This window comes from Rhinatrema bivittatum, chromosome 4 (genome assembly GCF_901001135.1).
Source record: "Rhinatrema bivittatum chromosome 4, aRhiBiv1.1, whole genome shotgun sequence".
NCBI lineage: Eukaryota > Metazoa > Chordata > Amphibia > Gymnophiona > Rhinatrematidae > Rhinatrema > Rhinatrema bivittatum.
The window spans coordinates 12,212,978-12,357,156 of NC_042618.1; the positions used below are offsets into that span (position 1 = coordinate 12,212,978).

The window sequence follows — 144,179 nt, forward strand, 5'->3', positions numbered from 1 at the left end:
CCAAAAGGAACAGCGGCCCCCATCGCTCTCTTCTCTGTAGCTATCTTGATTGCGCACCGGGCGGGTTTCTGAAATCCAGTAAGAAAAGTAGCAGTACAAAGAGAAGACCAAGTCAGATTTCAGGCATCTCCCAAAAACGATTCTTCCCATAACGCACACCATCCAGGCTAAACATTTACTGAGGGCCAATGAGTTTGCCTTGACAATGGCTGATTCTGTTTCAGCCAAAGACCCTAACAGCCATGATCTGCACAGCCATGTGTGACCAGGTACAGTCAATAGTGAACTAACAACACGTGTCGCCTTGCCTCCATCGGTCGTCTGCTCGAAGTGGCTTCCGTTCCTTCAGCTGCTTTTGTGATTTGAGACTGCAGATAAAACAGCAGCTGATCAAATTCAGAACTCAGAGCAGGACCCTTGGTCTCCCGTGATTGCGCAGCCACGGTAATGGCTGCAACATCTGGCCCTCATATCTGGAACTGGCCAGGCCCCACAGAGCTGCCAAGGCAAAAGGGATGAAGGACCTCATCCAAGCACAAGCAGATGAGGCAATGGTGCATCTCTCCTCTCCTCATGCATTCCCCACCCCCCCCCCCCTTTCCCCTCTGATTCCTTCACACTCTCTCCTTCACGCCCCCTCTTTCACCCCCCTCCAGTCCCATCCTAGGGCTAGGTGGAGGACAGGAGCAGCACGGTACCTCGGGCCACATCCTGTACCTCTACTGCTTGAATGGAAAGGCTGCACAGCACTGCGGTTCAAAGCACACACTACTACTACCAGTCCCTACTATAGAGACAGCAGCACAGGGCGCCGGGCTACCACTCACCTCCACTCAGCCCTATGATGGGATGGGAGGGTGACTGAGGGGATAAGAGGGGGGGTGCAGGAGAGTGAGGGGATGGGAGGCAGGGCCACTGCATGAAGATGACGCCATGTGTAGCAAGCTGGGAGAATAGGAGTGTGATGCCAAATGTTTGAGTCAATCTGCAGGCTTGGAGGGGAGGTAAAGGGGGCGAAGAAAGCAACCCTTGTCCAGGGAGTATGGGGGCAATGTAAACGAGGGAATCGGAGGGCGAGAGAGAGCGAGTAGTTATTGGGGCGAGTGAAAGGATTGCAGGGAATAGGAGATTGGAGGGTAGTGAGCTGAGCTGAGAGTGAGTGAGGAGAGTGGAAGGTAGCAAGGAGAGAGTGAATGAGGGGGGATAAGAGGGGGTGAAGGGATCAGATGTTCAGTGAGTCAGAGGGGCTGTGAGTGCAGGGCTCAGTGGAGATTGGGGGGTATGAATGAGTGAGAGAAGGAAGAGAGATGTAATAATATGGCTGCCCTCCTACTGAACTTGAATTTCCCCTTCCTTGATCCAGGAGCCCCTCTTTCTGCTCCCCACTTCTCCCAAAATGTCCTCTCCTTCCCTAGCACTGATCACCAAGATCCTGTTCCACCCCAACCTTGAGGATGAAAACAACCTGCAGTAAGTATTGCATATATATATATATATATATATATATATATATATATATGTGTGTGTGTTTGTGTGTATGAGAGAGAGAGACCGAGACTGGCCATAATGTCAGCTCCCTAGATAGGTATTTATATCTCTATGGGAGGCCCACCTAGTAACTCGAGGTGAGGTTTAGGTATCAGTGTAGAGGGTTAGGGGCCACTTTGACATTCAAAGTGAGACGTACGTACAGAACAGTGCTCTCTTGTGAAGATTTGATGTCCTTCGGAGTGAGGAAACTCACCCAAAACTGAGATTTGTACAATGTTCTCTCCACCTAACTTGATGTTACCCAGGTAGAGAGTCCATCAAGCTAGGTTGAGAGAACATTGCCCAAATCTCATCTTGGAGTGAGCTTCCTCACTCCGAAGGTCATCAAATCTTCACAAGAGAGCACTGTTCTGTTCGTACGTCTCACTTTGAATGTCAAAGTGGCCCCTAACCCCTACACTAATACCTAAACCTCACCTCGAGTTACTAGGTGGGCCTCCCATAGGGATACAAATACCTATCTAGGGAGATGCTATTATAGCCAGGTTCTCTTTACAAATCAGCATTAAGTCTGTGCAATAGCTCTTTGTAGACAAGCCAGCCCACTCCCCACCCCTAACTCCTCCCATTTTCCAAATTTGCATCACACCATACAATGATATGCTGCTATCGCATGCATTAACAATAAGCCCTTAACACATGCAAAAATGCCTTAGTGCATTTTGATAAATGACCCCCTAAGTTTTATAAGGTTAAATAATAATAAGCACCATTTAATAGGCAAATATATGCAAAATGTGTCACAACTGTTGCAGAATTTAAGAAATTGCCACAGAATCTTTAAACTCTTACAGCAGAACCTACCCTCGGCCTTGAGCTAACTCAGGAAACCAGGGGCTGTGAGCGACAGCGTGCCCTGCCCAGGACGCACAGCGGCCCGCAGGCACTGGGACTGACCGAAGGCAGAAAGTGACAGGGCGGTGCTCTCCCAGCACGCCTCGCTCAGGTAAGTGACAGGGCGGCGCTCTCCCGGCACGCCTCGCTCAGGTAAGTGACGGGGCGGTGCTCTCCCGGCACGCCTCGCTCAGGTAAGTGACGGGGCGGCGCTCTCCCAGCACGCCTCGCTCAGGTAAGTGACGGGGCGGCGCTCTCCCTGCACGCCTCGCTCAGGTAAGTGACGGGGCGGCGCTCTCCCGGCACGCCTCGCTCAGGTAAGTCACGGGGCGCTGCTCTCCCGGCACGCCTCGCTCAGGTAAGTCACGGGGCGCTGCTCTCCCGGCACGCCTCGCTCAGGTAAGTGACGGGGCGGCGCTCTCCCGGCACGCCTCACTCAGGTAAGTGACGGGGCGCTGCTCTCCCGGCACGCCTCGCTCAGGTAAGTGACGGGGCGGCGCTCTCCCGGCACGCCTCGCTCAGGTAAGTGACGGGGCGGCGCTCTCCCGGCACGCCTCGCTCAGGTAAGTGACGGGGCGCTGCTCTCCCAGCACGCCTCGCTCAGGTAAGTGACAGGGCGGTGCTCTCCCGGCACGCCTCGCTCAGGTAAGTGACGGGGCGGCGCTCTCCCGGCACGCCTCGCTCAGGTAAGTGACGGGGCGGCGCTCTCCCGGCCTGCCTCGCTCAGGTAAGTGACGGGGCGGCGCTCTCCCGGCACGCCTCGCTCAGGTAAGTGACGGGGGCGCTGCTCTCCCGGCACGCCTCGCTCAGGTAAGTGACAGGGCGGTGCTCTCCCAGCACGCCTCGCTCAGGTAAGTGACAGGGCGGCGCTCTCCCGGCACGCCTCGCTCAGGTAAGTGACGGGGCGGCGCTCTCCCGGCACGCCTCGCTCAGGTAAGTGACGGGGCGGCGCTCTCCCGGCACGCCTCGCTCAGGTAAGTGACGGGGCGGCGCTCTCCCGGCACGCCTCGCTCAGGTAAGTGACGGGGCGCTGCTCTCCCGGCACGCCTCGCTCAGGTAAGTGACAGGGCGGCGCTCTCCCGGCACGCCTCGCTCAGGTAAGTGACGGGGCGCTGCTCTCCCGGCACGCCTCGCTCAGGTAAGTGACGGGGCGGCGCTCTCCCGGCACGCCTCGCTCAGGTAAGTGACGGGGCGGCGCTCTCCCGGCCTGCCTCGCTCAGGTAAGTGACGGGGCGGCGCTCTCCCGGCACGCCTCGCTCAGGTAAGTGACGGGGCGGCGCTCTCCCCGGCACGCCTCGCTCAGGTAAGTGACGGGGCGGCGCTCTCCCGGCACGCCTCGCTCAGGTAAGTGACGGGGCGGCGCTCTCCCGGCACGCCTCGCTCAGGTAAGTGACGGGGCGGCGCTCTCCCGGCACGCCTCGCTCAGGTAAGTGACGGGGCGGCGCTCTCCCGGCACGCCTCGCTCAGGTAAGTGACGGGGCGCTGCTCTCCCGGCACGCCTCGCTCAGGTAAGTGACGGGGCGGCGCTCTCCCGGCACGCCTCGCTCAGGTAAGTGACGGGGCGGCGCTCTCCCGGCCTGCCTCGCTCAGGTAAGTGACAGGGCGGCGCTCTCCCGGCACGCCTCGCTCAGGTAAGTGACGGGGCGGCGCTCTCCCGGCACGCCTCGCTCAGGTAAGTCACGGGGCGGCGCTCTCCCGGCACCCCTCGCTCAGGTAAGTGACGGGGCGGCGCTCTCCCTGCACGCCTCGCTCAGGTAAGTGACGGGGCGGCGCTCTCCCTGCACGCCTCGCTCAGGTAAGTGACGGGGCGGCGCTCTCCCGGCACGCCTCGCTCAGGTAAGTGACGGGGCGGCGCTCTCCCGGCACGCCTCGCTCAGGTAAGTCACGGGGCGGCGCTCTCCCGGCACGCCTCGCTCAGGTAAGTGACAGGGCGCTGCTCTCCCGGCACGCCTCGTTCAGGTAAGTGACAGGGCGGCGCTGTCCCGGCCCGCCTCGCTCAGGTAAGTCACAGGGCGGCGCTGTCCCGGCACGCCTCGCTCAGGTAAGTCACAGGGCGGCGCTCTCCCGGCACGCCTCGCTCAGGTAAGTCACGGGGCGCTGCTCTCCCGGCACGCCTCGCTCAGGTAAGTGACGGGGCGGCGCTCTCCCTGCACGCCTCGCTCAGGTAAGTCACAGGGCGCTGCTCTCCCAGCCCGCCTCGCTCAGGTAAGTCACGGGGCGGCGCTCTCCCAGCACGCCTCGCTCAGGTAAGTCACGGGGCGGTGCTCTCCCGGCACGCCTCGCTCAGGTAAGTCACGGGGCGGCGCTCTCCCGGCACGGGTGGCGCTCTCCCGGCACCCCTCGCTCAGGTAAGTGACAGGGCGGCGCTCTCCCGGCACGCCTCGCTCAGGTAAGTGACGGGGCGGCGCTCTCCCGGCACGCCTCGCTCAGGTAAGTGACGGGGCGGCGCTCTCCCGGCCTGCCTCACTCAGGTAAGTGACGGGGCGGCGCTCTCCCTGCACGCCTCGCTCAGGTAAGTCACGGGGCGCTGCTCTCCCGGCACGCCTCGCTCAGGTAAGTGACGGGGTGCTGCTCTCCCGGCACGCCTCGCTCAGGTAAGTGACGGGGCGGCGCTCTCCCGGCACGCCTCACTCAGGTAAGTGACGGGGCGGCGCTCTCCCTGCACGCCTCACTCAGGTAAGTCACGGGGCGCTGCTCTCCCGGCACGCCTCGCTCAGGTAAGTGACGGGGTGCTGCTCTCCCGGCACGCCTCGCTCAGGTAAGTGACGGGGCGGCGCTCTCCCGGCACGCCTCGCTCAGGTAAGTGACGGGGCGGCACTCTCCCGGCCCGCCTCGCTCAGGTAAGTCACGGGGCGGCGCTCTCCCGGCACGCCTCGCTCAGGTAAGTCACGGGGCGGTGCTCTCCCGGCACGCCTCGCTCAGGTAAGTGACAGGGCGGCGCTCTCCCAGCACGCCTCGCTCAGGTAAGTGACGGGGCGGCACTCTCCCGGCCCGCCTCGCTCAGGTAAGTCACGGGGCGGCGCTCTCCCGGCACGCCTCGCTCAGGTAAGTCACGGGGCGGTGCTCTCCCGGCACGCCTCGCTCAGGTAAGTGACAGGGCGGCGCTCTCCCAGCACGCCTCGCTCAGGTAAGTGACAGGGCGGTGCTCTCCCTGCACGCCTCACTCAGGTAAGTCACAGGAAGGTGCTCTCCCAGCACGCCTCACTCAGGTAAGTCACAGGAAGGTGCTCTCCCAGCACGCCTCACTCAGGTGGCCATTTTCCTAATGAAATGCAGATCTATTCCAGCTATCAGATGCACTATGTTACTGCCGTGTAAATGCTCTGACCGCAGGCCCTGAGTGTTTTTTGCCACTGGCCTCTTCCTGGTGAGCGTTGATGCTAATTCTGTAGGACAGTCCCTTCTCAGTATTATAAACTGCTGTCATTAGAAGCTACAAATCAGCTAGTAAATAGTGAAAACCCTGGATCTGCTTACCGGACCTTTTCAGCCCTAACATAACGCATCTATGATATAAAAGAGAATAACTGTGCTTCATTGAATTAAAAAAAAAACTAAGCTCTTTTTACCAATATATATTATGTGTGATCATAGTAGCTGTTTGTGGAAAAACCCATAAAGCTAGAGGTTAAATGAGAGTCTCCTTGGGTGACGCTGAACTGAATTTGTTGCCAGTAACCACAGGAAATCCTAAACTAGAGGACATCGGTAAATTACAGGCCACAGTAAACTCAAAAGGGCCCCTTATTAAAGAACGAGGAATTATTTTAATACTTCTGACTGTATTAGAAGAGATGAAGTAAAGAAGAAAAAAAACAACGTGTTAGGTTCCTGTTTAAGGATAATTGACCCAAGGTTTCTGCTAGACGCCCATTGGAATTTTTAAAATGTGTGAAGCACAATGTGAAGCGACCAATCTTATTGAAAACCTAATATTGCATCGGGTAAAAGGAACGGCTAGTTTCTGGAATGGATGTGGGTAGCACGCAACAGGGAGCGGAGCTGCTAGGATCGGCCAGTGGTAATTCTCAGCCTGGAAACTTGTCGCCCGACCCAACTTGTGAGCAAGGCATGCCGAAAATAAGAATCCAAAGGTTGAGAAGCATCTTTTTTCATATTCTTCTAAAGGAAGGAGAGAAAAAAAAAAACAACACCCCATAGCGATTTCTGGGAACTAATAATGTGACTCATGTCAATGATAAGACGCTCTTCTTACCATGACCACAAAATCAGTGGTTTCAGCAGTAGACTTCCACTTCCATATAGCACTCACACCTCATTAGGCCAGCCTCCTCAATCTCTTTCCTATCAGGTTTTTATTTTTTTCCCTGAGTGGGTGATGAATGGAGCTTTGGTTCAGTAAATCTAGTTCAGTAGAGTTCCAACTTCATTCCCTCTATCAACAGTTCCATGGGTGGCAAAGTAAGATCTTCCTGGCAATGCATACGGCATTAAAACAGCATTGGTTTTTTTTTTTTTTTTTTTTTTTACCTGATCTTGAAAAGTAGTCACAGGCTGAGAAAAAAAACAATGCATAAATCAAGACCTGTTAACTGCATGTGTGGACCTGTGCCAGGCCTTTGCTGTCCAAGGGGGTACATCCCTGGGGACTTTCCACCGCAGAACTAACCAGTCCCGCTGCTTTGCAGATATTTTAATCGTCTCTAAGTTCCCTGCAAATCTGCAATGGCAATTCCAGTGTAGCAGGAGGCAGAAAGATTGATGCGATATGGTTAGTCAGTCTCATTTCAGTGGGCCATCCCGTAGTATGTGGGCTGCCACTGGGAGAGGGCTGGGCGGGGGGAGTGGGTTATAGGATCTTCCTGAGGACTGGGGATTATGTAGATCCTCCTCTCTCATTCCAGTAATGCACCAGACTGTTCAGAGATCAAAGGAAGGCAATATGATTTATTCAGACAACAGCAGTTTTTTGCCTGTATAATACCATTATTTTCACCACAAAACCTTTCTGCTATTACTAATAGCTTTTCCAGCATTCAGTTCTGGATTAATCTGACATCACTCCCTGCTTTATTAACAGTGGGAGGCTATTACAGGGTTAAAAGTGGATGGGTTACCTTTTTGTGTTCATACTCAACGCAAGCCTTGACTGCAAAACGTCAAGCACAGATGAGAGGTCTAAGAAGGATTAAGTAATCCAAGCTTGCGGCTCCTCTCATGGTGCGGTCAGGCACGCTGCGGTGAAACTCTCTCTCTCTCTCTCCAGTTTCCTTCCAGTGTGACCACAAGCAGCGGTGGCTCGGAGAAGAACGTGCCTTCACCAGATCTCACCACAGCCCCCCGCTTTCCTGCACCACATCAAGGAGAGATTCGGCGGCCAGAGTGACAAAATTCTGCAGCTATTTGCATACATTTACATTGTTCTGCATAAGCACAGTTTCCCAACCTTGCTTGCCTGGATTATTTATTTTCTTCTTTTTTTGGGATGGAGGGAAGGAATCTTGGGGAAGTAGGGAAGGAGAAGGAGGGAGAGAGAGGGGGGAGGGGAGGGAGGGCCAGGGGAAGATAAGAAGAGGAATCAGAGATCTCATGGATTGGGGGAGCAGGAGGAGGAGGAGGAAAGATACCAAGAAACGGGGGTCCAAGATGGGAAGGAAAGAGGTTCTGAGATTAGAGAGGAGGTTCCGGCAGCAGGGGAAGGGGAGGAGGATACAGATTGTGGAAGGAGGGGGGGGGGGGGAAGAGAGAGAGAGGTCCCCCTCATCGCATTCTCCAGACCCTCTCTCCCTTTGCATCCCCCTGATCCTCTTATCTTCCTCCCCCATCCCTCCCTGGCTCTCTCTCAGACATGCCCATAGCTGGTGCCTAAACCTCTGGGAAACCCCTCTGACACCAATCTCCTGTATCTCCCCCCCCCCCCCTTCCTGATTCTCTCTCCTCTCTCCTCCTCTTCCCATTGCCCCTTCCTTCACTGGCCCAGCTGACATTAGAAAGGGAGCCGCGGACCGCATCCTCACCCTGGCCTAGCGTCTCCAATCACGCAGGGCACCCGGGAAAGATTACTGGGATCCCTTGCCGTTCAAATCGGCTGACTGCAATATCGGCGCACGTTAAACGGACACTCGTGACTGATCTCTCCCAACGCCTGCCGATCCACCTCTCCCGGGCGCCCGATTTCATATTTAAATGGGCAGCTGCGGTAAAAAGGAGGCGGTGGGGGAAATTGTGTGTCCCTAGCGCCTCCTCGGCACCGGGCGCCCAGGAGAGGCGGCTGTCAGCGCGGGTTAGGAAAATTGGCGCTCGTTGGTTGTGTCCCTTTTCCTAACCTGACTGCCTGCGGCATTTTTATTTATTTTTTTTTTTTTCCGGTTCCCTTTTTTTGGTTCTTACGACATAATATCACCACGAAATTAAGTAGGAGGAACTACAGAAAAGCTGTATTTTCTGCTTTTCTATTAACTTTTGTGGCTGCTGAAGAATTAACGCTTGCTCCGGGACAGGCATTAATTTTTGAGAGTAAAAAATCTGTGCATCAGGCGCACATTGTTTTTGGGGGGGAGGGGGTTTGCATGGGGGGGGGGTGATAGCTAATAGCCTCATCAATATGAATTTAAATGTGACCAGCACTATTAGCTACGCACTGGTTTGGATGCACATTTTGGATGCACTAATCCCCTTATTGCATGAGACGTCACACTATATTGCATCGGCCTGTAAGCCTGGCTCCCAGCAGCAGCGGAGGAGGAGGAGACAGATGCATGGGGAAGGGGAAAGAGGCTGGTTCAGCCTGGTCTGCCTGGTGAGTGAAAAGGGGAAAGAGAGAGAAAGAGAGGTGCCTGAATCACCCTCGGCCTCCTGTCCCGGAGCCAGCTCTGGTCCTAGTTTCCTGTGGCTCCAAGAGAATCGGGCAATCCTGCAGAGAAGGGCCTGCTTGTGCAGCCGGTCACTGGCAACTAGAGGCCCCGGAAGTTACCGTGTCCTCATCCCAGCCCCGTGCAGACACCACACTAATATTTATTGTACTTACAACATTTATATATATTCCGCCTAAACCAATCCTGTTGTTCTAAGCGGATTACAAAAAGAATAACAAGATATAAAGCAATGCGCATACACATCTCAAGGCATAATCAACAGAATAAAACAATAACCGATAAACCTATAACAATTTAGCTTCAGTAAACAGCCAGGATTTCAGCTGCTTGCGAAAGAGCAAGCAGTGTTGCCAAGTGCCAGTGGGGAGTGCACATGTAGTCCAGAGCAGAACCGCATTAGCATTAGCATGGAAAAGGAAGTGGATTTAGCAAGGAGAGCAAACAGCAGCGAGTGCACTGTGGGGGTAATTTTCAAAACGGTTTACACATGTAAATATGACTACTATTGTAACAATTTTCAAAAGCCATTTACCTGCGTAAAGCGCACTTATGCAGGTAAATCCTATGGACAATTCAATGTTATATATAGTAGCAATTTTCAAAAGCCCACTTACATGCATAAAGTGCATTTACACATGTAAAACCCATTTTTAAGCGTGTAAATGCTTTTGAAAATCAGGCCCTGGGTGTGTACAGCTAGGGACAGGCAGCTCCACATCCAGAAACCTTCAGAAGCTTTGCTTTTTTTTTTTTATTTCTCTTTTCGCCCACCAAACCTGACACCCAAATGACTTCTGGACCGAGGCTGGCGGCGTGTGCGGTAGTTTCGACCTCCGGTCACCTGGCAGCGCTTCCAGCTCTGGGTCCCTTCTTCTAACAAACTTCTCCGGAGGAGCCGAGCACGCAACCCAGGGAGAAAATGCAGATCCGGAAAGTGCCCCGGGAGGAGGGGGGAGGGGGATTTGATAATCGCCCGGTGGAGCTCTGAGTCCGAATTGCAGAAATCAGGTTAGAATCATTGCCCCAGGGGGGGTAAGAGAAGCCCTACCCTCAGTCCCTTTAAAAGGAGCGAGGAACGACAGGGGGGGACTGGCCTTCTGCCTGCAGCACGGGTTTCTGCCTTCTAACAGGTTTTCCTTCCCTTGTAGGATCTCAGTTTCCTTTCCTTGCCCCTGGAGATGGAGTTTGGTGCACTTTGGCGAGGCTGCTGGAGCTTTTCCTTCTGTCGAGAGCTCACTCACTCACTCCAGCGCCTACGTCTCTATCTGCTCTTTCCAGCCGATTTCTTTTACAACCATTGCAACACTGTGATTATTATTATTATTATTTTTTCTTCATCCAGTGCAATCCATTTGGAGTGAGACAAACCGGTTAGGGCTGGAACGGCATGCAGATGAATAATTCAGCGGCAAAATAAATAATAATAATAATAATAATGCCCGACCCCTCCCCCCCCCCTAAAGAAAGTTGGTTGTTTTTTTTCAGAGCCTGTGGGCACTGTCAGCTTTCTTACCAACAATGCGTGTGCGCTGGGAAAATGTGTCCGAGCAGATGCAGCAGATACGAAGCCCTGTACTCTGCTGCCATCTTGGCAGGACAGCAAGAGTTACACGAGCAGGGAAGAAAAGCCGCTGCACCGAGAACACAATCATACGAGGCGATGCCTTTTCAACCGGACTGGCTTCCTCCGTTATTACTGCTCTGCACGGATAGCTGAGGATGCACATCCCCGTTCTTTAGCGTAAGGCTGAGTGCAAAAAAAAAAAAATGGACCCGAGCTCGGGATGTGCTCCTGCTTTCAGCCTTTGAAAGAGAGGAAAAGGTTTGCGCCTAACTTACTGCAAACTCCGCAGCAAACGTTTGGAGGGCCTGAAAGGAGGAAAAAGCAGCATTTTTTTTATTTTGTTTTGGTTTTTTCTGTACCGGCGGAAACTCCGGACCCCCACTGCACGCGCCCGATCTCTCCGCCGAGAAGGAGCCGTGGCGTTAAACTTCGCGCAGAGGCCGGACGCGCTTCTCATCCCCCCTGCAAAGGTGCGAGCGCTAAGGGGCGCGCAGATCGAGGGCCGCTGGAAATGAGAGAGGGTCAGAGGCCAGCGCCAGCCCCCAGGGGAAGGGGGAGATGAATTCTTTCACCGGTGAGAGCAGAGGAGCAGGAAGGCAAAAAAGAAAAGGCTTCAAAGGGGCCCATGTACTATCCTCCCCCCCCCTCCCCCCCCCCCTAGATACAAAATGGGATGGCAGGAGGAGGTGAAAAATCTTTAGCACACCATTTCCCAGGCCCAAAATCTGAAGGAAAAAATGTTAAGAGATGGATTTGGGTGCAAAAGATGCTGCTCTGACGCGCTAAACCTGGCATGAATGCGTTATGCAATGGGTAGCGCTTATTCCGATATTTTTTTTTTTTATAATGTGCATTTATTAACGTCCTAACCTACCTTTTGTTTTTTTGAGGGGGGAGGGGAAATCGAAAAGTTATAAATAAAGAGTCCCCGATCCGAAGTCACTTTGTGAGGTTGCACTTCCCAGTAACTTATAACCCAAGGCTGATCTCGGCGTCAGCTGAGCACCGACGGGAATAAAAGTTGGTTGCCGTTGCCAGCCTCAGAGAAGGCCTGGCGGAAAGTCGAGCCTATGCAGATGCCTTCCAGCCCGGCTCTTTCGTCCGGGACTGACTACGGCCTACCCGAGCCTTGCGCTCAGAGATCCCGGGGGGCTGCGCGCGCGGTGTCTGCTCCGCGCCCGCTCCCACATAGGTTAGTTCATTGCTTTATAAAGGAGAACATCCGCGCTGTGGTGCACTCATCCGACTCCCTGCGAAAAAGGCAATTCAGGGCACTTCTAGGCTAAGAAAAACAACAACCAAAAAAGGGGCTGCTATGTCCTTGGTGTCCTGCCTCTTAAATTAATATACAGGAGTTTGAAGGAAACAGCCTTTCTGGGCGAAACCTTAAGACCATGCTCTTTGTTCAATAAAATAATAATAATAATAAACAGTTTCCATTCGGCACGCTGTTAACTTAGACAAGGCATGAAATGGGACAGCAGCTCACAATTAATGCTCTGTGAAGAGAAGAAGAAGTCACTAAAGAACAGAGATTCTCAAATCCGACCATGGTTGTGTTTTCTTTTTTTTCCCTGAGTCTGGCAGCCGAGATAAAAACAAAGATACAGGCTTGATTTATGTTTGGCCTAGATTCGTTTCAGCACAGAGAAAACTGGGTCTAGAACAAGACCTGCTTCAGCGGTTACCTTAATCCTAGGTTGTTGTTGTTGTTCCTTTAAGTACATTTGCATAAATAATCCAAATTATTTATTCATTTCTTTCCTGCCCAGCTTTTTCCCTGCTCTGAGCAGGTCACAAAACATTTCATAAAAGAACAAAACAGCAGCGTCTGACAATCTGTCGAGCCGGTCTTTATATCCCGCGCTCTCTGGCCTGGATTTTCCATTCTGGCAGAGAATGGTGAATCCCGGCGGTAACGGGGGGCGGCAAAGGCCTGCGAAAACCGGCAGCCATCGCACCACCGCCGTGTTATCGCTGCCAGCTTTCGCACCCAATAGCGCCACCGTGAAAGGTGGCGCTATTGGGCGCCCACTGGTGACGATAATGGTGCTCACCTTATGGCCGCCGGCGAAGATACCGCCCGCCTCTGCCTCCTCCCTGCCCTGCCTCCTCCCCTCCCCGAGTCTGCCCCCAGCAAGCTATCGCACAAAAAGACTTTTCTGGTGCATAGGCTTAGAAAATGACCCCCAAAGTTTGAACTCCTGAGTCCGGGGGCTTCCCAGTTTATTTATTATACTGGCTGGCGAGAGTGACTCGGGCGAGTGCTTGCCACGACCTGCAAGGAGCTGTGGGCCGAGCCCGCTGGGCCGGCGCCTGGGTCTGTCCTGGGCCTTTGGCGTTTCTCATCGGCACGTGTGCGTGACGGGCTCCCAGCGATAAAGATCGCGCGTCCCTGGCGCGCGTAATCACCGAAGGCACTTTTATTGAGCACTGTCTGAAACGCGGGCTTGCCCAAAGCCATGGAGCCGGGGTGAGGATTAAACGGTGAGCAGGGCTGTCAGAAAGTCACGTTCACCGACCGCGGGGGGGGGGGAGGGCAGAGCCGGCTAAGGTGAGAGGTCATTAGGGACAGGGCAGCGGGGGGAATGTACGAAGCCCAAGTTAGGAGCCACCTTCGGCAATATTTAGAGCAAGTATTCATGCCTGGGCTCACTCTTCTAATACTGCCTTAGGTGACTGTGCAGGAAGAGCCCTCTCCGTACCTCATTAAACGTATTCCTTGCAGGACTGGGAAGTTCAAGCGTTTCCCTGGTGCCAGTCTGCGGAGGGTCCTAGGCAGAGCCTATTGACAGATCCAGGCGATTTGCAGCCGTCTATTTCGGTGGGAGCCGTTTACCGGGTGATTTACATTCATTTTAAGCAGCTGAGTCCAGGACAAAGACCCTGCCATTGACGTACTCTCTAAAGCACAGCCAAGCACAGAGGGGGGAACTGCAAGATTTGGGTTTTTCCCCCTCTTTTCTGGAGCTAAGGAAGGGTTAACCCAGAAGGAGCTCATTTGCCAGGCGGCTCCTGCCTTCATCGGAAGATAATGAACGGTGGGCTCCGTTAGCGGGGCTGCTCGGTCTGAGCCCGGCTGAACTCACTGCACTTGTGACTGGATTGTAAATCCCCCGTGGCCAGGGCGCAGTCCGTCGACCCGGTGAGAAAAAAAACCAAAAAAACATTTCTTGAATCCACTTCGCCGGCCCCCGGTGTTTTGCTCCACGAGACGTTTAATTGGCGAATAGCCCCCTCCCCCTCCCCTCGGTTAGCCCTCGCCCCCCTGCTCCTTCTGATTCCTGGGGAATAATTTAGAAGTTGAAAGCAGGAGGGAGGGGGAGGTGGGAGAAGCTGAGAGAAAGCAGCAGCAGTCCTTTTGCCTGGGATGCCCCCCAACCCCCCACCCTCAAGCAAAGGGACCCTCATTGAAATCCCGGGGCGCTGGGTTCCCCAGAAAGCGCGTTGTCCCTGAGCGCAGGCTGCTGCCCAGCGCGTTAAATTCTCCCGTCCGCTGGCGCCCCGTCCGCACTGCTGCTGCTGGACTGTGTGTGTGTGTCTGTCTGTCTGTCCGTGTGGCACTGTCTGTCCGTCCTTGCCGTACGTGCTTTGAGCTCACTGCACTTCTCTGGCCATCGGGAGTGCAGGTCAGCTCTGCCGAGTAAAAGAAAGATGACAACGAAAGAGACTGATTCGTTTCGGGAGGGAGATGCTTATTATTGAGAACACATTCCCTGTTGGTTCGCCTCTTCTGGGGTTGGGTTTTGGTGTTTTTTTTTTCCTATTTCATTGCACGGTACTTTTGTCCCTCTACACCTGAGCTGAATTTACTCAAAAGATTTACAGACCTTGCTGGCTCGGCTGAATCCTCGGGCAGCCTCTGCCAAATTATTGTCTCACGCAGTTGAGCTTTGACAGTGAAACGAAAAACCCAACTCGCAGTCCGCCTTCCCCTTTTCCAGTTTCCCTCCTGTTTTAAGTTTCTCTTGGGCCTCCTTCCTTGCTCCACCGCGGTGGATTAGGGGAGAAAATCCACAGGGATTCTCCCCCCCCCCCCCCCAGACATGGAAACCAGGACAAGTACTATATATATATATATATACACACACTCTCCAGGAAAAGAGGTCGATTAAAAGGGGGGAAAAAAAGGCAGAGCGACAAGGCTAAGTAACATCTCCACTGCTTTTATTTGAAAGGAGCAGAGAGAGGGCTGTCAGCAATGATACAGATATTGTACCAAAAAAAAGGCAGAGAACAAAAGGAGACAGACAAGAAACAGGCAAGCGATAGCTGAAGAATTTCCCCCCTAGTCCTGCTTTTTAAATCAATGGAAAATGGGGAGCGAGCAAACTGCACGCCCAGGCGGCAGACAGGTCGCCCAATTCCCCTCAAAATAGCTCGTGGCTGAGCTGAAATGCGGCGGCGCTTGCTTTGCGGAGCCGCAAACCCCGTGTGTGCAGGGCCTCTCTCTGCTCCTCGCCGGGGAAGCTGCGGGCACCTGAACCGCGGCCCAGAAATCCCCCCAGAGCTGGGGAAACTGCAAGCACCGTCCCCCTTCCCGGCTCCGACCCAGACTGGCGGTCACTTCTCCCCCGGTGCCTTGCACTTCCACTGGGTTCTCCTCTCCCGTCCTTTTCGGTGACCTCCCTCCACCCCCTTGCAGCTTGCGCTCCCTTCCCGCCTGGCTCGGAGCTCGGGGGAGGCCTGCCCCCCCCCCCCCTGAGATCGCCCCTCCGGTGCAGGGACCCGGGCAGTACCGGCGACGCCCGGCCGGGAGCTGAGCCGCCCGGGTTACTTGCAACCTCCCCCCCGAATTCTTTTGCGCGTCGGGGCCGAAATTCAAAAGAAGCCGGCGGAGAGGGTCAGGCGCCGAGGCGTTTGCAAGGGAAGCCCTGGGCCGGCGGATTCGGCAGGGGAGGGGTTAAAGCCGCGGCTCGGGCTCTCGGGAAGCCTGCACTCACTCACTGACTCTCGCACTCACTCTCGCACTCTCTCACTCACTCGCTGCCCGCCTTCCAAGCATTCTTCAGGCTGCGAGAGTGGGAGGGACCCGGGGAGGGAGAGGAGGAGAGGGAGAGGGAGAGGGCTCGACACTGTAAACATCTCCCTGGGGTGGCAGGCGGGGGGGAGGGGGAAGGCTCGCCGTACATTAGCAGGGAATAGTCCCAACCCGGGCATCATTACTGCCGAGCTCAGCCCGCCAGCGCACGACCGGCGGGAGGAGGAGGAGGGGGGGAGAGGACCCCGTTCACGCTCCGGAGCCCCCCAGCTCTCCCGGACTCCCCCTGCCTGCTGTAATCCGGAGCCAAGGCTTGCTGGGTTTTTCTTTTTTTTTCCTTTTCCTCCTCATCTCCCCCCACCCCCGGGAAGGAAGGAGACGGAGAGAGAGAGAGAGAGCGCGCGCAAGAAGAGGGGGGTGAGAAGTGGATGCGCTGGGATGCCGGAGCCGGGGGCTGCCAGCGGCGGCGGCGGGAGGAGGAGGTGGTGGAGGGGAGGATGATGCCACTGCCTCCTAGGGAAGGGGGAGGCAGCGCTCCGGAGAGCCAGGGGCAGCCTGCGGGGAAGGCGGCAGCAGCAGCAGCGGCACGGACGGCCGGGACTCGCCCGCTCGCCGGCTCCCGATCTCCCGCCCGCCGCGCCGTATAAGGAGGAGGAGGAGGACCGCGGATTCCGCCGCAGGGGCTGCAAAGTCGCCATCGCCCGGGAGAGCAACAGCCGGCCAGAAGCCAAAGTTTGCGTTTGTCCCCCTTCTTTCCGCGCGCTCCCTCCGTCTGGCTGTATTTCCCGATGCGCGTGCAGTGGGCGCACAAAGAGCGGATTATGCCCGGCGCCGGGAGAGGAGGACGCCCGCACCCTGCCAGGTAAGCAGCGCCCTCGGCGCCTTCCCTTCCCTTCCCGTCCCTGCTCCGATCCGGCGCACGGGAGGCAGAGTTCCCCCCTCCCCTCCTAATCCGGATCTGCTCCCACACTGCCAGGCTCGGGGACGCTTCCTTATTTCCGAGCTCTCTAAGCTTTGTTTTCTTTTCTGACCCCCCCCCCCCCCCCCCGTCCCCTCTGGGTTTTAATTCCCAGGGGCCGGGTTCGCGCTTTTGGTGCAAAGCTGCAGGTTTGGATGGGGGGTGGGGGGCAATGGATTGGAATAGAACCGGTGCCCACCCTGAGCCGAAATATCTGGGGCTGGAGCAGAAGGAGAAGGAGGATGCAGGTACAGAGAGGAAACCCAATTATTATTATTATTATCTTCGGTTATTACGATTATGAGGATTATGATTCCTACCAGGCTGGTGCTTTCGCCAGCTTCATCTAAAAAAGAGGGGGGGGGGGGGGCGGAGGTGGTGCCGGCGCACATCTAGCGAAGCAGGCAGGAGCCTTATTGAGGGGTAAAGGGGCAACCAGCCCAGAGAGGGCAGGGCAAAGCCAGGGGCTCCCAGAACCGAGGCAACAGGCGCTTTTAACCGGGGCCTCCCCAGCCGCTTTCTCCCGCAGCGGGGGGGGGGGGGGGGGGGGGGGGGGGGGGGGACCGGGGGCTAGGGATTGGGGGGAGGGGCGGCGCGCGCCTGCTTTCCCCATTGAAATCCTTTGCTAACGGGGATAGCGCGGTCCCTGGACTCGGTGGCCGGCGGGAAACCCTGGGACCCTGCCCGGGAAGGATCCCAGCTCGGGCAGCTCGGTAGCCCCCGTCCCGCAGATGAAGGAGCCCAGCCTGAGCCGGGCACTCGTGCAAGCCTCCTTTCTCCATTTACCTCGCTGCTCTCTCTCGCCTGACCTGCAGGATGCCCCCCCCCCCCCCCACCCCCTCTCGCTTAAAACGCCGATCCTGTGGGTTTGGAAGGGAAGGTTTTATCAGGGTGCAGGGGAGGAGGCCGGGCTGCCATCTGCAGGGGCTCCCTCCAGAAGGGCTGCCTCGCTGGAAGTCAAATTCATATTTTAATTACGGCTGTAAAACAGATGGAGCAGAGGCAGGAGCTGCAGGAGAAGCAGAATTTGCCCTTACGGGGTTGGTTTTTTTACAGTGAGCTCTTACCAGGGGGCTGACTGTATAAAGATCTCATTTATTACCAGCTGTAGGTATTGAACTGATTATTTTTTAAACTCTACATTAAGTCACATAGCAAACAAGTGAGGGGACAATGAACATTTTTTTTTTTTTGCTTCCAATCACCGGGCACAGCAGCAGTTTAAATGTTGAACGTAGGCGGGGAAGCCACGTACCCCCTCTGTAAGTTCAGGGTTTACATCTGAGCCCGCTTTTAAAATCAAAATGGGCTGGGGATTGCGATTTAAGACGAGGACCGGGCATGCAACGCATGAAGCGAGGGCGCGATTGAACTTCGGATATTGTGCAGTCTTTACAATCATGAGACAGAAAAGCAAGGTTATCACGTGAATCCTGCAAAGCTGCTTTTTAAAAACATGACGACCATTCCGTCCGAACTGCACGAGCCCCCCCGGTTCCTTCCATCACTTTCTTTAGACTTTGTTTCCCCACTGCCAGGCACCGCTTCTCAAACCTGGTCCATTAGTGACCTCTATGGGAGCCGCGCAGTCCTGCCCAGCGGAGGCTGCAGCGCGCCTTCCCCACGCCTGGCGTTCACGTGCAAGGCTGCCAGCCTGCCGGGTCTCCAGTCCAGGAATTGATGGCTTAGGGGGACTTTATAAAAAGTGTGGGCAGCAGGTACCGGCCAGCAGGCTAACGCCGCGGGAACCGCAGGGTCGGAGTTAGGGGCTGCAGCAGCCCAGGCACTGGGGGGGGGGGGGGGGAGAGGGGGGCTGTTAGCTCCCAGCAGAGAGCGGCAGGCATTTCACGCGATCTGGAGGGCTGATGGATACAAATCACTGTTCATTTCCATAGCAAGGGAGGATGAGACTTTTCACAATTTCTTACCGAGAGAAACCCCCCCCCCCCCTTTCAGATCCGGTCTGGGGGCAGAGCTGCGAATCTGTCCTCTCCCCCCAAAGCACAGGCTCTCTTCTTCTCCACTTCTGTCACGGCAGCAGGTTCCCTTTACCCTTTCATCTTCCTAATTTTTTTTTTGGGGGGGGGGGGTTTGTGTGTGTGTGTGAGGGGGGGGGGGGACACATGAAGGCCCCAGCCTACTTTTTTTTTTTTCCTTTTTGGCGTTGCTGTCAGGATCTGTTTCGGGACTCCTGAACGGAAACTTTCTAAAGACGTCTTTTAAAGTCACAAGGTCGTGCCTTCTTCTCCCCCCTAAAGTCACCAGGCGGTGAAATCCTGGCAGGTGGGGGCAGTCTGAGCTCTGCTGCTGGCACCTCCAGATCCCCCCTGCCCTCAGGCTTTCAGAAAATGTGCCCGGCTCGCCAAGAGCTCACACAACACAACACAACACAGCACAAGACAAGACAACACATTACAACACAAGACAAGACAAGATAACACAACACAACACAACACATCACAAGACAACACAAGACAAGACAACACATCACAACATAAGACATCACAAGACAACACAGCACAAGACAAGACAACACATCACAACACAAGACAAGACAAGATAACACAACACATCACAAGACAACACAACACAAGACAACACATCACAACATAAGACAACACAAGACAAGATAACACAACACATCACAAGACAACACAACACAAGACAACACATCACAACATAAGACAACACAACACAAGACAAGACAAGCTGCAGCCAAACATCTGAGAGCTCTAGACTGGGAAAGATGACGGTGATGGAAAGGAAATGGTGCTTAAGAATGGAGGAGGCTCTTCGGGGGTCTCCGGGAGAGGCAGGCGGCGCTCATTTCTGTAGCTGAATGCCCCCTGTATGACTGCCTGCTCTCAGCAGGGGGGCAACGTGCAAACCCCGGGCGCCACACTGGCAAACTCTTATTTTGTCGACTGCTGTGCTATGCTTAGCCCGACGTGCAAAGCTGGGTGATCGGAGGGCAGGTCTGAAGGGGGGAAAACCTTATTTACATTAAAAAAAACCCAAAACAAAACAGTTTATTACCAACCCCCCCCCCAAAAAAAAAAAACCCCAAACAAACCAAAAACCAAAGAGCAAGAACATTATCTGAGATAATTTAAAATCCCTATTCAAGAGCCATTTGTTTAACTCGCAGTTGTTCTGCTTTCACAATACTGAATATTTTTCTCTTTAAACGTATTTGCAGAATGTTACAATTTCCTTTGGGAGTTCTTTTTTTTCTCACTCCTAATGATAATTTGACTTGATACAGGGTGATTTTCCCCTCGTTCTTTACGGGAAAGTGCTTATCCTGTGGCAGTCGCACTCGGTAGATCTGAGATTGCACAGCATTTCCAGTCCGAAAGAATTCGGGTGCAGCTTGCAGCTCGTGCTTCCTTGCTGTACTGCTCCGGAGAACACCGGGTTTGTTCCAGGGGCAAAACATAATAACCTACTGCGGCTCCCGTACACCAGGGGCCATCGGCAGAGTCCTCTAGCCAACCCAGCTTAGCCCAAAGTCATTTCGAATTCATTTTAGTGATTGGCTTTTAACTGAAGACGTAGGTGGATTCCTGATGGAAGTGCATTGTCTCACCCAGGCAATAAATCAGTATCTATGCATCCTGCTGTTTCTAACATATTCCATAAAGCTCCTCTTTCACCCGTAGTCCTGGCAATGCCAGTTTGCCTAGGCTATTTGGACTCTCCCTTGGGCTTACTTTCAGGATTTTTCTTCCTTTTATCTCAAAATAAATATATTTTATGTATATATAAAAAAAAATTAAAGGTGTTCCCCTTTTATATTTTTCAAAAATGTTCTTCTTTCCCCTTGTCATTCCTCATCTGTTTAAGGCTGGGAATTTCTGATGATAAACCGTACGGGAGCACCCTGCCTCTCACTTAGTTGTACATGGTTAAATAAGACCTTGAAAAAAAACATAACAGTGAGAAAGGAGAAGATGAATTTTATTAGTTTTATTTATCCTAACTCCTCACTAAAGTATTTTTATCCGACTATTCCTTTAAGCATTATTTTTAATTAAAAAGGAAGTTCATGCCCTTGCAATTAAGTCATTCATTCATGTTAAAATAGACATTTAGGTGCCTAATATGTACAAATGACCTTCAATAAGGCTCCATTTTACAAGTGAAATCATAATATCATGCAAATTTTATGCACAATTTAGTTATATCTGAAGAGATATGGCTTACCCCCCCCCCCCCCCCCCCTCCCTGCCTCCCCTCCCCCCCCAGTCTGGCACTAAGCATATCAATATCTTTAATTAACCCTGTGCTGGGTAGCTGTTTTTGTTTTCATAAGAAAATACAGAGCATATGGCGAGTGCCTAACAACAGACTTAGAATTACAGAACAGGAGCATCACAGGAAATATGGTCCTCCTGGCTTGTAAGGTCAAAGATCCCTTCCATAATTATCAATTATTTGTCGCATCTTCTGCCGTCAGAGCAATGGGACCATTTATCACCACTTGGTTTTGTTTAGAATGCTACAGTCATGAGCGCAGATCAGAACAGCCTTTTCCTACGCAGAATCAAAGGCTGACAAACGGGGTTCAGCTGAGACTTTTTTTTTTTTAACCAAAACGGCTTAGTACATTGCCAGCAAGCTTTGGAAAGCGACGTTCCCTTCTTCTGGTCTGTGCACGAAGTTGCCCGCAGCTCTCCAAAACTAGTCACAAACGTATTCGTTTAGCTCACAAAAAAAAAAAAAAAAGCTTTCTCCCAGACCCCTTTGTATTTCTATTCATACAAGTGGAAACCACTCTACCTTCTTTTATAAAACAGAAAGTTTGATATTTTGGGATGCTGGGAGAGGGTTGCCCAAGATCTGCCAGGTCCCCATCCCTCCCCCCGCCATTTCATCCGGAGTTGACAGGCCACTAAAATGTTCCAGGTGTGGCCACAGGAGGAAACCCCATTCCTGTACAGAGGGCCGCCTGCAGATTCCCCAGGATGTCCTCAGAAATCCTGGCATTTTCTCACTGGTAAGGAGGCATAAGAGCTTAGAAAAGCCAAGCTCTTTAATAACTGATAAATTGCATTCTGTCTGCGTTGCACTGGAATTCATGGGCTATTAAATTCCTAACTGTAGCTAATGATTTATTTTGCTAGTTTCTAGAAATGAGTTATATGTAAAGTATATATATATATATATATATATATACATATAACGATATAAATACTTATCCCTAGTGTAAATCAACACGAATGTTCTTTATACAGGGCTCCTAGTGTTTGGTTTTCAGATGGCAGAAATGACTTTGGATCAGTGCTTCGGGGAATTCAGTGTGACGACATCCCAGCAGAAAATCACAAATTAGTTTTGAGGTCTTTTGGTCTCGTCCCTCTCTTAAGTAAAATAATTAAGCATGGAGGAAGGGAAGTGACATGCCCTTGTCCCCCATGTTGGAGAGGGTTCTTCTTGGGTGGTGATCTCGCTGAGCAGATTTTTCTTATTCAAGACACTTTGAACTAAGCAGAGGGAACTGGAAGGAGGCTGATGAGGGGGTGTATTTATTTATTTATTTATTTATTTTTAATTTTTATATACCGAAGTTCTTGTGGGAATTACAAATCACTCCGGTTTACAAAAAACGATGAACTGCCCAACAGCGGATGGGGGCTTTACATAGAACTGTAGAACATAAGGAACAATAAAACCGGATGTCAATTTAACATAGTAATAATAAATATAATATAATATAATATGTACATACAATTTAACTATTTAACGTAGTAGAGATGACCTGTCAAATCTACCATATAGATACAATAAGAGTAATATAGTGAACTTATGGATTCAAAAATTGATTGAGCAGTTGTGGAGTCCTGATAGTAGGAATTGGTGAGATGTCGATAATTTAGGGATACTATTATTTAGGAAGTCCTCTTGTCTAAGTATCATTGAGAATCTGGGAAGGCTTGTTGGAAAAGCCAGGTCTTCAGTCTTTTTTTGAACTCTTGATGACTGGGTTCTAGTCTGAGAAGGGTAATTGTCAATACAGAGAAGGAATTGGAATCCTACCCACCATCTGTGTCCTAGACGTTTTGTTTTTTTTTTTCTCAGCATGGTTTTATTTTGTCATTGTGGCTTTTATCTTTGGTGTATTTTTATAGTTATTTATGTATGACTGCCCCTGCTGGTTTTTATCTTCACACTGCTCTTTAGGTTGGTTGTTTTTGTTTTTTTTTCTCTATAAACAGTAATTCAAATATAAGACCAAGAAACCAAGTCTTACCTACCAGTTTGCATTCACACTGGATCTCAAGGTGTTAAAAGTGCAGCCACTTGAAGCCAGCCAAAGGGAAGTATTAACAAATCAAAGTAGTTTCAGAAGCAATCAATGCGCAATTTAGCGGACATGAAAAATTGGTGCTTACTTCCAGAAGCCTTTCTGCCTTCCTGCGCTTGCAACAGAACTCTTTCATTTAATAGAAGGCCCCCAAGTGATTCTTCTTACTGTTCCCATTTCTTGAATATTGCCAGCATCCTGGAAGATTCGCCGCTATCACCCTGGTGCATGCAGGTCGAATGGCCGAGCAGCAGGCCAGGACAAATCCTGAAAGAAGGCACACGTGAGATGATAATCTCCAGCACACAGGGAAGAGAACATGCCTGAGAAGGGTAATTGTCAATACAGAGAAGGAATTGGAATCCTACCCACCATCTGTGTCCTAGACGTTTTGTTTTTTTTTTTCTCAGCATGGTTTTATTTTTGTCATTGTGGCTTTTATCTTTGGTGTATTTTTATAGTTATTTATTTATTTATTTTTTTTTTTAGAATTACTGTAAACATATTTCACGAGCTCACCTGAGTTAGAGAAGTCATTGCTAGAGGCCAGCTGAAGCTTTTATTTTCCCTGAAAATAGGCACTTACAGAAAATAATTTCTAGAGTTTGGGCCAATGGAAGAACAGAGGTTTGCCCCAAACAATCAACTTAGTATAACTACTGTCTCAAAAAGTTCCCTGAGAGCTTTAGCTTCCACAGAGTCAGCAGATCCTCTGTGTGAATGATCAGGCATAGCCACGGATAATTATATCCCACAGCAGAAGAAAGGTAGGAAGCATGACTGTGCTGAAGGAAGCTGCTAGAGGCTTCTGAGAGCCCCTCATTAAATTATTTAATTACAACAAGGAGTACATTTTTTTTTTTTTTTTGCCGAGTGGAGTGGAGCTGTGAAGGGCCCCTCGATAAGAAACTAGAAGCACCTCACTGACAGAAAACAAAAAAAACAAACTGTGTCCCAAGATGCTGTGGAAAGCAGTGTTAACGGCTTGTTCAAAATCCCCGAGCAAGGTGGTTGGACTTCTGGCTTCCCAGGTAACATAGCTCTGTGGTCTTGCCATGAGGCTGCACTGCCAGCCCCAAAGATATCTGTCTTAAATCAACACTTGAACTACACAAAAACAAAAAAAGGCCGGAACCAGCCCTAATCTTTAGGGTGGACCTTCAGTCTGCAAATTTTCAGACTGAAAGACATTTTAAGACAAGAGCTCCACCAACGCAGCCATACGACTGCTTTTATATCCTGCCCAATCAATAATGCATGGCTGCGGTCTCTCCCATAAACCAGGATTATTGTACTTCTAGAGAAAACATATTAAAGCACTATATCTTTTCAACCCAGCAGCATGCAGCGTTCCTTTAGCTGTCAAGGGGCAGAAGGGCTGATTATGGTTAGTACTAACCCTGACACGTCCCTTATCACCAGTGCACTTTTTGCTGTTGCTGGATACCGTGGTGGCTCCCGCTGTCGGGGAATAAACCTTCCAAGCACACATGAGATGCTGCTGTGTGGCTGCCTTCGCCACCATTCGAAACGTCCTCTTTATGGAATATGTTGAGACCGAACACGACTTTTCACTGTGTGTGATGCATGTTTCTCGATATCTCAGATTTAATTGTGCAGTATTATCTGGAAAGCTTCTCTGCCATCATTCTGGTGTTTTTCCTTTCCTGAATGAATTGACTACTCATCTCTCTGTCACATAGCCTTGTGTGATATAGGCAGGTCGGTGTAATCACAGCTGACTGAATGGGGGGGGGGGGGGGGAGGGGGAGAGATGATTATTTCTCCTTCTCCATCTTCCAGTTGTGTCTCCGTTTCTCCCCATGCTCTCCCTTCTCCTGAACTGGCGGCATCTGTTGATGACGGTAGATTGTGTTTTGCTCTTACAGTTTATTGCTTCCTGCCAGTCATGCATTATCCTCTGTCTCGTTAAACTATTGCTGCATTAGAGAGAGAGAGAGAGACCTTCTTACTGAGCTGCAGAGGACGCTGTGCATATCAGTATACTAAGCTTGCGGCGTATCTAGCTGGTACATGGGGGTATGCCTTGTTTTTTGCCTTTGGAATTGGGTTGTATGTGGAAAGTTTATTGTTTCCGGTGTTTATTATGCTGTGCTTTTCGTTTGTTTTACATTTTTGTATTTACGTTTGTAAATTCCCTAGGACCTGTTTGGAGAGGCAATGCAGGACATGTAATACATAAACTAAATATTATTCATTGGAACGCCAGGGCCCAAGATAAGAGACTGTGGCTCTTCCTTTCCTCCTTAGGGGTCTTGATGTGCAGAAGGTTGTTTTCCCATTCCCTGTCTCTGAGGAAAATGTTTATGAGTACATTTTCAAAGGACTTTTGGCTGTAAAACTAGCGTATCTGCATGTAAGTAGCATGTTCTCATGGATATGTTATTTTATCAATGTCAAGAGTACGCGTGTGTTTTCCGTTTCATGCGTACATTTTACCAGTGGGGGAAAAGGATGCACTAGGGAACTGCACACAGTAGTTGCTGTTTCAGAAGAGATAAACTCGTACCCATTACCAAACTCATTCCTAAACTTTTACGCCTTCTAATTGACTTGTGCAAAGGAAATCAGATTTTGTTTGTTGTCTCCAGTTTTTGGATGGGAGGTCTAGGTGAACTGGTGGTGGTGGACGGGAGGGGTGTGAGGGTTAAGTGTTGGAGGGTTTAGGTGAACTGGAGAAGGACTGGTTGAACGGCACAGGTACTGGTGAACTAGTGATTTTCAAACAAGAAAGTATTTTCAAAACAGTATTCCTGCAAACTTTATAAAATACCTGCCTGTGCATGTAAATTAGGATTATTATTTGTATATGTTTTTTTTTATGCATCTAAAATACACGCGCGCATGTTTTTCAAATAGAGGAAAAAAAAAAGTGTGTTCTTGCATTGGAAATATTTGTGCATACTTTTATAGCAGAAAAACATGATGTTTTATAAACTGCAGTTCCTGCTGCACGGTTTATAAAATGCTAAGATAAATCTCCACCCATCCACTTACGCATGCAAATCCAGTACCGCGCAAATAGCTTTGAAAGTTAGGCTTTGCGTCCATAGGACCATGAATGGAGCACATTTAGGTGTATTTGAAAATTTAAGGGACTCTCCAAACATTATTATGCTTTCTTATTTACAGATGGGCAGACTGAGAGAGAAAATAACTTGTTCATAATCACACAGGGACAGAGGCAAGAAGTGAAATTAGAAGTGAGGCCCATGGAGGCAAAGTGAGAGTCAGAGAGGATTTAAAGGCACAAGCTCCTGCCTGCTGTGCCTTCACTTTCATCTCCATTACAACAGAACAGATCATTTTCAGACATCGCATTTAATAAAAATCTTAACATGAGAATGCACAGCACATCACTTGCAAAAAAAAAAAAAAAAATTTGGGTATTTCTGCATGTGGCAATTAGTCGGTGAAATAGAAATTGAACGGGTAAATGTCAGCCATTTCACTCTGATTACTGCATCCTACCTGTGCCTCATTTCCAATGAATTGGCTTTAAAAAGTAGCTGATCTCATTTTATAGGTAATAACTGGTGCTCCAAACTCCCTGAGAACTGCTTTGGACTTTCTTCCACCCTAAATACCTATTTGGCTTTTTCCAATGACAAAAGAAGAGCAGGGGCCGTGTTGATTAGAAGACAATTCAGCTGCAGGAAGCCTTATTGCCATTCAGTGTTAAGCTTAAATATGCCTCTTACCAGGGATGTTTCCACTTTCTAAATAAATGAGTCTTGTTGTCAAGCTAAAGCTTTTATTATTTTTTTGCATTTTGTCTTTATTTTGTCTTTCTGCTAATGGTGGAATGCGCGAGAGGAATGTTTAAAGATGGGTCAGGCCTGTTGCATTTTTCATGCCGGTTGTGACGAGAAAAGTGATCTGTACCACACCGAGTGCCTGCAGATGTTACTCGTGGCCACTGCAGCAGAGATGTCAGCTGGAAACAGACCCTGTGCCGGGGATGGTCATAACATGCAGGTTTTGAAGCTGATGGCCTTTAACCTGGGGGTTAAACTTTTCCCACCATAACGAAGTTTGCGAGCTTGGCAAAAGTCTGAGACCAAGAAGTAACTTTTCTGCCTTTCATGGAGTACGTCCCAGGATTTCTGGGGTTGGGTTCTCTTTCTAGCTTCCGAGGAGCCCAGGAAGCTTGCATTTCACCTCTGACGGTGGAGGAGCTTCCCTTCCTGCGGATTTCACTTTCAGCCCCCAGCGCTGGGAACGAACTTCGGGACAGCAAAGAGGAATTGTTTCAGAACCCCGTTTTTTGAGTCTGCAAATTCATTCTTCTAAGGCTTTCGTGTTCTCTCTGTGCCTCAGAGGGAGGAAATGAAAGGCAAACAAACCTGGCGCGCTCTGAAAGTTCTAGAAACAGAGGCAAGTCTTACAAGCGAGGCTGTTAAAGTTTTTTGTTTTGGAGACCCGTGAACTGAAAAAACTCAGAAGACATCAGAAGAAAAAGGTAGAAAAGATTAAAAGTCGGCAGAAAAGGACCACTGGCCCCCCCCCCGGTGCCTGCTCTCTGCCCCCTCCAGCACTGGGATCCTCCTCGACCCTGTTCCGTGCAAGCTCGGAGTCTGACCCTGGCTGGGTGCCTGTAACGTGTGCTGGAGCCTCTCAGTGGAACCGTGTTTTTCTCACCTTATAATCCTATTTCCCTCTAACTTTAGAAGTTATTCTTGGCTGTTATTGGGACGCTATCAATTGAATGGAGCTCTGTTCGGACCCCTTCCCTCCCTCACCTTTCCTGAAGGAAGAAAAGTAGGGTTGCTGCGGTCACCATGCACCTATGTCTGTTTGAATTCCTAATAACTTGTGTTTGATGTCCTACCCAGACCAGCTTCTCGGGACGTGTCAGGAGGAGGTCTAGGGGCATCCTGGAAAGTAGGACTGCATTAGGTTCTCTGCGCAGTTTCTCGTTCTCTGCATTTCCGAGGCCATTGCTGGATGAGGTTACGTTTCACAAGGTCCTTCAGATTTTCCTCTTCCATCCTTACGGAGCTTGCTAAAATCAGGCTGCCGCTCTGTTTCTCATTAGAGGCTTGCGTTAGCACCGGTTCAAAACATGCAAACTATAAATACAAGCATCAGGAAGAGGCGAGAAACAAACTCACAGGAAGAGGGACCACAGCTGGAGTAAAATCCACAAATAATGATGATATTAAGAGCAAAGCTCGGAATGAAGCCCTCCGAGGGAGGGAGCTCCCGAGGCAGCAGGAGATTCGGGAGGGACAGGTGCTCGCTTTCCGTGAGCGCGGGCACGTAGCTCTTCATGGCAGGGAATAACTGCAAGGCCCTTCCAGCCTGGCCATTTCCGCCGTCCTGCTGCATTACCCCAGAGCCTTGATCTCTGATTTTACCCTCACGTTTGCATTCTCCACCACCATGGATCCCCCCTTCCTTGTCCTGTGATGCAAACAAACCCACTCACACTTAAACTTTTGTTGCAACGGGCTGGTGAAATGCAGCAGACCACCGATCTGTTAAAGAATGGCTCTGCTGATGGAATACATTTTTTTGTGGCACAGCGGATCAAAAGGCATTTCCTAAAACGGTCTCAGCCTCTTGCGACTAGGCCTGTGCTGTTTTGCAGCCAGTCCTCTATTGTTTTGGGTGTGATGCCATTTTCTTTCATGATTCCCAACGTTGCTGCTGACGACCGGCGTGAGGTACGCTTGATATGCAACCAAGAGGCAGTGGGCGTTGGTGCGCCGGCACGGTGCAACACCGTGTGTGGTGCCAGCCCAGTCCCTGGCACCCCCCCCCCCCCCCACCACATTCTCTGCTCTTACAGAACACGCTCTGTGGTTTGTGCCCCAAAATAGCCTCTTAAGGCGAGACACAGCTGTGCATGCAGGCTGCAGGGTGGGACGTGCTCTTCTAGGAACATTCGTAACATAGAAAATGATGGCAAAGAAAGACAACTTATTTCTACCACGTCTTGTGTGTATTATACACTTGATCTGAAATCTGTCGGCGTTTCTGTGCCGTGAATTTTGCTTCCCTCTAATGTATCAGTTTATCAGAGGAGCCAAAACATTTTACATCGTATGAGTTTTCCGTAATGACTAATCACTGGTCAGCAGAGGTTACTGTAATCTGAAAATAACTTCTTGCTGCATTTTATTTTCTAACTATGCAGGTAAAACACTGGAACGAGAGGCCAGCCTAGCAGCTCAGTGGCACTGCCGCACACAGCCACGTGGAAGACCTGAATCTGATCCCCAGCCACGGTCTCCCGTTTCCAGTGTAGGCCAGGGGCCGGGGGATACTGTGAATGCAGCGCACACAGCCCCTGTGCCAGGGGGAGGAAGTCATATCCCGTGCACACTGGGGCCACCTAGTGGCCAAATTTAGGGTCCATGATTGCAGAGTCCCAGAAGGAGCCCTGGTGCTCCTGGTCAAGGGATGGATTGAAGTAAGTTATTTGTGTATTGAGCTCACACCCTTTCATTATTAGCTCAAGGCCAGTTGGATACAGTTAGGTATTTTCCCTGCCAGCAGGATGTGAACCCTGGCTTCACCAATTCTCAGCCCCACTGCTCTAACCACTTGGCTACTCTTCTACTCGGGGGTGGGGAAGGCGGAAAATTGTGAATGAAGACTCACGGCACCGGTTCTCAGGTCTGGTTTCAACTGGGCTGGAAGCTCAAAGGAGCAAGAGAAAAGTGAGAAGTTTAAAAAAAAAAAAAAAAAAAGGGTAATGAACTCTTAACTACAGCTTAACAAAAATAATTCTGGGTGTGGGCTGGCCGTGTTGACCTTTTATTCCAGGCAGTGCTTGTGAGCTATAATTTTTACATTGCTTTCACACAGATTAATGGGGTGACTTGACTTCTCCGCTATACGTTTAGAAGTAAAGTGTTTGATGTAGTAAAAAAAAAATATATATGTTTTTACCAAGGTGCAAAAGGAGAGATTTAAAATAAGGCATATGAGCAGTTCACTAAAAAAAAAAAAAAATGTAACAGGTTTCCACCTTATACAGGGTCTGTTGTATTTTGCATTTTGCACCTATGGAACCGCAAATACCACTCTCATGCCTACAGAAGGAGCACGACACTTGAAAAGTTCAAAGCAGGAGAAACAGTAAAGATTCATATAACTGCACGATCTGTAGAAAGATGGAGAGCCATAATCCATCGGACCGTGTGCGGCACCTTCCCGATGTTCAATGTGTGCTTCCAGCAAGTGGTAAGCTGCACAGCACAGAGGAACAGCACTCATTAATTAGTAACTACGAAAGCCTGTTTCTTAGCGCATACCTCTTGGAGACAGATTGTTTTTATTCAAGTCATCTCCTACCTTTGGTTTGCTAACGGATGAGTAACGATTGAGGGGGTCCCTCGCTGGTCTGCTGAAAGAGACTTGTCCGTACCGAGAGAGAGGAAACTTTTTTGTCTGAATTCTTCATGCGTGCAGATAATGCAATGCGAATTTAAAATGCACACAGTTCAGGAAAATATAAGTGCTTGGAGCCCATCATTCAAGGACACATTTCCTGTGATTCTATATATTTTGTTCAGGATCACTGTTGAGCATTATTAAAATCTGCAAAATGAAGTCTACAGTATACTATAGCAATTGGTCGTTCTCCAAGAAGGTTCCACAGATTAAAAAACAAACAAACAAACAAACAACAAAAAACAGTATTACTAGGAAGATTGCTGAAAAGATTAGCCTTTCTGTTTCTTAGCTCCTGAATTCATCTGTTGGATTTATTCCTTGGACTCTCTTCAGGTCCATTGCCAGAGCTGTGCGCTCAGCTGGCTTTTATTGTGAACCCCCTCTAGTGGCACAAGATGGCAACTACAGGCGAGGAGAAATGCCAGCGCTTCTACTGATTGGTCGGGTGGAAAGGTGTGGCCAGTCCCACTGAAACTTATTTCAGCCTCATTTCCAGTTTGATGATCATTTTAGGTTTCACCCAGATCTCCTGGGCCAATCCGTCAAACTTTGTTGGGTGGATCTGGGTGCAATTCAGAGGAAATCTGGACTCCAAAATCCAAAAGTGAACGAGCCAATATTTGATTTTTCTGAAAATATGAGCAGAATTTTGGATTTGCTTTAAAAAAATGGGACTGATGAACATTTTGCAGAAATGTTGACATTTTTCCAAGTTTATCAATCTGTCCTGTTTGAAGGAGTTTATCTGGTTTTTCCCCCCCCCCTCCCCCTTCCCCTTCTCCATGGCTGATGGGTAGAGTTGCTGTTTCTGGATCAGATGGGTGCAGCTTCTGGTCCAGGCAGAAACCCTCCCCCCCTGGCTTTATAATCCACTGTTTTGTGGTACATCATAGCTTTGCCAGAATAAACAGAGAACGTCACATAAGGACTGTAATTTGCAAAATGAAAATGAAGATTTTTGACAAGGTAAAAAAAAAAAATATATCAGTAACTGAAACGAACTGTGCTATAAGGGAAAGTTTCTTTTCTTGTATTGCTTATTAATTCAGTGCCAACCATTTTTGCTTTTTCCTTGGCAAACAACAATGGAATAATTCTGGGTGAAAGCACGCTGGTTGGAGAGAAGACGCTAAGGTTTGCTGGTGGCAGAGGCGGCCTGGGCCGGTGGGTTGGGAACGCACTGTGCACTAACTTTCGACGTTGCCTCCTCAGCCGGCTCCGCTCCGCCAGGCTGACTCTCTTCCCTTGTTGCATCTGGGGGGGACGAGGAGGCCCCCCTTGCTTTTTTTCCCCCCGAGAGAAAGCGTAATCCCAACGCCATAGACGAGATGGCTCCAGAATCCAGACTGGGTTGACCTGGGCTGGGTGGCGATACTTTTGCGAGGATTCGGAGCTGGCGTTCGTTGTTTAAATTCTGCCGGGGGGCCCAGAGAGTGGGCTTTGTGCACCAGGGAAAGGTCCAAGGTGTGTGTGTGTGTGTGTGTGTGTGTGTGTGTGCGTGCGTGACTCAGGACTGCAGCGGTGGGGGTGAGAGGGGAAAGGGGCATTGGAAGGAAGCCGTCTTCATCCACAGCGCTGTACAAGGAAGGACGCAGCCTCGGGGTAGGGGCAGGGCTGAGCAGAGTCTGGAGAAGGAGGTTCAGGACTGGGAAGGATGGGGGGTGGTGGTGCTGCAGGACAGGAGTGAGGTGCATTGCCAGAGCTGTGTGTGCGCTCAGACCCCTCCATCCTGGAACAACAGAGAGAGGCTTTCAGCAGCCTCCTTCCCTCGGCTCTGAAATTCCACCGCAAATGAGCAAAACTGTTTTTGGTTTTTTTTTACTGGAATGCCAGGAGCCTTTCATTCTGCAGAGTCTCAGGTTCTGTAGCTTATTCAGTAAAAAGCCAAGAGAGGCAGGAGGAAAAAAAAAATATATATATATATGAAGCACCCCTTTTAAAAAATGCCAGGATTCGTAACCTTTCCTGTTTCCTCCTGGCTGACGGCTGGTAAAATTCCCCCTCCCCAGAGCCCGGCACTGTTCCCCCATCCCTTGCGACCTTCCTCGCCCTCGGTCAGGGCCCCTGCCTCCGCGTCTTTGCCCCCTGTCTTCACTGGCTGCCTCCGGGGGGGGGGGGGGGGGGGCGGGCGCCTGGGCTGTCCAGGATTGCAGAGCTGTGAAGGTGCACATGGGGGCCGGAAGAGAGGGGGGGCCACCGACAACACAGTGCGGAGCCCGTCAGACAGACCCCCCTCCCCTCTTTCCTGGCTCTATGCGTATTATTTTCTCTCTATAAATATGATTTCAACCTTGAATTGCTCCTCTCTTCTTTACATAGTTTGGTTGTGTTTTCTGCCAGTGAAGGGAGTGCCCTGTTAATGTTCACGCGGAGAGTTTAACCCTTAAGCTGCTGAAGAAAACTCCCCAGGACTTTATCAGAAAAGTACTATGGAACCTTTTACCTGACTCTCAAATTTTAGGCCTTGGGACTGGGGAAGTAAGCGAGGGTGAACGTCCTGTAGTCTTTTTTTTTTTTCATACGAGCATTTTCTTGTATGCTTTCTTTTTTTTTTTCCCCTGCGTAATTCTACCCTTCCCCATACCGCAGGAAACGAAAGGACCAGGGCAAAGCTGCGCCCTTTCAGAACATTGTGCGAGCAGACTGACCTGTAAACCCTTTCCCATCCGGACCTCAGATAACCAACTAGAAAGAGGCAGGGCTTTATTTTCATCCCCAGGCTGAGCGAGACAGGGAGAGCGTGCACCGAGGCTGAGCACGCACTCCGAGTGCTGGGAGCAGCAGCAGTGGTGGAGGAGGAGGAGCGGCGGCAGCCACGTGCGACAGCCCTTCCCTTCCCCTCCACTTGGGACTGGCACATTATGAGGAGGACATGTGCTCCCTTGGTTTTAAAATTTGGAAGAGAGATTAGAGGGGCTCTCAGTGCTTCTTTTGACCATGAGTCCTCTCCATGTCCATATTGTCTGTCCCCTGGAGGATTGGTTTTTGCCAATGTAGGTGTCCCTTGGTGCTTGAAAAGCTCGGGAAAGACTGCGCCAGTCCGACACAGGCACAGCCTCCCCTTTCCTGTAAGCACTGCCGGCAGGGCCAGCCTCCCACCCTCCGGTTTCAGATCAGTGCCTTCTGCTGTGAGCCCTGCGTGTGCCTGGGTGAGGCGCTGATGCTTTTATCTGCGGATTAGGCCCTGTGTGTGTGTGTGTGTGTGTGTGTGTGTGTGTGCTCTTGGATCGCTTTCACACGCACGGGAGGGGGATCTCTGCCAAAGGCCACAAGCCTTGGGAAGCAGGACCACGCTGGCGCTCCTGAGCTTGTCAGGCCCCGTGCGCCTCTTGTCAGCCCGAGTGCACAATGAGGCCCTCGGGAATCTGAGCGAGCTCTCCTTCAGCCGCTCCGGGGCCCGGCGCCGGTCGCAGACACCCTGCTGGCAAGGAGGAGGAGCATCCCGTCTGGCCACTCGTGGCAGGCACCCCGCTGAGCTGGAGATAACTTTACTGAACCCGTATTTTTCTTGTTTAAGAAGGGGGATTCAGTGCCCCGACAATGAAGCAGACTTCGAGCACAGGAAAGGCAAGACATAAGTGATCGGGTTTAAAGCCTATGGTAAATATCTCCAGCCCTGCCCCCTTCAGCACCGTGAGCCTCGCCCTCTGCCCACCCAACATGGAAGGGGACGCGGGTCCCCCTGGCCTCTCTGATCTTGTGCTGGTGGTGCTGCTGGCAGGTGGGAGCAGGTTTGCCCCCGCCCGCACTACGGCCTCCCCAGTTACCACTCTGCTTTGCCTTTACTGCCTCCTCCTCTGTCCCACTGTGAGTTGCCGTAGGGAATAGCTTATTTATCTCTATTCTACATAGCGTTGATGATTTGTTATTTGATAAGTTTTATTTTATAGCGTAAAGGAAGGCGGTGAAATGCAGAGGCTTCCCTACTCGGGAAGTTGCAGCGGGTTTTGGACTTGCGGACGGAAGCCGGGCCGATCAGGGTGAAGTAGATCCAGACGGATCGGTGCCTGGCACCTGGGGCCCCAGATCAACACGGACGTGGACGGTGGAGAGCCCACGGGAACATGTGGGCTTCACGTGGATCGGTTGTTAATTAGAACATCATGCAGAGAAGAAACGCCTGCGTCGACTTTTCTGTTTTCTTGCCTTTAATCTCCTGACCCGCCTTTCTGGATCTTGTTCCTTATTCCCCGAACGCTTCATGAGCTGCGCTAGAGTCTGAGGATCGAGAGGGATCTTAGATATGCGTCGCTTTAGGGCAGCGGAGTTGGTTGAAAGGGAGGGGTGTGTGGCCTGCACTGGAAGGTTCCTGGGCTTCCTTCCGTCGCTCGGGCCTCCAGGCCTCCGTGGAACGTGGCAGGAGGACGGGGGAGGCAGCAGAAGGCGAATCCAGATTTAATTCCCCGTCCTTTCCAAAAAAAGAAAAACAGAGAGAGATGACCCTTTTATTGAGGATCAGTGATGTGCAAAAAAATATTCACAGCGAATGTGAGAATGGCAAAAGCTTGAACATTTTCAGAGGTCCCCACTTCCGTGGAATTCTTTTCCCTCTCCTTCGCGATAACAAGTAACAGCCCCCTCGGAAAATGTGCTCTGGGTTTATTACAAGGGATTTGCTTCTGCTTCTGATGTAGGACAAAGGCTTCCACTGCCAATAAATCAGCACCAAACCCCTTTCCTTGCAGGGGTGGTAGCATTTTGCTGTTAAACACATACACACAGGCTCCAGCAGTGCATAAAATGTGCGGTGCTGTCCCCTGACCTGCTTACTCCGTGGAAATGTTGAAGTTATTAGTACTGCAGAGCCATATTTCTGGCACGTGACCTTCCTGTCTGATCTCTTCCTGGGCTCCTTGACGTTTATCCTTCCGGAAACCTGCCTCTCCCTCATACTAGGCGTGCGCACATCAGCACTGCGTGCCTTGCAGCTCTAATTAATATTTTTTAATCTTTACAGTAACACACAAGACTGTATTGCCCAACCAGCACAGGATGCACGTGATGGACTCCCAGTCTTTGCAAGTTGTGATGTCTTTTATCTGTTGCCTAATATGAAAAGCTACTGTATCCCTTTGAGACACAGTAGGTCACTCCTTGAGGTGTTGATATCCTACAGGCAGCCATGCTCTGCGGCTGGCAGCTGGGAGATATCCGAGCAGCGAGGACAGGGCCAAATAAGCGGGCTGGATCGGTCGATTGATCCTTTTTTTTTGCCATCATCTGCCATGTTAACATGCTAGATTTATCCTATCAATGCATAAGACGCAGAGGGCAATGCACTGAACGGCAGCAAAATTCACAAAGCCAATTTCACGTGCTAAAATCGCCAAGCGTGCGTGGCATGGGAGGAGGTGCACTATTGGCCCGTTTAGTGTGTAAAGTTTACGTTTTCCCTGCAAATAGCTATTTCAGAGCCCATAGTTTTTGTCTTCTGAGTTTTACTGCAATTTCAATGCTAATGAGTGACTGCGATGCAAAATTAAACAGGCTAAACGCTGAACAATCAAAAAATGTAAGGGGCATTTAAAATCCATAGAACAACTCCATTACTGCTGGGCTCATTAGCATAATAATTCCAGATAGCAAAATAGCGCGTGCAAGCCCCCAAAGAAACAAGGGCTCTTTCGTGCGCTCTACTACATTAGCCTCAGAGCCCCCAGGGGAATATGGGTGCATGGAGGGGGGGGGGGGGGGAGTACCTGGGGTGAGGAGGAAGCCAGAAGGGACTGCCTGCAGGAAGAAATGTCAGAAGCCCCGTGCTAGAGGCTTGTGAGATTTCTCGCTTGCACGTGCACAATAAGGCAAATAAAAAATAATAATAATAATAAAACGCCGGCAAGCTCTGAATGCCAAATCATGATTCCTGCCATTTAGAGTTTGAGAAAATCTGAGACCAACAATGATGATTTATCCTGCAGTGAATGCCAGAGTTAATGAAGGCTCGGGCAAGAAAATCAAGTTGAGGATGAGTCTGTCAAGTTTCCCCGAAAAGAGTTCTAATTGCTCCCCTCTCCTGGCCCCGGAGCATCCTTCAATCCCCGCTTCTGCTTTCACTCTATCCAGAGAACAGATTCCCTCCCTCATCTGCATTTCAGATACGGCGGGGGTGAAAATGCAAAATAAATAAACTGGCATCTGATCGCTGCAAGCTGTTCTGATGGCGATCAGCACAGCAGCACCCCTGATTTTACTGGCATAGTTGATGGCGGGCGTGGCCACGATCTAGCAGGACTTTCCAGAGCTTTAAATGCTAACACCTCGGCAGGAACAAAACCCAAATCAGAGAGGAGGAGGATATTAATGATTCTGTTTATTGCAAAATCTTTCTTTTCTTAATTTTCAATTTAAGATGCAATATAAGCACCACTTCAGGTCACTTAAGTATGAGTCAACCTAAAAAGCAACAGGCGTTGCTGTATGTAACAATCTGGATGTCTTGTAGCTCTGAGCCGCATTCTCTGTTTGGTAAAGAGCCTCGTCTTTCTCCGTTATCAAGATTGGCCAAACCCATCCTTGTGGCCCCATGGCCCGTTGGGTTTTCAGGATAAGCCACGTATGGGCCCCCTCTTAGACTCCTGAATGTTTGCAATGGAGGATTTTCCAGAAAGGGGCAGGTTCTGGAGGTGGGGATCTAGCTGCCGGGAGATGGCGAGTGACATCCTCCCAAAGGGGATGGGCTTGGTGACGGATGTAAGGCGCTGAGATGGAGGGCAAGATTGAAAGTGGCTATTCGTATGCATTATTGTGACGCCTCGGTTATCTGTCGCTCTGTCTTTAGATGCTCATCTGCCCGGGCTTGGCCTTCGGCTCGCTCTGGCGCTTCCTCCTCTGCTGCCCCAGTAATCTGGAGCTCTTTACCAGCAGATCTGGGCCGTGAGAAAGATATTACAGAAGCAGGGGAAAGCTTTGCATGGCCTGTGGCGGCGAGATGTAATCGCAGTTTTATGTCTGTTGTGATAGCTTTTTACGTTTGAATGTTCTGTTGCGCGTTTAATGAAAATGAGTGTTTTTATTGTCCGCCGCCCTGTGCACGATACGGAAGATGTGGGTTATGAGCTTTTTTTTTTTTAAAAAAAAAACAAAACACATAAATAAATAACTAAGAGGGAAGTTTGCCGGAAGAGTAGGCGAGAGGTCCCTGTAGTGCAGCTGAGGGCCGTCGAGGAGGGACGCTGATTCGCCCCGGGAAAAGCCCTAGCTGGAGAAATTCTTCACAAAGAGAAGGTTTTCCTTGTTGGACCTTCATGGGGTCTTAAAGAAGAGAAAGACCCTGGTGGGGGAGCTTACAGGTGAATTTTAAGAACCCCCTCGTGCGCATTAAAAAGGGGATGCGCAAATATGTCAGGCCGGCGCACGCCAAGCTGATTTTAAAAGCCTCTCGGCTACGCCGCACATCTCCCACTTAGCACGCACAAAGGAAACGTTTTTAAAAAGGGGCGGGGTCTGGGCGGGGCATGGGTGCTGCCGGGGTTTAGCCTGAATTTTGTGCATTAATACAGGCACTGGCGCGCGCTGGAGGTCCCCCTGCCCTGTAACATAACTTCTGCTATGGGTGACGTGTGAGTGGTAAAACAAAAAAATCTAGGCAGATCAGCGGGGTTTTAAAGGTGGGGCTAACAAGGGGCAAGGAAGGATATTAAACCAGGGGGATTTGGAAGACCTAACCTTTAAACTGGGCGAACTGGAAGTGAACTGGTTACAGTGGCAGCGCGCTTCCCTTTTAAAGTCCCACCACTTATGTGGTAGAAGCGGGATTTTCTTGCACAGGCCTGCGCCCACTTCAAATTAAGCCTACAATTGCATGCTGCCAGGCCATTTAATCGCACGCACGCATATACGCGCGTGTGTTATAAAATAGCCGCGTCCCCGGGTGCGGGCCGGCGAACGTGCGCATATGTGCGCCTGAGCGCCGCTTCGAAAGTCTTCAGAAGGAACAGAGGATTTTGCCGTAATGTTTGAGAGCTAACGTTTAAACGACTGTGAAGTTAGTGGTGACTGAGAAGCTTTCTCTGCTCTTAAGATCTGGACTGTGCTTTTACAACGCGTTTGCCATTTAACTTTTCTAACTTTCTGGACTTTGCAATTTGATCTCTGAAATACATTCTTATTTTTATTTTTTTCTCTATTTTTGGAGCAACAGCCTGGGTGCGGGTTCCCCATGTTTGATGTGCGACTCCCCCTGGGCCCTAGAGCACCTCCTATTTCCCTGGTGGAAAGAACCCGGTTCAGGGACTGCAGACCCGGCTTTCCCACTCCCACGCCCGAACGCGATGCCCACGCCCCTGAAAGGAAAGGTTGGGGGGTGGGGGTGAGTTGCAGGCAGTACATATACCTGAGAGCCATTATATCCCACCTTCTTTCATGTATATTTATTCTGGATAGCCAGAAAACCCGAGGGGCTTGTGGGGTCAGCATGACAGGTTAGAAAGGCCCCGTCCTATATGCTTTTCTCCCATGGGAGAGCCACCATTACTCTCTGACTGTTTATTGTACCTGTTTGTTTTATTTTTTCAGTGGCTAATGCTGCTTTTTGGGGATTTTGATCTGCTGTTTTCTGAAATACAGGGTGGTACGTGGCGCTTATTGAGCCCCATGTGTGGGGGCAGACGAGTGGCATAATTAAGATTTTCTGGATTATGTCAGTGAAAGGCGAGGCACATGGCCGGCCTACTCTCCAGTTACTGTGCAGAGTCCAGACGGGCACAGGAAGCCCATCGTTCCGACCCATGGCATTGTTCGGGTATCCGCAGACAAGAAGAGGCCATGCAATGACGTAATTAGGCTCGGATCGCACACTTGATGACTTTTTTTTTATGTTGTCTGCTTCCTTCTTTTTCTACACTGAATCCCAGCAGCCACGTTTGGTCTAGAGAGTGATGGAGTCGCGTTCCTGTCGGCAGTTAGATTTATCCTTAGTGTTGGATCGCTGCGCTGAACGTGAGGGAGGATCAGGGCAGCCCTGGAGCCTGCTCCTAAGGAGGTTGCATCAGGGTCGGTGCAAGGGCGTTAGGAGACGAGGTGAACCTTCAGTCTTCTGCCCTCAATCCTATCACAGCGGCCTCCTGGCGGCAGCTCTGGCCTAGTGTTCCCCCCTCTCTCGCCCTCTGCCAAGTCCTTCACTCCACTCCCTTTGCCCCGTCAACAATGCCCAATATCCCTTCTTTTTATGCCCCCTATCCAGCATCCCACCTCCTTCTTCCTTCAGCATCTTCCTCTTCTGCCCCTGCTCCGCATACCAGCATCACCCCAATCTCTTTGCCCCCTTTTTTACAGTGTTCAGTATCCTTTCTCTTTCTCTCCACCTCCTACCTGCCCAGCACCCGCTTTCTCTTCCTATCCAGCACCCTTTCTCCGCACCTTCATTACCCACCTTCTTCTCTGCCTCTGTCTCCCACATCTACCCACCATCCATTACCTTCTCGCCTGTGATGCCATACCTAAAAAGTGGGTAAATGGCAGCAGGAGATATCCAGGAGTTTTTGCAACCCCCCCATATAAAAGAATATTAGCACCCCAGGTAACCTTCTACATTTCCTAATGGAAGAACCAGCCTTGGGTTAGAGACAGGAGTATGGCCAGATCAGACATGTTTAGGGGGTTCCCAAGGTTAACATGGGTGAGCCCTGTCACCAGCTCCTGTCCCCATCTCCCCTGCCCTCCTCTCATTTTATTTCAGGCAATATTCTCTATCTCCTGTCTCTTCACTCTCTCCCTGCCCTGTCTCTGCTGTTTCTCACTCTTCCTCTGTGGTTGAAACAAATGCTTTATACAAGTGTTGATCTCTGAAGCAGCTGAAGAACCATTATGTAAATAGGCTTCAAGCCAGGCAGGCATTCCTGAACTTTGAAGGGGCTGAGAAGAGAGGGGGATATATAATTACCTGCCAGAGGCAAACAAAGACTTTGACAGCCTCAAACGTTTACATATGTAACCCAATGGTGGTGGTGTTTCCCGTTGAGTTGAGCCTTCTTAAAGGTACAGGGGGATCATGGACTGGCACTGATTTAAATACCTCTGGACCCTCTAACTCCTGCATTTTTAAGGGCCTGACTTACATAGGACATGACCCTGGCTACTAGGTTTGGAAGTCTGAGCCAACATTAAGGAGGCACAGGCCCCAACACCCAACTGTGGCTATGCCTTTAGAAACATAGAAACATAGAAGTGACGGCAGAAAAGGACCTAATGGCCCATCCAGTCTGCCCGGCAAGCTCCCATAGTTATCAGTTTCCCATACTCATCAGTTATTTAGACGACCAAGGTCAGGGTTCTTGTTGGTTACTGTTTGAGTCCAATTTCCTTCCCCCCCCCCTCCTGCCATTGAAGCAGCGAGCAATGATGGAGTTGCATCAGAAGTGTAGTATCAGGCTTTTTGGTTAAGGGTAGTAACTGCCGCATCAAGCAAGTTACCCCCATGCTTATTTGTTTTCCCAGACTGGTACAGCTCAATGTCCTTGGTTGACTAGAGAGATGATTATTTGTTACCCCCTAAGCACACAACAGTGGATGTGTGGTAAGACACAGTGAGCTCGTTGGAGGATGAGTTTCAAACCGCCCCTTGCTACATGGGGCAGCCTGCACTTTGACTTTAAAACATTGAGTTATCTATCTGCCTTCGGTCTGGAAACTGTCCATTATTTTTCAGCCACAACGTGGTGGCTCTGATTGACGGTCTCCCCTTCCCTTGTCCCAGGACTCCTGGCACCTCCACTGCATGACTTGCCTGATGTGACAGCGAAGGTCAGAGCACTTTCCAGAATGTCACCGCGCCGCTGGTCTGCGCCAACTGTGGAAAGCCCTTCTTTACTGAGAATACCATGAGTCATGCTGACTTAGGGTTACTTCCAAACTCATTATTCTGCTTCCAATCTGACATAGAAATATGTCTGTTCTTACAGACAGCATCTGGCAGACATTGGACCTGGTTTCTTCCACTCTGTGAGTGTTTGAGGGAAAAAAAAAAAACCAACCCATGGATAAAGCAAGCCACTTGTGTGAACTAAAAATAAACACAAGTTCAACATTTCAGGAGATCAGTTCAGTGAAAGCGAGGCTTCAATCTAGCAGAGAGCCAAAACGGTGGCTTGAGCAGCTTACCAGGAGCAGAGCAAGTTTGGGTCTGAAAGGCTTCGGAGCTCTGGGCTTGCAACGTGCCGGAAAGAAGCTGCAGTGTCCCCACGCACACCCCCCCCCCCCCCCCCCGCCATCAGTCCCTGTAGAGATCGGGCAAGGGCCTGGGGGAAGCCAGGAGGTCGGTGCTGGAGTTAAATGAGCAAGCGGCCTGCACGCTCTCCTTATCCCCCAGGGAAACACACTGCACATTTCAGAGGCATCTCCTCTTTACAAAACGTCCAGACTGTTTTCTGGAACATGTCACCCACATATTATGTTCAGAAATCTTAACCTTTCTTGACAAACGTGCACAGGTTTTTCCACAATTCATCAACACTCTATATTGCTTGAATTATTTTGTTGCACTTATGTGATCTATTTTTTTGTTTGTTTTTTTAGTGACAGTTTCTTGAAAATAACCTCATGCTAAATCCAGACCTCCGGTCACTGTAAGTTTTTGCCCACTGTATCCCTCTGACTTGCTCATAATAACAGGCAATGCACTCAAAAGGGTTTTTTTGTTTTTTTTTTTGGAAGATAAGGATGATGCACCGGTTCAGATTCCTTCAGCTGTGGCAGCAGGGGAAGGTGCGCGGGAAGGAAAAAAAAAAAAAGCTATAACATCGTGAGTGCCTTTAGACAGGCCTCCAACTTTCCCGATGACATCAGAGGATCGGCACAAAAAACTTATTCAAATATAATATTGCAACCTGTAGCTCAGCCACGGGAAAACAAAGAACCCTCCCGAAAAATGGCAGCATTATTTCTAAGTAATTGTATAGTTTCAGCATAATGCGCCATTGTTAAGCTCTCATGAATATGCTGTAACACAATTCCCCGCCGCAAACTCTTTACTGCATAATTGGCAGTAGACAGACCAAGAGCTCCAAGGGGGGCCTGGACTTGATTTTGCACTCGGAGCAGGGGATGGCCTCGCATTCCAGTGCAGTGCGTAACACCCTGGGCAGTCACCTATCAGGATGCCATCTGATGCTGCTCATCAAGTCACTGGATCCCTTCTGTCCCCGGGGGGGGGGGGAGAATAAGCAACAATAGCCCCCCTCCTGTCAGGTCGGAGAGTGCAAGGCTGGGGTTTCACTTGTTGCAGGTCACACAGTGCAGAGTGAACCGAATACGCGGCAGCAAGGTGTGTTTTCATTCATCCCCTTTTTTCACCTGTGACGAGGGCAAGTGGGGTCGATGTCCCTGTCGAGCCGGATGTTTGGCGGGCGGCCAAGGCAATAAGACTCGCAGGAAAGAGGTTTCAGCCCGTGACTCGGTGACGTTTTAATGGGCGCGTTAAAATGGAACTTCACACGCGACGCATTTTATCGAGGGGATGTTAAAAACGTACCGCCAGCAGCGTGGCCGTGCTGCCGGGGTAGGTACGATTGCCACACATGGGAAGCCAGGAAAACCCCCTTTGCCAACCTGCCCCACTGAATGATGCCACTAGGGCAGGTGGAGCTCGTCCTTTCATTTCAGAGGGGTGGAACTGGGTGGGAGACCCCGGCTGCAGGGGGGTTTCTCTGAGGGGCATTTGGGTGCTTTTGGGGGGAAGTTGGGATACTTGATGATGTGGGCAGAGGGGACTTATGATCTGGGCCGTGGGTGATCTGGGTGGAGGGCAGTGACTGACGATGGTGCCCAAGGCAGGGGATTTGATGTGCCCTGATGGGGGGAGGGGGGGCCGAGGTAGCAATGTTGCAGAAGGGGGGGTTCTGGTCTTGGATGAGGGGACGAAATCCCCTGCTCACTGGCTCTTTCACAGTGCAGGGGATTTCTAGAGAGGGAGAATACCAGGTCTGAGGGAGGTGGTAAAAGTTTGGCATTAACCAGCCCACAGTAAGCGGTGTTTGAGGACTGCAGGCCACACTGTTTATCATGCACGTGGTAAAGTTTTATTTGCATGTGACGTTCCTTCATTTATGTTTATTTATTTTATTCAGTTTAATATACCACCTATAAAAGCATGTTCAGCCAGGAGGTTTAGTTTAGTTTATTAAATCTTGTGAGGCTCTGAGTGATTTACAAAATTACACACACAATAAAATACGTTAAATAAATAAGAAAACATGCATCACAGTGCAACATTCATAGACTCGTAAAATAATCAGGCCAAAATGAAACAAAAGAAAACTGTAGGCCTTGATGCTAAAACCTTATTACGGCTCAATGAATGATGCCTTATTAAAAAAAAAAAAAAAAAAAAAAATCACGCTGAGTTTAGTGCACAGAAAAAGCCTTTAACATACACATCCAAAGGTCTATGAGGGGTAAACTGGCAAACGAGAAGATGATCCAGGCAAAGTTACAACAGGATAGGGCTGGCCGGTGCCATTTTCAAAACAGGAGTGACGGGGGATCTTTTCGACCCCATTTTGACTTCTTGCAACCTTTGGGTGGGGTAAAATGGGTTCACAGAGGATAGGGGGAGGGGAAGAACCAGAGCAGGGGGGGGGGGGGGGTGCTGGGGGGAAGGGTGTTTGGCTTGGCAGAATTAGAAATCCGGGCCAGGTTTTCTTTCCAACTTAAAAAAAAAAAAAAGTAACGAAACTATGTTTTATTGCGTTTTTCGTGTCGTTTTGAAACGAATGCACTCCCCCTGGCAGGCAACATGATCCTTGGAAAAAAATGTAGCCGGGGAGCAGAGAAAATATTCAAATTTCAGGGTTTATCCAGCTACCTCCAGATAAACCCTCTGACTATTGCTCTCCTAGCTTTATTGCTGTGGGTAAAATGAGAAAAAAAATCAGCAAAAAAATATCAAGAGGTTGGCTCCCAATTTTTTTATGTACAATTCAGCATGTCATCTGGCATTGACCAACAGCAAGGTGACCTTAAAACTCTGCCTGATGACATCAGTGCTCCCGTGTCACCGAAATTGACACTTATTCAGAAATTTGAAGCCGCCTGGACAACTAGAAACTCCGGTAGACAGAAGGAGCTCTGATGGCAGGGAGCAGAGTTTCAATTAGGGGAAAGAAAACCAAATAAGAGTTATCTAGGGGATTATAAAGCCAGACGAAACCGGAAGCCCAAGACTGCTGGGAAATGTAGTTTGTGGACCTTGGGTACTAGAGGGCCCAACTAAAGTAAAAGCAACGGCCACAGCAAGCTGGGTTAATAGTTGGGAGGCCCGGCTGAGACAAAATCACAAAGCTGCTAGCTTTAGTCGGTGCAGTTAAAGATAGGCAGGCCCATGCAATATCGGCACGCGAAAAACGGGTGCTCGATCGCGAGCGCCTGCGTTCCTAACAGCTCCCCCATCCACCTCTCCCGGTCACGCGATGCAGTGTTAAAAAGGAGGCACTAGGGGAAATTGTGCGTCCCTAGCACCTCCTCGGCATCGAGCCCAGGAGAGGTGGCTGTGCGCGGGATAAGGAAAACGGGCGCTCGTTTTTACCAGCGTCCGGTTTCTTAACCCATGCACAGCCACGGTCACTCGTAAACTGAGCATCCGTTTTCCTAACCTGACCGCCCGTGAAGACTCTCTTTTTTTTTTTTGAAACCGTTTTCTGTGGTTTCTCCAATTTAATATCGCGATGATATTAAGTTGGAGGAAAACACAGAAAAGCAGGTTTTTTTTCTACTTTTCTGTTCAGGTTTTGGGGCGCCTCAAGACAATGCCAGCTCCAGGCTGGAGTTAGCTTTCGAGGGTTAAAATGTGCGCGTCGGGCGCATGGTTATTTTTTACATTGGGGGGGGGGGGGGTACCAGCTAATAGCCTCATCAGCGTGGCATTTACATTACCCACGCGCTGGTTTGAATGCGCGTTTTGGACCCGCTCATCCCCTTATTGCATCAGGGGTGACGGACGCGCGTTAACCTGTGCACTAGCCAGAGCGCGAGATAACGCGTCGGCCTGAGAGGCGTAAAGCTCTGCCCGCATACTAGACGGCGGAGGAGAGGCAGGCAGGGAGCCAGAAGCAGATGCCACAGCCTGCGGGGTAGGGAGTGCGAATCTGCAGGATGGCACCGTCGCGGGATAGCAGCTCTTGGAACTGGGCTAGCCTACAGAATGCAACCAGTGCAAAGCTTCTTTAAAAGCTTTGTTCAGGGTAGTGATCCCCTTCTTCACCCCCTAGCGTTCATGAGCCTCATGCCACAACATGGAAAAAAGGAGCTTTCTGCTCAGTTTCACCTTTGAATTCCCCGGTTTCCTCGAGCAAGCTCTGACCTGCTATCCTTGGTAACGGAGTAACCATTCTCAGAACCCCGCATAGTATGAGTGAGCGTCACCGACGCTGGCAGCATGTGACGTAACTTTAACTCTGACCCGAGTCGCTTTTCCCACTTCCTCCTCCCATCCCCACCACAAACGTGCCTGAGAAGTGATCTGATTTTCAAAGCCATTTCTCTGCATGAAACCTAGTTTTGGGGAGTACTAAAATAGCAAGGAAAAGTATGCAGGTAATGCCACGTTTATGCAAAGTGAGCAGAGGCGAAGAAGAACCTTAGACTCATACGTGTAACACATATATGTGCGCAAGTAGCTTGTACTCGCATACGCACTCTTTCATAAACATCAAAAGTGCGTGCGTATTGTTGGTCTCACGCACACATTTACGTGTGAATAAAAGGCGCATCCCCGGAAGGGGGCCAAGAGGAGCGCATGCAAGTTGCTCTTTTATAAGAGATGGACTTGCGTGCATTTGTCAACTTGCTTGGTAATTTATCTTGTGCCATTGATATCAGACTCCTCTGTTGTTTGCTATTGGGGGGGCAGGGGGGAGGTGGAGATCTGGGCGAACTAGTGGGAGTTCAGAGTGAAGAACCAGGAGGGTCTCGATGACCTGGAGTCGGACTGGGTGAACCAATGGAGGTCTCGGCAAACTGGCAACGTCAATTACGCGCGCACGTTTTAAAGCATACCGACGTCTGTGCATACGCGACCAAGAGAACATTTTTTTCATGTGCAAAATATACACAAATATGTTTTTAAAATAAGAAGCAAAAGTCCATGCTTTCATTGCATTGCAAACAGTCGTGCGAAAGGAAACATCAGTGTATATGTTAGGGGAGTCGACATCCACACATTTTGTAATCTGCATACCCGATACACACAGGCTATAAAATAGTGAAGCAGATCATCCTCGCACGGCCATGCACAGTCAGATGTGGGGCTGCGCGGAGTTAATTGAAAGTTACCCTCTAGGAGGCGGATTTTAAAAGCCCGGCACGCACATCGGTTGGGGGGATGCGTGCACAAGTCGGGCTAGCGTGTGCCGACCGAATTTTAAAAGCCTCCCAGATGTATGCGCACCTCCTGCTGTGCACATATCTCACACAATATCAAGACGGGGCAGAGCGTTGGCATGGGGAGGGTGTTTTGGCTCATGGCCAAGTGATGTGCAGGTAAATATTTAAGCCCCCGGCGCATGCCCAGGTCCTCTGTCGTCTGACTTTACTTCTGTTATGGAGGAGGTATAAATGTAAAAAACAAAAAAGCCCAATTATTTCAGAGGCATCTCAAGGTTCTGGGGTAACTGGGGGGCGTGCAGGCTATTAAACCAGGGGGGGGGTTGGAGTATCTAGCTCTACACTGGGCAAACTGGTGGAAGAATTGGCGAAATTGGTCATGGCGTGGACGTGCGCCGGTTTTAAAAATGCCCTGACTTAAGCGGTAGAGGCCCGGTTCATCTGCCTGTGCACGCGCTCACTTAAAATTGTGCACACGGGCGCCCGCCCAGGCTATTTTATAGCGTGCGTGCAAGTTACAAAATGGCTACGTATCTGGGAGCGCACCGGCATACACACACCAAAGTGCGCCCGTATGCCGGTTTGAAAGTTACTGTTTGCGTGTGCAAGTGCACATGCTGATAGGTTAAATTTAAAAGCCTGGCATGCGCCAAAGTCAGATTTTAAAAGGTGCCCATGTACGCCTGTATCTCCCGGTACACGCACAAGTGAGAAAACCCAAAAAAGGGGCGAGGCGGGACTTGGACGTTCTGGGACTTTAACATGGGATGTGTGCGTAAGAATGAACATGCACAAGCGCACGCCGGGATCCCCTGCAGTGTAACGTTACTACTGACACAAGTGGCGTGTAAGTAATAAACAAAAAAAAACAAACTAGGCTAATCGGTGGGGTTTTAAGGGTTGAGGCTAACGGGGGAAAGAGAGGGTAATAACCTTAGGGGGGTTTGGAAGTCCTATCCCTTAACTGGGTGAACTGGGAAAACTTGCAATTGAGTTGGCGCGTGTCCCTTTTAAAATTCCCCCACTTATGCGGGAGAGCCAGCATTTGCACGCACATCCATGCGTCCATATAAAATTGCGCGCACATATACTCACGTTCAGCCTATTTTATACCATGCATGCATATCCGCGAGTGTGTTATAAAATGGCTGTGTCCTTTAGCGCGAGCCGGCACACGCGTGTGTGCCGCGTGGCTGTTTAAACGTTGCCATCTTAAGTTGCCACCTCTGAAGTTCTAGGAAAGACTGTTTTCATGGACGTGGCCAGCCACCCGAGTATTTTCAAAGCGTAGGTTCGTTTTGAACATTCTCTAGTAGGGTTTGCGTTTACAGTGTCCACGCAGACTTTACCGCTGTGCGGGCTGTTTGAGAACCGAGCCTCTCATGATGACCTCGCCTGGGAGGCGCCGTGCGATCCCCTCGCTTTATACTCTGAAATATTTTTTTTACAATTACCTTCAATGCAGGCCTCCTTCCCCTTCTCTTCCGTAGCAGGAAAACCCAGGATTCAGAATTTTGTTGTGCTCGATAATAACATTTTAATGCACCGCTGATGAGACGACAGCAGATGGCTTGAGGAACACGTTAGGTGATGTGGAGCATTAATTTGCCTAATGAAGGTAATAGTCAGTAAATGTCTTTTGTGTTTGTTTCGAAATGTTGCTCATGGAAACAATAAACACAGTAAGTCAATAAATAGTGCTAGCGCATATGTATTTTATATTTACCGTCAGGCCAATTTAAAACGTTAACCACCAGGAAGCGCAGGGAGGTTTCACTGACAGGAACAGAACTCATAAATGTCTAGGGAGGAAGTCTGTGTTGGGGATCCGGGGTAAATGTTATTTTATTGCTGTAATTCACAATATTTTCTTGTAATAATCTTTCTTAATATTAATCATTTGCGTTCACTGTACTCCCGGGGGGAGTTTCTAACGCTTTTTTTTTACATTCGGAAACTCCCCCTGCTGCAGACTTCCAGGCAGGACCTTCACTGGCCTCCTATCCGGACCCAGGCTCCTCATTGTGGCCCTTGTGCCCAAAGCTTTGCCCGTCCCTCTCTCAGATCAACGGATCATCCTTACATTGCGCCAATTCATGTAATGCAAGGTATCACAGCCTACAAGGAATTCAGGCTTTCACTGGATCGGTACTTGTACATTTTTTGTCTTTTTTTCAATTTTTTTTTTTCTAGGGACAAAACACCCCAGTAAAACCACTAAATAAACAAGGTGGGAGAACCAGACTGGGATTGTAGAAGGGTACAACAAAACTAAGAACTATAAAACAAAGGGGGTGGGAGGAGAAATCACATTTTTTTTTTCTGGGAGCTAAACAAGCACCTCAGTATAACCAAAAAGACAAACACCCCAGTATAGACAAAAAGACAACAAGAACAAACAAAACGGATGCATAAAAACTCCCCTGCTGGTACATATTAGCCACGACAGGCAGGCAGAACAGTAGCAGTAAGAGCTATAAAGCGGTACATCTGGGGCATGGCAGGTATGCAGGTGGCAGCATGACCCCTAAATTGGTATAAAGGACAAGGCAGGCAGGCAGAGCAGTGGCAGTAAAACCCAAAGGTGGTACTTCTCGGATATGGTAAGTAGCCATGTGGTCGTCCTGAGACAGCTGCCATAGTGTTATGTTAAAATGGTGCATTCTCAGGGTTGGCCAGCTTGTGCGACCATACAAGAAAATGGCATTGGCCAGCCCTGAGACGATGCCATTTTGATGTCACAATACGGCTCCAGTCTCAGGGGCAACAAGCGCCATTGAAATTTGGAGGACCTAATGGCAGGAGGTAAGTGGGCATCCCTCCTGCTCCTCTACAATGGTGGACCTCCTTGGACAGGGTGAGTGGGAGCCAGAGTGGTTCAAGGCCCTGAGACCATTTTTTAGGGAGGGTGAGGAGATTCATGGAGAGGCCCAGTTTCACTTTGCTTTTTTTGGGTGGAAAACTAGAGCGTAGGATTAAATGGTCTGCTTTCTCAGTGAAAAAGGGTAAACAGTGGAGTGCCTCAAGGATCTGTACTTGGACCTGTGCTTTTCAATATATTTATAAATGATCTGGAAAGGGGTACGACGAGTGAGGTGATCAAATTTGCGGATGACACAAAATTATGCAGAGTAGTTAAATCTCAAACGGATTGTGATGAATTGCAGGAGGATGTTACGAAACTGGAAGACTGGGCTTTCAAATGGCAGATGAAATTTAATGTGAAGAAGTGCAAGGTGATGCATATAGGGAAAAATAACCCATGCTATAGTTATATGATATTAGGTTTTATATTAGGAGTTACCATCTGTAAGCAAGTTTAGGGGTGCAGGGACCTGTCTGCTACAGGACACTTCCAGCTTTCCTCCCACCTTACTTCAGATCCTAAGTCAGGGAAAAGACAACATGTATTCTCCTCAGAAACAGACTTTTATTTCTCAGATCCAGCAGGGTTTAGCATTTAGAAAATAACAACAATTCCTGTCTCTAACATCTTGGCCACTAAGCACCAGTTTTCCCTAAAGAAAGTTCTGTACCATGGGTGGTAACAAACATGCCATAAACCTTAGCCTGCTTAATATATTAACTTATGGCTAACTTACTTACCCCTGGTACTGCTTCAGGTGATCTCCCCTGTTTACCTCTGAAGCAGGCTCCAGCTGGATTACTGGAGAATGTGGGCAGGCGAGGAGACTTGATCCTGGGATGGGTTCTGTCAGAACTACTGGCTGTGATCAGGGAAAGAGACTGGCTTCTGGCTCTGGAACTTGCCGGGCAGTCTGGGGCTTGCTCTCACCCCTCATCGTCTCTGATTCCGTGTCATTCTCTGCACCTGAGCAGGGCATCTTCTCTCTCTGATCTCCTGCCCCGGTCTCTTGGCCACACTTAGTCTTGTCTCTTCTCGAAAGCAGGGCTGCTGGTCTACTTCAGGCTTCCCCTTTCTTTCCTTTCAGGTGTCCCTTCTCTGGTTTCAGAGTGGCTCTCAGGGTGCGCTCCTTCAGGGGAGTCCTTTGTCTTCAGGGTCCTTATTTGCCCCCCATCTTATTCTTTCCAGCTGATAAATATGCATAAGCGCATGCATAATCACGTGGTGGGTGGAGGGTCTTTGCCGCATTGCAGGTCCCCCCCCCCCATTTCTTTGGCGGCGGGTCCTGCCATGTTGCAGGTCTTGCTCCCCCTCCCCATTTCTTCGGGGGGGGGGGAGAGAACTGCCACATCTGTATGCCAGGCTGTTATGCCAGAATCAGTGTTTTTCTCTGTCTCTGACTGCCTCCCCCCTTTCTTTCAAGGGTGGGGGTATTTCCAACCTCTGGACTCTGCCGTGGCTGGTTCCTGACTCCTGGCTTATGAGCTTAAGTTGCAGTATTGTCACTCTGACTGCTTGCTTTTTTTTTTTTTTAATTTAAACAGGCCCCTACACACAGGCACATCTTGATAAAGTATCCTTCAGTGTATCAGGGCAAGGTCTCTTGTTTATTTATTTATTTATTTATTTATTTCTTTTATATACCGACGTTCGATCGAGATATCACATCGGTTTCCAGATAACTCAAAGAATAGGGTAGTAACAGCCCTATTTTACATTATAACATTGTGATAAAAATAATAAATTGTAACATTGTAATAAATATAACAAATTATACAAATTATAACAGGAATAACAGGATTACGTTGAACATTTGATGTAGTATATAACATATGTACATAAATGACTTGTTGATGAGGATATATTAAGGTTAGGTTGGCAGGGAGGGTTGAAGGGGGGAATGGGGGGATAGGAGGGGGGAAGGTGGTGCAAGGGAGGGAAGATGGTGATGCGAGGTGCTTGTGTAGGGGGGCGTGGTGTGTTGCAGTTGAATTTGGGTAGGTTACGTGTCAGGTGGGAATGCTTTTAGGAACAGCCATGTTTTGAGGTGTTTTTTGAAGACTTGCAATGAAGGTTCATTTCTGAGACAGGTGGGGAGGGAGTTCCATAAGGAGGGGCCCGCAATTGTTATGGCTCGTTTGCGGGTGACGTTGAGGTGTGCAGATTTGAGATTGGGTACGGCTAGGAGGCCAGTGTTGGTGGATCTGAGAGTTCTTTGAGTAGGGTAAGGTTGTATTCCGTTGTTTAGCCAGTTCATGTTGTTGTTGTTTATTTTTTTGTGCATGAGGGTGAGGGTTTTATACTGGATTCTTTGGGTAATGGGTAGCCAGTGGAGTTCTTTGAGAGTGGGTGTGATGTGTGAGGATTTTTTGTTGTTAGTGATGATTCTGGCGGCAGCGTTCTGTAGCACTTGGAGGGGTTTGATGTGAATTTCTGGTAGGCCAAGGAGGAGGGAGTTGCAGTAATCAAGTTTTGCGAAGATAATTGATTGAAGGACTGTTCGGAAATCGTGCTCTTGGAGAAGGGGTTTGAGTTTTTTTAGTGTCTGGAGTTTGAAGAATCCATCCTTGATTGTATTGGAGATGTGTCGTTTAAAGTTGAGATGGCTGTCGATTGTTACGCCTAGGTTTCTTGTGGACGGCGTGGGTGAGATTTGGGGCACTCCCGGGTTGGTTGAGCTTCCTGGGTGGTCGGAGGGGGTGCACTTGAGTGGAAGAGAGGGTCGGTCATCGTGGATGTGAATGATTTCTGTTTTGGCTTGGTTGAGGCATAGAGATAATTGAGATAGCAAGTGGGATAGATTTGAGCTGAGTTTGTTCCATTTTTCCATGGTTAGTTGGATGGACTTGTTTATGGGGAGTAATATTTGTATGTCGTCTGCATAGATGAAGTAGGTGAGGTTTGCCTCTGAAAGGTATTTGCATAGTGGGATGAGGTAAATGTTAAATAGGGTTGAGGATAGGGAAGAACCTTGAGGGACTCCATGAGTGAGGGGCACTTGAGAGGATTCAGATGAGTTTGTCTTGACGATGTAGGATCTGTTTGAGAGGTAGGAGTTGAACCATTTGATTGTGGTGTCTTGGAGACCAATTTCTTTAAGTCTAGTGAGGAGAGTTCTGTGATTGATGGTGTCAAAGGCGGCGGATATATCAAGAAGTATCAGGAGGAAAGATTTGCCTTTGTCGCGTCCTCTAAGGATGGTATCAGTGAGAGAGAGGAGGAGGGTTTCAGTGCTGAAGAATTTTCTGAAACCATGTTGTGCGGGCTGTAGAACATTATAGGTTTCAAGGTGTTCTGTGAGTTGATTGTTGACTGTTTTTTCGATGATTTTTGCTAGGAATGGGAGGTTGGCCGACTGTTTTTTCGATGATTTTTGCTAGGAATGGGAGGTTGGCGCCGACGCATGCCTGTTACAAAATAGCTGCACCCATGTGCGCGTGCCTGGAACCGCACGAACACGGACACCCGTGTGCTTTTCCGAAAATCAAGCCCTAAGCGCTAGCATTCACTGCCTGAAGATGTGGTTAAGGGAATTAGTGTAGCTGGGTTTAAAACAGGTTTGGACAAGTTTCTAGAGAAGTTCATAAACGACTATTAATCAAGTTAACTTAGGGAATAGCCACACGCTTATTACTGATTTTAGTAACATGGTAACATACAAAAAAAATACAAAAGAAGTAACATACAAAAAAAACCTGATAAACACCAACCAAAATACTGGCAGTTTGCTAACACACTTCAGTCTCTAAGCATGCACTGCTGCTCACATCATTGATGTCCAGATAGACAGTGACAAAAAATAATTACTAGCACTGCTTCTACTCCCCACAGTATCTTCTACTCTGACCCTCCCCCAGTGAAGAGAAAACTCTGAAATCAGCAACAAGTGCCACTGTCTGTCTTTCTTTGGCACAGTGAGTGAACCACTACAGCACAGAGAAGATTAGAAGCAGCCCTTTAACCAGTGCTAAAAATCCAAAAAGCTTTTTTTTAAAGAAAAACATCTCTATGAGAGCCTTCTACTAGCATGTCCTTCTCTGGCCAATGCTAGAGAAGAAATACAGACCGCTTCTTGCATATTCTTAAACTTTACAGTAGAAGTAGGTCAGCCTCATTTAATACACATAAAAGCAAAAGGCTAGTTTAAAAAATGTTTCACTCTGATTTGTCTTGTGTGTCGTTTCCTTGCCAATGAGCCCTGACTCAGCTCTGACAAGGTGGTGAGATCACCCAGGGAAGGGCTGGTTGCTATAATTACTAATTGTTTTTTTTATCAGAAGTAAAAAAGCCATCGACTTCAGTGGGCCATGGAAACAAATAGAAAACATAAACAAATGGGCCCCAGAATGAAATGAATAGAAGTTTGAAACTTATGAGTAATAGTGCTGATCAAGGCTTCAACCCTGGCCTTGATAAGCACTACAGCTCACAAGTTTCAAACTTGTGCTATTTCAATCCCTTTTTGTGCTCTACCCAGGGCTTAATTTCTGGCGGAACAACCCAGAATGGTGTTCTGCCCCCTTTTTTCTTCCAGGAACCAAGGCGACAAGAGTAGAGCTGGCTCCTCGGGAGAAACAGAGCGGAGCTGAGATGCTGTAAATCTGTCCCAGCAGCCTGCAGAAAGGGAGCAGAGATCATTTCTGGCCCCTCCCAAGCCTTAGAGGAAGCAGAGCAGGGAGTGCTGGAGCTGCTGACCCCGAGACCATAGCAGCCACACGGCCTTGATTTTTGGGCAATTTCCTGTCACCATTGAAAGGGCATGGGAAGAGGAGAAGAGACACAACTTGAAGGCCGGTCAGCCCCACCGCCCCTGCTGCTGCTGCAGGGTGGTGTTGGCTGAGGAGGGTGTGGAAGTTCATGGGCATCCTCCCTACCCCAAACCCAAATATCTTCCAAATCGCAGAGCTCTCGGGGTAACCAGAGCGTAAACGTTCCCAGGTAGGCGGTTCAGTTTTTGTGTGCATGTTTCTATTTTAAATTTGTGGTCTCTTAGGCTGTAGCTGGTGCAGGCCTCTCCGTGTTCTGCATGGATGATAGAGGTGAAAGATCTTGCTAGAGTTTAGTTTCTGGGTAAGGATCTGTAGCAGTTCAGCTCATTTGTTTTCCCAGTAGGAGGCGTATTGGTGTTCTAGGGACTAGTATAATTTTGCAGTGCTGCCTTTTATAGGAAGGTTTGTTGTGGTTTGAGTTAGCGTATGACAGGCTTGCTATATATATTCTGAGCATCTTTATGGCATGGCTTTCTGTTGTGTCACAATGTGCCTTGTTGCTCTGAAAGATATAACACCATAATTTAACTTTTTGTTGTTGTTGTTTGGTGGTGAACTATAAAAGGAAAAGTCCCAGTTCTGCTCTGCATCCACTGTTGGGGGAGTTTCTGTGAATGCAGGGTATGTTTATAGTGCTGGAGGTGCAGAGTTTATACTGGGGTTCTGTCCTAGCTTGTATAGACTCCAAATTTCACTTCCGTATTGAAGAATTGTTCGTAGGAAGCTTTGCGAATATTGTATAGAAGGCCCTTGGGACTTTTTTTGCAGTATCTTTTACAGCCAATTTAAAGATAGAGCCCATGGGCGCAATATGTGTAAATGCACTTTGACTTGCTCCACGCCAAATCTACTTCGATTCCCCAGAATACCTTTGACTAGAGGCGCCACTGCCTAGGCGAGCCGGCCACCCTTCCAAGAAGTTCATGGCAGCGCCTCACAATGACTTGTTCAGTGTTTGGACATAAAAAGGAAGGTTTTGCTTTAAGTATTCTATACTTAGAGATTCTAGTGATCATCCAGCAGGGTAAGCTGATAGACAGGGGGCATAAACAGTGCAATTATTACCTCCTGCACCCGCAGCTTGCAAGTCTGCAGGGACTTTTGAGGTCACGGAGCTGCAAGCTCGTGTACAAAGGGAAACTCCCTCCAACTTTCCGTTTGAAATTCTGCTGCCAGTTGGGAGAACAGGTACTTTTGCACCCGCCCTGGAGCCGATGTCTGCTTAAGTACATTTAAGAGATTTAAAAATGAAATCTCCACTTAGCCTTTCGCTCCTCCTCTGATCTATCATCCCATGAACCCCCTCACCACGCACACTGAAACTGCACCGTACATTCTTTTACCACTCACTGAGGGTTCATTGTTTTCCAAAAACATTTTTACTTGGTTAAAACATTTTTGCCTGCAAAAAAACCTTTGAAATATGCCTTCCCTGTAGCTTGGCTGAAGTCATAAAGAGGGGCAGGGACTGAGCCAGGACTAGAACCCAGGTGAGCTTGGGCTGGCGCTAAATCCACTCCTCACTTTAACCAGCAGGCGGAGTCTGAACGTTTTATCCATCCCTGACTGATCAGATCGCACCTTCATCCCAGCAGATTTACAGAAAGGGAATCTGATTTTGAGCAGCACAGAAGAAATGGATGTCTGAATTTCTCAAGGGAGTTTCTGTCTCAAGATGGAGGAAGAACAGCCGTCTCGTATAGGGTCATTTTGAGAGCCTGCGCTTTACTGGTAGCAGTGGAGCTTTCTGAAAATTGTCCGGCCTAGGTGCGCATAAAGAGAGTGCGTTCATACTGTTATCCGCAGCAGGGGGAGCGGGGCTGGGGAGGGATCTGCGCTGACGCGCAAAAATGTGCGCATTCTTGGAAAAACCATCCGCGCAAGTTTGCAGGCGTCAATGCGCGCGGGGAGCGCTTCCGGAGCAATGATAATTAGTGCAAACCGCACAGGTAAAATGTACCCCCAGGCTGTTTCCAAATTGCCCTCCCCCCTCCTAAAGTTTTGGAAAGGGTTGCTCTCCAGGTTTCAAACGAGGAGTGCATTAAAGGGGAAATCCCCTCCTTTGATGTCTATCCAAATAGTTTTGACCCTTTCTTCCGTAGCAGGGTTGTCAGATTGCGGTTTTAGTTGTAAACCAGAAGCCCACGCTGGTGGGACTGCTCTTCAGAGATGCAGAAGACTCCCTGCTGATGTAGCTATTTTTGTGAATATTTGAAAACAAAATGGCTAACACTGATGCCTGCTCTTTCCCGACGCCGTGAAGAGTATTTATCGTTCTTGATGAGTACTTCATTGCGTCCGATGGAGGGCTGTTTCTCTCTTGAAAATGTGCTCATCATTACCAGGGTGAAGAAATAGCTGCGTATACTGCTGTATCTGGCGCTTGAGTTATGTGCTGGAAAATGCGCACCTATGAAACGTTAACGCGTGCACGCATTTCCCCTTCCACCCTCCCCAACCTCACGAGTCTCCAGGAACACCTCTCTTTAACGCGGTCAAAGAGCACAATGCACTTTCTATCTGGCAGATCTCCCCACAAAACGCTGATGCAACACGAGCTTTGGAAAACCAATCCCGTGCTGTTTCAGCTTTACTCCATGTAGAGAGGCTTTAGGGGCAAACTCTGAGGCTGTCTGGCAGTTCATGCCTCTCAAATGGACCTAGGTGTCTTGTAGCCAGGAGGCTGTGAGATCTAGTTCTAGCCTTAAAGCAACAGAAAATGTTGATGCCAGGGGCAGAAAGGTTAGTGCAGGGTTCTGTTGGACGTCTTTACTTCGGTTTCTCCGATTTCTCTTTTCTCTTTCTCTTGGATCCCAGATGGGAGGGATCCCCTGGAGACAGGCAGTTCCCCCTGCACCAATGCAGGAAGGAAGGAGCAGCCAAAAATCTTCCCCCTGGATCTTGAACTGCAAGTCTTTTTCCCTTCCAACAAAGTTTAACCCTGGAGTTCCTCCTTGCAGCAGGTCACCACCTCCTCTCGGTCCTCGTTGAGGGCATGGAAGGGCAGGACTTCCCCAGACATGGTTCCCTCTGCACCGAGCCCAAGGCTCCCACCAAGAAAATTTGCCAAAACCCATAAAAACAATCCAGAGTAAAATCCCATCCAGCTGGTGAGTGGACTGGAAAAGGACTACCCTCCCGACCCTGATCAAGATCCCCAGACAGAGTGTGCCTGGCTCCTCTGATTGGGCCTGGAAAATCCAGTGTAGAAAATGCTCCTCACTTCTGCCTGACTCCAAGCAAACCATAAGGGACTGCCCACAGACTCTGCTCAAAAACTCCTTCCGGGTGGGACGTCCTTCCAGCACCCTCAAAAGGAGGACCTTCCCCATTCACTACTCTGTACTGACCAAGCTACGCATGCACCCAGGCCTTAATGGTTACACAACAAGGCTTCTGTTGCATCTGCACAGTGCATATTTTCTGCATATAAATCCCACGTACGGGACCTCCGGCTTCCACTCACAAACTAACATTAGACTTAGAAACTTGATTTCAGACTAGGGATTAAGTTTCCAGTGCTAAGAAAACCTCTCTACTGTAGATGGGGGGATGGGGATGGTTAATAGCTAATACCTTCAATACACAGAGTCCGATGTTTAAAAGTTACCTGGTCAGATAAGTAGGACTTATCCGGCATCGTTCCACAGCTGCCACATGAGTCACTTACCCAGCTAAGTAGTTAACCGGATAACTCAGAGGCAGGGAATTAGTGGCCTGGGCAGCAATACTTATCTGGTTAACTTAGCCGGGTAATTGCCGACATTTGGACAGACAGTTTCGTTAACGGGAAAAGTATGATCTGGCTACCTTAGCCATTTTCTGTTCAATACTGACCTCCGCTGGATTTGCACAAGAGGGCGTTAACCTGCATGCAAACTCAGGCCGATGCAATAGCATGCGCTGCGGTCAGCGCATGGCTTAACACGAGATTGGATGCACATCCATAACCCCCGATGCAATATGGGGATTAGCGCGTCCAAAACGCGCGTCCAATAAAGCGCAGAGCTAATAGCGCTCGTCACATGTAAGTTCCATGTAGACGAGGCTATTAGCTAATCCCCGTGATTCAAGAAATTTCCCACGCGGCCAACGCGCCCATTGCGATGCGGCAAATTTTACGCCAGCCCAGAAAGCAGATTGAAGTAAAAATATAAAGTCTTGAAAATAAAAAATACTGGCCACCCAAAATAGAAGTGCAAGATTGACGGTCCAAGCCACGTTTCTTGTGCATGTATCTTGTGCCAGTGGCGGGGGAAAACGGACGCTCGTATTTTTCCAGCCCATACTGACAGCCATCTCTCTTGTGTGCCTGGTGCCGAGGAGGCACTAGGGATGCACAATTTATCCCTGGCGTGTGCTTTCTAGCACGACCCCCTCATTTAACGAATGCATCGCGTGCCCAGGAGAGACGGCTGTGTTTGGGCAGTTACGCTTCGTGAATAACTTATTAAAGGGTTGATCTTGTGGTCTCCATTGCTAGGTGGGTGTGTGCTGTAAATCATCCTGAGCATCGTTTGGAAAGGCAGAGCTAAAAATCCCAAAATTATTAGCAGTTGTCTTTTTCCTGGCGGCCCTTAAAGTTACTTTTTTCCTTTTTTAACATAACTGACTGAAAAAGGGGTATATTAAAATATTTTGCTTTTTTACATTTGCAACCTCTTTGCAAGGGAAAAAATACACTTTTTTTTTTTATCCCTTGTTGGTTTGCATACTGTGTTCCTCCTGGTTGTCCTCTCCCCTCTATCAGATCCATGAATGAACACCTCGTTGATCATTTCTTGGCGTGCAGACATCTGCTTTTTGTATTATTTTTATGTAACCCCTCGCCGGTTGTTCTCCCACAGGACTCCAAGGGCCATCCTTATATTTCAAGGACTCGGGCAGTTACAACTCTCCCTCCCCTCCCCCATACCGTCCTCAAAGCTTTCTGTTTCCAGGATCCACTGTCATGGGAGAGAATAATGTCAACAGTCTTTAAGATTTACCGTTAATAATCTTGATGATGGATGTGCTTCCAACACAACTTTACTGCTGGTTGATTTTAAATTGAAATGAATAACAATTTACAAGTTCTTGTTCAAAACAGTCCATTACATTCTCACTTTCCAGTAAATCTGTGGCTCTTGAATGACGGTTTACTCTGATCTTCTCTTTCCACTTCCCTTCCCTGTTGCAGGGGTAGTTTTGGAGCTCCTGCCCAGAATTAGTGGAGTAGGACACTTCAACTAAACCCAGAGGGCATACAATACGGTCTCCACTTGTCATACCAGATGACAACTTTCTCCGTGATATCCTGATGATATTTCAGCAGTTTCCACCTGCTAGGTGCCAGGGTTCTCCTTTCCTAAGCTTTGTCTCTTCCTCTCCGGAATAAATGTGAATCCATTCCTGGCGTTGACCTTTGATCTTTCTGAGTGAGAGGCTCCTTTCTAATTGATGGTGCCTAAATTCCTTTGGCTGTGGGGGATTTAGTGAATTGACAAAAATAAAGGCCTAGGTTTCGGTAAACAACAAGAGGGGAATGAAGGGTGGATACAATTTTCTCCAAAATCAAGTCCAAAAAGAAGTAGATTAAGTTTTCCAAGTAGAGAGGAGAAGTTACCTTTTCATCCTTCCAACCCAGACCTTATTCCTTAAGGCTTAAGGGTCCTCTGCAAACAAAAAGAAACAAAACAGGATAATAAATAACTCGCTCCTGCCACCCCAAAGGTCAACTAAAGAATCCTCACCGTGAAATTGAGCCTATGGATTTTTTTTTTTTATAAAGCCAGGACATTACCATTACAGCAACCTACATGGGGGAGCTCTTAAACTAGGGATATTTCTCCACTACCTATACAGTTGGTACAGTCCTTCTAATAGAGATCCAGTAGGGTTCTTTACATTTACTCTCAGCTGTCATCTACCATTCGTTCACAGCTATTCATTCTGGCAGAGTCAAGTCTTTGGTTGATGGTTGGGTTAGAATGCAGCTTCAAAATACCGTAGTATCAATGAGTTGCCTTCCATGTGGCATCATTGGGGGCTACCACAAGGGGAAGCAGCATGGCATGCCACTGTAGATACCACAAATGGATAGGACTGGAGGCAATGCACGTCAAGTCAAAGCATCGCCATGCCACGAAGCAGAACAGTATTTCAAACTTCCTTGTTTTTCATAGAAAAGGGAATTAACGCAAATAGTACATTTTTTTGCACAATGGTTTTTTTTTTAACTTCTGTTTTCTTCTTTGGACATTATAATCATTCATTTGCTTTTCCGTCTACTTTTCTCTGCTGAATTTGGTTTGTAGTTGAGATAAAGATGTTTCTGCTAGATCATGCTTTGCTGTCTCTCTCTTAGTGAAAGGATATTGCCCTAGTCAGAAAAGTTTGGAGAACTCATTTTTTTGGGAGGTAGTTATGGTTCTTGAATAGCTTATTAAACAGATATTATTCACAAAAGTGGTCTTCACTGCTACATCTGTGTCTGCACTGAAAGGTAGATGAAGGCATGGGCATCAAGGATGAAGGCAAAGGCAGTCAATTTGCAGGAGGGCCCACTGAGCAGGGTGTAGTGGAATAGAAAGAAGAAATATGTGAAATGCCTTGTTGAGTTGATTTGCTACCGCTACATTATGAGGCTTGTGTTGCCTGATAGATCTAATTGGTGGAAACTCTACATTCTCTAATTGTAGACTTTGATGCTTCCATTCAAAGCTGGTAGGACTTCCCTGAACATGTGTTGCAAGAGAATTGCTCTTTATTTAGCAGGAGCTTAACTGCCGGTCCTTAACACACAGGTGCTCCGAGCATCGAGTGACATGGAGTGTCAGAATTCAGTGTTTTGCATTCTGATGTAATACTTCCCACTCGTTCTGAGTTGGCAGGTACTTTCCGTTCAATGCTGCTGATTGTCATTGTGTATCAAAAGCCTTTTGACATTTTCCCAATGTCGTTGATAGCACACATTCCACTTTACTCTCTTCTGCTGAATGGCTTTGATTTTTACTGATTTGGTTTCTACTGGATCTGCTCACATAAGCAAAATGCCATCTTTGGCTTGATTTAGCCTTTTTTATTTGTATTTTTTTGCTGGGCATCTGGATAAATCTGTTTTGTGCATACGGTCATTGCGTGAATGCAACGTTTGCTTGCCACTTGTGCTCACGTAAATGCTTTTTCTGATGGCAGTGGCTTGTAGCTTCTGTTTCTTTTCCTAGCATCTGCAGAGCCCGCTTGTAAAATGTTATGGTGCTGCAGTTAGTCTCCGTGCAGGGTTCCTCCTCTCCTGGTTTCACTTATTTCCTTTGCTTTCCCCTAGAGTACGGCCTTCCTCCATCAACATTTAGCTAATGAATGCTGGAACTAATGGTATAATGCATGCCTCTCATGGTAAACTCCTGTATTTTTCCTTAAAATAAATCATCTTATCAGGGGAAAGTCATTTCCCCATTCATCTGTAGCATACATCTGAGATGAATATGTATGCTCTTTGAGGACACAGAGGCATTGATAGCATTTCTGCCTCTGTTGTCATTCACCTTTATATTTCGCTTTGCTTTTGTTGCATCTACAGTACACTCTTAGTAAGCTCAGCGGTAAAACCAATGAAAGCACTGAAGTTTTTCTAAAAGAACTTGTGCTACCCAGTTTTATTTATCTGTTTGCATTTGCCATAACTGGAAACATCTTCCAACGCAAAAGAACTTTTACTCTATTAAAAGGCACTGAAAGGTAAAGGAGAGGGACTTTGAAATTGCCTAATTTGGGAAAAACGATGGCACATCCCTACTGCCTATCAGTTTCTAGGCTTTTGCTAAGTTTCATCACCTTGGATGAAATCTCTCTCTCTCACCAAACTGGCACCAACTGATTGTCTATAGAGCCTTGAAAATTCCTTTTGACCTTCATTGCAAGGTCTTACTGGTTTATTTATTTAATTTATTTATTTATGAGCTTTTCTTTACCGACATTCGTACAGCACATCATGCTGGTTTACAATGAACTGAAAGGAGGAAAATTACAATAAACGACGGGAGGGGAGAGTGGGCAAGTAAGAAAGTGGAGAAGAGGAAAGGGGCGGAGATGAGGTGGAAGTAAAGGAAGGAGATGGAAATCAATAATAAACTGGGTACAAAGGAACTGCATACCAGATAGAAGTGAATGCAATAGGAACTATATACATCTTATACACCACTATATACATCTATAGACATCTTATCCGTCAAGGCTGCTATCAATTGCATAAATATGTAGGAAGTAAAAGGCTGGAACGAGGGAAGGTAGTTGAGGAGGAGCTAAGGTGAGAGCGCTGGGGTAGGGAAGGGGCAAGAGGATGGATTGAGGAAGCCATCATGGAAGTACTGTTCAGGGGAGACAGTCTATGTTTGGTTTGTATCAGGGTAGGCCTGCTTGAAGAGCCATGTCTTGACTCCTTTCTTAAATTTGTGCAGGAATGGCTCTAGACGGAGGAAAGTGGGGAGGGAATTCCAGAGGGAGGTACCAGCGATGGAGAAGGCCCTTTCTCTGGTGAGGGACAGATGCGCAGATTTGAGGGATGGAGTGTGCAGGGTGCCTGCAAGGGCGCTTCTTGTGGGGCAGTCAGTGGAGCGGAAACATGGTGATTGTATTTGTATAATGAACAGTGAAGAACGGTAAGAGTTTTGTATTGTGAGCGGAAGGAAATGGGCAGCCAATGCATGTCCTTTAAGATAGGGGTGATATGGTCTCTTTTATGGGTATTAGTTATGACTCTGGCCGTGGGGTTTTGCAGAATCTGGAGGGGTTTGATGGTGGAGGCGGGAAGGCTGAGTAGGAGGGAGTTACAGTAGTCCAGTTTCGTGAGCATGGTAGTCTGTACTACCGTACGGAAGTCTTGAGTGTGGAGTAGGGTTTGAGTTTTTTGAGGACATTTAGTTTGTAGAAACCTCCCTTTAGGAGAGATTTGATGTAGGGTTTGAAGTTTAGGTGTTGATCTATGCGCACACCTAAGTCTCTTACGGAATGCAGCTGGGAGTGGGCTGTGGCTGTGTTCTGGAGTGTGAGGTGGGGAGTACGGTCAGGGTGATTAGAGATAAAAAGTAGCTCAGTTTTAGATGCATTTAGAGCTAGGTGAAGGTTAGATAGCAAGGAGTTTATGGAGGTAAGGCATGATTCCCAGAATTGCAAGGATTCATCTATTGATTTTTGAATCGGGATGAGAATCTGCACATTATCTGCATATAAGAAAAATTTCAGGCCTGAGTCGGACAGTAGGTGGCATAGTGGAAGGAGGTAAATGTTGAAAAGGGTGGAGGATAAGGAGGATCCTTGGGGGACACCTTGTGTGATGGGGATGTGTGAGGATTCGTGCCTATCAATTTTTACTAGGTATTCTCTGTGGTTGAGATAGGAGGAGAACCAGGAAAGGGCTGTGTCTGCAATACCTATTTTTGCCAGGCGGTTCATTAAAATTTGGTGGTTGACAGTGTCAAAGGCTGCCGAAATGTCTAGGAGGGCAAGCAAGTACGAATTTCCATGTTCCATGCCTTTGAGTATGGTGTCTGTCATTGATAGTAATAGGGTTTCAGTATTACGAGCTTTACGGAAACCGAATTGTGAAGGGTGGAGGATGTTGCGGTCTTCTAAGAAGTAGGTAAGTTGTTTGTTAACCACCCTTCCAAGGATTTTGGAGATGAAAGTCAGGTTGGAGATAGGTTGGACGTTAGCAGGGTCTGTGGGGTCAAGATTTGGTTTTTTGAGGAGGGGCCTTACTACAGCGAGTTTAAGTGGGTCTGGGATGCTGCCCGAGGTGATGGAGCAGTTGATTAGGTCAGCAATGGGTTTTGCAATGGTGGAGGGGATAGGGAGGAGGGTTTTTGAAGGGATGGTGTCTAAGATGTGGGAGGCTGGTTTCATCTTTTTTATAATGGCCTCAATTTCCATGTTGGTGGTGAGGTCAAAAATTCTAAGGTTGCTCTTGTTATCGTTGTGTAGCGGGGCAGGGGGGGGGCTTGGTGGGAAGCGAAGGAGAATGTTATCAATTTTATTCTTGAAGTACAATGCTAGTTCTTTGCATCTATCACTGGCGTTTGTCTCATTGAGTGTGGGGGTGGTGGAGTTTGTGAGTTCTGTAATGTACGCAAATAAGGCATTTGTTCTGTATTGATAGTCATGGATTTTCACGGCATAGAAGTCTCGTTTGGGTTGGAGGATAGCTGGCTAAGCCTTTGGTTAATGTAGATATTCAGATCTGAGAAGCTTATGGTTCCTGGGTGCCTCCGAAGTTGTGCATGAGTCTTCACCTTGCAAGGTATTGAAAACTCATGGTGGGCTGACTATCTTGCAGACCACAATTTGACTGTGCTGAAGCCAGATATGCCACTGAAGCTTGTAATAACCCATTTGTGGTAAATTGCCATCATTTTTATAAGACTAATATGATTTACTGTATTTCAGTCAATGCATTCAGCTACTGTGTCAGTCTGACTAGGCTTTTGGAGGATTTAGATAAGCTTATGGGCCTTCCTTTTTAAATATTAGACCACATTATGCAAATCAACTCACTCTGTGTTTAACAAGCCTGTTTAAGTAGGAGTGCAAGTTATCTTAAGCATCATAGGGGCTGTCCATTCCTTCAGTCTATAGTTGCATGTAAGATTTTTTTTCCACATTCACGTCAATTGCATAAGACTTGGGGGTTTCAACTCCAGCCTTCAGCCACGAATGAATAACTAAGAATAACGAAGGGCTTTCCACACCTGGTACTATGGTAACTTCTTAGCTTTTCTGTCAAGTATGCATGTCAGATGTGTTTGATCAATTGCTGACAAGTTTGGTTATCATGGTTCATCTGAACGAGAGACAGATTAGTTCAGATCTCATTGGGTTGATTATTGCCCTTCGGTTTACATCACTGTTATATTTTCTTATCTTTCACATAAAGAAGAATGTAACTTTTTTTCATTTACTTATTTTTTTAGGATGGGGTGAATGGCAGTTTCCTGCTGTTCCTTTGGCCTTCTAGCACAATTGTACCAGGGCTGGGAACCTACTGCTATGAGCCATCATTTGCAGCTACCTGGGGATTTTTAATTTTCCCTTCTTTAATCATTTCTTTGTCACATTTATTACCCACCTTTCCAAGAATACAAAAACCCGCACAGCTTACTCTTAGTCCAGTGACAGCCTTTGGCTAGGAGCCATGCATCAGGACTCCTTCCCGAACCCTGCAACAAAGGGCCTTGAATCCAGCAACTAGGTGTCACCATTGGGCAAAGGCTAGAATGTCCTCCCCCACCAGGGGTTGTGAGCATTGCCTCCCTCCGTCCCCTGTCCCAGCCAAACCGGGGTGCGGAAGACAGGTGGCAGGAAATGAAATCGGGACCATGCCCATCAGCCACCGAGGCTCTTAATCTACATTTAATGTGTGGATGAGAGAACATGAAGGCCTCTGCCTTTCACAAACGGGAGAATCCTTTCCTTTCGGCCAAAACAAGAGGAAACCTGCCTCTTCGTACTAATAACTTCAGACATTTTATCCCCGTCTCAGTGCTGGTTGCTTTAACATGCAATTAAAGTCAAGTTGCTGAGAGAGAGACTGTGAATGTCAGATGGTTTTTACCATAATTCTAATGCAGTTTCTGGGCTGTCCAAGTATTAAGAGAGATCCTCTGTGCTCATCATTCCGTCTTCTCCTTGTAAATCACATTGCTCAGACCTACTGTGTTGACAAATGGAAGTGCTTCAGTAGTGCCTTCATTAAACTGGATTCCCAGCTGTGATCTCAGGACCCTGTGCAGCAATTCCATACCTAAAGAGAACAAATGTTCATACCAAGTGAATCCATCACGACAGAGGGGCAAAATAAATAGCATGCGGCTAAGCCATTAAAACTTGAGAAAAGAGTTAAAATACCTCACTCTTTTTCTGGTACTTTCTTGTGAAATAAAAGGAGAATGGATTATGAAAGGTTCATTTCTAATTTGTACATTGTTTCACAGACTTCACAATGGTGCCAGATTTTTGTCTTGCTCGGAAACAACAGAAACGAGAGTGTGGAGAATGTTATTTGATAGTGATAAAAATAGTTAAGGATGGGCAAGTCGATTGAGAATATATCTCAACCTTGAAATTTAAATTAGGAAAGGGTCCACATTATCTCTTATGAATCCAGTTATATGTCTTTACCTGAAGCTCCATATTTGCTAAGTTTGGATCTTTTTGACCTGGTTTGAATGTGAATGCAAGCATAGAATGTGTTGGCAGGAAGGAACACTAAGGACCAGTTTTCTTACCTATTGCAATGCCACAGACTAGGGACGTGCATTCATTTGAAACGAATGGGTAAAACATGACAAATAAGCCTATTTTCATTTCATTTCAAATAATCCTAAAATGAGAGGGAAAATACACAAATTTCCAGTTTTTTTTTCGTTTTTGGCAAATAGGGCACTCTGCTTGCAAATAAGTTGTGCTATTTGCCGAAAACAAAAACAAAAAAAAAAATGCCAACAAAAAAAAAATGGAAAAAATTCTGAAAACAAAATGAATGAAAAGACAAAAAAAGTTTGAGCGTGCACACCCCTACTGCAGACCCCACAATCTCTAGCTTTACCATCACTTGCTCAAAACTAAGGATCCTCCATTCTTATTTTAAGCTTTCTTCAATTCTATTACTGTTGTGTCTCCCCCACTTACACTGGAAGGCTGTTCCATGCATTCACCATCCGTTTTGTTAAGATATATTTCATAATGTTACTCTTCTCTATTCCCCCTTTAAACTTTGCTGCCTGACCTCTGCATATTTGCATGTTCGTTGTAATGAAGTATTTGAATATCTTCATCTGGAACTCCTAAAGCCTGAGCACAACCGCTCAAAAGCAAGTTAATAATTCACCCCCTACTTAAGTAGGCAGGTTTAGACCCAGGGGATCAAGCTAATTATCATCATTTTTCACAAATTCGGTTTTTAGCTAAAATAATTGAGAAGGTTTTATTAGATCAGCTCCAGTCTTACCTGGAAGTGGATGATCAATTGGATCCACTCAATCAGGGTTTCAAAAGGGATATGGAACAGAAATAGCATTACTGAGATTCTTGGATGACCTTTGTGTGGGTTTGGAGGACAGGTGCTCTCTAGTGGTACAGCTGGATGCTGTCTCCACTTCTAATATGGTGGATGCTGGGATTCTGCTGCATTGTTTGCAGGGGATGGGATTGGAGAACACAGTTTTGTGCTGGTTCTCTTCATTTTTTTGTGGATACAACTCACAGGGTTGTAATGGATAGGGCTAGGTCAGAGAGGGGACCACTGAGGTCAGAAGTGCCACAGGATTTGATTTTCTCGCCGCTGCTGTTTAATCTATATGCAGTTCCATTGGGGGCAGCTGATCTGGTCATTTGACATTAAACATTTCTTGTATGCTGATGAACTGCAAATGTACATGGAACTGTGGCAGGATCAATTCCCACCCATGGATAGGCTGGAGTCGTGTCTTGCTGGGGATAGAATGTGGCTTACTGAAAATAGTCTCTGCCTTACTACAACTAAAATGGAGGGAGTTTGGATAGGGAAGTTGAGTTCTGAATGACCAGATAGGGTAGTTTTGATGGAGCAGTTGGCCAAGGTTATTAGTAGTCAGGTAGGAAATGTAGGGGTGATTTATTAATGGTTCTTTGGACATGACTGCACAAGTTAAAGCAACTAGTAAGGCATTGCTTCTTGAAACGTTTGATTAATCAAGTGCGTTGGCTTTTTGATAAGCAGGAGATCCAGACTGTGGACCAAGCATTAGTACTGACTAGCAGCCTATTGGTAGGGTTACCAAAGAAAGATTTACATTGTTTGCGGTTAGTCTAAAATGTGGTGGCATGGGTAGTCATCGGGGTAAGTACGGAGTCAGCATTTCTCTCATTTTAAGGGACTTGCACTGCCTGACGGTCTTTTATCAAATTTCTTTCAAGATTGTTTGTTTGGTTTTTAAGGCATTACGAGGGATCGGTGCTGGCTTTGGGCCTTTCTGAACCAGGCCCAGTGCGTTCCTTACACTAACCAGCTGGTTGCCTGGAGCGCCACATTTTGGGGGTCAGCAAGGAGGCAGCCCAGGGCCACTGACAGAACCCATCCTGCCGGTGGCTGAAGGGTACAGGAGTTGCCACAAGACGGGGGGAGCACAACACCGAAGCTTTCCTAGGGCATCTAATACCCTTGCACCGGCCTTTATAAGGGCGGAAATTGTGGTCCTCACAGAGGGTTTCTTGGTTTTTCCATCTCTAAAGGAGACCATTGGGTGTCCACGTAGGAGAGGGCTTTTACAGTCATAGGCTCTAAATTGAGAATGGCCTACCCTTAGAGCTGAGGATTTATTTTAAGTGCTGAAAAGATGCAAAAGACTGTGATTTTTAAGAGAGCTTTTTCTTGAATATTGTTTTACTGCTTTTTACAATTTTAGTGTTCTTTGTAAATGTTTTACCTCTCTCAGGGATGTTTAATGTTGACTGTGTAATAAACATGAATAAATAAATGTGAAATTTGAAGGGAGGAAGGTACGGAGGAAACAATTAAATTTCTTATTTATATTCTGCTTTCGATGTCTGGTCAGCCACTTTAAAGCAGATTTCATCCCAGCATATAAGAAAATGATAAATCCCTGCCCCAAAGGGGTAGCTGAGGCAACAGGAGATAACGAGACTTGCCCCAGTTCACGATTACTCTCAGGAGGAGCACGGGGATTTGAACGCTGGTTTTGTTAATTTGCTGCCCATTGCTCTAACCACTAGGCCACCCCTTACCTGGTAAAAGGCTGGTGGGGGTTTAATGGGTAGAAGATATGAAAAAAGAGGATATATTTTGGACAGGAGGAACCAAACCACAGGGAGTAGATGACTGCTGTCAGTGGACACTATTGATGGGCCAACAAGTTGAGATGGGATGAAGGGGAGAGGAGGGGAGGGATGTAGGGTGGGCGGAAGAGTGTGTGGAAGCAGAAGGAGGAGGGTTGTGCAGAGAGAAAAAGGTCAGAAGGATTGTTTGAAGACAGAGAGAGAGGGCAGGGGCTGACAGAGAGCTTAGAAACAAGTAGGCATAGGAGGGAAGGGGTAGAAAGCTATGTTGCCTCTAATTTCTTTTTGCTGGTTGTGTGTACAAGAAAATACTCGTGCAACATAACGTACAAAATTGTGTGCAGTGTTCTTTGAAACACCATTCTATGTTATTCTTTTTTCCTTTTCTTGTGTATGCTGTTTTTCTGTGTGCACTCACGTGCGCAGCTTACGGGGAACGTTGCTTGGGGGCTTTCTCGGTGTCAAAAGTTTTTTTGACACAGAGGACCTGAAAATCAGGACCAGCTCATCTGTTCCTTCTTGCCTGGTGTAGTGTACGTGAGGTCATCTGTGACATCATACATCACCTGACCAAGCAAGTCCAATGAGAGTGCAGTAACCACTGTCCTTCTGACTAATAGGACTGCCTCCTCTTGTGAGGAGTTGCAGAAAGAATTTCAGACATGACTCGGTAGAGGGCCGGTCATCAGTGCTGAATGCTGCTTTGAGGGAGATCCAGGTTAAACTCTCCTTGGCCACCTGGTCAGGGTTGGCAATGCTGCAGAAGGAGAGACCACAATTCCCACAATGCAGTGGGATACAAGTTGAAAAGCCATGAGTGACACAAAGTTTCCCTGCACAAATTGGGCCTCTTGGCAGCTGAGTAAAACAATCACAGACAGCATTCCCTAGAAATCTTTTGTGGGCTGTGTGCACAATAGGGTTCTCATGAGCAACGTAGTATACACATTTGTGTGCAGTATTCTTTGACATTCCATTTTATTTTCCCCTTTTTTGTGTGTGCTTTGCTTTGCTGATTGTGCACAGCTTACAGGGACCGTTAGTAGAAAGTGCTTGAAAGAGAGGAGAGAATCCTTGGAAGTGAGGGGAGGGAAGGGTAAATAGATTACTTGGAATCATGGGGATAGATGGGAGGGGCAGTACTTAGAAGTCCTAGATGGGAGGAACGTGCAGGAAAGCGAAGGGGAGAGCAAAACTAAAGGAAAAAAGTTTCTAAAAATCCATAAAAACTTGCTAAAACAAACAGACAATAAATGAGATAATCAGCCAAAAATAAGAGCAAAGAACAAAAAATGTCCATGGCACATAAAGTATTTTGGCTGGTACCTAAGTTTTCTAAATATTTTTCTAAGCCCGTATGCTTGTGCATCACAATATAATACATTTCAATTACTTGCATGCAAAAACAAAAGCAATGAAAATTTTGCCAGCCCAATGAATATCAAATGATAATGTTTTTGACAGAGCGGATGAAAATGTTTGAAAGAAAATGCATAAAGATGAATACTGAAAATCTGGCTAAGGGGGAGTTTGAGGCAGGATTTGTGGCCAAGTGGGCTGACTTTGCAAAACCATATCACACGGTTTTAACACATTAAGCTGTGTGACATGGAGAGAGAGAGAGAGAGAGAGAGACTAACTAGCTATAAGGCCCTCATACTAGATAGGTATTTATACCTCTATAGGAGGCCTACCTAGTTATTCAAGGTTTAGGTATTACTATAGGGGTTAAGGGGCCACTTTGAATTTCAGAGTGAGACGTACGAACAGAACAGTACACTCTTGTGAAGATTTGATGTCCTTCGGAGTAAGGAAACGCAATCAAAGATGAGATTGTACAATGTTCTCTCAACCTAGCTTGATGTTACCCAGGAAGTCCTGCTTTCAGGCAGACTTAAAATCAGCCGGCTGTCTTAGCCAGATAGTGCAGATCATTGGTGTTTATCCAGCTAACGTTGATGGATAAGCGGTTCTGCTCCTGGAGCACCTCCAGGTTATCCGGCTAACTATTTAGCTGGATAACTCAGGGACGTTCAGCATGCAGGCAATTTCAACCCCCATGTTTGTCGGGCTGCATGCTGAACATAACTGGACCAGCTTGCTGAATAATGACCTCATACATAGTAAGCTTGCGCTAGTCCTTAACCAAGCACAGAGTGAGTCCCCATATGGGGCAAAATGAGATGTTAATAAAGATATTTAGTATATCCTGAATTGTAAGGCAGGAGACCTGGAAAATGTTCATGTATGAAATTTTTGAAGAGGGAGATTGGGCAGGAGACATGAAGAGTGCATCTTCATAAATTGCTTTCATCAGAGGAAGAAAAACGTAGGAGGGAGAAAACGAAATTGAACAGCAGCCTGCATCCCCGATATCTCCGATTAGAAGGGGCGATAGCACTGGAAGTCCAGCGTCTGCTGGCCAGCAGGGCAGAGTAGTCCTTAATTTCCAGCTTGCTTTTGATGACCTATCTTTTAACCAACCACTTAAGAGCATAAGAACATAAGAACATGCCATACTGGGTCAGACCAAGGGTCCATCAAGCCCAGCATCCTGTTTCCAACAGTGCCCAATCCAGGCTACAAGTACCTGGCAAGTACCACCATATCATGTAATATCACCATATCATGGCTCTATTGCATGATATTACACAAGATTGGAAAAAGTCAGTCCTGATATTTTAGTTCATTTCAGGGAGCATCAAAATGCTAATGTGGCACCCCAGTGGCCCTGCAGGAAAATAAAAGGGCCTGAGGCCCAAATACAGCCTCCAAAGAATTAATCCCCGGCTCCCTATCCCTCCCCCCCCCACTTTTGGTTACCCTCCCCTGGCACTGCCAGTTCCCTCCCCCCCCCTCGCTATTGTACATAGTAAGTTAAATTCAGAACATATGTACTGTTAGTATAGCAATTATGTAAAACAAGTTTTGTTATATTTACTCGATTAATCTGTTATACTGTACGATGTCACCCAAAGGCCTGCCTTTGAGACATCCTGTTCTATGTAAACCGGTGTGATATTTTGAATCGAATATCGGTATAGAAAAATAAATAAATAAATAAATGACCCCAAGGGCATTGCCACTGGAAGATAAGAAAGCACTCGACACAGCAAACACATTCTCCTAAGACCCGTGTGCTCTTTTCCATAGAAACAAAAGCCCTTAGTGGCAGATGAGGTCCATATAAGACCCCTGTTGCAATATTACAGATCCCGCCTTCGCTTCCTCGGCCTTGAGGATTCCTCTGTACTTATCCCAGGCTCTGTTGAATTCTGTTACTGTTTTGCTGTTCCATCTATCTGCCATCCTTTCTGTGAAGAAATATTTCCTGATGTTAATTTGGACTTTTTCTCCTGCAAGTCTCTTTTATCATGGCCCCCTTTATTTTTTCTGGCATGTCTTTTTCATTGTTGACGTATCTCGATCATGTTCCCTCCGCCCTCCTCAAAGGTATACATTCACTCATTCATTGTCGGATTTGTTAAGCAGCTTTTCCCAGAGGCTCGAGATAGGTAGATAACATTGAGTGCATTACAATATCATAATAAAAACAATGCATACAATAAATTAACTGAAATAAACATACAAACAAAAAACAGTGAAGTCATAACAAATACCAGCAGAAATACTCAAAACACGACAAGCTATAACTTACAACATAAATACACTCATGCAGCCAAAAGCATCCATACATAATAAATAACAACAGGAAAGTTTTATAAAAAGTCACCAATCCAAAAATCTGACCTCAGAACATCTTGACTCTACAGGGGTATTGGTGTAGACTCTGCTCTGTCTGTGCCCTTGGGAGGGATGGCCTGAGCTTCCAGAATTGGACCCAATACTCCAGGTGTGTTCTTACCATCTACTGTTAGAGAGCTAACATTGACTCTTTTTTTTCTGCTGGCTCTCTCTCTCCCTACTGACCTTCATAAAGAAAGAAGTAAACTCATGCATGTGCTTTTTGATGTTATCCTGGTGAAAATCATCTCAGTCTCATGAGGTTATTTTTTTTTATTAAACTCCTGTCTCTTGAGTCTGAGAGCACAAAACTCCGATGGATGGATGGATGGGTCGTACCTTTCACTTATATTTTCTGGTAAATGCCATCTTTTGCTTTTTCTGTTCTGACCTGAGGGAAGGGAGCAATAGCTCCCGAAATCAAGTCAAGAAATGTATGAAGTTAGTCTAATGAAAAGGTATCGCCTTATTTTTTTGTATTTGTTTATTTTTAATTTATTAACCATTAATTCTGTAAAAAAAAAAAAAAATAGAGTCAGGATTCCGTTTGTGCTTAAAAAAGATGAATTTTAAAAGCCCAACACGTGCATCAATTACGGGACTGTGCGACTGCGTTGGGCCGGTGCATGCCGAGTGGATTTTAAAAGCCGCCCGGAAATGCGTGTCCTTGCCGCTGCATTCACAAACGAAAAGTTAAAAAACAAAAGGGGTGCGAGGCATGGGCATTCCTGAATTTAAACATGAAATTAGCACGTAAATCCTTACGCCCACTGGCACGCGTCAGGCTCCCCTGCCGCGTAGCTTTACTTCCGCTATGGATGACCTGTAACTTCTACAACAAAAAAACCTAGGCAGGTCAGCGGGGTTGTAAGGATCGGGTCTAACGAGGGGAAGGAAGGGTATTAAAGTAGGAGGGTTTTGACGTTCTGTCCCTTGACTGGGAAAACTGGGAGCAAACTTTGAAAATGGGCATTGGCGTTGGCGCACCGACTTTTAAACCCCCCCCCCCCCCCCACTTACGTGGAAGAATCTGGGTTCTGTACATATTCGCGTGCCCACTTAAAATTGCGTGCACACACGCACGTGCAGTCAGGCTATTTAATAACATGCGCGCACATGCGTACGGATGCTATAAAATGGCAGCCTCCCTGGGTGCGGGCTGAAGAAAGCTCGTACATCTTCGCCCGCGCGCCTCCATGAAGGTTACCGTCAAGGGTTCTTGCCAGTCAGGCTGCAAAAAATACTCGTGGTTAACAATTACAGTGCCTGCTCTTTAGAAGTGCAGGCAATTCGTGAGGAGATCAATGGTACATAGGTTTCTTTCCCGAATTCCTGACTGCTTGGTAGGCTAAGCTACCTGTGGTGCGGAGGGGAGCTGCCCACCCCCAGACGGAATATTTGCAGTTCCAATCTGGGGCAGCACAGTTGGTTCCTGCTTCTAGGTCAGTGTCGGTCACGCAGCCCTTGGCACACACTTAGAGCAGATGGTTCTGAGGACTGGAAGTTCCTTACAAAACGAATTAGTTTTTATTTTTTGCTCGAGGGTGTGCCTAAGCTCTCAGACTGCAGAAAAAGGCTGGAAAGTTATTGATAAAAAATGTATCTAATAGAAAACAGATGAAGCCAGATCCAGATGAGACCTTTTCAAAGTTGTTAAATGCTCGTCCCGGAAAATACTGGCTGTCAAGTAGGTGGTTAAATAAAGAGACCTTATGACAAACAGTATTGTAGAGATGTGTGCAGGCCCAGTAGCCATACTATTCTGGGAAACAACCGGATACTTGGCATGTTGTAATCCTTTTTTATTTATCCAACATAAGAATTATCCAAAGAATATGGAGGTAGATACTAGGGAGCTGTGCAGCTTGGCTAGTTAGTCAGAAAGGCTAAGTTAGGTGGCTAAGTTTATCTAGTCAGAGGATATATCCAGTTATCTTAAAGTTAGCCAAATAAGTTTATCCCTTTGGACTGATCAGACTGAATATCTAAGATAGCAGGATAGCTTATCTGGGTAAGTCATCTTCTCCCCCAAAATACCCTCGCCCCACTGGATAACTAGTTATCCAGCTTAAGTGGCAGTGGTTCAGCGGGACCGCGAGGTGCATTTGTTTTAAATGAATGTGCAAAATATGATGAATAAGGGCAATTAGCTTCATTTGGGGGCCCTGAAACAAACTGAGAGCCCCCGAGTGAAATGACATTATTCGTTTCTAGGCTGAGGCCCAAAGCAGAGGCCATGGCCTATGCTTGAGTGAGACGCCAACACCTCTGTCTAGGCCTAGGCCTGAAGCAAGGCCCTCACCTAGGGCATAGGCCAAGGCCCAAAGCAAGAGCTGTGGTCTAGGCTCAAGCATGACACCAGAGTCTTGGTGTTTCCAGGGCTGGCACAGGGATCTTGACTGAGACCCCTGAAAAATTTAACTTAACTGATCTGTCAGGAATCTGAAGAAGCCAGAAGGCCGGGTTCCGATGCCTGGACCTTGGATTAGGCCAGGGCCTGTGCCCAGGCCTGATGCTGGAGCCTGGCCCAGAAGTCAGGTCTCAACGCCTGGGCCTCAGCCTAGGTTAAAGCCCGGACCCAGGCCTAATGCCGCAGTCCTGCCCAGAGGCCAGGGCCTGATGCCGTGGCCTTGGCCCAGATCCAGGCCCAATGCTAGGGCATCAGCCTAGGGTCAGAACCAGGCCTCAGAGAAGCAATAACGACATCTTCTTCTTTCTTCATAAACCGAGGCTGTCTGCTGGAGTCGTGCCAGAGTAAATTTTCACCGGTGCATTCACCCTAGCAGACGGCGCCTACAATTGACAACTGGGCTCCTGCCATTGCAGCCCTGGGCAGGCCCTTGCCATCAGGCTATCAAGAGGAACCTCCATGGTATCTGGGCAGCACATAAAGACAGACTGGCAAAATAAGTGGTTGGAAGGGGGAAGAGTCAGAGCTAGGATATTGTGGCTGAGCCCCCCCAGCTAATGCTGAGTTAGCAAATAGTCTGGCTGTCTCACCCCCCACTGTTAATGGGAGTCCAGGTCTCTGCCAGGAGTTCTCTTATTCCCATCCTGCTTTCTCTCAGGGGCCTATTTAGCTTATTTTCATGTCATGCTAATGCTTGTTAGGACGTTTTGATTAGGGATGTGCTTTCATTTCAAACAGATAATGTCAAGTTTCATATAATTAAAAAAAACCAAAACAAAACAATAGAAAAATACACCAAATTTTGGGGGTCATTTTTCAAAGTGCTATATGGCGTTTTCGCATGTGTACAACGCCTTTAACGCATGTGCAATGCAAATGACAAAAAGGGGAGGATATTGGGGTGGGATTTTTGGCCAAGAGGGCTTGGCTCACAGTTTTCATTTGTGTAAAGGGCTTTATCGTGTGTGGGGGGGGGGGAGAGAGAGGTAGAGAGTCCATCAAGCTAGGTTGAGCGAACATTGCACAAATCTCATCTTTGGGTGAGTTTCCTCACTCCGAAGGTCATCAAATCTTCACAAGAGATCACTGTTCTGTTTGTATGTCTCACTTTGAATGTCAAAGTGGCCCCTAACCCCTACACTAATACCTAAACCTCACCTCGAGTTAGTAGGTGGGCCTCCTATAGAGGTATAAATACCTACCTAGTCTCTCTCTCTCTCTCTCCCTCTCAGCTTAAAACTACTAAACATGGTCCCCCGATGGTTTATTTAAAATCTTTTCTATACCATCATTAAGCTAGGTACCATCACAATGGTTTACAACAAGGCACAAATATTAATGTTGGTAGATGTTTTGATTTCTATTCACTAAACAGGTACCATCAGGTTACGATAACATAGTTTCATCATAAATACTAAGTGGTGATACATTATGTCCATTCTTATCTGTGACTGCTTTAAAATATATTAATTATAATATCTTATCCTTTGGTGGTGAACAAAAGTTTAAAAAAATACAATACACACAAGTATAGATTAGGGTAACGTGTGTGGGTGTTCTGCAGAACGCATCCTCTACTCTTTGGATTTTACTCTCCATTCTCTCTGTGATACATTTGTTTAAAAAGCCATGTTTTTACATTTTTTCTGAAGGTTTTGATGTCTCTTTGTAAGCGGATTTCTACCGGCATGGTGTTCCATAGTATAGGTCCTGCTAAGGAGAGCGCCTTTTCCCTTACTTGGGTTAGTCTTGCTGTTTTGACCGAGGGAATAGTTAGTAATGCTTTTATTTGCTGATCTCAGGTTTCTGTGAGGGACGTGTACGTGAAGGGCTGTGTTCAGCCATTCAGCTTTTTTGTTATGTATTAATTTATGTATGGTACATAGGGTTTTGTACTGTATTCTTTTCTCAATGGGTAACCAGTGTAGTTCAGCTAGGGTTTCGGTGATATGGTCTCTTTTACTTTTACCCGTCAGAATTCTTGCGACCGTGTTCTGCAGTATTTGGAGTGGTCTTATCGTAGTGCATGGTAAAACCAGTAGAAGGGCATTACAATAGTCAGTGCTAGCGAAAATCAGAGCTTGTAACAGAGATTGGAAGTTATTAGTTGTTAGGAGTGGTTATAGTTTTCTAAGAGTCATGTTTGGTGTATCCTTCCCTTACTTTTAAAGATATATGTTGTTTTAGGATTAGCTCCATGTCAATTATCACTCCGAGGTTTCTTACTTTCTCTGCTAATTCTATTATTTGTTTTTTTGAGTGTGATTGGGTTTTGAATGATTTCAATGTTTTTACGTTCTAAATGTAGGAATTCTGTTTTCCCTGTATTAATAACTAATTCCATTTGGTTTAGTAGCTGTTTGATGATATCAAGATACATGTTAGCTATGTTTAATGTTTTTTCTATTGTGTCATCGATGGGCATAATTAATTGAATATCGTCAGCATATATGTAATGTGAGATGCCCAGACCAGCTAGCAGGTGACATAGTGGCAGCATGTATATGTTGAATAGAGTAGCCGATAAAGCTGATCCCTGTGGGACTCCTGTTTGAAGGTTTATTTTTTTCTGACATTATGTCTTTGATCTGTACTTGGAAGTATCTAATATTTAGGTATAATTTGAACCATTTGATTGTATTGTTACTTAGTCCTAATTCTTCTAATCTATTTAATAGGATGTTGTGATTTACAGTATCGAATGCCGCTGATAGGTCTAGCATCACTAGAATGTAATGTTTACCACTGTTGAAGCCTCTCATGATGTTGTCTGTTAGTGCAAGCAGTAGTGTTTCTGTGGTTGTATGTAGGAAATACAACAATTCTGGCACTTATCACAAAGTGTGAAAAAGTTATTGCAATTTGTGCTAAGATAGCACTTCACATAGGTATTAATGCAAATTGTGATAAACTGCCTATTACCATAAAACACACTCCTTTTCCTATCACATGCGATATTTAGTGCATTTTGATAAATCCACTCCTCTTTTTACATGTTCTGTCATTTTTAGAGTGCACTATTTCTGAGTAATACACGGTATTTGTGAATATTGCACGCTATACAGAAATAGTGCCCACCATATAATGAAAAAATTAAAAGAGATAGACCCATTAGAGCAAAATCTGGGTAATGACCTCCCCCAATGAAACAACACAACACAAAATGGTGATCTTTGGCCTGTGCACCCCTAGTCTTGATATCTTGGCCCCCATCGGTCTCCTTTCCACTTCCATTTCGCTCCCTTCGTGCCCACTTTGTCCTTCTTTCGCTTTCACTCTGGCTTCTCTTACCACTTATCCTCCACTCTCCCACTCTCCCACTTCCTCACTCCCCTTCTTCATTCTTGACCTCCCCCCTCCTCTATTTCACAGTCGGGGAACCTGAATCCAAGACTTTCACCATGCTGTAGTGCTCCGGTTTCCAGTCCCTTCTGCCTGTTCTTGATTCACAATTAATAATCTATTTGCTTCTAAGCATGCTGATGTTGATTCTGCTATTCTTTTATATTCCCAGCTCACAGATTGTTTTTGCCACTTGCATGACAAGTAAACCAGTTCTACTGAAAATAATAAGCCGTGCCTTCCAGATTGCATCTCTAAAATGTATACAGGGCACGTTTCAGTGCCAGAGCATATAATCTTTGTTGTAAAGGGAGCTTCTTCATTTTCCCTCAGACCTCCTGCTATATGCAGGAGCTGTCACCACTGACTGTAAACAAGCTGGCTCTCTTATTTTACTAACAAACACAGCCTAGCTTTCGGTACAAGGTATTTGTCTGTCTTTATTCTAAAAGGACTCTTCCCCATGGGAAAAAAACCCAATCTTTATTGTTAAGACCCTTCGGATGTATTAAAGAGGGACAGTGCTGCCTCCTAGTGCAGGCGGGCTTGGTTGGAACTGGAGGCTTGGGGTTATAAGAGGGGTTTGGGAGTCGTCGGTAACTGAATGAGGTTTGGACAAACCTTTTTGGAGGATACAGAAAGCAATCAAGAGGATACAGTTGAGGGCTTGGCTTTCAAAGCGACTTATGTGCCTCAAACCCCCTATGTGTGTATAATGTCTTATTTTTGAAGGCGTGCATGTTAGCATTGCCACCTTTCAATGGTCACATTTGCAAACCCTGGGAAATGATGTGTAATATCTTCGCCGACAGTGTTTGCACCCAGGTGACTTTTACTGCCATTCTGTCCCATGGGAGAAGCAGCACATGCAGGCAGGGCCCCACCGGGATCCCTGCCAAGGAATGTGCCATCTGTGCCACACGGCGCCTGCTGCAATGGTTTCTTCCCGCTCGTGCTCATCTGGATTTCTGAGTTTGGCATTGGTGGAGCTGGACCTTTGCTTTTTTTCCCCAGCTCCCTTTAGTTTGCAATAGAATAGGTCCAAAGCCTTGGCTGACAAGTCGTCTTCTCAGATCGAGTGCTTGATAAATTATCTCTTGGTAGTTTTTGTTTTGTTTTGTTTTTTTATTTAAGTATATTTATTTATTTTACTTATTTATGCTACAGGGATTTATTTCCTGCACTCTCCCATCGATCGAGGCGGGTTACAAAGCTAAAACAAACATCAATAAAAGAAAAAAAGAAAAAGCAATCATACAACAACTAAGCACATTTTGTTGGGAGGAGTTTTCATCCACGCTTCCTAGAGATGGAAGGGGGGAGAGAGAAAGGAGTGAAGATTTGAGTTTTTCAAGTCATCTTGGCACCCCCTCAGTCTGTCGGATTCCTTTGCCAATCTCACAGTTGGTTGGGAGGAGAGGATGCCCAGCTGGCACCGTAACTGACAGGAGAGAGGAGGAGCTGAGCTGCCACATTGGTGCTCACAAACACCAAACAGCCAAGGAGGTGCCCCAGGGTACAGCGGAGAGGGGAGAGGTGGAGATTTTGAGATCAAGTGGTAGATCCTGGGTGCTGTGCAAGGGGATCGCATTCTCGCAGTTGTACCACAGCAGCTCTAAAATCTGTCTCAAGAGAAGAAAGGGAGCTGAGCAAGAGATTAAGGGACAACAAATTCACTGGTTGCAATTCTTTTATGACTCTTATCTGACAGACTCCTACCAAGTGCCATACTTTTCATGCTGGAACTAATTCTTCAGTAAAGTTTACATTGGGAAAACCACTACATTGTCCATCTTCTTGACTGGCACTCATAAGAAGAGAATAGACTTGGCTTCCAGGACCTTGAATGTTTATCATCCCCACAACCATGGAGAATCCACTATTTGGGGTGTAAAAAAAAGGCGTGGAATTATATTTATAGACAATCAATGCTAAAGGGCAACCAGTGCGTCCACCAATTTGTGTATCAAGCTGAGAAACAATTTGAGGACTGTTACAATTTAAAATGGCTGAAATGGTGGTCCTTATTGAACATACAACTTATGTTATGAAAAGTGAGGATCTCAGCTAAATCTTTTAGAATGTCAATAGGTGTAAACATATTAGAATAATAGTGGATACAGCGTTCCTTTTAAAAGAAAACACTTCAAGATAATAAAAGTTAGTACTGCAAGATTAAATTTAATAAAAAAAGGAGGTTTTTCCACACTAATGAGTTTGCCCTTTACCAGGATGACTTATTAAATAGTCATTCTGGCATCTGAAGTCTTTTCCTCCTTGAAAAGCAAAATATATAAAAAAAAAAATAAATAAATTATAAATTGGAATAAATTGTCAAAATAAATTGTTTTGAGTTAGTTTATATGATGTGCATTTAGATTTCTAAGTGTGATTATATTTACAGAGACATCTCCGGTATTGAGTGTGAGCCCTTAACTCTTTGACGTTCCCCTTAGTCGGGGCTGCACAAACAAATCTAGGCCATATCCGAGGTCAAAGCCCCATCCGGTGTGCCCTTACTAAATACCTGCTGCGGTGCCATAGACCCAGTTGATCCTCGGGCTCTCCCGTCACGTCTTTGCAACTGATGATCCTCTCTTCTTCTCACAGGTTTTCTTCAGCTGTTCCCTTTTTTTTTTTTTTTTTGTTTCTATCACCTTCATTGGGAGATTGCTCCATGCATCCACCACCCTTTTGGTGAAGAAATATTTCCTGTCGCTGCCGAGCCTGCCCCTCTGGAGCATGACTGCTAGCTCTACGTCAGAAACGATTTGGCTTTCTTTCACCAGCCCATGGGCCAAAACACTCTTGTGTAGAATTTATTAGGCCTCTGATTAAAACATGACCTTCAGTCTATGTAAGTGACGTAAAGGAAACATATCCAGCCCATAAAGGTGAATTTTGAGTCATTCATGTGTGTACAAATTAGCACTCGCATGCGCAAATGGCACATATTCACGTAAGCGCTATCTTATAAACTTCAAACCTAAGCGTGCAAGTAATGGCGCGCAAAGAAATATGTTCGTATAAGAAAGGGGGCCGGCCAAGGACATTCCAGGGCGGTTCCAACATTTCTGCATATAAGTTGCTATTTTATAGCCTGTGAAAGTGACGCACGTACGGCTGTTACCTGCGCGCATTTATGCCCTGCTAACATCTGGTATTAAGTCAGAATAACATTTTTTTATAGCCAGATACTACCGGGTGAGGGGTCTGGGTAAACTGGGGAGAGTTCAGGCATTGCGGCCACTTATCTGGATAACATTTTGTCTTATCCAGGTATGCGCTACTTAGCTGGATAAATCAAGGGATTTTTGAGACTTTTCTGTCTTTTGCCGCCACTTAGCCGGATAAGTCAAAACTTAATCTAGCAATGTTTAAAATACTGGCCGTGTATCTTTTAGACACGCAGACAAGTTGTTGGCTAGACTTAAGTGTATTTTATATAGTGTGCGTGCGTTTGCTTGCATGGTATAAGATAAAATACCCGTGCCTGCGCATTGCTTCCATATAACATCGGTATATAAAAACTAAAAATAAATAAATAAATAAATAAATAAATAACTGCTTAATTGGGCCTGCGCTCGCTTGTTTTAAAGGTGTCCTCCTTAAATACAGAGTAGCTCCCAAAGCACAAAAACTGTCCTAAACAATCGCAGGGGAGGAGTGAACAATAAGCTGCAGCTGGATGGATAAAATCCAGGGTGTTCTTAAAAGATTTTCACCTTCCCTTGTTTTCCTGTTCAGTATCCCAAAAATCTGTAGCATCCAGACAGAATCCGCACAGTTGGCAGCCCTAATGCATGAAAATCTGTGGGCGGAGAGTCACCCCTCTTCCGGAGCAGGTGTAGCTTCCTGTGTAAATCAGGGCAACCTGCGCACAAATCCGCTTTGGAAATTCACGCTGCAGGCTGCGGGCAGTTTGTGCTCGCAGACATTAGCCCTCCTCAGGCCATTTGAAAATGTATCTCCCTAAAGCTAAACTGTTAGCTAATCTGACTTCTCCGTTGGCCTCTTAACCCTTAAATCTCCTGTTCTCGCCTGAAAAAAACCCATTAGGGAGGGAGGGCAGGTATGGGCCTGTCTGGGACAGTTTTATTACATTAAGAAGATGCGGCGGGTAGGTAGATATGGTAGGGATTGATCAAACAGGCCCTTAAGGGTAGATTTTAAAAACTCGCATGTGCGTGACCATGCGTGCGCGCACGTTATAAAATCGGGGGTCGGCGCGCGCAAGGGGGGGGTGCACATTTGTTAAGAAGATGCGATGGGTAAGTAGATATGGTAGGGATTGATCAAACAGGCCCTTAGCATTTTAGGAAATCAGAAGACTCTCGTGAAGAGGGGGGGCTGGGGGTGAAATATGGAGTGGAGGGGGTGAAACTATCACTGCCTTACACTGATGTGCAATTTTGGGGGAGGGATTCCTTGGGCAAACGAGGTTCCTAACTGACCGGCGCCCTCTGAAATACTTTCCAACTGTATCGACAGTTCAGGGGGGGACCAAGCGGAAACAACTGAAGCCAATTTCTGTGGGGTTGCAGTCGATGTAGGACGCAGCCTTTCCGCCAGCATTCGCTTTTGTCGCTTAGGTAGGGAAGGAAGGGATTACTGGGGGGGATCCCGTCGCCTTTAGGGAAACGGACCCCGAAGACGCCGAGCTAATCCTTTCTGATGCTGGCAGTGTGCAAGGAGAAGGCCCCCCCGGCACGCCCCCATGCCCTGAGAGTCCTAACCCTTTTAACAAATATATTCAAACAATTACTTCCTAACACAAGCGTGCAAGAACAGCTCATAAATGATGCAAAACCAGGCTGCGAGTTTCAGTGAGAGGCACTGGGGAAACCGTGAGCTGAAAAAAAAGCAACTTTTAGCAGATCCTCAGTTCACCAGCAGCAATTTTTCAAATTACCTACAGACAGTTTGCCAAACTGCCCACATCCCTCTAGATAAAAGCAAACTGCTTGCTTTGCTGTGTAGAATAATTTATATGGAGCGACCAATTTGTTTGCTGGGGAACAGCAGGTTGCCTTCCCTCTTCCAGAACAATGCGTATTCTGCTAAAAAAAAACAGTGCACACTGCTTAGGTCTAACTTTTTGTCCTTCTTTTGTATTTAAACTGATATTATTGCTGCTAGTGATGGGGGCAGTCATGCTGGGCAAATATTGGGGAGAGCATTTGTGTGTGGAGACAGATAAACACAAGGTTGGCTCTCTATTACATGGGGATATATACGAGTACCTGCCTGTGTGTAATTTGCACGAAAAAAGGCAATGAAGGTTGTTTAAAATGTTGTGCTTGCAGTACGCGTCTCCCTCTGCACATTTAATTTCCAGAATATGTCTGGGGCCCGAAGTGAATCTTGACATGGTTACAATTTTTGGAGATCCACCCATACTTCTGAATGCCTGCACGTTATGGAAAGTAGGTGCCATTAATTCTCCGGGGAACTCCTTGGGCTTTTTAAAAAACAGCGGTCAGCAGAGCGTCTGGAAATGGGTTATTGTGCAGTTTACTCCTTGCAGCCTTGCGACCACTGCAGGTCTCGGTCGGCGGCGCCACCGTTGTTCCTGCTTCCCGTTTCCTCCGTGACTGATGGGGGGGGGGGGGGAGGTCGGTGCCGGCGTTGGCCGAGAGCGGCGACTCGTGGGGAGCGGGCAGAATTGCTGGTGAGTGCCACATGGGAATGCTTGTGCCATGGATTTGCGACCGCTGCTCCAGGGTCCGATTCGGATAATGACGGCACTGGATGATGGAAACCGAGGGCACAAACATAGCCCTGACACACCTGCTCTGGCTGGTGAAAGGACGCCATGGCTGCGGCGGGTCCTGTAACGAAAATGCTGCAACGTTGTCTGCCTCCATTTACAGCTGCCCCCGAGACTGTGAAAAGCGTCTGCAGAAAGCCCCTCTGAACTCAGCTCAGCTGCAACGTGCTTTATCCCTGCCTGGGAGATGGATTATCGCTGCAGATTGGGAAGATAGAAATGACTTAACCCAGTTTGCAGGACAGAAATAAGACTCCAGGTGTCTGCTAAAATCCAATTCATGATGCTTTTGGTGCTCGAGAGAGATGTGTACCCACATGAAAAATTTCACTTAATTCTTCAGCCATTGAGAATTGTTTTGAAAATGAACTGCAATATTTTAATGCAACATGGAAGGCTGATCAAACCGAAACCCTCCCAACAGGTTTCGGTTTGATCAGAAAAAAACACACCACCCCTGTGTTATTTGGAAGCCATTCCATCTGCCTCCTCACCCTCTAGATAGGGCATGCCAGAGGGTTCCTCTGGCTATCTACTTAGGAGCCAGAACAAAGATCACCAAGCCCACTTCAAAATATATTGGCTTCCAACCCAGAAATCAAAATGGAGCGTGTTTCTTCATTTACTGAAGTTAGTTATATACTGTATGTGCCCCAGTTTCAACAGGGTCGTCTCGTGACCCCACCTGAAGAGGGCCAGAACCCCTGCTCCAGTATTTGTTGGAGGGGCCACAGAACTGATGATTTAAGAGCAGCTAATGAGTAGATGAGGACCTGACCCACAATGGTACTTGTCGGTTTAAGTTTGTGTAGTAGACTCAAAATGATGGTGATCCTTCTGTAGGACTTCTCAAACCCACCAGCTTACCCAAGTTCACAGCAAGAAACTTCTGCCGTGCACCAGGGGCCAATTTTTTTGCCTCCTTTCCCCAAAGAATTGCCATTTTCTTTCTCCACAAATCCTGCCTTAAGAAGATGAAGATCGATCTCCTCCCACCCCTCAAAGCTCACTTATCAACATTTTTTTTTAGTTCTGAGCTTCTCTGTTGCTTTCCCCTGTCTGAATCGAGGTTTGCAAGTCATTTCTTTGCAATGTTCCAAGATGTTTGCCAGAGCGAAAGATCAGTTGGTCACTCCCCACCTGAACAACAGAAGAACTGTAGAACTATTTGGTTCTGGTGGTCCATGGTGGCTGTGGGTCTAAAAGATCTATTCCTGGATGTAGAGGCTCACGAGGATTTCAGTAATGCCGTCTTGGCTACGAAAATGTTAGAGAATCCCTTTTGATAATCAGGATCTATACTGTCAGCGTGGCCACCACATTCATAAGTTTTAGAAGCCCAAAAAATTCCACGTGTCCAAATTCTGAAGTGTTTGCATGTCAAAAGAATTTTAATAAGGTTCCTACATTTTCAGAAGAAAGTAATGCAGTCAGATAGTACTAAAATACAGCAAACTGAAGCACTGAACATCATTATTGTTCTTACTGTTTATAAGGCACCAAGAAAATCAAGGTATCGCCCAAGGGAAGGTGTAGTTAGAGAAAATAAGCAAACAAAGGGTAGGAACGGTTGCAAGCCTTGGGTGGTTTTCACTGTAGCTGAAAAAGTGATGTTGAGCGATGCACAAGGTTTCCAGAGCGGGATAGGACAGATATAGCCAGAAGGTGTACAACAGCAGCACCGCATTATCTTCTAAAAACAGCTCAGGCCGTAATAAAACAACCCAACACTAATACTGAATGGATTTTCGGAGATGGATGATATAATTAGTTCAGCTTTGTGGAGGTATGCATTACTGGGAGATCTGTTGCTAGACTGTACAGGGTCATGATATAGAGTAATTTGTGATTTGCAGAGGAGAAAATGGTTCTTTATTGCTCTGTTTAGGAAAGGCTAGGCTTGCCTTGAACAAACTCTGTAAAAGTAACTGGGACTGATTTTCATTTCTTTGATGCCACCTAAAGGAATTGGCTATGTTGTTTGAGTTTTGGACACTTGCTTTTTCTATGTCCGCTTTTAACCCTGTAGAGTTCAGACTTATGGTTATTTATTTATTTATTTATTTATTTAATTTCTTTTACTATACCGATGCTCAAGACTAGGTCTTATCGTACCGGTTTACAATGTAACTGAGGGGAAACCAATTAACATCAAGGTAGAAAGTAAAGTTACATTAAACAGGGAGCGTAAAACCTGGGCAATGGAAGACAGTACAGAATTTAAACTAAGAAACAATTAGAGAGAGATAAATATATAATCAACAAAAACTATAAGCTACGTAAACATAGATTTATCCTAGGCAGTTATTAGCATGGTATGTCCAGTGGGAGAAGGAAAGGGTGAGGTTGGGTGGGGGGGAAGGGGAGAGGGAAAAGAGGGGGGGGGGTAGGGATTAAGGAGGGGTGGGAGAATGAGAGTCAGTGATGGTTGAGGAGATCCTTCAGCGGTAGGCTTCTGCGAACAGCCAGGTTTTCAATTTCTTTCTGAATGTTGAATGGCATTGTTCTTGGCGTAAGTCTTGGGGAAGTGAATTCCAATGTAGTGGACCTGCTGTTGAAAGAGCACGCTTGTGAATAGAGTTGTGGACAGATGATTTGTTGGGGGGGGGCCTTGAGCGAACCTTTGTAGGCAGTTCTGATCGGTCTTGCGGAAGTATGTAATTCGAGTGGGAAGGTGAGTTGGAGAGTGGATTGCTGGTAGACGGATTTGTGGATGATGGTGAGAGCCTTGAAAAGTATTCTATATTGGATGGGCAGCCAGTGTAGGATTTTTAGGATTGGTGTGATATGGTCCTTGCGACGAGTGTTTGTAAGGATCCTAGCCGCTGCGTTTTGCAGCATCTGAAGAGGTTTGGTGGACGAAGCGGGGAGACCAAGTAATAGAGCGTTACAATAGTCGATCTTTGAAAACAGTATGGCTTGAAGCACCGAACGGAAATCCTTGAAGTGTAAGAGCGGTCTAAGTTGCTTCAGGACCTGTAGCTTGAAGAAGCATTCTTTGGTTGTGGCGTTAATGAATTTTTTGAAATTCATTCTAGAGTCAAGGGTGGCCCCAAGATCTCTGACCTGGTTTGCTAAAGGGATGCTAGCATTGTTTGCGAGGGGGTTGTTGTCACTAGGGGAGATAACCAGTAGTTCCGTTTTGGAAGTATTTAGGATCAGGTTGAGACTAGAGAGCAGAAGGTTGATGGCTTGTAAGCAGTTGTTCCAGAAATTTAGAGTAGAGATGGGGTCCGAGATGGGGATTATGATTTGAACATCGTCCGCGTATATAAAGTGGATGAGATTGAGACTATTGAGTAGCTGGCATAAAGGGAGTAGATATATATTGAACAGGGTAGGGGAAAGTGACGAACCCTGAGGTACGCCTTGGTTTGATGGAATGGAGTGAGATTCTTTGTCATTTATTTTGACTTTGTAGTGTCTGTTGTTCAGAAAGGATGTGAACCAGAGCAGTGCAGAGCCGGATATGCCTATTTCCATTAAACGGTTTAAGAGGATAGTGTGGTTTACCGTGTCGAACGCGGCAGAGATGTCGAGAAGGGCTAGCAGGTAAGATTGTCCCTTGTCAAGGCCCATCAGGATGTTGTCCGTTAGAGAAAGAAGGAGGGATTCTGTGTTTAGGCGTTTCCTGAATCCGAATTGAGAGGGGTAGAGAATATTGTGGGAGTCAAGGTAGTCTGTGAGTCGGATGTTGACAAGCTTTTCCATTAGCTTGGCTATAAAAGGTAGGTTTGCAATGGGGCGGAAGTTTGCAGGGTTGGCTGGGTCCAGGTTGGGTTTTTTAAGTAAGGGTTTAAGTGAAACAGGGTTTAAGTGAAACAGAACTGGTTATAGGCGAGGGTAGTAATGTGCCGATTTTGGGCTAGAGCCTTAATAAGCGAGCACTGTATTTATTGATAAATTGAATGAGTGATTAAAAAAAAATACAGCTTTGTTCACTTCTAATACCAAATGGATTTTCTAGCACATACAACCGAGGTTAGTTAACTTGATATTAATATGAAACACCGTATCCAGTAATGGGGTTAATAGCATCTGTTTCTTCTTCATGCACGGTTAGACACATTGACCCAACTGTCGCATAACATAACATGGCCAAAAATGTTCCATGAGATTGCCTTCCTAGAACTTTCTGGAAATGTATGATGAAATGCTGGCCGTGTGCATGAAGCAAATGGTCACACTCTATAGCGTCTGTTGCTGAGCAGCACACTTATAGCTTGCTAACTGCGCCCAAAATAAGTGCACGAATGAACAAGACATGGACAGAAGTTGGCCGAGCGTGTCTACCTTCGTTTTGCTACCTCCAAAACCTAGAGCCCAATCAGGTTTTCATATAAAGTGAAAAAAAACAAAACAAAATTCAGAGCAATTTACCCAGGAAAACTGACCTGTGTGGAAATTGCTCTCCTCAGAGCAGTCTACAAGTAGGCACGGGATTGACAACCTGTGCAGTTTTTGCTGAATTAAAATTACGTGAAGAAAGCATTTCCCCTCTCTCTGCTGCGCAGAGGAAGGAGGTGCATGCATGTAGTCTGTGGGGACTTTTGTTTCCATGTAAGCACATTTTCAACAGAAAAACCTAAGGGCCTGATTTTCAAACTGGGTTTTGCACATGTAAATGCATCTTACCCATGGAAATGGGCTTTTGGAAATTACTATAATATATGCCATTGAATTAACCATAGGATTTACCTGTGTTAAGTGCACTTTATGCAGGTAAATGGCTTTTGAAAATTGCTACAATAGTATTATACATTTACGTGCCTAACTCCTTTCAACATTCACCTGCATAAATATGCAGTTTTCTTTCTTTTTTTTCTTTTGTTAGATTTGATTACTCATCTTTCCAATCCTAAGGTCATGTTGAGTTACATTCAGGTGCTGTTGGTATTTCCCGCACCCCAGAGGGCTTACAATCTAAGGGTGTCATTCAGTAAACCAGTATTTATTGTACCTAAAATGCTGTTTATTGCATGATATACCCCTATTGTGGTGATACTGCAAAATATTCATGATCTTGCACAATATTTTCTTAAAAACTCCCCCACTATTGAAATTGGCAGCTTTGTATACATATGCATGCATAACATTTACTAATGCATGCAAAGCAGTTAATGCATAGGTAATCCTACGCTAATAATAAAAGGTGGCTTGTCAGCCACATCCACCCTGTGGGAGGGGGGCAGTAGACACCAGTGACTTGTGATAAAGTATGGGTAGGATCTGGGAAGTGGAGTGAGAAAGCTCTCGAGTTTGAAACAGGGGAGAATATTTTTTGAAATGGGAGGAGTTTGGGGAATGGGAGGAGTTTGGGGAAGGGGCGTGGCTTTGCTGCACGGTATTAAAAGCCTTTTTTATTTTTACTGCATTCTGCATGGTCATCAAGATAGGTGCAAGGAGGTGGGTGAGGGTCTGCACAGACTCCTGGAGGGTATTTTGGCACATTGGGAGACATTTTGGGCTGATGTTGGCCCTTTTTAGAAGATGGTTGCCATCACACATTTTTGCCCTTACCCTGCGATATTTTTCTCCCGGGAATATTCCATGAGAAAAAAATATCAGAGGAACTCTCTGTGATATTTTCTTGTGAGAAGGGTGAAATATTGTGGAAACTCCCACCCCACAATATTTTTCCCCCCTCACAATAAAATCTTGCACCTTAGTGAATGACCCTCTAAGTTTGTCCTGGGGCAATACGACGTTTCCAAGGTCACCAGGAGTGTTAGCCTGGCTTCCCTGGTTCTCAGCCTACTCTTCTACCCACCCGGCCACTCCTCTGGAAAACTATCTGCAGACTTTGCGCTTTGGCAGGCTAAAGAAAAGAGCCCCCTGAATTCTGAAGCTAAATCTTTAACTGCTGGTCCAAGCTGTGCAATATAACTCACGTTTGTCAGGGCTCGCCTTTGTCAGGGCTCGCCTACAGCAGCTGTAAATGTGGTAAGTGACCCTTCTAAACACCAGGGGTCAGTCCAGTGGGGACCAAGAAAAGCTGGGAGACTCGCACTGACCAGGGAAACAACCAGGTCCACGTCCAGTGGTTGTTCCTGTCGCCAACTTCCAGCCCCGCACCTTTGAGGGAATTAACAGCAACCCTCCTAGCTTTCCAACTCGTACATCTCTACTTTGCACTTAGCCAGAAATAAACTTGAAAACTTCTCTTTCTCTTGCTTCTCCTCAGCCACTCTTCTGGTGCCTCATGGAAGCACTAAATCCCCTTCCGGAAAGCCTAGAGTGCGAAACACCTGCCACCAGCTCTGGAGGCCTACCCTCACTTTCCGTAACTTCTCAAGACCTGCCTCTGAGGGCACATTCAGCAGCTGGACAGAGCTCCTTCCTGGGAAACACACACACGCAAAGCCAATTTCGGTGTGGGTTTGTAGCAAAATTTAGTGGATTTGTTAAAAAGCCGCTTAACAAGCTATGCAGCAAGATTTAGCATGCTTATGCCAAAAGAAAAGTCCGAAACAGCAGGGTCCCACTATTCCTGCCCATTGAAGCCTGAACGTGCATTGGCTTAAGAGTGTGAGCCTGCCAAGTAGCATTATTCCTGTCTCTTCTCATGGCTTCCAAGGTCCGCTCCTAGGCATTTAAGGGGGTGGGTCTGATTGAAAACTACTGCGTCAGAGGTGCACCCTGCAGAGGAAGGGGGCACCCGTTTCACTGCATTGCTCCTAGGCATGGCCCTAAGGGGCCTGTTTGGAAATCTGGGCCTGATTATAGCCATTTAAAGCCAGTTGTGGTAAATAATTGTAACCCTTTTCATGGAAGTGGCATATTTCTACAAGAGCACACAAAGTAATTTATAGTTTGGGGTCGTCTACACTGGTCTTCTTCACTCCCCTCCGTTATCCCCAAGGAGTGGGTGCTTTCTGTGAGGAGGAAGCTAATTGCTTGTGGCCCAGGCGGTGAGATGCTGTCCGTAATGTGTAGTTGGTTATGTGAATTGGTGCTTTGATGATGCTGGTCCGGGACAACTGGAGCAGGCCACAGAGCTGGGTGTTCAAAATAAAATAGTTTTACTGATTGTTTCCAAACTGTAATCAATGTCCAGCTTGTAAAAAGAACTGGAAGTACCGCTGGATTTATTCTCTCGGTTCCTGGGGTGATGCCTCTCTCATTTATTTATTTATTTATTTATTTATTTATTTATTTATTTAAAACCTTTTTTTATACCGGTGTTAGTGTGAACATCACATCGGTTTACAATATAACAAAATGAGTAGAATATACAATTAACAAGGGAATAAAACAGGTGGGTGAAGAGAAACGCGGGAAAGCAGCATAGAAAGATAGTACAACTGGTGTAGAGTTCTCAACATAGGTAACTATTGGCACATACTCCTGCACTGAGGGTGTGAGAGGCCCAGTCTCGAGGGGGATCCCCTGCCCTGTGTGGGATCCCCTTAAAGCATGAAACAGCCCTACCTGAGTTATTTCCTTCTACCCAGCCTGTGCCTGTGACCCCGGGTGGGGGTAGATCCTGTGGAGGGTCTTCAAATCTGTTCTTCTTTCTCCTTTCTTCCACCTTGCTCCCTTTCATGGACCTCCCAGAAGGAAAGGTCTGTGCTGACAGAGATCAAGTTATTAGCTAAATCTCCACCGGAGATGAGGGGGTGACAAAACAAAAGAGGAAAAACTTCTTCACTCAGCCATCCCAAACAGCACTTCTGACCGTGCAACTGTCACTGCGACGCGCGCATGTTCTAAAATTGGCTACCTGGTGCACACTCGCGTGACCGATTTCATATGGCGCGTGCACCGATTCATGCGCGGAAGGGGGGTGTTTTGTAATAAACGCGCGGCAATGCGATCGTGCCAATGCGATCGTGCCATCCCCAGTTCCCTAATCCCCCCCATTCCTCCCTTTTTCCCTCTCCTCCCCGACCTCCCTACCCTATTTTATTTTCGAACTTAGCTGCTTTCCTGAGCAGACGTTAAGTTCCGTGCACCAGCTGGTGCTTCCCCGGGAATAGCACCTGGCCAGAGCCCGCCACGGCCTGCTTCTTGTCAAGAACCCGGCACTTCTGCACGTACAGATAGATATGCGCACGGCCGGGCCGCTACGAAAATGCGCTCGGCACGCGCGTATCTGCCGGTATTGACATGTGCTGGGGATTTGAAATTCCCCCGTATAATATAAGCTCCACCCACTCAGGCAGTCTGTGGAGGGAGGTGGCTGAACTGTGGTATCCTTTCTAGCTGGCTTGCGGAATGCTAGGGACATCTAGTGGCTAACCCAGGGTAGTGCCACACAATATTAATGGTCCTATACCATGCTCCTCTGCTGTAGATAGCAGACTGTCTACACTTCTCACCTTAATGACAGACGGTGGAAATTACTTGAAGAAAAGACTGCTCCTTGTCTCTTGAATAACCTCCAGTAGTGCTCTGCCCTTGTAGTTACTTCTAGCAGACCAGAATCCTCCTGTCACTACTGGGATACTTGAGGATTAACTCTTGCATCCTCTGGGGTATAATTTATTCACAGGACCTACTGTGGGTTGGTTTAGCATCTTATTTAGCTCCATCCACAAATGTGTTTCAGCATCTCCAGCCATGCGCCTTTCTCCTCCTTTGGGTAAGATCTCCCCTTTTCTCAAGAGCTTCTGCATACCCTCTACTGGCAGAAACCACCTAGCGCATATCCAAAGGGGTGCACAGGATTGCACTATTACCACTCCCTAATTTAGGGAACAGAACCCAAATAAGATCAGGTCTATATAGTTTTACTTTTTATAGAGAAATTGGCAATACAAATTAACAAATGAAATAGGTCAAAACCAGAAGTTGATTAACCTGTTCCTAAGGGCTGGAGTCATCTTGTGGACTTTATTAGGAAGATCTGACTCACCAGTTTCTAATGCTGCATATCTTATTTTTATGGGAAAAAGAACCTGGGACTATCACCAGTTCGATTTGTAAGCTCAAAACCCAATTTAATGGCCCCTGTTTCCACCTGATACCCCTGAACAGCAGGAAGAGTATTTAGAAACCAGATGCTAAGTGAACTGTTGCAAAGATTTTCCAATGTGAGGGTCATTTGTGTTGAAATGACTCACTTTGGTTGGAACCAGTAGAGTACAGTAAGCTCTATTATGAACAGAGCATGTTTGCACTACTCTAGATGAGTGCAGTCATCAGTGTTCTAGTGTTCGGCTCCCACTGCAGTGGACGCCATGTGTAATAGGTAGAGTATTTTGTGCCGGGGCTCCACACGTATATTAATGCGTATATTTACCTTCCTTAGGGCCTTGTTTGCCCTTGCACTACCGTTTCAATGCTGCAAAACTCCCGAGCTGCATAAATACCCAAATATCTCTGGTTGTTTGGACTTCAAACATTTTTTTTTTCATGTTGTAAAGAACGATTCTTGCCGTGAGTCAAGGGATATTTGTGTTTTTCCTTTGGATATTTGCCATGTGCACGACATTCTGCACAGCTCCTAATTTTGCAGCCTTGAGTCCTATAAGACTTGCTTCACAGCATGAAATGGGAGAGTCTGTGGCCAACGGTAGATCAGGAAGGGAAGCTTATTTATGCAGAAAATAGATACTTCTTGCATTCAACTCCAGCCTGTAGGGACTGGCAATTGAGCTGACCCTCATGTTTCTATCCAGTTGAATTAGTAGGTCTGTATTCTGTACTTAGTCAACATAATAACACACCCAATAAAAGAAAGCTTCTGTATCGCATGTCCTTTCCTGCTAGAAGAGATTGCATCACACAGTATTTGTGTATTAAGTTGCATGAAGACTTACAGAAGATGTGTGAGAGTTCATGAAAATTGCCTAAGGAGGTACTAATAGTAAGATTAATAATAATAAAAATAATAATAGAGAGCTGTATTTATACAGCATATAAACAGGACTGAAGTACTATGCAATTATATAAAAACATCTGGGTGGATGACTTGGCAGCAGGAGTACCAGGTGTCTGGAATGTATAAAAGTTTCCAAGAGAGAGAGAGAGAAAGGAGCATTATTATTTATTGCTACAATTATTTAGTTATTTGTCTCTCATTTGATTACCCACATTTTCCATAGAAACATCAAGGCAGGGAACAACAATCTGATACATAATAAAATACACCATGCAGGTCCTTACATTGATCATCACACAATTGGTAAAACAATACCATAATAAACACAAAACCATAATGTAACACAACCCACACCACCACTGATTCCCTGTCAGTTTGAACTCAGTGGTTACTTAAGTCCTGGCCGTTATCTGCAATCTGTTAAAATAAGGTCCAGTAAAAGCTTGCTCAAAGATCCAGACCCTGGCCAACTCCCGAAATACACGTAACAAGTTTTGCTATGCACGGTGAGTTCCCTAAACATTATGGGGTAAGTTTTCCATAGGATACCTAACTGGCGCTCTATGCAGCTACTTTCAGCTTTGCACAAATCCAGCCAATGTTCAAACACAAGGTCCATGCGTGCTTTGTGTTTGAAATTCAGCTTGTTTTGTGGCTAAATGTACGAGTGCAGACACTTCTACTGTCTGTAATGTGCACTTGTCCATGATGCATGTACATTACATTTTGCAATCATTTTGCATGGCCATAGTTCTCTCTTCCAACCCCTGGGAATGTCTCTTTTTATTGCTGATAAAAGCACACGCATTATGCAAAGAGGAGTCTGCTTTTAGTAATCTGTACATCAACCTATACAGATTTAGCCATTCTAGCCACATCAACCCCATTTTTACCCACCTAGTTCCCAACTAAGGGTGAATTTCCAAAACATTTACATGTGTAAAAATAGTATATACGAGCATAAGTAGCTTGTACTCACATATATGCTATTTTATAAACAAGAAAATTATGCGTGTATTTTTGATCTTACGTGCCAATTTATGTACGCAAAAAAAGGAGCGTTCTGAGGTGGGGTTGCTAATTTTTAAGAAACGTTCACGTGTACATTTGGCAACTTATTTGCATGATGTCACACCTGCTAATTATCTTGTGCAGTTGATAGACCCATCTGTTGTTTAATATTGATTAGGTGGGAGGCGTGGGTGAACTGGGGTGAGTCCAAAGTGAAGAACTAGGAGGGTCTGGATGATCTGGAGAAGGACTGGGTGAACCGGTGGAGGTTTTGGCAAGCTGGTGATTTCAATTACGTGCATATGTTTTAAAATATACTGACTTCCACACGTAAAACAGAGTTTTACCCTGGCAAGCCATAATTATTTTTTTTGCACATAATATACTAGAGCATGTTTTTAAAATAAGTAGGAAAGGTTAAGTGCTTTAAATTTATGGCAGATATTCAGGTGTAACCAAACATCTGCACCTTTGTTGGGAGGTAGACATAAGCATACTTTATAATCTGCGCATACGTGATACGGGCAGGTTATAACATACTGTAGTAGATCTCCGTGCGGCAACATACATGCATATATGGAGCCATGCAGAGTTCTTTCAAAGTTATCCTCTAAGCCTTTGAAACCCCAGGTACAGAATAAAATGCCACCGTCATTGTACCTGCATCCTATAAGGAACGGGCTAATCTTAAATGTATATTTACAGGTGGATGCACAGGAAAGATTGAAATGCTTTATTTCGCTTTCCTTTGTTTCTCATATCTTGAAGATGTTGGTCGTATTTATTTGTGAACCATCTAAATCAGAGATCTGCAAGCAATTCAAAGTTGAACTTCTACCAGATTTTTAAGGGTAAAAATTTCAAAATGTACACACAGTCTTTTCCATCTGCGCAAACCCAGCCGACTTTCCAACACACAGAACCCATGCACATTGATTTGAATATCAGCTTGTTAGGCAAATAAAATACATGCGCCCGCTTACGTGGTGCTGAATGATGGTATGAAGTAAGCACGTTGGAAGCATGTCTACTACACGCGTACATTTTTGAAAATGAAATGCATGCACCTGGTTTCCAAACATGCCTCCAAAACACCTCTATTCCATGCAGGCCAAAGCACCGAGCTGGATATGACTGAGCCTATGCATGCATGGATCCCTTTCCTTATGCTGCTTCTACATAGACTGTTGTCAATATGGATGTGCGGGGCACTTTAGAAGAGGTTCGCCAACTGATTTCACAAAGCTCCCAAAAGAAAATCGGTATATGTGGTAAAATTTGCTTCATATCTTGAGAGTCCTGAAGGAAATTTGAGGAAATTCAGAGTAGATTTCTTCAAAGTGGGAGATCAGCTTCAGATTTTCTCTTGATGTGTGCCCTCACCCTTCACCCCCTCTCTGGCTGATCTGTTAAAGTCCTGCCTTGTTCAAGTCGTCTTGCTTTGAATGGTTCAGAATCCCAAAGTGATCAATTTGTGTTCTTACCACCCTGTTTCAGGCTTGAAGACCAAAGCTTTCATTCCCGTCATCTGGCTTCCCCTGCATGGAGTCCAGGGCTGTAATTAAGATTATGGCCCCCATTATTAGAGGACTAAGGGTACGGATTTCAGCAGGGAGCGTCCCAGGTTTTTGGGCACCCTCAGAGTCTGGTACTCTAGGCGCTGCCTCTGTTGGTTAAACTCATTAAAAGTTCCGTTTTTCAGGATATCTGAAATCAGTAGGTGCCAACAATGTTTTCATTTTACGTATTTTGGTAATGCTAAAAACCGGTCTGTTTATGAGCCTTCAGGGCCAGAATCAGACTTCTGTAAGTAATGTCCTTTAGCAGCTGTGCATCCCGCCAGCATTGCACACATTTTAAAGACTGCCCAAGATCTATGAAACCAGTCCATCTTTTCTTTTTTTTCCTGGCTGAGAGGCCACCCACACCTTGATCCGGAAGGAACTAACCCTTCGGTATGTTATTCAATCTCTTACCGTGTCTCAGGCTGAAAGGAGATCCATGTCAGTTTTCCCAAGCCTTGGTAATGTTTGCTGGGGCAAAATATGAAACTCGGTCCTATAAATTCAACCTGAAAATAAAAGTAATCAAAGGAGTTTAACTCTTGAGAGTTAGACAGAAATGTATTGGCTTAGTTCAATAAAGATTTGACACAACTTATTTGCTGATCATTGTGGGGTTGATTTTCATGCATAAAATCTGGTTTTATGGGTGTAAATGCCTCTCTTACATAACAGACCGGGGCTGTGTGCGCCTGACCTGCATATCCTCGGGTTACATGTGTGCTTTTGCATGAATTGCAGAAAGGCATTCTGGGGAGAGGAAGGTGGAGTTGGAGCAGAGCTGGAACTTGGATGCACTTGTTTTGGTTTTAAAGAGTGTGTCTGTAACTCGACTCAGATAGGTTAACATCCTCCAATGAGAGGAAGTGTAAATGTTCGTGTGAGTTAATCTGGGCATGTACCGGGCTAAGTGCGTGAGTACTTTCAGAGTGAACTTATGCACATAAGTTTGCTTTAAAATTGCTGTATAAAGTCTGCATGTACAAGTTACACGTGGACTTAAACTCGATCTGCACGGTTAGAAAATTACCCTCTCTATGTCCAAGGGAACTAACAGAAGCCCCAGGGTACTGTACCCCAGCATCAGCGTGGATGACACCTCTGGAAACTGATAATGTCTGGCAGGTGAACCATTCTTAGCCAGCGGAAATTAGTGGCTCAGCGGATCCGCACCAGCCTCCAGGTAGCTAGAGTATCCCACGTATGCAGTGCATCAGTTCTTCTTTGTAGATATTTGCAACTGAGCTTTGCAGCTCTACTGATCGCACACGTCTCCTGGGTAGACCTGTCTGTGAGCCTTTCTTGGAGCCTCCGACAAAATAAATGGAGGAGACCCCCGTGGCCTCGTGGGACCCCCCAGGCTATCAGTCTCAAGTTTTTAATCAACTCGGATTGCCATCTGGGAGACCCCCCCTTGCCAGAGAGCAGTAAAATGATGATACGCAAGCTGCTGTCCTTCTTCATCCGCAGTGCGTTGCGTTGCCACTTCCCGGTGGGCACAGCAAGCTCGTTAGGTCTATGTTTGCCACTGCTTAATGCAGTCAGTTGCATGGGCTGACAAGTTCTATTTTCTGTCTTGTGGGATTTATGATCCCGCTTTATTAACCACTAGCTAGGGTGTTCGGTCCTAAGAAGAATATACGAAAAGCCTCTCTCAACAGTACTGGGAATTATGCATTTTAAAAAAACGTGAGAGGTTTCATAAGTAACTATAAGTACAACTAAAACGAGATATGTAACAGCTCTCGGGCTCAGGTGACCGAGGCAGTGCAGCCAATGAAAGGTTTCTTACCATCTCTGTCCCCTCTTTCTGGGCTGTTAAATGTTCCACGTTTGTACCCAGTACCTCTGGCAATCTACAAAAGCATGATTTAAGCCTGTTCACTAGCATTTCTTTGGATATTTTCCATTTAAAATGTTCAGATTTCATTAAAAAAAACACAGTAATGCCCTTCTTCTCCTGAAGTTATCATTTTTCAGATAAATGTTACGGCTTTATCCAGTCCAGAAGTATTGGTTAAATGTTTTCACAGGTCCTTCAGCTGGCAGTTAAAACAAACTGTATATATATATATATATATATATATATATATATATATATATATATATATATATGCACCCGTTTTCAAAGCATCAGGGGTTCAAGAATTTTGCATCCAGTTATTGAAACTTACCGAGGAGAAATTAGCATTGCGAGGTTTCTGTGTACTTTCTTTAATCTGAGATGTTTTGATCTAGTTTACCATCACCTCCAGCAGAGATTATTATTGCAACCTTGACAGACAAAGCTTTATGTTTGAATGTTCCCCTGAACTGTTAAGAAATGCTTAAGTATCTGTAAACTGTGAGTAATCGGGAATTTGCTGCCTTTTATATGAGAAAACAAGGAAGATCTGTTGTGTTCAGGTTTGGGATAAGTGAATAGGCAGTTTTATGTGAATGATGTATGAATGGATGCATCGTGAGGGTTTGACGCAATCAGATTTTATGAGGTTAAATGCGTACAAAGATTTATTGAAATAGAATTTGGTTAACTAAAGGAGGTATTTAAAAGGTAGAGATTGGGGTATTTTTTTTGTTTTATATATATATGTATATATATATATATATATATATTGTAAGGCTATGTCTCTTTGTACCTTGGTTGACTCCACAGCTGGACTTCCCAGGGCAGATTCGCACTGCAGTATCCTAGGGCACTCAACTGCACCACCGGAGTGCTGGTCTGCAAACACTGCTCCGTTGCACCACCAGAGCCCACGAAACGTTCACCAGGGCTTCTGCTCCCAGATACAGTTCAGTGGCAAAGGTTATAGCTCTCCACAGTCTCAGCACCACACAAGGTTCACACCTCAGTTCATAGGGCCTTGCTCTCCTCCCCCCTACCCCACCTAGCACGACTGCTGCAACATTTTGTTCAGAAAGGGGGTTTTACTTCTCCAGGGTCCCAAACATTCCTGTCACGCTCCAAGCTCAGTTCATAGGGCCTTGCTCTCCTTTCCCCCAGCACCGCTGTATTCTGGGGTAGACTGTCGCCACCCGCTGGCAGGATAAATAGGCACTAAGCTGAGTTTGCTTGGCCTCCCCCGACAGTCCTATGTTCTCACTTTTTCAGGGGGCATTGGCACCACGGAGCCGCCTTGCTCAACTCCTCTCTCCACCCCCCACTGTCCGCTCTTACCAGCCTTTCCCTTCTTCTGGCTCCTCCTGCCTGGTTAGGTTAGCGCCTGAGATCAGGTTCTGGTGACTTTCTGCTCTGCTGCTTCCCTGGGCTCTGTGGGCATTGTCACAGGCTCCTCCTCCAGCCCTGGTTGTACCTGACCCTTGCAGACCCTTCCTCCGTCTGGCTTAGAGAACGGGACACACTTCCCATTATTATATATATGTATAGATAGATAAGCTTAATGCTTTATCTGCAGAAAAGAGCCTTTAGAAAATTGTGCGACCAATGCACACAAAATTACACTGCATGGAGTATGTTTTTATCATAAACATGATATACGTGCAGAAGTAGCATCTGCATGCATACATTTTGAGTATTTAGTGTATATATTCATTGTTTAAAAAAAAAAAGGACTTCCTGCAGCCCTGCTACCACTCTCCCACCCTCCTAAAACTGAAACTAGAGCCCGGGCCTGCCTGGCTGGGCCTCTCCCTCTTGAAGTGTTCCAGGGTCAGAGGAGAGAGGAGCTCCCTGGCCCCCCACTTACCACCTTTGCGCCTGCATGTTTAGTGCTGAGAGGAGACTTTAGATTCAGTGCTCAGAAAGCAGCCTCCATATGCAGGACAGGCGCAGGAGGATAAACAGCGACAGGTGCCAGCTAGCAGTGTCATCCTTTCCTGTTAGGGGTTTTTGTGCCTTCCCAGGTCTTCGTCTACCCTCATTACTATGGCAGGCGGTGGAGAAGGGAACGTGCTGGTCCGAGAGTGAGCGCTGGCTTCCCCAGGGCAGCAGCAAGGCAGTTCAGACACATGGCAGAGTCACCATTTGGATGCATAAAAATGGGCTTAAGCACTGTTCTGGAGATTTAATGTAACTCCAGCTGTTTCGGCCTTGAGGCTGATACCCGATGAGCCTTTCGAGCAGGCAGACAGCAATCTTCCAAGAAAAAGGTTTCCTGCGACCAGGCTGTAAAATGGCCTCATGGCTCTGAGAAGCCGCCACCAAATGCGCTGAAATATACCCACACCGTGTGCACTTCTCAAGGGCAGCCTGGAAAAATAGGACGCAGAGCCCTTCTGCCGGCCACATCACAAAGCCTGCTCTGTGAATTTCCTTCCCCGCCTAAAGACACAAATCATGCCTTGACTACTAAGCCAAGGCTGCTTTATTTTCTCCCTGAACATATCCAACAATACTTTCAATTTCCACGGTGCCTTTCATCCAAAAGAAAAACCACTCCGGCGGCCCTCAATATTTAGTATTTCTGAACGAGAAAAAAAAAACAAAAACGTGGGGGAGAATGCCCTGGCGACAGATTTCTGGCTGGCAAAGTATGCAAAACGTCTGGAAAGGCAAAGGTAGAAGAAGAAGGAGGGCTTGTAGGGTTTTCAGCTGGCACCGATTTTCTTTTCGGTGCAGGTTGATCCAGCCCTGGTTTTACCGCATTGCATGCACGGATTTGGAATTCTGATTTCAGCATGCCTCCCCCCTCCCCCCACAAACCCCCCCTCCACTAATTCAATGGGGGTAAAACCGTAAGCAGATCAACCTCTTAAAGGAACGCTGCGAGCTGACCCTCCAGCAAGGCTTGTCACTATCGCGTTTCAATGAAGCGACTCGGAGTTAGCGGAAGAGGGGATCCAGTCCCATGCCCCGGACCTGTTCAGTACTTTGACTACTAGATTACACATTCTGTGATCCAGTTGCCCTACGCATAATAACTGGTGGCACTGTGCATTCAGAGTCACAGGGTAATTCTCAGATCTATTCAGAGATTCTACACTGGGGAAAATCTTTTCAAAAGCCTCATCCTGCAAGGTTTTGTTTTTTTTTAATTTATTTAGTTACTTTTCTAAAACTCCCCTCTGGAGGTTTCATTTTGAAAGCATTCCCCCCCCCCTTCTGGCGCCCTCTAGTATTCACAGTTGCTTTGCAAAACTCCAGGCAGCACATGCAAGGGAAGCCTGCACTCCAGCCAACTCCATGTATTTCCAGGTATTCGTGCCAAAGTTTACCATTTTTCATGTACAGGAAAAACTTGTTCTTAGGGAGCTGCAACTCAGCCCAGGAGAATTTTCAGTCGAAACTTCAGAAGCCAAAATAATGGACGTCCACAAGCATGCGCTGTGCGGCTTGGCTAGTTAGCTGGATAAACGTATCTGGCCAGTTTAGCCCATAGGTTCAGTGGTGCATCCCACGCTGCTGTACATATCCAGCTATCGTGAAATTAGCAAGATACGTTTATCCGGCTAACTTTAGGACAGGTCTATGAGCTGACAAGATTTAGCTCTATTACTTATCCAGATTATTTTATTTTATTTTATTTTATTTATTTATTTATTTATTTATTTTATTTTATTTATTTAGTTATTTATTTGGTGCTTTTTTTTATACCAGCATTCATGGTACAATCATATCATGTCGGTTTACAAGGAACCGGGGTAAAATAACCTTAAACATTAACAGGGGTAATGGAACTGGGGGGAAGAAGAAGAGAAAGCAGAAAGTAACTCAAGGACAATTGAGATTACTTAGCTGGATGATTTATCCAGTCGACTCAACTCCTCCCAGGCACATTCCCAGAACTTCCCTGATTTATCCGGCTGACTTACTACCTGGCTGGAACTGAGCCGGACGAGTGCCCAGATCTTCAATTAGCCATATAGCTTCTGAGTTATCCCGCTAAATGCTTTTGAATATGGACCGCAATTATTTTAAATAGATGATTGTAAGAGTAAATAAAGGGGCAGATATTAAAAAAAAAAAAAAAAGCTGAGGGCTGAAATTAAGGCCTCTAAACTAGGTGCCTAACTTTTCAGCTGAGAATTCATATAAGTTTAGGGGCCTAAAAGTTAGGTCTGCTGTTTATTTGCCTAGATTTAGCTCCCTAAGGGCCAGCTTTATTAAGGCTTTTCTCCCATTTTGTGTCTATGGGAAAAACCTCTTAGTGAATCATCAGAAGTAAAGTAGGTGCTTAGTTCTGGAAATCAGTGCTAAGCTCCTAATTTTGTTTCCCCATTCTAAATCTGCCCCCATAGACATCCACTCTTTAGGTTCCTAAATTTAGGGGCCTATTGAAACTAGGAGCTTCAGTGTAGGCACTCATCCCTAGTAAATTTTCAAAAGGGCTAATTTAGGAGCCTAACTCCAAAAGGTTAGCAGCCCAAACTCTTTCAATCTTGGCCCCAAAATGCACTTTTTGCCACATTTGAGGGGCTGATTTTCCATGTAGAAGCTGATGCAAGGATTATAGAAACCTCCCACAAAGATGGGTGGAAAAGTCAAGGTCAAACTGAAACAGGGTGAATTTCATCCTTTTTCGAGTTTGATGAAATTTGGCAATTTTCCTCCAGTTCTCAGGGGGATTTTGTCACTGATTTGATGTGGATTCATGGTAATCTACGTTTGAAATCTAACAGCTGCAGAGCTAGTGGATTGGACAAAGCTCCTCCAGCTTTGAGGCAGATTTAACAGTTCAAGGACTTCTTCAGATGTATATTTTCAGAAAATAGTTTGTTGAACTAAGTCGATGGACCTTGAATGTTCTTGAGGGTTCAATAAACTAGTTTGCACTCCCATGCAGGCTGAGTCACAGTAAGGTGCAGTAAACTTCATTGCATTTTTAATTGAGGGAGATGCACATTATTTACCACACAATACATCCCATTTTACTCACTGGGGCCTATTTTTGAATATCTCTCGTTTTCCACGTTAAAACTTAATGCAGCTTTTGCCACCCACAAATGATTCAGTCTCTTAAGAAGGGTAATTATCAAGGACATTTGCCAGGGTAAAATAGCATGTTTCCCCTGTTATAACATCATCTGTCAGATATAAGGGAAACCCTATGTGTGTGTACAGCCTGTATGAATGTAAGCTTATCTGTAGCGAGCAGAAACATTGCCAGGGCTGGAGACAGGGAAGGACTTGCACGTACATAAATAGTTTTGCCTTTTCAAAAGAATGTGTATTACTTTTCTTGAAAAAAAGTTATGCATATTAATTAATAAACATTAAACGGGCGTCAAAGGGAAGTCAATCGTGTACTTTCTGTTTGGTGCAACTAATGCATATATTTGATGGAAACTTTATGTGGGTTTTTCGTAATTGCCTCCTAAGTGCCCAGTTGGGACATAATGGTTAAATACTTTGACCTTTAAAATTGGCAGGTATATGCATAAGGTAGATTTACATTCACTGCCTCTATTTTATGCAAATTGATCTCATGCATATTCATTGTGGATGTCTTGAAAACCTGACTTGACCCAAGGACTGGATTGTGAGCCCCTGCTTCAGAAATATAAGGAAAGCTTCTTTCAGCCAATCAACAGTGGGTTTCAGCAGGTCCTATATCTGATTGTAGAAGAGCCCTCTGCCACAGGGATCGTTTCTTAAATATTTCATTGACTGGGTGCTTCAGAGAACAATTAAGTGGCTTCTACAACTCTCTATTTGGAAACTCTTATTACTAGTACATTTTACAAGAAAACGATTTCCAGAGGATTCGAACAGAAACTCTCATTTTCGCAGGGTTGTTGGAGCCTTCATTGAATGAATTATACAGATAATGCTATTCTTTAGGAGCTTTTACAGATCACATAGGCTCACATAAGCCATCTGAAGAAAGGGCCTATGTGATCTTGAAAGCTTCTCATCCTGGAATAATGATTACCCAATAAAAGGTATCCCAGTGCACAAAGAATCAAGGAAAATCTTTAGTGACCATGTCGAAAAGAAAACGTGAATATTGTTTTTTGCATGGAAAATGAAGGCTGGCTCCATCGTGACAGTTGATTGCTCCAGTCTTGTCATAAACATGCATTATAAAAAATGTTGTGCTCTATCCAATAGACTAAATTTGAATGATATGATTTGTGGCATGCTATCAGCAGAATTGTAATTAAATGCCTTTAGTTAATTCGAGGTATAGTATAGCAGCATATTAAATGTGTCCTTTCTCTTTTTTTTTTAATCTTGAAATAGGCACATCAAGTCGAGCACAAAACGGATGAGAGCCTTACAGAGCGACAGAAGGGTACACAAGGAAGTATCGCTACTCCTGTCCACTTCCGATTGACTCTTAGTAACTTTAAATTGCTTCTTGCCGGCTGAGAAGGATAACCTATTAATCAGCATTTCATTCCTTCTGGATGAAAGCAGCAAAGCGTGCAACCCTGGATAATGAGACTACGGCTTTTCTATCAAGGGCACAAGATAGACCTTTAGAAAAGAATTATTTTACCTTAGGCCTAAAGGAGTTTACTTCTCACCACCACGTTGGACATAAATATAGCAAAAGTAGATTTCAGTGGTTTGGTTATTGCTGTCCACATTTTGTTTCTGCTTTTACCTGCAGTATTTTTTTTTTTGCCAATTGGAAATGGGCCTCTGGACTAGAATGTGGTCCAAAGACTGGGATTTTTTGCTGAAATTCTGGGTTCTTTTCTTCTTGGGGTTATACCTGCAGGTATCCAGAACTATGGCATGTCCTAGCGTATGCCGCTGTGACCGAAACTTTGTTTATTGTAACGAGCGAAGCTTGACCTCCGTGCCTCTTGGGATACCGGAGGGTGTAACCGTGCTCTACCTCCACAATAACCAAATTAATAATGCTGGATTTCCCACAGAGCTGCACAATGTCCAGTCGGTGCATACAGTCTACTTGTATGGCAACCAGCTGGATGAGTTCCCCATGAACCTTCCCAAAAATGTCAGGGTGCTTCATCTCCAAGAAAATAATATTCAGACTATTTCAAGAGCAGCCCTGGCACAGCTTTTGAAACTCGAAGAACTGCATCTTGATGATAATTCCATTTCAACTGTTGGGGTTGAGGATGGGGCATTCCGAGAAGCTGTTAGCCTCAAGCTGTTATTCTTGTCCAAAAATCACTTGAGTAGTGTTCCAGTTGGACTTCCAGTAGACTTGCAAGAACTGCGGCTGGATGAGAACCGTATTGCTACAATATCAAATCAGGCTTTCCAAAATCTCACAAGTTTAGAACGTTTGATCTTGGATGGCAATCTCCTTACCAACAAAGGGATATCTGATGGCACATTCAGTTATCTACCTAAGCTTAAGGAGTTTTCAATGGTGCGGAATTCTCTGACTACTCCTCCTACTGATCTCCAAGGTACATACTTACTTAAACTCAATCTACAAGACAACCAGATCAACCATATTCCTGTGACAGCTTTTTCAAATCTCCATAAGTTGGAGCGACTGGATATTTCCAACAATCAGCTTCGAATGTTGACACCAGGGGTATTTGATAGCCTTGCCAATTTGAAGCAACTTACTGCCCGGAATAATCCTTGGTATTGTGACTGCAGTATTAAATGGGTCACTGAATGGCTCAAATCTCTTCCTGCGGCCATCAATGTTCGGGCTTTTATGTGCCAAGGACCAGACCAGGTTAGAGGGATGGCTGTCAGGGAGCTCAATGTGAATATGCTATCATGTCCCACTACCACTCCTGGTTTGCCACCTGTCACCCAAGTCCTTGCTACAATTATACCTACCACACTTGCTCCTATGGTATTAGATCCTGTACCTAGTATAAAATACATATCCACAACACCCACTGCATCCATATCTCCCACTGTGCCTGACAAGGAGGTCAACCAAAAGGTGACACCTCCTATTGGTGAACGAATTCAACTCTTTATCCATTTTGTGAATGACACATATATCCAGGTGAGCTGGCTGCCTCTTTCTTCTGTATTGGCCTACAAACTCACTTGGGTTAAAATGGGCCATAGCTTGGTCGAAGGAATTATTAAAGAACGGATAGTGAGAGGTGAGATGGAACATTTGGTAAATTTAGAACCCAAATCCACCTATCAGATTTGTTTGGCTCCATGGGAAACTTCTAGTAACTTCCAAGGTGGAGAAGATATTGTCTGCTCAGAGGCCACAACCAAGGCTTCCCTTACAAACAATGGCAGCAACACAGCTTCCAGCCACGAGCAGACAACTACTCAGAGCATGGGCTCTCCCTTTTTATTAGCAGGGTTAATCGGGGGAGCAGTGATCATTGTACTAGTTGTCCTTCTCAGTATCTTCTGCTGGCACATGCACAAAAAAGGACGCTATACCTCCCAGAAGTGGAAATACAATCGTGGCCGCCGGAAAGATGACTACTGTGAGGCGGGCACCAAGAAGGACAACTCCATCCTGGAGATGACGGAGACCAGCTTTCAGATTGTCTCCTTAAATAATGACCAGCTCCTTAAAGGAGATTTCAGACTTCAGCCCATTTACACCCCAAATGGGGGTATTAATTATACAGACTGTCACATCCCCAACAACCTGCAATTTTGCAAGAACAGCAGTGTCTCAGATTTGGAACACTGTCACACGTGATAGTGGCAGGGGGAGGGGGGGGGGGAAAGCAGGCAAAGCAAATAAAACAGGAACTCAGCTTTCAAAAGGAAACTTACATTTGATAAATGTTGCCCAGATGCATTTGCGCATCTGAAATACTCTGTAATTTATACAACGTACTATATAATGGAATTTTAAAAAAAAGTGCTATCTTTTCTATTTCCAGTTAATTGCAAATGGTTTTGTAACTCTTTGCTTTTTAAATCTTTAAAAAATTTTACTGAAGTACTGTACAGGGTTGTACAATAAGAACCCAATGCCATGGTCAAGGAAGAGAAACGAGACATCTTTCTTACCATACGCATTATATTATTCACTTTGCTGTTGAAGTCATCAGTGCTGACTACTGAAAAGTTGGATATTTCCATCTGTGACCCTTGGGCTGCCAAGGGGGGGATTTGGGATACTCTTAGAGGCTCCATGACTTTAAAAATGGATCCTCCGAAATGTTATCGGCAGCCATCCACAAATCACCACCAGATTCCCAAGGAACTATACAACTTCTTAGCAGCAAGCACTGTAAATGAGTATTCCTTTTATTCTCGCAAAGGCAGGGAGATAAGTGCATATTCGGAACACCGGTAATAACTCATTAGAAGAAGTACATATTGGTTAAACATGGCAGGGCCTGCATTAAGTTGTACGTCTTTCCAAATGCCAGCGGCACCTCTCCGACTTGTGCTGTACTTCAACTGGAGACAGCCGACACGATTCGTAACTCGGCAGAGAGAGTTTGGGGTTTTGATCTTTGCATTTTGGTCCTTTCTTTATAGCTTCACTTATTTAGGGAGCAGTCGTCGCATTGCTCATAATATAAAGCTGCTGCCTGCTTTCTCATTATTTCAAGGAAAAAACCATGTTTGTGTATTTTTCATCTAGAAACTGAAAATGTTCCTCCATTTTGTGCCCTGTTGTGTGGGTTTATGATGTAGCCTATACATTATGAGGGTAATCAAAACCAAAAAAAAAAAAAAAGGGATTTCCATGGGTAAAGTATTGCTTTATGGCTTGTTATAAAACTGCCTGCACGATATGTGGATAAACGTACACGTGTCTATCCTGTATGTGCTTAAGTGTACCCGGACGGAGCAGATGACGTGTTCTCAGAGTTGGGGAAAGGTTTGGAAGTATGTGCATATTTGGCTAACTCGGGCACAAATTAGAAGATGTAGAGTTTGGGTAGACTTGGTGGGATAATTGGTCAAGCGAGCATACGCACATAAGTCCACTTTAAAGAGTGGGGTAACTTCTGTGCATGTTTGCCAACTTTCGTTTCTGGGCTGTAAGAAAAATACCCCGATGGGGGCAAATTTGAACTTCCCTCATTGTTTGCAGTATACGTGAGCACTATTTGCCCGCCTACATTACAGCCAGTTTTCAAAGGGCAGACCCACACATAACTCGATTTGATGTCCCTTTGAAGGTTAGCAACTGCAAGGTCCACACTCTAAAAATGCTTGCATGCTCTGTGCCTCCTATTTGTGTGGGCAGCCAAGCAAGGGTGGAATAGCACGTTCAGCGCTATTTAGCCGGATAGGCGGGACTTATGCTGCTGAGTAGCAGTTGCTGACTATGTCCCTCTGTTCAGCAGCCGCCGCTTAGCCATATAAATCCCTTATATGGCTAAAAGTTACACGCACAAAAAGTAGGCGTGTACTGTGCTGACTGGGGGTGGAGCAAGTTAGCCATATTACTTATATGGCTAACTAATGATATTTGGAGTTAGCTACATAAGTATACATGTACGTTTAGACGTGCCATAGAGCAGGACTAAACTTATCTGGGTAGACTTATCCGGCTAAGCGTGTATATATATGCGTATATTCAGCGGCTTCGCCATGCTGCTGACTATACATCATAACTTAGCCGGATAAGTTCTCATCAGCTCAGTTACTTACACGGCCAGCTTTGAATATCTACCCCCAAATGTATGCATGATGTTTTAGTCTTCTCTCCTAAACATCCAAGGACATGCCTTTTTTATACTCAGATAAAGGTATACACATACTTCTAGCTGGACAGAAGAAGGCATATTAAATACAGGCCTTCATATCCAGATAAATGATTTTGAAAGCTGTCCTCTATACAAATCCATACATTTATGTGCTATAAACTATATATAAATATATATATATAGAGAAAGAGAGAGAGAGAGAGAGAGAGAAAAACTGACAGAGAAAGCAAGCATTCAGGAGTGACTGTGCATGAACCCTCACTCCTATAACATACTGGCTTCAGTATTTGAGGGTGATAGGAAAAAGGTTGGGTATGATTAAGGAGAAATAGATAGGAATCAGCTCAGGTCTTTTGCAGCATCTGAAGAGAAGAAGAGAGACAATTTGTAGTTAGTGTTTGTAAATTGAAGATCATGGTTTGGCTCCCTTCTCAACCACAGAAATGTCTTTGGTGTTCACAAAACTTCAGGATCATCTGGGGCCAAAAGCTAAATTTGGCTTTCTTCCCCATATAAATAGTTTGTGAATACCTTTAGAAGACAGGATCTGAACCTAGACTTGAACAAAAATGGATTTGAATCTTCTGAGCTGAAGCCAACCATAATGGGTAAGTCTGAAAGGATAGAGACCCTGGATTGAATCCAAAATGACTCAACAATCCCTATGTTTAGAAACATAGAAACAATGAAATTGATGCCCATCAAGTCTGCCCCGCCATCTTGTTTTAATTCGAATCACAGACCTTTAGTCTGGGCCCTTTCATTGGCACTAGGGTTTAATTGATACTGCTAACCCCATGCCTCTTAGCTTTAGCTTATTAAGGATCCACATGGTCTAAGGAGCTAAATTTTCTGAGTTAGGGGGATTGCACTTGTAACCCCTGCTTAACAGTGGACTCAGGTTGAAGGTGCCCTTTCTGCCCTCTTTTTCCTCATTAGCTTCTTTTGTTATTGGTTTGTCATTCTCTCTCTCTCTCTCTCTTTCTCGGTCTGACTTGACTGAGCAAAACAGAGAGAGTAATAAACCACCTGCACAGGAAGATAAGGAGGACAAATAGGATTGAGAAGATTATTTTCCTATATGCTCACCTCCAAGATCTCCATGCTGATAGGATTACTAATTGCCATGTCCTCCCCGAAAAATGAAATCACTTTATAGTTTTCATTCTTAAAACAGCATTGTATATTCCTCACAAACGATGACTATTTTGCTAAGCAGCTTAATCAAAATAAGATTACCAGTGCCACTGAACCAGATACTTCCAGTAGAACACATGATGTTACAGCATTCAATTTCTGGTGGAGCAAACTTCCGATTTTGACAATTGTTTACTGTTCTAGAAGATGCTGATTAACATTAGATTTTTCATGGCTGTCATGTGATTATTTCCCTTTAAAATTGTTGGTCTACTACTGGTGAGTACCCTGGCCATCAACTGCCATGCTGACTAATTGTTAAGTCGCGCGTACATCATCGGCAATCGTGAACCGATGCTGCGTCTCTGAAGGAGGACACACGCCTACAAGACATGCAACAGCGATGTACAGACCTTGTGCGCACAGAAATTTATGCCAGGCTGAAATGATCATGCACTCTGCTTTTCTCTGACTTTGGTTGCTTTTAGCAGTCATCTGTTTCTGTGAACTTTCTTTGCTTTTATTAGCCTGTATGAACTGCTCTCCATAAAGTATATATTTTTAAATTGAAAAGTTCAATAATAGTATGCATTTCATCTTTTTTTTTTTTTTTAATCCAATCTCCTTTTTTCTTGAACATAACTACAGAATCTCACTGCTTGCTAGCTACAAATGCAGGATGGCAGAGGCTATATTAAAATGAAACACATTTTTTTGTTTTTACAATCTATAGTGATTGGGGGATGTGCCACACAGAAAGACCCATCGCCAGACAAAAAGCTGCAACACGGCATCGCTCGGCACTGGGGGAAGCTTTTTAGTATTTCTAGCCACTGATTTCTATCTTAGCATTTTTGTTTCTTCCTGGTGTGGTTACTTTGGGTAGAGAACTGTCCTGTTTCTCTCTCTGTTTCTGTCCGGTGTGTCTGAAGCATGCTTGGACTCCCTGCCTCTGTAACCAGTAAGAATTCATGCTCCAGGATGCAGGGGGGGAAGGCAGCAGCCACCAGCTAGGACAATCATGCAAGTGTGCTGGTGGGTGTCATTACGGTGGATCCTTGAAAAGTTCTATTTTTGGGAGCATGACATTTCTTCTTATTGGGACTGAAAAAATCCCCACTAGGCTTACTGAACCCGGGGATAGAGCAGCTTCTGGAGGCCCTTTTAAGCTGTTTCAGAATGGGGGGGCTTGGGAAGGAGGAGTGGTAGGTGGCATTACAGTGGTGAAACTAGGAAATGTTATGTGCTTTCAGGAGAGCAGTTCATGCTGAAATTACAAAAATAAAAATATGGACTACCGATGCAAATGTTTTTCCCAGTATACAATGTGCTTGTAGATACTGCGGAGACCGGCCCTAGAATATCTTTCTAATCTGTCAGGGTTTCTCCCATGGGAATACTCCCCTGAAATGTGTGGTCCCTTTGGACAATCCATAATTGCTTCAATTATTAAGCTGTTTGCTGAAAACATATTGGGAGTTTTCCCTTGGGTACATAATTAAAGGGCTAAAAGAGCATGAAGCAGAATAAGAAGATTAAGCAAAAATGGTAATGATCTAGTCAATATCCTTGCTCAGTACAATCCTACTCGTAACTTTTAATTTTCATTCAGAGCAAGTGAATTCCCTTGCAAAGCCCCCATCTTGCTAATGAAAACTGAATATGCAGATGGTTGGCAGACCATGGTGTTCCCATTGCACTTTATTAAAGCATAAAACAGGGAGTCAGGTCTTAGCTTCGACAGTAAAGTGGTTAAATCATTTCCATTTAATTCTTTGTTTATAGCATTTCTTTGCTCTAACTTATAACACGAGAGACATTAAAGTTTTACTTTATGAAAGAAAGGCAGCCGTTGTGTTATTTTTAATTCATGGCTTGTTTTCCAGCAAAGGCAAAGTCCCTGCTGTCAAATGCAAACAGACGGACCTCGGCACATCGGGGAAAGGCTGTTGGGTTGCCGACACAGAGGAGGTTCCAGAGACACTGGATCTTGTGGCATGAGCACCATTCTTAGATTCACCTTGAAGCTGCAGAGTCTAATAGGCATATGGGAAGATTTATTGGTGACGTCTGGCAGATGTATAAGGTTCCCAATCATACACATCTTCTATGGACATGCTGGATGACTTCAGGTCATTGGGGACAGGCCAGACTAGTCTTGGTTTTGCTCTTTTCTATCTATGCCTCTGTAATTCTGATTTCTTGGAGAAAAATAAGACTGCAAGTCCATTGATGCAATGGGGCAACACTAGGATGGGTTTAACCTGTCTTTGAGGATATGCATTAACCTAGTAACCCTTAAATCATTGGACATTTATTTGTATTTCTGTTATTTTACTAAAGAGGACATGGATAAGGCTGTAGATTTTGGCAAAGGAAATCATAAGCAACAGAGCAGACACAATGACACATACATACCCTTACTCATCATGGGGGCTGATGCAATACAGTGTACTCAGCCGAGCGCACTGTTTAACCCATGGTTGGACGCGCATTTTGGACACGCGTCAACCAGCTCTTGTGTTGTAAGGGGATTAGTGCATCCAAAATACGTATCCAACCCCCCCGTGAAACTAATAGCACTCATCACATGCAAATGCATGTTGATGAGGCTATTCGCTATTCTCCCCAGATCAAAAGAAAAAAAAGTGTGCACCCGACTCACATTTTTGCACTCAGAAATCAACGCCTGCCCAGAGCAGCCCAAAAAAGTGTACAGAAAAGCAGAAAATACCATGGCGATATTAAGTTGGAGGAACCAAAGGTTTAAAAAAAAAATTTTTTTTTGAAGTGTGTCGGTGGTCAGGTTAGGAAAAAGGATGCTCAATTTTACGAGCGTTCATTTTCCTAACCTGCAAAGGGACGCTCAATGTTATGAGAGTCCATTTTCCTAACCCGCTGACAAACCACCTGACAGCCACCTCTCCTGGGCGCCTGCTGCCAAGGAGGTGCTAGATGTGCGCATTTGTCCTTGGCGCCTCCTTGGCAGTGCAACCCCTCATTTAAACATTCAATCTCGGGCCCAGGAGAGGTGGCTGGTCGTGCGTTAGAGAAGCGGACGCTCAACATCGAGCACCCATTTTCTGCACTGATTTATTGCATCGGCCCCCAACCATATATACTCTGCTCAATTTCTTTAGTTAAAAGATGATTGCTACCACTAGGGGGCCCTCTTTTTCTGGGAAAGAGCTGGCAGGCTATTTATAATAGGTATCCCTGGAAACTAATTCTTGAATATATCATTTTAATTCCCACTACTTTTTGAGAGGAGAAACGTATAAAACAGCTTGACCCAAAGCTAGCAGACTCGCTGCCCTCACCTTGTTAAAGTTATTACTGTAGCTTGGGTTATTAATGCCTGAAGAACTTAATTTAAGATTGAAAAGCTCTGAAGGACATTTTCAAGCTGGAGATATCAAAGTCAGTATTAGAGATACTAATTGCTTCCTTTTTCGTGGCCCAACAAGTGTTTAGTTTAATTCTTAGGAAATATGCAAATCCTCCCTTGTAGGTGTCCTTCAGCTAAATAGTGGCCCAATAGCTGGCGTACTATAATAACCCACTATCCCACTGGCTCCCAAATCCAATCCTCGAGGAACTCTATCAAGTCTTGTCTTGAAGATTATAAAATTGCTATGAAAAAAATAGATGAGGGCAGATAAAGTGCAAATTGGCCTACCCAATCTGTCCCAATTGATGACAAAAAAATACAAATAAATCTGCTTATTAAACAAAATATATGCTGATATACATTAAGATCAAATCCATGTAGGATTCTCAAGGCCAAAATTTGGGAACTGCTTTTATAGTCCCACCCTTGAGAATTGTAGCTATGGCGTACGGCTTCCAGAAAGGCCTAGCACGATACTGGAGATCTGCCAGTGGGGAAACCGAAGCAGCTCGTTTCATACTCTCCACACCCTAAATCATGGATAATATAATTTTCTATGACACAATTGTTTTCGTCTTTTGGAACTGCATAGCACTAGTCCAATGTGTGGCCGGACCTTGCGTGCACTGGGCCATGTGTGCGCAGCCGTGCACATGTTATAAAATCCAGGGTCAGTGTGCACAAGGGAGTGCACACTAGCGCACCTTGCGTGCACCAAGCCCTAGGGGAGCCCCGACGGTTTTCCCCGTTCCCTCAGAGGCCGCTCTGAAATCCAGGCCAACTGAAATCGGAGTGGCCTCGGATGGAACTTTCCTTTGGCCCCCCCCACCTTCCCCTCCCTTCCCCTATCTAACCTGCCCCCCAGCGCTACCTAAATCGCCCCCCCTACCTTTATTTTGTTAGTTGCGCCTGCCTCTTGGTGGCGCGCGATCCCCGGGCCCAGTGGCAGTGGAGAGAACTCTGGCCACGCCCACTCCCCGCCCCCGGACCACCCCACCCATTTTTTCAAGCACCGGGACTTACACGTGTCCTGGGGCTTGCGCACGTCGCCGGGCCTATGAAAAATAGGTTCGGCTCGCGTAACCCCACCTACGCGCGTAAATCCACCTGGATTTGCATGCTTAGGCTTTGAAAATCTGCCCCACTGCACGCATTTTACAAAGGGCCCATAACCCCCATTACATGCCGAAGGGCCGAGCCCAAAGAAAGAGATGTGGTCTGGGCAGGGAGGGGTGGGCTAGGGGTGGGCCGGGACAGCATCATTCGACGCTGTCCTGGGGAAATGTGTGCCGGCAGGCGAAGAGAGATTACTTCTGCTCCAGAGGAGCAGTAAGTACAATAATAAAAAATTTGGGGACATTTAGGACAAGTTTAGGGGGTGAGGAGGAGAGGAGGAGAGGGAGGAAGGTTAGGGTTAGGGAACTGGGGACTGGCCGAACGCATCATCTTGCATAGGTTATAAAATTCCCCCCCATGCACGAGTCGCGGGTTGCCCGCACATGGGCGCGCGGCCATCGGATTTTATAACATGCATGCCCTGGTGTGCACATGTTATAAAATCGGTGCGATCATGTGCGTGTGCTGGGAACCACACGCACGTGGACGGGCGCATGGGTCTTAAAATCGACCCCACTAAATGTAATAGTGTGCACCATATTGAAATAATGCCCCAGTGGTGTAACTAAAGTATTTGGCACCCAGGGTGGATACTTCCTTTGGCAACTCCCCCCCCTTTAGATTTGTTTCTCTGTCCCTCCTTCCCCCTGTTCACTTCTCCATCCCTTCTCCTCCCCCCCCCCCTCGCCTAGTGATCTCCTGTTCTCCTCTCCCTCACACATGCTCCCTCTCTCTCTTGCACACACTTTCACACACCTCTGCACAGGCTCCCTCCGTTTGTCTCTCTCTCACAAACACACCTTCACACAACCCCTCTCACACACAGACATGCACTCTCACTCCCACACACACATACACTCTAACACACAAACATGCACTCTCATTCCCACACACACACACACACTCTAACACACAGACATGCACTCTCACTCCCACACACACACACATACATACATACACACACACACTCTAACACACAGACATGCACTCTCACTCACACACACACACACACACGCTAACACACACATAGACACAAACACACTCTCTCTCACTTCCTACCTGGCTCCCCGTTAGAAGACACGGCAGCAGTTTCCTCCTTCAGCCCCTGCGACAGATGGGACTCTTCATTTTTCTTGAGGCGGCAAGGGGGGAGCTGGTGCAGCTCTACTTCCAGCTTCTGCGGTGGGGAGGGTGGGCAGCGCTGTTTCTCTTCCTCCTGCTTCAGGCCACGTTTCCTTCTTCCCGCCCACACGGACCCACCTCTTCCTCTTCCGGGCCGCGGGGAGGCAGGAGGAAGAAGAAGAGGCTATGCAGTTGCCGGGGTGCTCTAGGCGGCCGCATGGTGCAGCCTCCGCTCGCGGCCCGGAGGCCTCCCTCTTCTCCTAGCGCAAGCGGGATGGGCTCCACATCATGGCCGCCGACCACCCGGCTGTCACCCGGGGCGGACCGCACCCCCGCACCCCCCTTTAGTACGCCACTGTAATCTGCACTAAATGGAAATGAAGATTTCCCCAAAATGAACAAAATCAATGAAATGAATGGGGAAAGTTTAAAGAAATACAAACAAATGTACTACATATTCTCTAGCTGCACACCCCTAATAGTGTAACAAAGTATCTTCAGTGCCAAAAATGGGACTAGGCCTTTAAGAGTAATTTTAAGATGGACCCACATAAGTGCAAAGTCGGCAACTACATTTCACCCATGGACTTTGCCCTGCTTTTCATAGGGGAAGTACATGCAGAACTTCCCTTTGAAAATTATTGCAGAAAAACTACCCTCGTACCTTTATGCCTGCTGATTGGGTAGTTTTGCTGAGAAAAAAATGCGTGCATACTTTGGAAACTTCGAGAGTATGAGCACAAGTGCAACGTGCAAAGCCCTCTCCATAGCCACCCTTACTGTCAATAAAAGCGTGCGCCTAAAGATTCCACGCATGCACATTTACGCAGACGGCGGCCAGGCACATTTATACTGGCTTAATGTGCATGCAGTGAGCTGACATGATCTCTTCAAAGACCTTTCCGACACTGGTCTGTGTGCAGTATGAATGGCAATTAAAAGCTTGAAAGCAAAAAGATGAACCTATGGAAAATCAGTTCCAATTATGTAATGGACGACTCTCTTGCAGTGCTATTCGAATCCAGGCCCTGAGGGCCTCAAACAAGTCAGCTTTTCAGGATATCCCTAATGAATGAGCATGAGAGATTTTCATGCACGCTGCCTCAGCCGTTTGCAAATCTAGCTCGTGCAGATTTATTTATTTTTCTGCTTTATATTCCACTCCTGGCACTTCAAAGTGGATTACATTCAGGTACTGTAATTACTATCTAATCCACATAGGGGTAGATTTTAAAAGGTGCGCGCGCATGTCCATGTGGTTCCCAGCATGGGCACGTGCACGCTGGATTTTATAATCCACGCGTGCTTGTGCGGGCAGCACGTGCAGGGGGTGGAGGATTTTAGTAAGTTACGCCTAGCAACGCATCCCGGACTCCCCCGTTTCCTCCCAGTCCACTCCAATTAAGGAGCGGACTGAAGGGAACTTCCCTACCCCCCTACCTAAACTCCCTCCTTTTAACCCTCTCCTCGCCACTCCTAAACCCTTCGTTGAAGCATACTTTTTTTTTGCTTTCTTACTTACTGCTCCTCTGGAGCAGAAGTAAACTGCGCGCGCCGGCCGACTGCTGGTGTGCGCTTCCCCGGGACAGTGGCTAATGGCCGCTTCCCGGCCGGCTTCTGTCCCACCCCTCCCCACACAGACCACACCCCCAACCTGCCCCTTTTTCAGGGCCTGGCTCTTGTGTTCATTTCGGCACTTATGAGTGTGTCCGGGCCCTTTTGAAAAAGCGTGTAAGTGATGGTATTTATGCGCGTGTCCATTTTAAAATTCTGCCGATAGGGTTTACAGTCTGTCTGTGTTTGGTTCCTGAGGCAATGGAGGGTAAAGTGACTTGCCCAAGGTCACCAAAAGCAGCAGCGGGATTTGAACCTAAAAACCTGACCCATTTCCAACCCTCGAGGACTGGAAGTGAATGCCACTGCTCTTTAGAAACGCATTTGCCAGAGACATGAAGCTGGATTGAGAAATAAGTGAGCGTCAGTGAAGATGAAGGACATTTAGAAGACCCTTGGGAGTTCATTGTTCTTCTCTTAACTTAGGGTCTGATTTACTAAGCCTTTTTTGTTTTCCCCATAAACACAGAATGGGAAAGAAAAACCTCTGTGAATCAGGTCCTCAGTCTTCAATTTCTTTAGCACACATCACTAGCAACATCAGTAGTTCCTGCTCCCTAAATGTTATAATTACTGGTTACTCAAAGGCACAATCTAATTACATTAGAATTCTGGTTACTTCTTAAGTTATTTTGAATGCAGTTCAAAACAAGATACAGTATTACCTCAATGTGCCATTAGACAAGTTGGAAGAAAAGAAAAATGTACTTAGGGCGCTGCATGAAGGGAAGAAATGAAAACACATGGAAGCTGTCTATTCTCCGACTCCATTGGAATGGAAAGAAAACAGCCCTCAGAAGCTGGAGCTTGAATGGGTTCCTGAGAAAGGGCGTGGCCAACGAAAGACATTTCCATGTTGGTGAATGCTTCCCGTAAAGCTAACGCTTTATTAAAAAGTCAAAGACTGAAAACCGGAGCCTACCTTGACTAGTAGTATTGTATTGTGCGTGGCCCACTTCTGTTTCATACAGGGTTAGCTTTTTCAAAGGCTTAGGCACTTTTTAAACAGGTAAGAGTAGAGTTAACCTGCCCAAGTCAGGCATATCCAGGTGAGTGGGTTTTTAGCTGCCCAAATGTATGCACACAGTTTTGGCCACCTAGAAAAGTTTCAGAGGCGTGTTTGGAAATGCCAGATGTAATTTTCAAAAGGATTTGCACGCATAAAATCTGGGTTCTTGAAAATTGCTACTTTTATGTGTGTAGCTTCTTTGAAAATTCTCTCCTATGTGTTGACATTTAGAGGCCAGTGGTCAATATTCTAATTTGGCCAGGTCAGTTTCATTGAAAACGTGCCACCACAGTGCGGCTAAGAGGTCAAGATTCAAAGAGTTTGGGTAACATTTGGAGTAATCTAGTCAAAACACGACATTTGAATATCTATCCTTGCTCCCTAACTAAATTTATTTATTTTATTTATTTAAAAACTTTTATATACCGGTATTAGTATGCATACATCATACCGGTTTACAATGTAACTTTAAAGGTAGAAATTACAATGAACAGGGAGGGCGAACAAGGAGGAGTATACAAAGAGCAGGAGGTGGAGGAATTAAAGCAATAAATAAAAACTGCAACGGACTATTTACAGGAATATACAAGGCGTAGGCAAGATACTTGCAGAAGTCGGTGTACTTAATCAGGGTAGGCTGTATGTGGGTACCTTTTGACCCACACAATATGTAGTCATGTACAAAGAGAGAATGATGAATGTGTCCAAGCAGCATTGATATTCAGCACTACCCAAACAAAGTTATCCAGATAGTCCAGATAGTCCTGGTCAGCCAAATAACTTTCCTAATCAGGAAGAAATTAAAAATAAAAAGTAAAGGGCCAGTGGCACCACTATTTCCCCCACAAGATCAAATAAAGCAGGGGGTCGATTGGTGCCCTAGACCCCCTCTTCAAGCTACAGAAAGGCAGCTGCCAGCAGCGCTCCGAATGCTTACCTAAAACAAAGTTATGAGCCAAAACCCCTACCCGAACCCCTAATAGTGTCTACAAAGCCCAGTGGGAGAAGGAGATGCTCTTCCCACTGGATTAAATATTTAGTTCTGATGCAGCACATGGCTCCTAGTAGGGATGTGCATTCTTTTTTTTTTTTTGTTTTTAGTGTGCACTAACTGGAATTAGTACGCATTAATTTGATTTAGTACTCACTAATTTGATTTAGTGCACACTAAAATGAAAAAAAAACCAAAACAAAAGGAATAATGAAAAGGTGACAAAGGGAAGCAGAGAGAGAACGAGAGAGCGCTACTGATTACAAGGACCTCCCAAGAGTAAAGGCTGTGCCATACCTGAAGTCAGGTGAGCTATATTGTTTTCTTTGTAACTCCTGAAGGGAAGGTGTACTGCTAGATTTGTTTGAATCAATTCCACTGTTGTGCCTACATTTCTTCCTGAATGAGAATTTTTGGAGACAACATACCCCAGTTAACCAGCTTATCAGAAGCATAGCAGGTAGGCAGAAAGGTAGCAGCAAGATCTCTAAGGTGGTACATTTGAGGCATGGAATGTAGGTATGCGGCAGAAAGAACAGTAAGGTGGCATATAAGGGGCATGGTAGATGGCACACAGATACATATAGGGGTACATTTTAAAACACAGCGCCCGCGCGTACTTTTGTTCGCGCACGAGCTGTTTACCACGCGTATCTTATAAAATCCAGGGTTGGCGCATGCAAGGGGGTACACATTTCTGCAACATGCGCGCGCCGAGCCCTGCGCGTGCTGCCCGTTCCCTCCGAGGCCGCTCCAAAATCGAAGCGGCCTCAGAGGGAACTTTCCTTCCGCCTCCCCCACCTTCCCCTCCCTTCCCCTACCTAACCCACCCCCCTGGCCCTATCTAACCCCCCCCTACCTCTGTCGCACAAGTTACGCCTGCTCGAAGCAGGCGTAAGTTTGCGCGTGCCGGGCCGGCTGCCGCGCACCATGTTCCGGTCTGGGGGCTGGTCCGGAGGCCGTGGCCACGCCCCGGAACACCCCGGGCCAAAACCATGCCTGCGGCACCGCCCCGGATGACGCGCCATCCGCGTCACGCCCCGACATGCCCACCCCAATGACGCGCCGACCGCGTCACGCCCCCGACACGCCCACCCCAAGAAAGCCCCGGGACTTATGTGCGTCCCGGGGCTTTGTGCGCGCCGGAAGCCTATGCAATATAGGCTCGGCACGCACAGGGGCGTTTTAAAAGGGTTACGCGCGTACCTTAGGCGCGTAACTCTTTTAAAATCCGGCCCATATTGTGTATGTGTGCTATACTGTGTGCACTAATGCTGACTGACTCCACACACAAAAAAAACCTGTTAAACTGATTTTTGAAAAAGGTTGGCAGGCTGGTAAGATTCTTCTGTCTTTGAATATGCACTGATCATCTCACTGGTGTCCAGACAGAGAGACAAAAAAAAAAAATCACTAGTACAGTGCAACTGCAATCTCCAAATTTTCTCCTACCCTGATCCTCCCTCAGTCAGGGCTGTTGCTAGATTTTTTGCTGCCCTGTGTGGCCTATCAAATAAAGCCCAGCTCTGTCCTTCAATCTATATTTTTAAAAACTGACACATACCCCCCATCCCAGAACCTATGGATAAGGAAGTGTATTAGGTACCCTAGGCAAACCTTACAGCCTTGCACAATCCCATCCCCCACACACATCCTTTACAGACACACACAATTAAATTATGCATTTATAACAAATCTTACATGAAAAAGAACATTCAACAGTACAGTCTGCTGAGGCAAAAATATCATTTACAACATATGTATTATATTTACATGCACTTCTGTGGTACAAACCAGAAAACTCTGCAAAAAAGACACTTGGAGCTCCTATGGAATTGGACTTTTTGTAATGCGTGCTGGGTGTGGGCTTGGCCCTCAGAAAGTCATGAATAAACGGAATTACAATTATAAATTAGTAAAAAAAAAAAAACCATGTCAAAACAATCCTAACAACCTAACCAATGAAAAGACAACACTGCCCATATTACACCGGGCCCTAGAACACCAATAAAAGCTCTTATTAGGAAACCAGGCTGCTCTAGATCCCTACACAGAAATTACATGCCAGCAAAATACCTCAGCTCGGTTACATATGCAGAAGACAGGGAGACCCTGACCAAATATAGAATAAAGAGATCAGAAAGTATAAACGGAAACGTGTAAGGGCAGGGGCCGGCCGGGACAGCACAATTAGGCGATGTCTCGGTGAAGTGTGCACTGGCAGTCGGCTGCCACGCACAACTTATTACTGTTCCAGAGAGCAGGTAAGTGTAGAAAAAAAAATTGTTAGAGGGGACTTAGTGGTCAGGGAGGAGAGGTGACATGGCAGGCAGAGTAGGTAGGGGGTGTAGAAAGTTCCCTCCCAGTCCACTCCTTTATTGGAGCCAACTGGGCGGGAACTGGGAAAAGGCCCAGTCCTTCGCCACGCAAATTTTGTAAAATGTGCCCCCTTGCGCGCGCCGATATAAAATCAGGCATGCATGTGTGCGTGGGTAGCCGAATTTATAACATGCGCGTGTCGGCGCATGCATATTATAAAATCGACATGTCCACGTGCACGCGCCGGGAACCGTGCATACATGGACGCCCACGCATGGGTCTAAAAATTCACCTTAAAGATTGTGTGTGCGTGCCTGTGAGAGTCTCAATGTGACCCATAGACTGTCACAGGCACACAAACGTACACAAACACACAAGCTCCCATCAGACACATTCACAGGCACACAGGTTCTCACACAGACACACACGGAAGCTCTCACACAGACACACACACTCACACACATGCTCTCACACAGACACACACACAAACAGGCTCTCAGACACACAAAGGATCTCACTCATTCACACATACATACAAGCTCACACACACATGGTCTCTTGTGTTATCATTGGGCCGTGGTGGGATGAGCTCCACCATGATCCCGCGGGCCTCCTGTGCTGGCTTCAAGCCATGACAGGATGAACTCTACCATGGTCCTGCAGGCCTCCTGTGCTGTTTTTGGACTATGGCGGGATGAGCCCCACCACAGAGCTTTGAGCTTTCTGCTATCTTCAGGTCATACGGCCCACCGATCTTCCTGCTTAGGGGAGGGGGAGGAGGGAGGGAGTGGAAGCTGTGTGCGGGCGTACGCACATGCAAGCCCATACTCAGAAGTCAGGCCTCTCCTTCTGTCGCCGGCGTTCTCTTCGGCCGCCGGATGGTTAGGCTCCGCTGGCGGCCCACCACCTCTCCTGCTACCGCCGGCCCGCCGCCTCCCTGGGTGTACCATACCGTGCAAATGCACGGTATGCATGCCTGGTCATGCTGGGCCTGCCCTCAGCGAAGAGAAAAATCAATATCAGCAGCAGTGCACTGCCACTCTTTCTGGCACAGTGAGTGTGTGTGAGACCACTGCAGCTAAGAGTAGAGCAGAAGCAGCCCCTTACCAATGCCAAATCCCAAAGTTTGTAAATTATTTTAAACTGAGAGCTTCTAGGTGCATGTCCTTCTCTGCCGAGAGCTAGCGAGGAACCTTGGATATGCTTAGACTTTATAGTTGGAGGACAACAGTGTTGATCCAGATAGTAGCTATAGGCTAGTTAAAAAAATGCTGCACCATGATTTGTCCTCTGGCTAGTCTCCTTACCAACTTGTTCTGCCTCGGCTCTGACAAGACTCTGACAAGGCGGTGAGGTCACACAGGGAAGAACTTGTTGCTATAGTTACCAGTTTCTTTTTTTTCTCAGCAGTACACAGCCATAGACTTCAATGAGCCATAAAAATCAATTGAAAACACAAAGAAATGGGTTGAAAATTATTAGCTTCATTTGTGGGAACGCTCTATTCATTTCAGGGGACCACGAAGAAAATGAATATGGGCGCATTTGTTATGTTTTATCCATTCATTTTAAACGAATGCACATTCCTATTCAAGCATGCTTGAGACAGTCACAAAGGGACATTAGTGGCAGGAGATGAGATGTGTGAGACCTGTGAAAGCATGGCAGGCAGGCAAGAATGGGCAGATTGGGTGGAATAAATGGTCCTTTACCATTGATATCATCTGTGTCAGCTATGAGAAATATAAATGTGTTGCCTAAATGACCCCATATTGACCTTTCAGCCATTTATGAAAAGGCAGCCATGCAGCATGCCATGGCAAACCTCTTTAGGGTGCTGCATGACATCAGAAATTGCCTGTACTATATTTATAAGTTGTAATCATAGCACCTAGTTGTCTTCTCCTCGCCAACATAAACATTACATGCTGTCCTAGTCTTTCCTCATGCAGTAAAAGTTCCAGTCCTCTAATTAACTTAATTGCTCTGCACTGCACTGATTCCAGCTCTGTTATATCTCTCCGATAGAGCCACGGAACAGGTAAGTTGATACTTTGGAGAGCCTAGCTCACACTTCTACTTTGGAAACGGAATAGCACAATGATTGTTATCAAGGTAATGTGCCTAGAGCCTACCCCAGAAGGGCAGTATAAAAACTGAAGAAAACAAGCAAATAAATAATTGGAAAGGCTGGAATGTTTACATTCAATTTGATCATTTGAATAGAAAACATTTCACATTTTACAATGTGAAGGAAGAAGTGTAAGAAGAATATTCAAACCAATCAAATTACTGCTGATGATAAGATCCCACTTTGCCCTTCTACCATACACATAAAGATGTGCAAATCTTCTCTGACACATTCCAAATCCAAGTTCAGATCTGTGAATCTCTGCCTTGAGAATACTTATGCCTAGTTGTTGCTGGGGTTTTTTTTTTTTTTTTCACCTTTGGAATTTTTCCCTCCCTGAAGCTTCAGGAAATTAAATCTTGGGGGCCAAAGCTGTGCTATTTCAAAACTGTGCAAAGCAAAACTGACTTGTGGGTTCTTTGCAATTTTTTTTAACTCAGACCTTAAATCTAAGCCAGCAGCTTGCACAAATGCATTCTTATTTAAGTGAAAACTAAACACAGCATGCAGAGCGGGACTTGAAAATCGCCATTCTGGATGGCAATCGTACACACTAGCCAAAATCCAGGGATTTTTTTTTTTTTTTTTAAATCGGGAAACAAAAACTGCATAAAAAAACAATCTGAGTCAAATAACAATCCCTCCTCCCATTCCTCTATATGCATGCCGACAATTTCTGCTGCTCAAATAAAGTAGCATAAACGAGCAGTGAAGGTTCAAAAGGGAGTTGTGGGCAGTCCAGTTTAGTGAAGCTATAAAGCATGAGAGGAAGGAGCAGCGAATATTGGGAGAAACATAAGTCCTGCTGGTTTTGAGTACTTTATTACTGCTAAATTTGCAGAGCATGGATCCGTTTTCCATGTTCTGGTCTTTGATTGTGGCTTTTAAAAACCACTTATGTCTCTTTTCAGTTCCACCAAGGAAGATTCACTATGGGATTGAAACACACACTGGGGCGGATTTTAAAAGGCGCGCGAATAGCCTACTTTTGTTTGCGCTCCAGGCGCAAACAAAAGTACGCTGGATTTTAGTAGATACGCGCGGAGCCGCGCGTATCTGCTAAAAACCTGGATCGGCGCGCGCAAGGCTATGGATTTTGTATAGCCGGCACGCGCCGAGCCGCGCAGCCTACCCCCGTTCCCTCCAAGGCCGCTCCGAAATCGGAGCGGCCTCGGAGGGAACTTTCCTTTGCCCTCCCCTCACCTTCCCCTCCCTTCCCCTACCTAACCCACCCACCCGGCCCTGTCTAAAACCCCCCCTTACCTTTGTCGGGGGATTTACGCCTCGCGGAGGGAGGCGTAAATCCCCGCGCGCGAGCGGGCCTCCTGCGCGCCGGGCCGCAACCTGGGGGCGGGTACGGAGGGCGCGGCCACGCCCGTACCGCCCCGGGCCGTAGCCACGCCCCCGTACCCGCCCCCAAAACGCTGCCGACACGCCCCCGAAACGCCGCGACGACCGGGCCCGCCCCCCTCGGAGAACCCCGGGACTTACGCGAGTCCCGGGGCTCTGCGCGCGCCGGGAGGCCTATGTAAAATAGGCTTCCCGGCGCGCAGGGCCCTGCTCGCCTAAATCCGCCCGGTTTTGGGCGGATTTACGCGAGCAGGGCTCTGAAAATCCGCCCCCCCTGGGGATAAACAAAGGGACAATACAAGAGTGCACTGATTTTTTTTTTCTTTATCTATATGTACACCAATAAAGTCGGCATTAACCAAATAAGCGAACTATTACAGGGTAAGTTTTCATTCTTAATCGGGTTCTACGCAGGTGCCAGGTAAAAATAGGAGTTATCTGGGTAGACTGGCTGAATCCTCATAAGGGTATTTCAGAGACGTGGCTGAAACTGAGGTTAACTTTCAAACAGCTACGTGGGATGGCATATATTATGCACGCCTCTATGGCTGCTCGTACATGATAGTATTTTAAATCCTGCACATATAGGGCCGGATTTTAAAAGGGTTACGCGCATAAGGTACGCGCGTAACCCTTTTAAAAAAACCCCTGCGCGCGCCGAGCCTATTTTGCATAGGCTCGGCGGCGCGCGCAAGCCCCGGGACGTGCGTAAGTCCCAGGGCTTGCAAAAAGGGGCGGTCGGGGGCATGTTCGGGGGGTGTGTGGGCGGTCCGGGGGCGTGGCCGAGTGCCCCGACACAGAGGCCTGTGTCGGGGCCTGCCGCACCAGAAGACAGCCGGCGCGCGTAAGTTACTACTGCCCGGAGGCAGTAGTAACTTTTGGAATAAAGGTAGGGGGGGTTTAGACAGGGCCGAGAGGGTGGGTTAGGTAGGGAAAGGGAGGGGAAGGTGCGGGGGGGTGTGGAAGGAAAGTTCCCTCCGAGGCCGCTCCGATTTCGGAGCGGCCTCGGAGGGAACGGGCAGCGCGCGCAGGGCTTGGCGCGCGCAAGTTGCACAAATGTGTAACGCCTTGCGCGCGCCGACCCCGGATTTTATAAGATACGCGCGGCTACGTGCGTATCTTTTAAAATCCGGCGTACTTTTTAAAAATTTACCTCATAATGGGGCGGATTTTCAGTCTCCGCGAATAGGCCTACTTTTGTTTGCGCTCCAGGCGCAAACAAAAGTACTCTGGATTTTAGTAGATACGCGCGGAGCCGCGCGTATCTGCTAAAAACCTGGATCGGCGCGCGCAAGGCTATCGATTCTGTATAGCCGGCGCGCGCCGAGCCGTGCAGCCTTCCCCCGTTCCCTCCAAGGCCGCTCCGAAATCGGAGCGGCCTTGGAGAGAATCCTCTAACGCCCTCCCCTCACCTTCCCCTCCCTTCCTCTACCTAACCCACCCACCCGGCCCTGTCTACACCCCCCCTTACCTTTCTCCGGGGATTTACGCCTCCCAGAGGGAGGCGTAAATCCCCGCGCGTCAGTGGGCCTCCTGCGCGCCGGGGCCGCGACCTGGGGGCGGGTACGGAGGGCGCGGCCACGCCCCTGGACCGCCCCGGGCCATAGCCACGCCCCCGTACCCACCCCCACAACGCTGCCGACACGCCCTGAAAACGCCGCGATGACCGGGACCGCCCCCCGACACGCCCCCGACACGCCCCCCTTGGAGAACCCCGGGACTTACGCGAGTCCCGGGGCTCTGCGCGCGCCGGTAGGCCTATGTAAATAGGCGCACCGGCGCGCAGGGCCCTGCTCGCGTAAATCCGGGCGGATTTACGCGAGCAGGGCTCTTAAAATCCGCCCCAATATATACAGCTTTTATATCTTTATCCTGGAACATACGCGCATATGTAGGCTTACGCACGAATACAAGCAGTGCATTGAAATTGAGTATTTCGATGCATTGAACGCACAAACTATTTCTCATCTATTTTAAAAATGTGCGTGCATATATTTTATGTGCAAAAATAAAAGCAAGATTACTTGCTTCCATCAGTGCAGGAAAGATTTCATACACTGCTCAATTCAGGTCTTAGAGCAACCATTTAAAATCATAGGAAACCCAAGTTTCCTATACATAGGAATATGTACAGGAAACATCTTATTTGGGTTGTGTTATTTTTCTCATTTTTGTTTGTTTTGTTTATTTTTTGTTTATTTTGTTTTATTAGATTTCATGACTTTCAGAGAAATTTTCAAAGTAAAATCTAAATCTAAATGTAATACTATCGTAGCAATTTTCAAAAGCCCATTTACCTGCATCAAGGGCATGTAATGCAGGTAATAGCTATTGACAATTCAATAAGATATATTTGAAGGAAGTTTCATAAGGGATTTATGCACATAAGTTGGCCAATCTTAAAACATGCGCACATCAAGGAACTTACCAGTTTTACCAAATAGTCCACTAGTTCACCCATATCATGGGTAACTAGTACTTCAACCTCTTCCTGCCTCCTCCCTTTTACAATAATAATTACCAAACAATAAATACATCCAGCAAGATGATCACCCCCAGGCCACCAGGTCTGTAGGTCACAGGCAGCTCCCAACTCTCCAGAGAACTCATCCCATGCCACAGCCCAGCAAGAGGTCACCCCTGGAACAACTGCACCAGCCCTAGACCTCCCGGAGCCGACTGCATCATCAAGTCACCAACCCCTCAGCATCTCGGGCAAACAACCCCTCCTGCCTGCTGCGACGACCAAACCCAACAATAACCAACTGTACCAATAATAATTTGAAAAAGGGCAGGTGTGAGGGAAGCAGCACGCAGCAGGAGACCAGAAGACAATTGAGCCAATTATGTTTTCTCCTGCGGAACTAACCCCAAATTCCTCCCCCTTTTCCCTTCCTCCGTAGCGCCCAGCCAATTGGATTCTCAGCTAGCCCAAATTTAAACTATGTCATAACCTCAGTCTTAACTGCCAGACAGGACTGACATACCCTCCAATCCTCCCCCCCCCCCCCCCCGAACTGCCCGAGGCTGAGACTGGTCCCCATGTTATTTTGTGCAGTCTTTCCCACCCATCCATTCTTTTTCCAGGTCATCGAGGCCCTCCTGGGTCTTCAGCCTGAGCTCCCCTCAGTTTACCCAGACCTCCCGACCAAAGGTACGAAACAAACAATTTTAACATCACTTACACCAGGTAATTAGCAAGGAAGTTGGCAAATGTTCGCTTGGTGCATTTTAAAATAGCAACTTACATGCGGAAGTATTGGTCCAGCCCAGGAATGCTCCTAAGTCACCCCTTCTTTATGTGCATATATGTGTGCGCAAAAGTGAATATATGTGCGCATTTTCTATTTTTATGAAATACGGAATACGTGAGCAGTCTACTTATGCGTGTATATGTGAAAAAGTGAATATATGTGCGCATTTTCTATTTTTATGAAATACGGAATACGTGAGCAGTCTACTTATGCGTATATATGCGCAAAAGTGAATAGATGTGCGCATTTTCTATTTTTATGAAATACGGAATACGTGAGCAGTCTACTTATGCGTATATATGCGCAAAAGTGAATAGATGTGCGCATTTTCTATTTTTATGAAATACGGAATACGTGAGCAGTCTACTTATGCGTATATATGCGCAAAAGTGAATAGATGTGCGCATTTTCTATTTTTATGAAATACGGAATACGTGAGCAGTCTACTTATGCGTATATATGCGCAAAAGTGAATAGATGTGCGCATTTTCTATTTTTATGAAATACGGAATACGTGAGCAGTCTACTTATGCGTATATATGCGCAAAAGTGAATAGATGTGCGCATTTTCTATTTTTATGAAATACGGAATACGTGAGCAGTCTACTTATGCGTATATATGCGCAAAAGTGAATAGATGTGCGCATTTTCTATTTTTATGAAATACGGAATACGTGAGCAGTCTACTTATGCGTATATATGCGCAAAAGTGAATAGATGTGCGCATTTTCTATTTTTATGAAATACGGAATACGTGAGCAGTCTACTTATGCGTATATATGCGCAAAAGTGAATAGATGTGCGCATTTTCTATTTTTATGAAATACGGAATACGTGAGCAGTCTACTTATGCGTATATATGCGCAAAAGTGAATAGATGTGCGCATTTTCTATTTTTATGAAATACGGAATACGTGAGCAGTCTACTTATGCGTATATATGCGCAAAAGTGAATAGATGTGCGCATTTTCTATTTTTATGAAATACGGAATACGTGAGCAGTCTACTTATGCGTATATATGCGCAAAAGTGAATAGATGTGCGCATTTTCTATTTTTATGAAATACGGAATACGTGAGCAGTCTACTTATGCGTATATATGCGCAAAAGTGAATAGATGTGCGCATTTTCTATTTTTATGAAATACGGAATACGTGAGCAGTCTACTTATGCGTATATATGCGCAAAAGTGAATAGATGTGCGCATTTTCTATTTTTATGAAATACGGAATACGTGAGCAGTCTACTTATGCGTATATATGCGCAAAAGTGAATAGATGTGCGCATTTTCTATTTTTATGAAATACGGAATACGTGAGCAGTCTACTTATGCGTATATATGCGCAAAAGTGAATAGATGTGCGCATTTTCTATTTTATGAAATACGGAATACGTGAGCAGTCTACTTATGCGTATATATGCGCAAAAGTGAATAGATGTGCGCATTTTCTATTTTTATGAAATACGGAATACGTGAGCAGTCTACTTATGCGTATATATGCGCAAAAGTGAATAGATTTGCGCATTTTCTATTTTTATGAAATACGGAATACGTGAGCAGTCTACTTATGCGTATATATGCGCAAAAGTGAATAGATGTGCGCATTTTCTATTTTTATTAAATACGGAATACGTGAGCAGTCTACTTATGCGTATATATGCGCAAAAGTGAATAGATGTGCGCATTTTCTATTTTTATTAAAAAGGAATACGTGAGCAGTCTACTTATGCGTATATATGCGCAAAAGTGAATAGATGTGCGCATTTTCTATTTTTATTAAATACGGAATACGTGAGCAGTCTACTTATGCGTATATATGCGCAAAAGTGAATAGATGTGCGCATTTTCTATTTTTAATAAATACGGAATACGTGAGCAGTCTACTTATGCGTGTATATGTGCAAAAGTCCAGCTTTCCCTCCAATCTGTACTTAGGCTATCTTTTCCTCCCCCCTCCTCTTTTTCTCCCCCCCTTAACATATTTATTTATCGACTTGGTTATTATGCTTTCCTTATATTTAGTGTTAATACATCTCCAATACATATGCTATTTGTTACTCCATTACCTGTACATTTACTTATAGCTTTTCCAGTACATATATTTATTACTATTATTTGACAAAGTTATCACTTGACAAAGTTACTTTTCTAATTCGTGTATTCTCTGTAATTGTATTTCCATATATTTAGGCTTGTTTTTTGCTCCATGTAAACCAATACAATGTGAAAATGGTTATCGGTATATAAAAACCATTAAATAAATAAATAGATGTGCGTATTTTCTATTTTTATTAAGTAAGGAATATGCGAGCATTCTAATTATGCGTGTATATGCACAAAATTGAATATATGTGTGTATTTTCTATTTTTATTAAATATGGACTATGCGAGCGGTCTTCTTATGCGTATATATGCCCAAAAGTGAATATATGTGCGTATTTTCTATTTTTATTAAATATGGAATACGCGAGGGTCTTCTTATGCATGTATATGCTGCAAAAGTGAATATATATGTGTATTTTCTATTTTTATTAAATACGGAATATGTGAGCAGTCTACTTATGAGTTTATATGCGCAAAAGTATTTCTACTTTTATTAAATACGGACTATGCGAACAGTCTTCTTATGCATGTATATGTGCAAAAATGAATATATGTGCGTATTTCTACTTTTATTAAATACGGAATACGTGAGCAGTCTACTTATGCATGTATATGCACAAAAGTGAATATATAAGCATATTTTCATTTTATTAAATATGGAATAAGCAATCTACTTATGCACGTATATGTGCAAAAGAGAATATATATATATGCATATTTTCTACTTTTTTTAAATGCAGAATCCATGAGTAGTCTACTAACACAAAAACATGCACAATTTTTTTAAATTTCACCTGTTAGTCACTTAGTGGGTCACTTTCCAAAGTGATCACTAAAAGGGTGCGAAGTCGGGGCGGCATCAAGACTGGAACAGGAGGAGTTGGGGCGGCACCGGGGCGGATGCCGCGAAGACATCGCGGACAGCAAAAAGGTAAGAACCCTTTTCGCTGCCAATTTCGCGCCCAATAGCACCACCTTTTATGATGGCGCTATTGGGTGCGAAAGCCGGCAGCAATCGCACCGCAGAGGTGCGATCATTGCCGGCTTTCACACCCCCACCCCCCTGTATTGCGCGATTCAAAGAGCCTGGCGGTATTAGAGAATGTAGGCCTTAGTGTTTCTGTTTCCAAAAAGTTTAATTCAGAAGAATTTAGAGCTAAAACTTACTTTCACAGCATTTCTTTGGCTCTGGCTGAACCCACTCAGTAGACCGGTGAGGTGCTCTGTCATAGGGCCCAGCATGAGGTTAGAAGTATGTACAATAATATTTCACTGTGCTTTGTGTAGTATGCAAGCATTTTCTTCAGCTGGTAAAAAAACAGGAGCCTGATTTACTAAGCTTTTCCTCCATAGGCATAGAGGAGTGAATTTTCAAAGGGTTTAGATTTCTAATTTAGAGAACTAGTCACCTATATCAGCCCCTTTGAATCTGACTAGAGACAGACAACTAAGTTTCGAAGCCTATTTTCTTTAGGACCCCTAAAGTTAGGTGCCTGAAAAGTGAGCAGTTATGGCGCTGCAGTTAGGAGTGGCAATAAGAAGCACCAAGAATTCATTTTCAGCACTAGGCACCTATCGTTAAGAAAATTTGGGCCAGCATTTTAAGCCCCTAATTTCAGCTGAAAATTATCCTAAACTTAGGCACCTAGTTGAAGCACTGAACATTTTCTGAAAATTGACCCCAGGGCGGGAAGAAAGTCTTAGTAAACCAAGCCCAGAGTAGTTTAAAGTACTCCAATTGAAATCAAAAGCAAGAAGTGCTTGATTGGCAAGGCGTTATCATCTTAAAATATAATTCCTGAGCAATGTTCTATGAGATGAAAGTGAATTCCTTTTCTGTTATCCAACCAAATCTTCCAACTTTCAAATGTGGTTTAATAACATATTCTGGGCGGAAAAACAAGTCATGCTCAATAATTAAAATGCTGTGCTCGCAATTACCCTGCATCAGTAAGCAAAGAAGAGGCATGAGAAGTAAATTAAAGGGAGTGGACAATGCAAGTGAAAAACTGATGACACCAAGCTGAGTTTTGCAACGCAGAAAAATATAAGAGAGATCTAAACACAGTTTTCTTTTCAAAGCCGATGTAGACTTTAATATGAGTCTGGGAAGGGGAAGGATAAAACCCTAACTGTCCCCTTGTGTAATAACATTGAGGTTACTAATTATATAGGAATCTTCAGCTTTGAAGTGGTGCATTCTGGGAGTCAGTGTTTTTTGTGGGTTGCCTTTTTTTTTTTCTTTTTTTCTTTTCGATGTTGGCGAAGAAAAAAGACTTTTGGGGCTACGTCCCAAAGCCGGTCTCCTTTCATCACCTCATAATCCTTACAGCAACATTCAGCATTTGTATTTCCCTAATGCTTTAAAATAACCAATCCCATCTGCCAATAGAAGCTAAAATTGCAAGCCCAAATGCTAATTAAATAGAAAATGCATTCAACAGTTAAGACGCTGCGTGTATAATCCTTGCGAGACATGTAGATGTATTTAAAGAAATGTTGGTGGGGGTAGGCGACATCCAGATGGAGTTCAGTCTACGTTCCTTGCCTGTAATGTTAAAGACAAGAATCAGCTCGCACAGACACAACATCAAACACAAGGCCACACCTCCATGGGAGGACACTTTTCCGGATCAGATCGCTCCATGAATATCCTTATGACCAAGATACTGAAAGTAAATCTCAGTGTACGCCTGTGCGTGCAATTTGGGCGCTTAAGGCGTGACGTCATGACGTTTGGCATCACGACGTGTGACGTCGGCATTCGCTAATGCACTGCCTTGAGCGCCCAAATTGCATTCATTCACCTTCGCCGGCGGGGGCTGCTGGAAGCCGCTTTGGCTCCCCTGCCCCCGCCGGCGAAGGTCAATGAATGCACGCCTGTGTACGCCTGTGCGTGCAATTTGGGCGCTCAAGGCAGTGCATTAGCGAACGCCGACGTCACACACCGTGACGTCAAACGTCGTGATGTCACGCCTTGAGCGCCCAAATTGCAGGCACAGGCGTACACAGGCGTGCATTCATTCACCGCTGATGGGGGCTGCTGGAAGCCGCTTTTGCCGCCGGCTCCCTCTGCCTGGCTGAATGCATGCCCGCCGGCTCCCGCCCGGATGAATGCACGCCCGCCGGCGAAGGTGAGTGAATGAATGCACTCCCGCCTGGATGAATGCACGCCCGCCGGCGAAGGTGAGTGAATGAATGCACTCCCGCCTGGATGAATGCACGCCCGCAGGTGCGTACGGGCGTACATTCATTCACTCACCTTCGCCAGTGGGCGTGCATTCATCCAGGCGTACGGGCGTCCATTCATCCACCTTCGCCGGCGGGGGCTGCTGGAAGCCGCTTTCGCTGCCAGCTGCCCCCGGGAGGCAGAGGAGTCGCAGTGCGCGCCTCGGGAGGAGGGGAGAGAGGACTGTTCAAAGAAATTTCACATGCAGTAAGTTTACTTTTATTACACTTTATAATTTACTTTTGCTTTAATGACATGTCGAGCCGATTTTCGCCCTGCGCCCTGCTTCGGGAGGGGGTGGATTTTGACCAGAGCCTGCCTATTGCTGTCGCACCACACTAACGCCAGGGTAAGGGTCCCGGGGGGTGAGGGGGTCGTTTGCCCATGAAATTTCGCCCCTCTGACCTGACGCTCCACACTAACGCAGAGGTAAGGGTAGGCGGTAAGTTAGCAGGTAAACACGCGGCAAAACTGCAGGTTAAAAAGGCAATAGTCAGGGCGCACGTTACTGTATGGGAGGGAATAGCTAATCGGAGTGTTTACATCTCATATACATGCTGCGGGCGGAAAGGGTTACCGGTTGACTTAAAGAAGCGGTAAGGATGAGTTAAAAAGGATAGTGAATCGCGGGTTGGACTTACGCGGCCAAATTGTACAGGGTAACCGCGGCCGCGCTTTACTGTATCGGCCTGAAATTTGTGAGCAACATTGCAGAAGGGATAAAAGGTTATGTTTGTCTTTTTGTGGATGATACTAAGCTCTACAACTGAGTGGACTGGACATACATAAAGGAGTACAGAGAATGAAAAATGATTTAAGAAAGCTTGACATGTGGTCGAAGATTTGACAGCTGAGATTCAACGTGAACTACAATGTACCAATTGCCTCTTGGTAACACCCTATACAAACGTAACAAATAAACAAAAATTGTCACTGGGTACAAAAATGGGGTGTTTAAACTGATGTCCAGAACCTTTATTTTGGTTAGCCAAGTATTTTGGGTATCCAAGTATCATCATCAAGACAGCCTACAAGAGAAAAAGGTGGGCAAACAAGCAATTGATAAAAGAGGCTCTGAAAATTAATGAACAAAAATTAACTTGTGTGTTGCCTTTGACCCTGTACATACATAAAGTGAAAGCCAGCATTAAAAAGCACTGGCACGTTTTAAGCATGCATGCAGTCTTTCAACAACCACCGATCTTCACAATGACCAGAGCAACAAATCTTCGGGACATGTTAGTACATTCTGCCTTTTTCTCATAAACTCATATTACAGCAGATAATTACTGCTGGGCCACTTTATTTGTGGTCAATGTAATATTTGTGACAAGATCTTCCAAGGGCAAGAACTTACACAATACCCCAACAGAAACCATTTAGATTTCACCAACATTTCTCCTACACCCCAGAAGGAGTGATTTATGCTTTATAGTGCCTTTGCGGTTTAATATACATCGGTTAAACCACACGCATGTTTAGAACTCAAATCCAAGAACATTTGAGCTGAATTGAAGCACCAGTAGTAGCACCTTGACTGGAATTATCTCGTACTATAGAAGAAGTGAGAACAGCCAGTCTGATTCATTTACAGCGGTCAATAAGAGGCGGGGATTTTGACATGCGATTGCTTCAATTTGAACAGCAATTCATCTACAATTGGGACACAATAATATCCCAAGGGTTGAATAAGAACATTGACTGGTCCATTTTCTATTTTAAAAAGTTATCGAGATGCCTTTTTGGGATTATAAAAAGTAAATATATTATTGATGCAGAAACTGAAAACATTCTGGTGACATCATCACATAGTGAGAGTATGAATGGTCCGATATTTGTTTTTAAAGCTCACGTGAGTGAGTAAACGCCGATGATTTATCTAAGATGGCGACTATATGAATACCAAACGCTGGTTCTCAGTAAATCTTCCTAAAAATTGAAGAATTGCTCTGACCGGGAAATATGTTTTATTAAGTGCCTGTTAATTTCACTTTAAGCTCTTTCTAGCCCCTGAATACTGTCAGTGTCAGGCGTGACATACAAAGCATTGTTCTCGGTTGAATTGCAGAAGCATGAGAAAAGCTTTAGAAAAAAGTATATATTTCAACAAAAGATAAGTGGGAACTTACATTTATACAATTTCCAGCGATGCATTAGCAAACATCGAGACAGCTATCGATACAGTAATGAATAATCAACAGACACGTGAGGATTAATTTCTGAAATAGAAATTTTTATTTGCATATAAAAACAGAAAAAATAAAGAATGCATTTAAGAAAACAGTTGAGTAAATATATTAAAATTACATCTAAACGATACGCCACATATTAATTGTGTTAGGACGGTGGACCCTTGGGCCGGCTGAGACAGATGGTGTTGCACTGCGGGCTGCCCACAGTGGATGTCGCAGCCGGGAGGCGGCGGAGGAGAGGTATTCCTGAGAAGGCTTCACCACTGGAAGCCCAAGATCCCCCCAGGAGCAGCCCGTAGGGATCTGGGCCTCTTGGACTTAGGTGTGATCCTCTGCGGCCGAGGACCAGAAGAGATTTCACCCTCGGAAGCCCGCGCTCCCCCCGGGAGGAGCCTGTGAGGACCCGAGACGCTGGGACTTAGGCGAAACCTCCAGGCGAGTGAAACGCAGGATACCTGTCGAAGAGATGAGGGCTGAAGCCGGAGTCCAGGGACGAAGCAAGGTCAGAAGCCAGAAGTCAGATGCCGAAGACGAAGCCAGGAGCAGAAGCCGAAGCCGGAGTCGGTGGACGAAGCAGGGTCAAGAGCCAGAAGTCAGATGACAGCCAGGAACCAGGAACAGCAGGGGGAATGACTCAGAACCAACATCAGGAAATATTTCTTCATGGAGAGGGTGTTGGATGCCTGGAATGCCCTTCCAGATGTGGTGAGGATGAAAACAGTGAACTAAATCAAAAGGGCATGAAATAAACACTGTGGATTCCTGAAGGCTAGAGGTGGAAATGAAGGAAAGGGTTCATGAAAATAATCTGCATGGAGTGGTAGTTTCTACCCTTTACAGAAGGCATGGGCATTACTTGATGCTTTTGACGCAACTGCAACATCACTCTCCACTTTGATGGTAGGGGGGAAAAGGGGAATTGGATTCAGACAACAGCAAATGCTGGGTCCTGACTTTTACAGTCTGGGGTACTGATATGCAGACATTAGGGCAAAAGCACAGGACTACTTTTATGGCCAAGTCCAAATGAAAAGCATGTTCAAGCAGCATAGACTGAATTATCAAGAAGACCGTTCACCCCGTGAAAATGTTGCGAGCAGTAATTTTGATATGGAATTGAAAGTTAATTGGATTTGATTGTAAATATTACTTTCCTTAATCTTGGAGGTAACAGCATGTAGCAGCAGTTATTACCTTAATATAAACATGGGGGTAGATTGCATGGAGTTGCAGTTACTACCATAAGAAACTTGCTGGTGGACAGACTGGATGGACCATTTGATCTTTTTCTGCCATCAGTAATATGTTACTATGTGAGAGGATCAAACAACACAGGTCAGATTAGATGCCACTTTTGCTTGAACAATACTGAAGTAACAATTCATGGTTAACATATAAAGCCCATTGAAAAGCTCTGTTTAATATGCTGACCGGATAGCCACATTCCCAAAAGCGCTGAGTCAGTACTTGAGCTTGAATTTTAAAATTATCAAATTGTATAATACAATTGCTGATTCTAAAATATTGGCCAATAGGAAGAGCTTGACACAAGCACGATGTTCCAATATTCAGGTTTTTTAAATGTGAAATATGCCTGTTTTGCCCACATATAGGGCCTCATTTTCCAATATCGCATTAGGGGGCGTAACCAATGCAAATGAGGCTTCTTTCGTGCAGTGGGGAAACATCGCGTGCGGCGATGTTTTCGCCATTCGTGAAAACATTAGCACTGCACACGATGTTTTCCCAGTGTGCAATGATTCTTTCAGTGTTTCATCACAGTGCATGATATTTGCACTTCAATCATCACAGGCCACGATAGTCCTGGACAGGCTCAGAGAGAGAGAGAGAGAGAGAGAGAGAGAGAGAGAGAGAGAGAGAGAGAGAGAGAGAGAGAGAGAGAGAGAGAGAGAGAGAGAGAGAGAGAGAGAGAGAGAGAGAGAGAGAGAGAGAGAGACTTACTATAGTGCCTATGCCCTAGACAGGTATTTTAACCCCTATGGGAGGGCCACCTACTAACTCGGGGTGGGGATTAGGTATCAGCGTCGGGGGTTGGGGGCCACTTTCGCATTCCACATGAGACCTACGGAAAGAACAGTGGTCTCTAGTGAAGATTTGCTGGCCGTCGGAGTGAGGAAACTCACTCCAAGAGGAGATTTGGGCAACGTTCTCTCCACCTAGCTTGCTGGACACTCTACCTGGGCAACAACAAGCTAGGTGGAGAGAACGTTGCCCAAATCTCCTCTTGGAGTGAGTTTCCTCACTCCGACGGCCAGCAAACAGGTTCCCGCTTTACATATGCTCTGCCCTAACTCCGCCCCCTGACTACCAAATTACTAATTTGCATTCGCAAATCGCGTTAACAGCTGTTAACGCGAATTTATCGCACGCAGTAAAGTGCTTGGAAAATGAGGCCCATAGGCAAGAACAAGGGCACATAATAATAATAATGTATACAATCCCCTTTGACAGACAATTAGTTTCACTTTTACCGGTATGGGGATGCGAGAAACTTGACAAGGTTAGTGAATTGGGACATGCCAAGCAGTGGCCATATGAAGAATGTCTGGACAAAGTACGATTAGTAGGGAGCCAGATAAGACGTAATTCAAATGACACTAGAAAATCTCTTAGGTTACTGCCTCTACAGAATGCAAACCTTGGGGTATCCTGAAATATTGCATAAGGGGCAAAGATTGCCCAATAGCATTTAATAAGTTTACAGACTTCATGGAATCGAGCAGAGAGAGGAAGAACATGGGTGAGGCAGTCAGAATACATCGAGGAAGGTGAAAGAAATAGAAGGTCCCAATTCTTGTAAAGGGCCCTTTTATAGGCCCTTTTAATTATTCTAATGGGAAACTCTCTACCCAGGAAGTGCAAAGTCAAGGTTTGGGCTTGTTTGATATTTTCAGTATGAGAGGAGCAGATCCTATGCAACCTAAAGAATTGGCCAACTTGTATAGAAACATACCAACATAGAAAGTAACAACAGAAAAGGACCTAATGGTCCATCCAGTCTGCCCAGCAAGCTCCCATAGTCATCAGTTTCCCATACTTATCACTTACTCAGTCTGCCAAGGTAAGGGATCTTGTTGGTTACTGTTTGAGTCCAATTTCCTTCCCCCCTCTGCCGTTGAATCAGAGAGCAATGTGCAATGTTGGAGTTGCATCAGAAGTGTAGTATCAGGCTTTTGGTTAAGGGTAGTAACCACCGCATCAAGCAAGTTACCCCCACGCTTATGTGTTTACCTACACCGTACAGTTCAATGTCTTTGTTGGTTGTTGTCTGAATCCAATTCCTCTTTTTCTCTTTTCCTCCCTGCCGTTGAAGCAGTGAGCAATGATGGAGTTGCATCATATTTTGAAGACTGTTTGTTAAGGGTAGTATCCACCACACCAGCAAGATTCCTCCATGCCTTACTTCATTTCCCTCCCTCTTGCCTTTAGGGATCCAGTGTTTATCCCATGTGCCCTTTTGAAATCTTGCACTGTTTTTGTATATTATCTCTTAAGCATTGTGGATGTCGACTTGTGTATTGAAGCAAAGTATTATGGTCAGTGGATTTGCGGAATGGGGTAGTTTTGACATGGTTATCAAGTCAACTATCTTAATAAGAATGTCCAGAAAAGAGATATGGGAATTATCCACACTTGCTACAAAATTCAGTCAATGATGAGCCACTTTTACCACTGAGGGCAGGCCTACTGAAGTTTGCAGAAGTTATTATTGCTGCCTACTTTTAGCTTTCTCAGGAGGAAGGACCCATTTGAATTATGGAGCCTGATTTCTTGCTCAAAACAAAGAAAGAAATGGTGTACATTTCTGAGAGTCATGAATTGTTAAGAACAAACACTGAGTTTTGTTTAAACAAAAAAATGAACACTACCCTCCAGCACCATCCCCAAGCCTGGTGAGTCATCAAACCCCTGCTTCCCTGAAGCAGAGAGGCATCCCCTCTGAGAAGGAACATGGCATAGCCTCCAAGTGAAGCACTCTCCAAGAGAGGTAGTGCTCCTCAGAAGTCCCCCCATGACTGGATCTCCAAACACCCAATACACATTCTTGGAACCAGGTACTTATCAGTTTGGAAGGGAGGTCTCGATGGACAACACACCAGATGACTGTCATATGATAGAACCACCTAGTGGCATCATTTGGTAGCTACAGAATGCCAGGATGGTATGGATTCATTTCAGAGGAGTAGGGGACTTGGGTCATGGTGGGAGAGGTATCTTGAAGGAGGGGTCTGTGTTCTTTGGGGGTTGGAGGGAGGCCACATACATACTAGTAAGAGGCTAGAGGGGCTTGATTTTGTGGTAGGGCTTCGTGATAGGTCAGGTGGGGTTATGATGATCTCAGAGGCTTGTGATGTGTTGGGGAGGGAGAGACAGATGATCTGGGAGATCTGGGTGTAGGGAGTGTTTGATGAAATTGCTATGTAAGTTTTTGGACATGGTGGATGGCATTCATGATGGTGCCATGAGAGTTAGGAGGCTTGATATACAGAGGACTGTATGCATGATGGTGTAGAATGAGGGGTATTGTGCAGGGGACTATCTGATCTTGGCAGGGAAGGTAGGCGAGGAAATACCCCCCTGCAAACTACCCTTTTTACTTTGAACCAATTTGCACAGGTGATTTTGAGAGGCAAGGTGCATAAACATCTTATCTAATGCAAGTGTAAAATTTTTTATGTTAACGAGCCCATGGTAAATAGTGTGCAAGCAGAGCCTACCACACCGTACCATTCTATGCACACCTTAAACCCATACTTGCTTGGGAAGTTCCTTCATTTACATGCCTGGTGATGCACTCTTCTGGTTACATTTTTTCCAGACTGTTTTAAAGTGCATGATAAGGCCCTTTTGCACAGCAGGCAATTTGTATTCTGAACAAAAGACCCTGACTGTGCAGGCTAGGCGTTACTGTACATGGCCCCAATGCTTGCATTTAGCCATGTCAAACTGCGAAATCAATTCTTCTGGACTCATTCCACGGCTTCTGCATGCTTACCTGACCCATGCCTCATGGCTTTGGTTTTTTTTTTCCTTCAAAATTGAAATCACTTAAATTAATATCTGAAGTAATCCATTTAATTATTCAACTAATAACTGGGCAACTTCACCTGCATGTCTGGAAAAATGAAAAATCACCTTCTGTAACTAATTGCCAGGTTGGATGATATATAGAGTAAAGAGAAACCTTCATGTGCTTCTTGGCCTATAAATTATTTAGAGACAAGAATGTGAAATGGCATTCTCTCTAAATCCACACAGGAACTGATCTTTCGCCTTTTGCCATAACCAAGAAGACAGCACTGCAGTGGTGGTTTCCTTTTCTGGACATGCCTTGATACTAAAATTTGGTGTTAGATGACTGTCCTGAAATTCCAGTTCTGGCTAGTTTGGCCTCTTGTGCTGCAAGATCCTTGAGCTGCATCAATGACGGACTCTCTGGATTTCTTGTTTAAACATGCTGGAATTGTTATTTGGGGCCAGCTTGGGAGATATTTGTCTGTCAATTGGAGATTTACTGCTGGGCCTGTCCTGATATTTTCATCTGCCTCAGAACTTTGCAGTTCTGTCAAACTGCCTGTTGCCCTAATCTTGAAAGCAACCTTGACTCTTCTTTCAAAACTTTGCAATGGGTGACTAAAAAAGGGGACTATTTTGAAAGTGTACATACAATAAAATATCTAGTTCCGTTCAATTCTCGAGCCCTTCACATTCATAAATCCATTGAACTGGCTGTAATAAAATCACCTGTGGCACAGTGCACATACAAATCTTTGTGTCTTCCCCATTTTGCACGTACATTTAAGTGCACTGTGGAATGTGGGGGTTAGGACTTACTGTACTTGCATGCTGTTTGATTTTTAAAAGGTTGCATGTAAGTTTGCCCGGACAGCTACGTCCTTGCTAGAGCAGGCATAGCTTAGCACAGGTGAATTTGTGCACATACCAGGGCAATTCCGGGGAACTTTCAAGGTGAATTTATGTGTGTACGTTCACTTTGAAAATGTGGGGGTAAAATCCGCGCGTACAAGAGACAGGTGGACTGAACCCCTACCTGCACAGTTGTAAAATTACCCTCGAAGAGGTAAATAGCCGAAAATCACCCAGCTTGAAGTGGCTATAAAGTGTACACACAAACGTGTATATATCCCTTGACAACAAATGTAAATACAAATATATACCTCCTACAAATGTTGATGTCCATCCCATTTATCAGAATCTCCCTGCCCCCCCTTTTTTTTAGATAACCCCAATCATGTATCCCACCTAGTTAATTATCACTTGTATAATCCACCCTATTATTTATATGTTATTGTTATTATAATTACTGTTCCTCTTATAATCATGTGATAATTGTAAAGCCTGTTGCTAAGTTCTGTTCTCTGTAAACCGACGAGATGTTCTCAACGTTCGTCGGTATATAAAAGATATTAAATAATAATAATAATACATGGGATTCACAATGAGCATGCTTTTAACGGCGTTGGAAAGGGGCATTTTGGTGCACATTAAGCTTGGGGGAGTAAAGGAGTATGCTCACTTGCTGCTTTCAAACGTTCAGCTTCCCACTCACAGCAAACAGCGGTAGAAAGTGTATGGGCATTTCCAAAGTGTGTACTTACCCTAGCTGATTTTTAAATGGAAACTACCTGCGAACTGTGCAACTATCTGGGCTACTCAAAATTGCCCCTGAACACACTGCATTATTCCGTACAAATTCTGGGTCGAAATAAGCTGTTCCCTCTTTAGTGATTTCAAGCGAATTATTTTATTTGTATTCAGATATATTCCAGTTCCTTTCTGGAAGGGTTATTGCACTTTTGTGCTGTTTAATTCCTGTCAGATACCTGCTTCCCTCGTTATATGCCGAGTGAAAGCTAGAAAATGGGGTGGTTGCTCGCGTTCCACTTTTTCCCCAATTTTATGTTTTTTGTTTTTTTTAAAGAAACATTTTGAAGGCAGAAGACGGTCTTTGAAGCCATTGATGTGGGTGAATTGGTGGTCCGCACACAGCCCACCCTCAATACGGATGAATCCACATTTACGGGAGACGTTCCCGGTAGGGGAGGGTGTGGTCTTTTGGGAGAGGTCAGAAAATCCCGCACCTAGATTGGGTTTTCAAGTGCACACGTGCTACCCATTACAAGCAGCAGGTGCACGTGTCCGCGGGCATTTTATACCCAGTGCAAGAGTCCAGGTGAAAGTACGAGCAGACTTTCTCTTCGAACACTGGTGCAAGTGCTCCCGATGGAGTCTTTTGTATTACATTAATTTCTATTACCTGATTTTTATTGTATTTTATTGTAAAGTTTGTATCCCTTTTTTTTTATTATGTGTGTATCGTGTATCCTGTATCCTGCCTGAACCACAGAAGGGTGGGTAACAAATATTTTAAAGTAAATAAAGCACCCACACATTTTGTCCTAATATGGATAGTTTGAAAATGGTCCCCTTTTTTTTTTTTGGGGGGGAGGGAAACATTTTGAAAACTCCCCTTCTCCCCATACATCTGGAACTGGCACAGCCCTTTTACATCGAGCTCTCGAATTAAACAGCTAGACAAAAGCGGCACATTCCTGGACTCTGTAGTGCTATTTAACTTTTCACTGATTACGTTTTGGTGCATTTTGATCGGGCAGGTTCCAGACCCCTGACTGGTTTTCACATGGTCTGAATCTGACCTAGGCACTTTAACAAAAGTTCTTGTGCCTCTGCACTGCTTCCTGAGACATTCTGAGAAGCGCCAAAAATGGACTGCATGGTACTAGTGAGAGCTTGTGTATTCGCGGAAGCAACGTGGCCAATTTGGGCAGTTAAGC

At 46.1% G+C, this 144,179-nt stretch overlaps 1 protein-coding gene across 1 annotated transcript; it reads left to right on the forward strand.

Moving 5' to 3' along the window:
- The first annotated feature begins 15,931 nt into the window (after positions 1 to 15,931).
- FLRT2 (fibronectin leucine rich transmembrane protein 2) lies at positions 15,932 to 108,432 on the forward strand. The gene is made up of 2 exons (XM_029597723.1): positions 15,932 to 16,628; positions 105,028 to 108,432. The coding sequence occupies exon 2, from the start codon at positions 105,425 to 105,427 to the stop codon at positions 107,405 to 107,407; it is 1,983 nt and encodes a 660-aa protein (XP_029453583.1). The 5' UTR covers positions 15,932 to 16,628; positions 105,028 to 105,424; the 3' UTR covers positions 107,408 to 108,432.
- The last annotated feature ends 35,747 nt before the right edge of the window (positions 108,433 to 144,179 follow it).

What these genes read in the sequence shown, in the direction of transcription:
- FLRT2 (XM_029597723.1), top strand. Translation starts at nt 105,425, where the DNA reads ATGGGCCTCTGGACTAGAATGTGGTCCAAAGACTGGGATTTTTTGCTG.